The 111085-nt window shown below is 44.8% G+C and overlaps 1 protein-coding gene across 3 annotated transcripts; it reads left to right on the forward strand.

The window, feature by feature from the left end:
• The first annotated feature begins 2418 nt into the window (after positions 1-2418).
• Positions 2419-110644, forward strand: SLC9A3 (solute carrier family 9 member A3). 3 transcript variants are annotated; one of them, XM_035134704.2, is made up of 17 exons: positions 2419-3000; positions 74733-75035; positions 76976-77136; positions 77972-78050; positions 81911-82088; positions 83499-83719; positions 86637-86839; positions 88461-88550; positions 90830-90900; positions 92365-92494; positions 94681-94796; positions 97043-97172; positions 98728-98901; positions 102408-102465; positions 105993-106100; positions 107052-107295; positions 108732-110644. In XM_035134704.2, the coding sequence occupies exons 1-17, from the start codon at positions 2778-2780 to the stop codon at positions 108733-108735; spliced, it is 2493 nt and encodes an 830-aa protein (XP_034990595.2). In that variant the 5' UTR covers positions 2419-2777; the 3' UTR covers positions 108736-110644. The 3 variants fall into 3 exon arrangements, with proteins under 3 accessions (XP_034990595.2, XP_034990596.2, XP_034990597.2); XM_035134705.2 differs by lacking the exon at positions 2419-3000 and adding an exon at positions 48403-48693; XM_035134706.2 differs by lacking the exons at positions 2419-3000; positions 108732-110644 and adding an exon at positions 48403-48693 and having other exon boundaries at positions 107052-107299.
• Positions 110645-111085: the final 441 nt, after the last annotated feature.

Genomic DNA, 111085 nt, shown 5'->3' on the forward strand with positions numbered 1-111085 from the left:
GAAAGGGATTCTGGGGCTCATCTAGTCAAGGCCCCTGCAAGGCAGGAATCTCAACTAGATCATACATGACAAATGGCCATCCAATCCCTGCTTAAAAACTTCCAAGGAAGGAGAGTCCACCACCTCTCTGGGAGCCTGTTCCACTATGAAACAACTCTTACTGTCAGAAAGTTTTTTCTGATGTTTAGTTGGAATCTTCTTCCTTGTATCTTGGATCCATTGGTTCGGATCCATTGGTTCCTATCCTCCAGAGCAGAAAAAAACAAGCTTCCTCCATCTTCCTTGTGACAGCCTTTGAGATATTTGAAGATGGCTATCATATCTCTTCTCAGGCTAAACACACACAATTCCCTCAACTTTTCCTCATAAAGCATGATTTCCAGTCCCTTTACCATTTTGATGGCCCACCTCTGCCATCAACATTACATCTTGTCTATATTCGTCTTAAATTGTAGTACCCAGAATGAGGCAGGATTCCAGGTGGCATCCCTTGGTTGGGACACTAGACTTCTGTTGATGCAGCCTAGAATAACTTTTGCTTTTTTGGCTTTTGCATTACAGTGTTGACTCAAGTTAAGTTTGTGGTCTACTAAGAACCCTAGATCCTTTTCACAGGTAGTACTGGCAAGCCAGATGTCCCTCCTCTTATATTTGTGCAGCTGGTTCTTCCTGCCTAAGTGTAGAAACCTTACATTTGTCCCTACTGAAATTCATTTTGTTAGCTGGGCCCAGTTCTCCAATCTGTTAAGGTCATCTTGAGTCCTGATTCTATCTTCAGCAGCATTGGCTCCCCCCCCCCCCCCCGTTTGGTGTCATCTGCAAATTTGATGAGCATTCCCATTATACCTTCATTCTAAGTCCTTTATAAATATGTTGAACAACCTTGGGCCCAGGACAGAACACTGTAGCACCTCACTTTCCCCTTTCTTCCTGGATGATAAGGAACCATTAGTGAACATTCTTTGGGTTCAGTTTTACCAACTTCTTCAGAAGAATATCATTGGGGACTTCGTCAAAAGCCTTACTGAAATCAGGATACACTATGTGCATACAACCACATTTGGAATACTGTATACAGTTCTGGTTTTCTCACCTCGGAAAGGATATTGTAGAGTTGGAAAAGGTTCAGAAAAGGATGAAGAGGATGGAGCGACTCCCCTATGAGGAAAGGTTGTGGTGTTTGCGCCTTTTTTGTTTAGAGAAAAGGCAAGTAACAGGTGATATGATAAAAGCCTATGAAATTATGCATGGCATGGAGAAAGAGGGTAGAGAAAAGTTTTTCTCCCTTTCTATTGCAGAGTTGGGAAATGTTCAGAAACGGGCATACTTTAAAGGTGACAGGCCAAAAGCCTAACGAAAGATAAAGCTTTCACCAGTCTATGGAACATAGACAGAAAGGGGGAAAGATGAACCTCCCTAGGCAAGAGGTTCTGGAGCCAAGGAGCCATGGAGAAGACTCTCCCCTTGTCCCAGTCTGAGTTGCTTCAACCACTGGTGGGAGCCGAACCGTTCCAAATAAGTTGCACGTGTAGCAATTCTTCCACAGGAAAAGGTCTCCCTGCCTTCACTTTTTTAATTAAACAGACTAGATTCATTTGATCTTGGTTTGTAAAATAGATTCTCCATTGCTAATCCAGATCTAATTAATCCTTCTTTAGCTCAGCTGATGGACATTGCTTTTCTAAACTTGAATTGCTATTTCTGGGAACTACTGTACCTTAGACCAGGGCGGTCCAATGCATGGCACGAGAGCGACCCTCAGCAACATTTAATGCCCCCTCCTGCAGCCTTTGTGCTGCCTTCCCAAAGCCAGATAAGAAAGGTGCTGGGCTTTGGAAAGGTGACATGAGGGTTCTGACAGGTCCTAGAATCCTCCAGCGCCTTCCCAAAGCTGGGAGCCTGCTATAGCTTCATGCCTCCTTCCCAAAGCCCAGCACCTCACTTAGCTTTGGGAAGGCAGCACCGGGGGGGGGGGGGAATCAAAGTTTGGCCTCCTCCTCCCCACATGGCAAGACAGTGTAGACCTGATCTGATGTTGGCTGGCTCATCACTTAACTGACAATCGGCTGTATTCATTCACATTTTTTCCTACTTACCTAAAAAAAATTAACGTTAATTGGTACAATTGTCAGGTGTCCTTTGGCTGACTACCTGTCCTGAAGGCTACTACCTGCAGAGTTTGCTTTTTACCTGAACGGCTTGTTCCTACATGTTAATCTCCCTCTGGATACACTTTGTTCAAGCAAGAGCGAAGTCCTTAGCCATGCACTTTCTCCAAAAGAACCTTAAACACCCACCTCTCTATAATTATTAAGAAGAGATGTCATTAATCTTTTACACTTATTTACAAATCGGAACTGAGGGGGAAAGTAGTCATCATAAACCTGCCGAGAGGTTTATCTGGCCCCTCCTTCCAATTAAACACCATAAAAAGCACTCCTTCTTCCAAAGGCAGGAAAGAGGTTTAGAGGTTCTCCTAGAGTTAGTAAGATCCCGTACTCAGGGCTGCACCTGCCAAATTGCTGCCCAGCTTTTCAAGAATAAACAGTTGGAGGGATAGTGCCCCCCCCCATCGGCTGGAAAGCGGGCAGCAAAATTTGAGAGGAAGAACCTGATATTGACATGGTTTATGACAGCTAGGAGTTCTCAACTGGGCATCCAAGAAAATACAAGCAAAAGTGGGAAGCCCACTTTGACTTCTAAGCTAAGGGATACTAAAAGGGATAAAAAGCACATTGCGTGCAAGGAGGCAATTTTTAGATAGCAGTTATTGGATCATGAAGAAAAGGGCATTCGTTTTGCCTTTCCTCATTTTGCTAATAGTGTTGATGTGCCATTCAGAAGGGCTTACTGAAAGAGATGGTCTCGGAACTGCAAATGAGACCATCAAGGCAACTAACCACAGTGGCGGCTTCCAGATAGTCACTTTTGATTGGCTCCATGTGCATGTACCTTTCCTTGTTACTTTCTGGGTCCTGGTGGCTTTCTCAGCTGGGATTGGTAAGTAACGGGGCTTTGGCACTCTTTGGGGTCATTTGTCTGTTTCAAATGGCATTACTACAGTATTTTAGAGACCAACTAAGTTTGTCATAGGTATGAGCTTTCGTTTGCATGCACACTTCTTCAGATACACTGAAACAGAAGTCACCAGACCCTTATGTATACCGGTAGTCAGAGGGTGGGGGTGGGGTGATGGGAATGGGTGATGGGCTGATAGGAGTGGTAAACCTGTTGATGACTGTTAACGACTGTTAACGACTGCAATTGGTCTTGGATTTTTTTTTTTTGACTGCATCAGACCAACATGGCTACCTACCTGTAACTAGTACTACAGTATTGTTACCCCAATATCTGAGCAATGAGACGTACCGTATGGTTTCCTTTCAATGAGGTCACTGGAGACTTGCAGTGTTTCTGTGATATAAGGATTATTGCACATACCGTATATATGAGTTCAGCATAAGATGGTGGTTTAATAGCATCAACTCCGACAGATATTGCTCCCCATTGGATTTCATTGGGAACTGCCAATGCCATGGCATTTGATTCTCACAGAGATCTTTTTCTGATTTAGGTGAGACTTAAATGTATGCTCTTCAGTTTGAGAATCATTTCATATGTAATCTGAGGAGTTTTATAGTGAAGGCAGTCTTTTCTGAAATGCATGTCTTTGTCCCATTTTGACAGATCCAATATTTTCTTTTCTTTCCTGTAAAGTAAGTACTGTTCTGATGTTTGCAGCTGGAGGAAAGCATTGTTTCACAGAGTACAGCATTACTGTTTTGCTTCCCGGTTCCATGCGATGAATGCCACAGGGTGTGATGGGATAAAATGGAATCATCTGACCAAACATGTACTTTGCTATACAGGTTTTTAATAGATTTGATTACTTGCTGCTGAAAATCTGGTATATGTGTTTAGTAAAGGTAAATGGGCTCCTGACCATCAGGTCCAGTCGTGTCAAACTCTGGGGTTGTGGCGCTCATCTTGCTCTATAGGCCGAGGGAGCCGGTGTTTGTCCGCAGACAGCTTCCGAGTCATGTGGCGAACCAGAGCAGCGCACGGAAATGCCATTTACCTTCCCGCCGGAGCGGTCCCTATTTATCTACTTGCACTTTGATGTGCTTTCGAACTGCTAGGTGGGCAGGAGCTGGGACCGAGCAACGGGAGCTCACCCCATTGCAGGGATTCGAACCGCTGACCTTCTGATCAGCAAGCCCTAGACTCTGTGGTTTAACCCACAGCACCACCTGGGTCCCTATGTGTTTAGTAGTTGTTGTTAAAAAGGAGGGATGTCTTGTGAACCGACTGCACAAGGTCTGTTATGTATTCAGGGATTTATGTTTGCCTGAGCTTGAGTCTGGACTAAAGATTCTGAGCCCCTGTGTTCTGATTTGCTACATGATATTCAATCACAGAACATTTCAGGATTTGGGCTACTTCCATTGGCCCTTAAACTACTCTGATTTAATTTGTTGCTTGGGAGTTTAGACAGCCAATCACATTGAGAGTGGGAGTGGCTCAGGCCTTCATAAATGTATACAAGCAGTTGCTTTGCCCCTGGTGTTCAGTTCTGTAGTTCAATAAAGGTTCTTGCTGTTATCGCTGTGTCTTGCTTCATTCCTCCTTACAGTTTATGGAAAACATATTTTCAAACAGTAGCTGTTCAGTCCTTTTGTGGACATTAAGTAATCTCATTGAGAGCACAGGACTGAAGAAATCCAATGGAAACGAACTTGTCCAGAGTTTCCATATAAGAGCTACATCAACTGACATATTTATTCTTATGCTCAATATATATTGGATATTGCATTTGTTTAAAGGTACATTTTATTTTCAAAATTGCTTGTTTTGTGCATATTCAGGCAATTCCCTGTGTTTTTCAGAGGCTGTTTTTATTCTAGTAGTATACATTTTTAGGATTTTCTTTTGGGGGGGGGAGTATAAGCTCAAGTCATTATCAGGTGTCTCTCCCCGCCGCTGCCGCCACCCGCTACCTCGTATGGGAGGAATGCCATTCCAGCACCTCCCTTTTCTCAGGTTACCAAACCAATGTGTTAAACAAATAATCCTTGAGTCTTTTAATCTGTGACAATAGTTATTTCTGAATGCATCAAATTCTTCACAGACAGATGCATATTTCCAGAGGAACTCTCCCCCGCGTCGGGGCATTCCATTTCACTGAAACATGCCATGGTAGGGGCATGTCCTCTGGTACAATGTGGAGAGAAAACCATGGGGGAGACTGCAGTCTTCTGAAAAACGCTTGTGCCAAAAAACAGTGCAAGAATTTAGGAGGTCTGTGTTGCTGAATGTTCCCTTGTGTTCTGTAATGAACATTTTCACAACAAAAAGCAAAATGTTTACCTCTTTCGTGCCCTTTTGCTGCTATTTGCAACCCAGTAAGCAAAAGGGAAATGGGGTGGTTTTATTTCAAATTAAGCCAGACTCGGGTCCATTGAAAAGAAGCGGGGTCATTTTAGAGCAGGCATCCCCAAACTGTGGCCTTCCAGATGTTTTGGCCTACAACTCCCATGATCCTTCGCTAACAGGACCAGTGGTCGGGGAAGATGGGAATTGTAGTCCAAAACACCTGGAGGACCGAAGTTTGGGGATGCCGGTTTTAGAGCTTCCTGGAAATATGCAAGGCAGTACCTCAGCTCACTTTGCGCACTAGCTTAAACCCCATTTGGGTCTTCTCCTGGTAACAGCAAAATCTCCACCAAGCCAATGTGATTCGATTTCATGATCATGTCACTGAGGACAAATTAATCTATTGCTATGTAAGGGAATTGCCGTCCATCTGATTTAGGAGAGACATTATTGCATAACCAACCCTTTTTGGTTTCATGTTAATGCCACTGTCTCTAGGCAGAGAAGGCCAAATGGGGAACAAATGGCACTGAACCTTCTGGAAGCACTATCAGCTGAGAGAATTGGCTTGTTGCCCAAATGGTGCTGGAGAGGAGGCGCCACCATCTTAATGCATATCAGAGGATCATGGCTGCCTGAATGTGTTCTGAAATATACTCGGAGTCGAGAGTGAATTTCATGCTCTTTATTCAGCTCGTAGTCATCAAGGAGAAGAAGAGAAGAATGCCCTTTCCCTAAAACCATCTGCTTATATACATTATTTACACAATGGGCTTTGCGTGATTGGCTACTTCAGGGCTACACCTGTGGGCCAATCAGTTTGTGGACTGACTTCTGCCAGCAGCCTGATTGGCTGCTCCTGCAGGCCAATCAGGTTGCGGATTCACTTCTGCCAGCCGCCTGATTGGCTGCTCCTGCAGGCCAATCAGGTTGCGGATTCACTTCCACCTGGAGTTGGATTGGGTGGCTCCTGCGGACCAATCAGACTGCTGATTCTGGATCCTATTGTTCTATGATGCAGCTCAGTACATAACATGTTCTGAGTGCAAACTCCTTTGACACCTTTTTTCTCCAGCTCATTATTGAAGCTTGTGAGACCATGTTTTGCTCGGTCTTAGTTGGGAAAAGCCAGGTTACTCAATGGAAACCAACTGAACACATCACATTAAGTGCATGGCACCACTAAAAAGGGGAACATTTAATTTCACCCTCCCTAATGTACAATACTTACACCCTCTGTTCTGACGTCACGTGCTGCACTGGCTAAGTGTAAGGGTGAAAAAAGCCCATTGGTTCCTTTCTGGCCCCTTTGAGTGACAGAACTCAACACTGACTGGTGGTAGAGGACTTCCACTTTTTCCCAAGTGTGGGGAACCTTTGGTTCTGCCTTTGAGGCTGAAATGACAATTGTCATCGGCCCCAGCAAACAAGGGCAATGGCTGGGGTGATGTAGCAGCATCTGAAGGGCCAGAGGTTCCTCCCACCTGCTTTTGCTCCTGTTGACATCTTTTTAAAAAAGTTATTTAGGCAATACAATACAATACAATACAATAACTAATCTAAACTAAAAGAAAAATTCAAAGTTCTTTCTCAAAGGTAGACATCTAAGGGACTGGGGGCTAAAGGAGGTGCCACTGATTGTAAAGGTAAAGGGACCCCTGACCATTAGGTCCAGTCGTGACCGACTCTGGGGTTATGGCGCTCATCTCGCGTTATTGGCCAAGGGAGCCGGCGTACAGCTTCCGGGTCATGTGGCCAGCATGACAAAGCCGCTTCTGGCAAACCAGAGCAGCACACGGAAATGCTGTTTACCTTCCCGCCGGAGCGGTACCTATTTATCTACTTGCACTATGACATGCTTTTGAACTGCTAGGTTGGCAGGAGCTGGGACTGAGCAACGGGAGCTCACCCTGTCACGGGGATTCGAACCGCCAACCTTCTGATCAGCAAGCCCTGGGTTCTGTGGTTTAGACCACAGTGCCACCCGTGTCCCCTTTTCCTTTCTTAAGGTAAGTTAAAGGGACCCCTGACCATTAGGTACAGTCGTGACCGACTCTGGGGTTGCGCGCTCATCTTGCATTATTGGCCGAGGGAGCCGGCGTACAGCTTCCGGGTCATGTGGCCAGCATGACAAAGCCGCTTCTGGCGAACCAGAGCAGCACATTTAAACGCCGTTTACCTTCCTGCTGTAGCGGTTCCTATTTATCTACTTGCATTTTGACATGCTTTCGAACTGCTAGGTTGGCAGGAGCTGGGACCAAGCAACGGGAGCTCACCCCGTCGCGGGGATTCGAACCGCTGACCTTCTGATCGGCAAGCCCTAGGCTCTGTGGTTTAACCCACAGCGCCACCCGGGTCCCCGTGCCACTGATTGAGGTGCACATTTTATGCATTTCAGGATCTTAGGATCTCAGTATGTCAAACAAAGTGGGTGTTCAATACTATTGGAATACATCTGCCAATCCCTGATTACATTGGGAAGATAAGAGGCTTTCCCAAGAGCTGGAGGTATTTGCTTACAAGAAGAGGGAGGCAGGAGGATTTTTTGTATAAAAAATAATAATGTAAATAATAATAGTAATATAAACTTAGCTTACAGGTAGGTAGCCGTGTTGGTCTGAGTCGAAGCAAAATAAAAAAATTCCTTCAGTAGCACCTTAAAGACCAACTTAGTTTTTATTTTGGTATGAGCTTTCGTGTGCATGCACACTTCTTCAGATACACTTGAAACAGAAGTAACCAGACCCTTATGTATATTCAGGGGGTGGGGGTGGGGGTGATGGGAATGGGTGATGGGCTGATAGGAGTGGTAAACCTGTTGATGACTGTTAATGACTGCTGATGACTGCAATTGGTCCTGCGGGGGGAAAAGCAAGGGCTGAGGCGCTAAAGAAAGCTTGATCATGCAGAAATTTTTATTACAGAAAAATTTCAGAAACAGACTGGAAAGAGAAGTTTCTGAATTGGAACTCATTAGCAAGCTTAAAACCATGGAGCCACCTGGGATGAACAAAGACATAGGATTCTTATCTCATTATGCATGATCAAGCTTTCTTTAGCGCCTCAGCCCTTGCTCCCCCCCCCCGCAGGACCAATTGCAGTCATCAGCAGTCGTTAACAGACATCAACAGGTTTACCACTCCTATCAGCCCATCACTCATTCCCACACACCCCCACCACCCTCTGTATATACATAAGGGTCTGGTTACTTCTTTTTCAAGTGTATCTGAAGACGTGTGCATGCACACGAAAGCTCATCCCAAAATAAAAACTTATTTGGTCTTTAAGGTGCTACTGAAGGAATTTTTTTTAATAAACTTACCTTGTGAAACAAGTAAGGGGAGCCAGGGACAAATAGGAGCTAACTAGATGTAAGCAAAAGAGGCAGGGATAGGATATTTCTTAATACCATGTGGCTCTAGTCATATCCGCACCATGTCTATGTCTTTCAAAGAATTCTGTGCACCAGGCTGGCTCGCACATGAGGTGGGCGGGAGGCAGCCGCCTTCAGCTGTGGTGCCAACTTCTGGTGAGATTTTTCGAGATCTCGCCACAACCCGTTCTCATTGGTTCTGCTTTGCAGGTGTGGCCAGGTACATTTCCATTTTGACTCAGGTGGCAAAACAGGACCCGCCGCCCCTGCTGGGCACTACAGTTTACTCTTCACAGAGGTACAATTCTCAGCAACCCTTAACAACTTTGCTAACCCAAAGATTGTGTGTGTCAGGGTTGCGCCAGATGAGCAGGAGTGGTGGCAAGCCCCCCTAGGTGAAGCGGCAACCATGGAAGAGTCTGGGGAAATTCATACCTGGAGAAGAATCAGATAGGGAAGAGGGAAGGCCAGAGCAAGAAGAGGAAGGAGTCGAGTCAGAATCAGGCCCTTGTGAGGAGAGGAGTTGGCAGGCCCCCTCCACTCCTCCCTTCACAGCAGTAGAGCATAGAGCTGAGAAACGTAGGGAATTGGAGGCAGCTGCAGCTCGTAAGGGGCGTGGTGAGGAGCCACCTACTTAAGGAAGGCCGGCTGTTCCCTTCACCAGCACTTGCAACTGCTGTGCTGAAGCACGTGCTTGTCTTTGCTTGCCCTGTTCCTGATTCCAGTGTTCCTGACTTTGGCTTCTCCTGACCCCCGGTACTGATACCCACTTTGGCTGGTTCCTTGCCTGGACCTGGCTCCATCTGCATCTGACTGCATCTGACTGCCGCCTTCAGCACGCCAACCTGTTGGGGCCCTAACAGTGTGATCCTTTATGTAGGGAAGCCAATTTATTTGTTCTTTTTAAGTTGTATGGAACCTTTTTTTTTATCTTTGTTTTACTGCCAGCAGATGGAGACTTCTGGAAACTCTGAGTAAAACATTCATTTATTTGCAAAGCTAAGTGTCTGTGATTTATTCTAGCCTAAGTATTTTCATGGAGAACATTTCTTTAATGGTGAGGGCAGTTGCAACATCTAACCAACTTTTAATGTGCTTGGAACAATGTGAAAGATCTCTCTTCCAAACCTCTCTCTCTAATGATTAATTATTTGTTCATAAATAGCACTGGCACCAATTACTTTTATTACAAAATCTGGCTTTCTGGCTTTATTTATTTCATTACATGCTTATAACTCACTTCCCATTAAATATCCTGAAATGGTTTTTTTTTTAAGGCAACTCTTTTGCCCAGCAACTTTAAGGCAACTCTTGTATGAAACACCTGTGTTAAAAAATAAATATAGCCTGTGCAGGCACTGGAGGCAGGGAAGAGGGGTAGGGAAGGTTATGAGCAGGCACCCCCCAAACTCCAGCCCTCCAGATGTTTTGGACTACAATTCCCATCTTTCCCGACCACTGGTCCTGTTAGCTAGGGATCATGGGAGTTGTAGGCCAAAACATCTGGAGGGCCGCAGTTTGGGGATGCCTGGTTATGAGGAACCTTTGTTTCCATGTCTTTTGCATTTCCATGCTCTGCCAAAACAGTAACTATTTTTAAAAGTCCCAGAATTCCTTAATTCCTGCTGGCATTTATTGTGTGCAGGAAGGAGAAGTTGACAAAGCTTGGAAGCTGACCGGCAGCAAAGATGACAGCATGTTTGCGATTAGCAGTTGCACGGTTGCACATGGCAAATAATGTCTGTGACAACTGTGAAACGCAAATAATAAAAAGGGTGATCTTGCTGCAAATAAAGGATCCCCCCGCAAGCACAGTTACATCTGCCCACTAGGTGGCAGCAGGTGCTGAATGTTGAAGGACAGTGAAACTGAGGAATGCAAGAAGCCTATTGCCCCTCCAGTACTTTGGCCACCTCATGAGAAGAGAAGACTCCCTGGAAAAGACCCTGATGTTGGGAAAGATGGAGGGCACTAGGAGAAGGGGACGACAGAGGACGAGATGGTTGGACAGTGTTCTCGAAGCTACGAACATGAGTCTGACTAAACTGCGGGACGCAGTGGAAGACAGGAGTGCCTGGCGTGCTCTGGTCCATGGGGTCGCGAAGAGTCGGACACGACTGAACGACTAAACAACAACGCCCCATCGGGAAAAAACCCAAACCCACATTCAGCATAGGGATGGTGGAATCTGTCAGTTTTGGCTCCTATTTTTTCTTGAAACTTAAGATCAGTTCCTCACATTTCCATACCAGTTTGAATTGAAACTTGTGTGGCTAAATTCTGTATTTTTCAAGTCAAACAAACAAGAAACAAAGGTCACCCCATATAAAAAATACACAAATCCACATTTTGGAAACCAACTGGTACAAAATAGTATACAAGAATTTGAATTCTCCATAAATCTTCAGCAGGCTAGATGGTAAACCAATGGGTGAGGGAAATGAAAAAAATAAAATAAAGTGGGATGGTGTAGGAGCCATGGATCAATCTTAATTACTTGCACACGACTGAAAATTAATCTCCAATTTTGCTAACATATAGGCTGCCGTGTTTTTCTTTATTTCTGCTCTCTGCATAGCTAGAAATTCATGTGTCGACGGATCTGCGTAATAGCAGCTGGCTTTTGTGTGTTGTTTTTTTAAAAAAAGAATCTGAGGTGTGTAACCTGATACCTGTAAAAATCTTGCAGAGATTTCTGTAGCAATCCTAACACTGGCAGAAGAGTCATCGAATTTGGGCTACTAGGATGCAGGATTTCTCACAGAATGCTCACATCCTTGGTTAAGAGGCTGAAATGGAAAAACATCATAAAACATTGAAGATTAAAAAATTAAACATTAAAAGAGCTATAACCACCTTAAATGCTGTAACTAAATATTATGATCCCGGGGAGTTGGAATGGGTGTGTATGTATGTATGTGTGTGTAGCTGTAATTGTGTTTTTATTTTGTTTTCTATGGGATGGCATTCAATTTCGTTGTACTATGTACAATGACAATAAAGTTATCCTATCCTATCCTATACAGGATTGCCTTCACACAGCTCGAAGGTCAGATAACTCCATACCCTCCAATATTTCTCCAATGAAAATAAGGGTCATCCTAAGGAAAAGTGGGCCCTTCTGGGATCAAATCAGAAGCTGGTACGGCTTCTCTAAATCAGGGACGCCCCTGGAAAATAGGGACACTAGGAGGGTCTGCAAATACTGTACGGTAGTTTAAAATATTTTCCTAAAAATGCGTCCAAGACAAGAAGCTGCCACTAAGTTTTGAGTATAAACACTCTCCAAGTGCTGCTCTAAACCATGACCTCTGGAGCGGAGTACAACATCGCACAACTATCAGGGAATAAATCTTGAGATACAAGGCTCTGGTGAGTAAGACCATTATTTGATTGGCCTCATGCTCACGTGCACAGGCATGGATCCCACACATGCTTAGGCATTCATTATTTTATTAGTTGGAGACTTATTCCGGAGTGTGAAGAGTAAGTGCCAGAGCATAGGGTTGCTTGAGCAATTCCTTGGGTCCCAGTTCCTGGCCTTTTCCCGGCTATTTCCTCATGGCATCCCCCTGGTGGACAAAGCCAGAGGCAAGAGTGTGAAGGCCATTGTACAGAAGACTCTATTCCACACACAAGCACAACTTTGTGCTAGGTGGTCTGGGGCTGGCTTTATTACAGTTCTTCATTTTTTAAAAATGGGCACATTGCTGGGGGACCGTTTTGGTGTAACAGGCCTGCTATACCTCTGTGTTTTGCAGTCCTGCACAAGCCTTACAACTTGGTAATACTGCAGAGCTGCCTGGGTGGGAAGCCGCCACGGAAAAGGCTTGGTCTTGTGTGTGCTGCCCCTGTTGAGAGGGCACACGGAGAAGGGCCGGCGTTTAGGTGGGTTCATTGACATTCATTTTCTGTATCTTTTAGATCTCCTCATGATTTATGTGGAAATTGTTGTGATTTGATTGTGTACTTTTTGATATTTTTATTGTTTATGCCTAATTTTGTGATGTTTGTAATTATGAAACTTTTTGCATAAACGCCTTGAGCATGGTTTAACTTTGGAAAGGCAGCATACAAATAAAATGGTTGATTGCAAGGTCTGGGTCTGTTCATATGGAGGAAAGCAGTTCTTGAGGTCTTGGGGTTCTGAGCTGTATAAGGCTGTACAGCAACAAACCAACATTTTGAATTGAGTCTGAATTGAATTGAGCAATTGAATTAGGATTGGTGTTATGTGCTCAGACCGTCTCTCCAGGGTGAGCAATTAAGTTCTGCACTGTATATTCCTGCGTATAAGACTACTTTTTAACCCAGGAAAATCTTTTCAAAAGTCGGGGGTCGTCTTATATGCCAGGTTGTATTTCTTATACGGTGAGTATATCCCAAACTCTATATTTTAACTGGAAAAGTTGGGGGTCGTCTTATACGCCCAGTCGTCTTATACGCCAGAATATGCGGTAGTCCCATCTCTCTATATCCAGGATGGGTATCTGTATCTATGGAATAGCATCTGAGGATTTCTGCACTCTGAAAAATCAGGTACCAGAACTGTGGAACTGTTTAGAATATCTGATCACCACGTTCTCCCGGCAGTAGTCAAGGCAGATCAAATCTTTACTCCTCACAGCCTCAGTCATGAGTCACTTTCTCTGCCCTCCTTCAGCATCAATAAAATAGAAGAGACATGGCGAGTTCCGAGTGCAGAAATTGTAAGAAACTCTTTAGAGAGGAAATATGGATGTGATCTCATCCGAAAGGTGTTATAAGTGGATCAACTTTTAGTTGGAAAGTTTTATCACTGCTATTCAAGACTATGTAATTGCTACCAATAACTATCAAAACATATATAACAAAGGTCAAATGTGCAGAGAGAGAGGCCTGAACTACATCTGATCCACGTGTATTTTTCCTCCTCGCTTTTTTTTTTATTAAGCATTTGCAGAGGCTGCAGCCTTGATAGTATGTTGGAGGGGGGCGTTGTGTAACTCTTCTGCTGTTTTTTTCTGCTTAAAACCAACTCAAACATAGGGGGCAGGGAGATTTTGAACAACAACAAAAATGGTCAGAGGGGAAAGGGTTAAGCAGCCTACTGTAGTCCTCATGTCAAGAACATAGCCTCCTCAACTGCTATGGATTAAAATCAGGAAAATGCAGATGAACAGAGTGTGACATATAGTTTGGGCCTCTAAAACAGCAGAATTTGTAATCCGGGGTTGCCAACCTATTTCAGCTTGTGGGTGCATTTGGCTATTTAACTGAGCTTCGAGAAACAATAGAGGCGAAGGGGAAAGTGGGAAAGAGTGCAATTGTCCCAACTTCCTGCTTTGACACTATGTACTTGTTATGTAAGGGACGCAGGTGGCGCTGTGGGTTAAACCACAGAGCCTAGGGCTTGCTGACCAGAAGATCAGTGGTTCAATTCCCCACGAAGGGGTGAGCTCCCGTTGCTCGGTCCCAGCTCCTGCCCACCTAGCAGTTCGAAAGCACATCAAAGTGCAAGTAGATAAATAGGGACCGCTCCGGCGGGAAGGTAAACGCCGTTTCTGTGCGCTGCTCTGGTTCACCAGAAGCAGCTTTGTCATGCTGGCCCCATGACCTGGAAGCTGTCTGCAGACAAACGCTGGCTCCCTCGGCCTATAGAGCGAGATGAGCGCCGCAACCCCAGAGTCGGACACGACTGGACCTGATGGTCAGGGGCCCCTTTATCTTTACAGCAGGAAGGTAAACGTCATTTCCGTGCACTGCTCTGGTTCGCTAGAAGCGGCTTAGTCATGCTGGCCACATGACCTGGAAGCTGTACGCTGGCTCCCTCGGCTAGTAAAGCAAGATGAGCGCCGCAACCCCAGAGTCATCCACGACTGGACCAAATGGTCAGGGGTCCCTTTCCCTTTCCCTTTCCTTGTTATGTACTAAGTACATAACAGTACTCTTCAAGAGAGAGAAAGGTAAGCCCTCTCATGACCAAGAGGGCGGTGAGCAGACATCTGGAGAAGAGCTCCGTGGAGCCACCGTAGCCCCATCTCACCAAATAAGTTTAAGTTCATACATAGATCCAAAAATTTGAAATAATCCATAGTTCTACAGCCACCCACCCACCCCAGTATTAGAAAGCAGTATTAGGAAAAAGTGCCCTTCAAAAAAAAGAGAGATCTGCTCCAGTAACATCTGTGAGCTGTTGGGATTTTTGTTTTTAAAAAGAGATACAGTTGTCAAAATGCTGTTTCTGAACCTGTTTGGTTTCTGTCAGAATTTTTTGATGATGTTTTAATTATTTTCATTGCTTTGAGGACTGTGTGATGGGAAAGTCTCCTATAAATTTAAATACAAGTAAAAGTATTTACTGATTATTATTAACTCTACGGTCAAATTTAAAGTGTCTTAACTTGTCACTGGCCTTTTTATCTTTGCTGGCTTTATGGTTCAGTACTTTGACCCTTTTCCTACATGGGAATAGTACAGGGGGCCACCATTTTAGGCACATCCAACTGGCACAAGATCGATGACCCACAGGTACTTTTGGACCTGGAAGAAGGCAGGATGGGGGCAGAATGGAGGGGGAGCTGAGGGGGGGTAACAGGGCAGGGCGCGCTTATATGCAGTCCTCCAATGTGTGCAAGAGCCAGGAATGGATCCCCTGAGTGAAATGGTTGCTGCCTGTATACAAAAAAGAAAAAGAAAAAAGTGCTGGATAATAGTAATGGAAGTAACTTTTATGGGTTTCCTGAAAAAGATTTTAGTTAGAGTGGCTAGTTTTAGGGAAGCTCCTTTCTGCATCTGTTATTTTGTACATCTTATATGCTCTCACAAAGCCTATGGCACCTCAAAAGCTTTTCTGTGGCCCATGAAGGATCCCTCTGTATTTGTTGAAAGCATCAACCTGTTGCTGTTGTTTCTAATTTGTTGTTTAATCATTTAGTTGTGCCCGACTCTTTCTGACCCCACGGACCAGAGCACACGAGGCACTCCTGTCTTCCACTGCCTTTGGTCAAACTCATGTTCGTAGCTTCAAGAACACTATCCAACCATCTCATCCTCTGTCGTCCCCTTCTCCTAGTGCCCTCCATCTTTCCCAACATCAGGGTCTTTTCCAGGGAGTCTTCTCTTCTCATGAGGTGGCCAAAGTATTGGAGCCTCAGCTTCAGGATCTGTCCTTCCAGTGAGCACTCAGGGCTGATTTCCTTCAGAATGGATAGGTTTGATCTTCTTGCAGTCCATGGGACTCTCAAGAGTCTCCTCCAGCACCATAATTCAAAAGCATCAATTCTTCGGCGATCAGCCTTCTTGATGGTCCAGCTCTCACTTCCATACATCACTACTGGGAAAACCATAGCTTTAACTATACGGACCTTTGCCGACAAAGGTTGTTTTTAATAACATTTCTTTTTAGTTTTGGCTGACCACAATGTTGTCTGGTGCTCCATTGCTGACGTGAAGTGATTCTGTTATGTTTCTGGTGAAAAACCCGCCTCTAAACTGACATCCATTTGCTTTGCTTTTACATCCATTCTCAGATTGCTTTTGGGGCTTGTGGGAGCAATTTTGTGCTGTTTGGCATGTAGAAGGTTGCTCCTCAACCAGTGCTGCCCCAAAGTGCTGCCCTTTCTGTGTGTGCAATGCATATTGATGTTTAGCTCCCTATTCCAACAATGTGGGGTGTTTCTGGACTGTCCTAAAAGTGTACAGTGGTACCTCGGTTTAAGTACACAACTGGTTCTGGAAGTCTGTACTTAACCTGAAGCGAACTTTCCCATTGAAAGTAATAGAAAGTGGATTAATCCATTCCAGACGGGTCCGCGGAGTACTTAAACTGAAAACACTCAAAGCGAAGTGTACTTAAACCGAGGTATGACTGCATTTGTATCCTTCCTGGAAGCCTGCCCTTTTTCCCGTCCACTTTTTAATATTTTTATTTTTTTGCCATGTGTATAAAGCACAAGTTAAATGTGTGTGAATTCTGGGTTTGCTGTATTACACCAGACAAATCCTGCACAGTAATCTCTGAACAGTTACACAGACAAGCATTTCCAACTTGCGCTAAATTTTCATATGAATGACTGACATTAATGTAGGAAAAAGTTCATAACCTTCCAGCCTTTAACTCAAGGAGTTTACAGAAGCATATCAGCAGATTCTGCACCTGAAATTGATGGTCTGTGTGTAAGCCAATGTTGCAAGTGGGAATTGGCAATGTGTACCCAGCTCCTACAAAACATTTTACAAGTTCTTTATTGGTTTCTGAAACCAATAAAGCTCCGTCCCTTTACCGTGCTTTGGGCTGTTCCTGCCTATGCAAAGCCAGCATTCATTTTATCTGTCTTATCACTGCAACTGCTGGCTAGGATTAAGGCTGACGCTTTTCTAAATTGGTTGCGCAGAATTTCATTAGTCTAAAATAGTATATTGGACTCAGACTGCTCACCTGAAGGTCTGTACTATTGTCTGGAACAAGGGCTGCCAACTTATTTTCGGGCAAGGTGCTCCTGTGCCTTTCTTAACTTCAAGGCAAGCAGGAATTCAAGAGCTGGACCTTTTCCTAATGTGGAGAACTTTGCTTTCCTCTTCTGCTACTGTTAGAGTGGCAGGAGCCCTGCTAGAAAAGAGGATTGCCATCTTTATTTGTAACATGATTGCGAGAGAACTTCCTTGACAGATATGGAAATAGGTGTTCCCTGCTTTGCTTATAATATAAGACTTGATCCTTGTTTGAATTCCTGCAATGAATAAATTATTATGATCCCTGAATTAGAGAGGTTATTGATTATTTTAAGAAACAAGGAATGGAGGGAACCTGGACACTTCTTCTGATTTGTGATCTTTTCCAACTATGAGCCGTTGAAGATACCGGTAACTGTCAAAAGGTCAAAATGCACACACGGCTTTCAAACAACCAGTGTTGTCAACAGTACGCTGACTCTCTTGCAGTTTCCATTAGGGAATGCCTGCCTGTCTCTGAACTCTTCTCTGTTGTGTTCTATGCAGACAAGCTGTGGTCATCTACCCAAGTAAGGATGAGGTGTTTACCAAAAGGTTAGGGGCAATTTCTTTCTTTCTTCTTTTAAAAATTCCCACAATGATCCATTGAAAGGCTTTTAATATCCCAGAAAGTATTGCCTAGGGATTTTCCCATTGGTAGAGCAGCAGCAGGGAGAAGGCACATCTGTATACAGATGGGATCATTAAGATTGCTCTATAATGTGTGGCGCTGTGGTTAAACCACTGAGCCTAGGGCTTGCTGATCAGAAGGTCGGCGGTTCGAATCCCTGCGACGGGGTGAGCTCCCGTTGCTTGGTCTCAGCTCCTGCCAACCTAGCAGTTCGAAAGCACCTCAAAGTGCAAGTAGATAAATAGGTACCGCTCCGGCGGGAAGGTAAACAGCGTTTCCGTGCGCTGCTCTGGTTCGCCAGAAGCTGGCTCCCTCGGCCTATAGAGCGAGATGAGCGCTGCAACCCCAGAGTTGGACACGACTGGACCTGATGGTCAGGGGTCCCTTTACCTTTACCTATATGGGGTCACGAAGAGTCGGACACGACTAAATGACTAAACAACAACAACAATAATGTGTGTGGGTTCTTCAAGGACAGAAACTGTTTACTATTTTGCTTTAAAAAAACCACAATAATGACAACATTTATGCACAGAGTGGGATACCCAAATAAATACATATAGGGCTGCAATTTTGGGTCACCTATAGGTTCTTAAAATCAGTTTTGGTGTTAAAATAAGCATGCGATTGGAGCAGTAGCAGTCTTCAGCCTCCTCTAGGAGGCTTCCATTTCATTCCCTGCCCTCTGCCTCTCTCCTGCCTCACACCTGCCCAAACCCATCTTTTTGCTTTCCTTTCTTCCCTCCATCCTCTGTGTAGGTGCTACTTACACAATTTATCTGATACAAACAGGCATGTTCAACCTTGGAGCTCAGCAGGCAGCATCTCGCTGCCCCTCCATATCCTGCACAATGACACTTTCACATGTTTCTGCAAAGCTTGATGGTAAAAAATCATGAGAAGGTGCCCAAATTGTTTCCCCAAATTTCACATAACTAATGTTTCTTGTAGGTGTACCCATGTGTGCCATTAATTGGTATTGCACTGCAAGAGACCTTGATTGAGGATTAAATTTAACCAGGTGCAAACACACACACACACACACACACACACACACACACACACACACACACACAGGTTATCCCTACACAGCAGTGGATTCATAAGATCTGTTCCGTGCATTATGTGGATGCGATAAAGGGCTTATCCTCTCTTCCTCTTATCCTGCTGCTTTTCCTCCCCCGTGGAAGCCACTCTTTAGCACTCAATCAGTGCAGACGGAGATTTGGGTTTTTCTAGGATTGCCATTGGTTCCAGTCTCTCTCTAAAGAGCAGGTTTTCCCTTGGAAAGGAGCATAAAGCTTCATGATGGCTTTATTGTGTAAGTGAACCTGAGCAGGGGCCATAGTCTTGTCCGCACAATGTGGTACAATCAGGGATCCCACAGACTCTTAAATTATGTAGGAATTAGCGCATTTGGGGATTAATTTACATTTTCTTGAATTTACTTTCATAAGCATCCATAATTAGAAATTGTGGTTCCTCTCTGGTTTTGCATTCTTTTCACCAGAAGCTCCAGTGGACCAGATTAGATAACAAGTGGGCTGTTAGTTGTGTCTGCAAACCTTTGATCTGCCCACTCAACTGCAATTGAATGTTCAGGGATTGAGTATTCCCCTCTGGCCCTGATCATTCAGGGGATAATGTATTTTACAGGGCAGAAGTAAACTCTCCTTTGTCCTTTGCTGAAACTCAGTTTTGCCCTGATAATTTCACATGAGACCATAAAAATTTCATTGCCTTTTACAAATGCAAACACAGGAGAACCTCGGGGGAGGACATAATTCTTTCAGGGTAGTTTCTTGCTCCTGGTCTGCAGGCTATTATAAAATTCAATACAACAAATGTGGTGATGGTTCCTGGGCACAGAATGAGATGTTGGTCTATCAGTGGCTAAATGAAAGCTCCAGGTTCAGAGGTAGAGTATCTCCAAATCCCAGTTACTGAGGGATAAACATCAGTTCTCGGCATGCCTTGCTCGTGAGCTTCCTGGAAGCATCTGATTGGTTCCTGTTGGAAACAGACATTAAACTAATCAATAGACAGGTCATTGGTATGATCTAGCAGGGCTGTTCTCATGTTCTTAGTTTTCTCAGAATTTCAGGTTACTTTAGGGCTTATGTTAAGGAATGCCTTCATCTATATGCTGAACCCTGCCATAATAATAATAATAATAATAATAATAATAATAATAATAATAATAAATAAATAATAATAATAAATAATAATTTATTATTTATACCCCACCCATCCGGCCGGTTTCCCCCAGCCACTCTGGACGGCTTCCAACAGAAATATTAAAATACACTAATTTCTTAAAGATTAAAAGCTTCCCTAAACAGGGCTGCCTTCAGATGTCCTCTAAAAGCCATATAATGAGGGTGTGGGAAAGTGCGTTTTTTATTACAGTACCATAGTCTTCCCTAGAAAGATCTGACTTTATCTATTTTGATCAAATCTTAGGAAGATAAGTAAAAATGGTTGTAGAGTTGGGAAAGGTTGAGAGAAGGGCAGCCAAAATGATCAAGGGGGTGAGACTCCCCTACAAGGAAAGGTTAAAATCGTTTTGCACCTTCTAGTTTAGAGAAAAGGCAAGTCAAAAGTGACTTGTTAGAATTTTATACAGTGGACGGAGGAAAGTCCTTCTCCCTCTCTCAAACTTGTGGAGATCTAATGGAGCTCAATATTGGACAATTCAGGATGGATAAAAGGTGGTACTTCTTCACACAGCACAAAGTTCAGCTATAGACAGTGGTGGACACCAGTGGAAGGATTTTAAAAGAGGATTCAACAAATTCAAGCAAGATAGGTCTATCAATGGTTGCTAGCCATGATGGAGACTCTTCTCTGCCTGCCTGTTTGGAGACTGTAGTTCTGAATACCAGTTGCTGGAGGCCAGGGGAGGGGAGAGGCTCTTGTGTTCAGGTCTTGCTTACTACAGGTTTTCCAACAGTCAACTGGTTGGCCACTGTGAGGACAGAATGCTGGACTAGACGAGCTCTTCTTAGGTCCTATGTGTCGGGGAGAACTCCTGAGTAAAAGTCAGTGTTCCACAAAGCTCTTCAGCTGGAAAAGAAAGCCAGCAATTCTTCACCCATTCATTAACTTGCTCTTTGGGTGTCGAAATTCGATCGGGGAACATGCTCCGCCATGGATTTCATTTAACGTCCTTTTGCTACTCAGTCTCTCCAACCTTACAGGACTGTTGAAAGCATTTAAAAGGGGTAGCCCACTCAGGACGAGGAAGGTTTAAACATGAAATGCTGTATGTGTGCATGCATGATACCAGGCCCAGCACCACTACCTGGCAAATGCCAAAGGCCTAGGAGCCCAGAGGTCTTGATTTCAGGTGACTGATTTTCCCAGGACTGAATTGGCTTAAAACCAAATATTCCCGTTTAACTAGTTTATAGGTTGGGCTGTAAATGAGCTCTCCCGCAGGTGACAAAACCACAGAATATCTGACTTAGGTGGGAGCTCTGGCAACAGTCTTGAATATTTTTCCACCCAACAAAACTAGCCCTTGATTTAACCAAGTATTAATCTCAGGGATGCCATGAAACTCATGTCTCCTCTCATCCACAGGACAGTTGGAAGATAAACAGAAGCTGGGTGACCCCTTGATTTAACGATTTAACAATAATCGCTGGATGCTGTGTTATCTATTAGTTTCCGTAATTCAGTTGTTTGGAATCCATGGCCCACAGTCTAACTTCACGCAGCTCTCTAAATAGTGGGCCTGGGTGTGGGGGAGAGCACTGTGGAATCCTGAAAATGTCATCCACTTTTGACTCTGGCTCCACCCTCACATGAGATAAGGGGCTCCCTACGCTGTGGGTTAAACCACAGAGCCTAGAGCTTGCCGATCAGAAGGTCGGTGGTTCGAATCCCTGTGACGGGGTGAGCTCCCGTTGCTCGGTCCCAGCTCCTGCCAAACCAGCAGTTCGAATGCATGTCAAAATGCAAGTAGATAAATAGGTACCGCTACAGCGGGAAGGTAAACGGCGTTTCCGTGTGCTGCTCTGGTTCGCCAGAAGTGGCTTTGTCATGCTGGCCACATGACTTGGAAGCTGTACGCCGGCTCCCTCGGCCAATAATGCGAGATGAGCGCACAACCCCAGAGTCGGTCACGACTGGACCTCATGGTCAGGGGTCCCTTTACCTTTACTGTTTTAATAAATAATAGTACTGGTGCAACATGTCTCAGGACAAAGTTCCATAATTGTGATTTTCCAGTAGGTACTACCTAATTTCAGAGGGCCTGATGCATAAATAAGATGATCTCACATTCATAAGAGGCCTTTAGATGCCTCCATCCAAGCAAGACACCTTTCTAGCCATTTCCAGCACCAACTAGGGATTAAATATTGCTATTTGCATCAAACTGGATATTGCAACTTTTAGTATGCTATCTATTATGCTAGTCCATTGTCTCAGAAATAATTTCTTATGCAATTATTTTGAAATTCAGCCATATTCTTACTGCACAATTTCTTGAGTGAGCTTTTTTGTATTAATGTTACTATTGGCATTAACTCAGAAGCATCATTAAGAAAGAAGAGGCAGTCTATGAAATGGTGCCTTGCATTACCTAATGACAGATTGGTTATTATCATAGGGCCAGCATATAAATAATCATTAGCAGGGGAAATCAATAACTATTGAAACAAGAAAATCCAGTAAGTGCCAAGCATAATGTATCACAGCAGGACGTTGTGCCAAGTGAAATGTGTGTCATGTGTACAATGTTAGGTAGATACTGGGGAATGTCCACAGTCTTGAGTGTTGTCATACAACAGAAGCAGGCCTCAGAGTACAGGGCAAATCTCCCTTTACACTGTGCTACCATAAAGCTTTGGAGAGTCAGTTGATGACAACCAGAGACTATTCCAAGTGATTACATGCTTACCATGGTAAGTTATTACTTAGTAAAGTTTGTACTGTATGTGATTATTGCTTTCTGGCATGTTTTATCACACATCAGCCTCTGACATCTGGCAAAATTAAGGATTGGTGATGGTGCCAAAAATTTAGAACGGAAGGTTTTGGAAACTGAACGTCTCCAGTTTGAGAACATGGCGTGCTATCACAAACTGGGTCCACACACCATGTTTTCTGGGTTCACCTCGCTATTCTCCTGGCACTGAAGATTGCCATGCTCCCTGCCCATTCCCCCAGCAAAAGGGAACACAATGCAAGATGTCTAGCACCAAGGTGAAGGAAGCAGAATACTTCTCTTGCCCTGCCCCTCCTTTACACCAGTGCCAGTCCATGAGGGAGGGAAGCCATAGGGGGGGGGGCAGCTGAATCTGATGCATATGACTTACCACTTTACATCTAATTTGACCATTTAAAGCTACAAAGCAAGCTGTAAAATTTTACCCTCTTCAAGGAAAAGGGGAATAATCTTTGCTAAACTACCCAGTTTCACAATTAACATAATGTATGGCTTCTAGAAGATACTGTTCTTGAGTTAAAGGTTACCACAGAATATTGAACGCTGATTGTTTCTTCCTCAACAGTGTTTTTCTTTGGTGTTTTATGCCTTGAATTTATATTTTTATTGATCAGAGTGAAGTGTATTTGCACAGCAATAGTGTGAAGAGTACAACTGAAGTTTGACAGTGGGTGACTGTGTATTAGGTGAAAGGCTTTTGCCTTTCCTGCTGAGCAACCAGCTGACGGCTTCTGTTAGGATTTAGCCATGGATGTATCCAGCCGTAGGAGCTACTGGATTCCCTTTGATTCCTGATTCTTAATTGGCAATAATAATAAAAACCTATCTGAGTGGTATTGCTCTGCATTCTCCTAGTATAATTCAGTACCTGTTGGTTTATTTGTGTGGATATTCTTTATCTGAAAATGTGCAGTCTGATCTGAGAATGAATCCAACATAGTTGACACAGCAATTCCTGCATTACTTTCTCTGGCACAAGCGGATCCTGTTCTCAGCTGCTCCTCTACTAATGACAATGTTTTTGTCCAGGCAATTGCAAGGAAAGCATAAATAAAATGCTAGCCTTCTTAGAAAGTTACCCCTTTTTAGCACTCTAGTCCTTTTAGAAAGTTGGTAATTATGATCACATTATTATTTGTTGTTGTTGTTGTTGTTGTTGTTGTTGTTGATGATGATGTTGTTGTTGTTGTTGTTGTTATGTTTATATCCCACCTTTCCTCCAAGGATTTAAAGGTGATGTATATGGTTCTCCCATTCAATATTTTACTCTCACAACACCATCTGTGAGGTGGGTTAGAGGGTTAGATGGTGATCAGTCTATGGTCATCCAGTTAAATTCATGGTTTGGTGGGGAAACCCTGATTTCCCAGGCCCCAATATAACATTTTAACCACCATGTCACACTGGTTCATGAACTGCATATGATGAGTGGGTGCATGCCAGAGTATTTTGGAGAGCTGGTTAGGGGAGAGGACTTCAGACAGAGCAAGTAGTGAAAGAGAAAATTCTCCATGAGCTACAGGGAGTCTTGTCTCATGAACTTGTTAGAGTTCATTGAGAGTGTCGACCAGCATACACCTGGATAGAGGTGATCCAGTTGACATAGTGTACACCTGGATTTTCAAAAAAGCTTTCAGTAATGTACTTTACAAAATATTTAGCAGTACTTATCGGTACTTAGTAAGCTTAGTAGTAATGGAATAAGAAGAGAGGTCCTCTTGTGAATCAGTCAAGTGTCAGGAAGCAAGAGTAGAAATAAATGGATTGTTTTCTGAATGAAGCAATGTCAAAAGTGGAATTCCCCAATGATCCATTTTGGGACCTGTGCTTCTTAACTTGTTCATAAATGATTAAGAGTCAGAGGTGAACAATCACCAAATTTACTGATGATGCTAAATTGCTCAGTTGCTAAAACAAAGAAGGACCTCTCCAATGAGTGAATGAGCAATAAAAATGGCAAAAGCAATTGAATGTAAAGAGATGCTTGTTGGCACAAAAAAATATTTATTTCCATACATACCCCTGGGCTCTGAACTGGCAGTCACTGACCAGGACCAAAACCTTGGGGTCATAGCAGATAGATCAATGAAGATGCCACAGTGTGTGGCAGCTGTGAAAAACACAGTTTCCATTGGATCATTAGGAAAGGAATTGAAAACAAAACTACTAATATCTTAACAATATTATACAAATCTATGATACAGCTGCATTTGGAATACTGTGTACAGTTCTGGTTCCCTCTCCTCAAAAAAGGATATTGTAGAGTTGGGAAAGTTTCAGAAAAGGGCCGCCAAAATGATCCAGCTCCGCATTGTCTACTCCACACTGACTGGCAGCAATGGCTCCCCCAAGAAGAAAAGTTACAGTGTTTAGGACTTTTTGGTTTGGGGAAAAGGTTTGTAAGAGGTGATATGATAGAAGCTTGTAAAATTAGGCCTGGCATGGAGAAAGTGGACAGAGAGGAGTTTTTCTCCATCTCTCATAACACGAGAACTCATGGACATCCAACAAAACTGCATGTTGGAAAATTCAGGACAGATTAAAGAAAGTACTTCTTAGTGGAGTGCATAATTAAACTATAGAACTTGCTCCTCCAGGAAGCAGTGGAACTAAGGCAGTGATGGCACGAACCTGGATGGCTTTTGAAGAGGATTAGACAAATTCATTGAGGAGAAGGCTATCCATGGCTACTAGGCATAATAGCTATATTTTACCTTGACTGTGAGAGGCACACCTGTTGCTGTGAATTGCAGGTGGACAGAATACTGTTGGGAATTATAGTGTTCACCTCATAAAGCTGCAATTAATTCCCAGCACCCTTAGCAAATTATAGCTCAGGCCATTTTCTCTGCAACAGTTTCCTTCTCCTGCAGCTTTTACCATTCTTGGCAGAGCAGCACACTCGGGGAACTTCCACAAAACAATCACCGCAAGATCACAGTTACGTCGCTTCTGTGTGTGTCATCAGTTGCTTCCGGAAAAACAATCCCTTAGGAGTCAACATTTTGCCTCTATTACCCTTCAGTGAACTCTCTCCCCCTTGGGAGGAGCTAAACGTGAACTCTGCTACTTTCTTCTTCAAATTACTTTATTGCGTAATGGTAGCTGGCTGTTCTTCAAAAGCTGTGGAAGGTGCAAAGGGGATTAAACTGCTGTCTACTGTCTCTAAGTGGACGCATACACATTTATTAACTTGGAAACGTCAATATCAATTCATGGCAAATGGCCTGACACAATCATTCTTTTATGTCAGTGGTTTTTCAAGCTGTATCCCCAGGAACCTGGGACTGGTTGCTGAAAGTATCAGTAATGATGGACAAGCCTCCCTTAAAATCAGCTGGACCACCGCTGCTGATCTTTCCTGAATCCTGACAATGCAGGAGTCTTGGGTGTATTCTTGGCCAATATCTCAGTGGCACATGGGTCATCAGTCAGGGTCAATAGGCCTGACCATTGGCCTGCATAAACAGGGTGTGGGTCTCACTAGAACACACTCTGGAGTCTTCTGTGCCTCTGTGAGGGATAAGCAGGGTCTCCTGGCAGACAAGTCAATGTGGGAAGGATTCCCTAGAGGCAGAAAGCATGAAAAGAATTGCTTTATTTAAACATGGAAAGCTGCCTAACACCGAGTCAGACCATTGGTCCATGCAGCTCAGCATTGTCTACACTGACTGGCAGCGTCTGTCTAGTGTTTCAGACAGGGGACATTCCCAGCCCTACCTGGAGATGCCAGGGATTAGAATCATAGAATCATAGAGTTGGAAGAGACCACGAGGGCCATCCAGTCCAACCCCCTGCCAAGCAGGAAACACCATCAAAGCATTCTTGATATATGCCTGCCAAGCCTCTGCTTAAAGACCTCCAAAGAAGGAGACTCCACCACACTCCTTGGTAGCAAATTCCACTGCCGAACAGCTCTTACTGTCAGGACCTTCTTCCTAATGTTTAGGTGGAATCTTCTTTCTTGAAGTTTGAATCCATTGCTCCGTGTCCGCTTCTCTGGAGCAGCAGAAAACAATCTTTCTCCCTCCTCTATATGACATCCTTTTATATATTTGAACATGGCTATCATATCACCCCTTAACCTTCTCTTCTCCAGGCTAAACATACCCAGCTCCCTAAGCCGTTCCTCATAAGGCATCGTTTCCAGGCCTTTGACCATTTTGGTTGCCCTCTTCTGGACACATTCCAGCTTGTCAGTATCCTTCTTGAACTGTGGTGCCCAGAACTGGACACAGTACTCCATGTGAGGTCTGACCAGAGCAGAATACAGTGGTACTATTACTTCCCTTGATCTAGATGCTATACTCCTATTGATGCAGCCCAGAATTGCATTGGCTTTTTAAGCTGCTGCATCACACTGTTGACTCATGTCAAGTTTGTGGTCTACCAAGACTCCTAGGTCCTTTTCACATGTACTGCTCTCAAGCCAGGTGTCACCCATCCTGTATTTGTGCCTTTCGTGTTTTTTTGCCCAAGTGTAGTACCTTACATTTCTCCTTGTTAAAATTCATCTTGTTTGCTTTGGCCCAGTTGTCTAATCTGTTAAGGTCATTTTGAAGTGTGATTAAACTTGGTCAGGACGACGATGCTGCTCATTTAAGAGTCCACTGGTACAAGAATCAACTCATATACTCCATCTAGTCCATCAGTATCCAATGGGCAACCTGGGTGGGTGGAGTCAATCCAGGACCTGAAGGTACTTCACTGAGAAGTGCCATGAGAGGCTGCCAGGGGTGGTTCACCATGCAAGGCAGATGTGCACAGATCCAGCAGTTCCTGACATTGTGTACATCTGGTAATTTTATTTATACCAGCTCAACTGCTTATCATTATTTATCATATTTGTTTGTACTGTGTTCTTCCTAGGAGCACCGGACAGGAAATTTGGGGTTATCCCATTTTATCTCACAACCAGCTTGCATGGCAGTGTTAGGTGGATGTCCTGTGGGTCCCTCTTGATTTAGACTCTGCCTCCCCCTCCAAGATGTGACTTCTTGCTTGCAGTCACAAATCAGATGGAGAAAGGATTCGTAACAAATAAAATTACAATGTTGGGGAATTATGGGTAAAGAAAGTAAATTGCTCTTCAAAATGACTTCAGTTAAATCAAGAAAGACAAAAATATATGAAAACAAGCCTACCAACCACGGTTATAAGTGAACTGGTTTAAACCAATAATTCCAAGGTTAAAATATCCCTGCAAACATCCTGTTCGGAATTAGTAACCAGTAATAAAGAGAGGTTAAAATAACAAGGTGCTTAACTCAAGTCAAAGATTAACATAGGTTTTGATCAACCCGACCAAGGTTGTCCAGAGTTATCGCATGTTGGTGCTGCCCCAGAATGATAGTTTTGTTTGGATTCGGAAGTTGCTGTTCAAACTTTTTCAAACTATTGCACTGTTCAAACTTTTTGGCTAAAACCTGTCAATTAAATATTTGAAATTTTGAATATCATCATATCAACACAGAATAAGTCAAAACTGACTTCACCTCACAGCTGTGAACTGTAAACCACCAACACCTGAGGTCCAAAAAAGGATTTAAACGTCTTGCAATCAACTTGATGATAGTCTGTTTACAATTATATTCTGCATTTGACCAATTTTGTAGGCTTGCAGCAGCCAGATATGCTAAGAGCACAGGCAGAGCTTCACTTTGTACTTGAGCTCACTCTGTAGGTTGATAAATCAGTGGAGTCAAACTACATATTTTGCTGGGTTACCCAGCCCTCTGCTTCCACCAAGACACTGCTGCACAGCTGAAGTTGTCAGCGTGTGACAGCGGCCACATCCTGGCAAACAGCTATAATTGGCTGGCTAAACCAGGTGAGGGTAGCTGATGGGTCTCAAACTCTCAATGAGTTAGGGACTTCCCCTGCATATGAAGGCAGTCAAGAAGGAGGTTTCTGCATGTGCTGTAGAGGGAAATGAGGAGCAGGTGGGGCTCATCCACCTGGGAAGGTAGCCCATCTGGGAGGTGGAAATCTCTGATTTGAAACCTCCACTGCCTTATGGCTATACTCAATTGTGAGAAAGACTTCAGTAGTAAACCCTGAGGATTAATCTCTAACTGCTTCCTTGTGGGACATCTTTGGGAGAAGAAAAGGCCAAGGAGTAAACCCTACGCAAATTGGAGTGGAATCCCTAAGGCAGTTGGATGGTGCCTTAGATGCCTCCTTCTGACAACTCTTGCAGCCAAGCTGGTGCCAAGTGTGTGCCCTGCAAGAAGATTCAATCCAATCCAAATCTCCCTGCTGAGTTCTGTGGAGAAAGCCTTTGCCTGTGTAGTTCTCAACAGGTTACAGTCACTTGCTAACAAGGTCTATCCCAAGTCACAATGTGGCTTTAGAGCTCAGGGGTCAACAGTCAACGTGATTTTCTCACTGCACCAGCTGTAAGAGCAATGCCAAGAGCAGAGACACCCCTTGCATCTTCTTCATGCACCTGATAAAGGCCTTTGACCTCATCAGCCAAAAAAAGACTCTTCACACTGCTCAACAAGATTATCATATCCTTCCATGAGAACATGCACAGCACCGTCCAGTATTACGGTTCACCCTTGGACGCCTTCCCTCTAAAGAGCAGTGTGAAACACGGCTGTGTCCTCACCCCAGCTCTCTTGGGCATATTCTTTCCCCTGTTGACCTCCGATGCCTTCAGCTTGACTGAAGAAGGAGCAACAAGGGTCTGTTCAACCTGGCATGTTTCCATGCCAAGACAAAAGTGTGCCGGGTTCTCTTCCAAGAGATGTTGTTTGCAGATGACACAGCCTTGACAGCTCACTCTGAGGAACTTCTACAGAAACTCATCAACCATTTTGCTCAAGCCTGTGTGTGGAGTTTTGCCTTACCATCATCCTGAAGAAGACCAACATCCTGAGTCAGGACATCCACCAGCACTCCATGCATCAGCATTAGTGATCACACACATGAGGTGGTAGACAATTTTGTCTGCCTGGGTTCCACCATAAGCAGCAATCTCTCCATTGATGCTGAGCTGGACAAGTGTATTAGCAATGCAGCTACAGCAATGGCTCTCCTCTGCAAAAGGGTATGAGAGAATGTGATGCTAACAACCAATACCAAGATGAAGGTCTACCAGGCTTGTGTGCTGAGCATGCTGCTTTATGGAAGCAACGCCTCAATGCCTTTCATATGCACTGCACCAGGAGGATTTTGGGCATCACATGGCAGGACAGAATCTCAAGCAAAGGTGTGCTGCCCCAAGCCCACATTCCCAGCATAAGAAAATGGGGGACGGCTTCACACATTGTACAGCTCCTTTTATTTTTCTGCATCCCTAGTTTAATGCTGAATTCAACTCCTGGTATGAGAAGTTCCTGGGTGGGTGGTCTCTTGGTGGTGATAAATATCTGCAGTTGATGACATGGTGATGATGCATAGTTGCACAGAAGGAATAGGAAAGGCTACAGGAGAGGCTTTTCCATATGAAAACCTTTAACAACAGGTGAGTTGCTCTTTACAAATGTTAGCCAAAGCACAGGTGAAAAATGTATTTAGGAAGGAGAATGAAAACTGGAAAAAGTAAACCATCTTCCATCCCATATCAAAAAAGACAAATAATTTCCAGTTATCATCCTCAGTTCTTTGGTCTGAAAATAGAAGAGTTCTAAGTATGAAAGGGATGAAATCTTGAAACCTCCTCCTCCTGGCTAATTCGGTAAACATTTCTAAAAATTCCGTAATGAGCTATTGATGCTGACTGACTGGGTTCCTTAAGGCTGTTTTCTCACTTTCACTGGGGCACCAGAGAAAACCACATATCAAGAGGGGTTTGTCTCCTCCAGGATAGAAAGGTAATAAAAAGCCAAAACAATGTTATCTGAGTGAACTATTGATGCCCAAGACTTGCCTGCACCTCCAGCTCATTCCTGCAGAAAGGAATTTCTCTCCGGGTCTGACTGGCTCTCTCAGGGGAATGAAGGATGTGGCTCCACTTGTATGTGGCAGCCCTCTGTGTGTGCTCTACCAGGAATTTCTGGCATGGTATGCCATAGTCTTTTTCATATTACTTTTAGAACATCTGCTGAATTTTCTTTTTCTTTGGGAAATGGTATTAATTTTGGAACACATATAATGCCAATGCTGGGGGGTTAGAATTGCTAGTCTTGAGTGTGAGAGGGCCGTGTATCATCAGTGGTTTGCAATGGAGACGTGCATGACCCTCTCAGTCACATAACGCTATACGTACGGAGTTCAACAACAGACCAGGGCTTTGGGCCATGGCTCTGCTGTCTCTTATCTTGCTTATAACCCGGCAGCTGACTTCTCCACTAGCTGCAGCTTCTGAGTGGAATGATAATCCTAATTGTTTGGTACCTATAAAAGGTGATATGAGGGAATATGGAGTGGCTTGTTTGTGTACAGTGAAGAGGAAGTGAAACATGATACATCCTGCTACAAATACTGGATGTCTGGAAGATTACTTTGCTTGGCTAATCAAAATTAGATTAGATTGCCTTCAGCAATTGAAGTGGACCTTGAAACTATGACCTGGGCTATTTCATGAACTTTGTCACTTCAAAATAAAAAAAAATCCTTCAGTAGCACCTTAAAGACCAACTAAGTTTTTATTTTGGTATGAGCTTTCGTGTGCATGCACACTTCTTCAGATAGGTATCTAGACCTGTAACTAGAACTATGGAAGGCACCATTTGTCACTTCAGAATGTCATATATGGTGGGGGTGGGTTGGTAAAGAGTTATGGAAAGTGAATATTTCCCTCTACTCTCCCCCATTTCTCCATTTTAAAGTATCTTTGATTTATGACTGACAATTGTTCAAACATGTATGCTTACCACTCGATGACTACAGCATGAAGTAACGCATTGTGACAAGACCAATTATTTCCCACAGAACTTTCTCATCATCTTGTAAATGTAATTCAGTTGATTCTGCAAATACTGTTCTTCTCAGGGTTGTGAGCTCAAGCCCCATGTTGAGCAAAAGATTCCTGCATTGCAGGGGGTTGGACTAGATGATCCTCGTGGTCCCTTTCAACTCTACGGTCATATGATTCTATGATAATGTCAGTGCATGTGTAAACTTACACTAATCAGGTGGAGAGAAACTAAGTACTGTTCCTGACTCTGAACTACCGAAAAGTTACAAAATAAAAATGGCCTTTCTGTTACAGTCATACCTTGGTTTAAGTACGCTTCGGTTTGAGTACTTGCAGTTTAAGTACTCCGCGGACCCGTCTGGAACGGATTAATCCACTTTCCCTTCCTTTCAATGGGAAAGTTCGCTTCAGGTTAAGTACGCTTCAGGTTAAGTACAGACTTCCAGAACCAATTGTGTACTTAAACCGAGGTACCACTGTACTTTAACCTGCATTGTTACCTATTTTTCTTCCTCTTATTTTGCTAGTTTTGTTTTCCTGTTATTTAAAATTCAGAAGTTCAGGATTCACCAAGAGGAATCTAGTTTAGGAGATGACCTGCTTCAGCTGAAGAGCTCAGAAGTCTGAAAAAACTGTTGAATAATTTGTTAGGGCTTTATATGTAGCCATTTATGTATTGTCGTAATGAGAGGATCTGCACCTGGAAAAAAGAATGAAATGGCACACAAATTTGCACACATATTTATACGACCATTTTTAAATAATTACTAGAATTAAAAAGTTCACATAATGAATCCGGTTAATTCTTCATAAAGTTTACCCCAGATAAATTAATGTGCCTCCCACCCATATCGCCCAAATAAAATATTCCATTAATTTACCCAATAAAACAATTAAATGTTGCACTCCAATGTTCCAGATCTTGCTCCAAAATCCTTGTTCCTTCCATTAGTTACCCTCAATATTACATCCATTTCCTCACCTAAATTCAATTAAGAATGAATAGTGGCAGCAGTGCATGAGTTCCTTCAGGTGGGAATTCTTATTATGAGAGAGAAGACGCCTAGTGGTGGTTTTTAACTTCTTGCCTTTAACTTCACTGAGCCACTGGCTTGCAGCGATGCCTCACACCTGGGCATCTGGGTATGACACCTGGTAGCAAAATGCCCTATTTTTGGACCCTTCCTGCACTGCACTCTTCTACCTGGGCAAACCCTTCCAAGGTCAATAACTTTTCTACATCTTGTGCATGCTGTCTGTAGGACGGGGGCTTTTGCTGCAGACTGGTGTTTTTTAATGGGCAAAAAAATATTAATTTTACATGCACTGGCAATGATGGACCAGGAGCGAAGTCTGGGCTTCATAGAGAATGGCTTGCTGAAAATAGTTGGAGAAACAGAATAAGTGTTTGCGATCCCTGCTGTTCAAATGAGATCCTGTGGACATTGTTTTAAGATTGGATGCCCAGCCACACAGCATACAAACAGGCCACAAAATCCCCATTCCCCATTCACACAAGGTGAAAATGAAGCTGAAAGGAGTAATGGAAATAACTAAAGAAAAAATGGTGGCATCTGTACCAATGGTAAATGCTTCAAAGAGAAGTTCATTTCTCACCAAGGTGAAATAGGGTCCATGGGACAAGTGAAGACAAAACATGAAGTAGAGCTATCTTATTCCATGGGTGTTTAAGATCCACAGAGGAAGCGGGTAGCATATTGTGAAGTCATGTCCAAACAGGCAACGTCTGGTCAAGGTAAGCAAAGTCAACTTGTGACAGGCTAGGTAAAGACTGGTCAAGGTAGGCAAAGTCAAGTCACCACAGGGCAACTTAGTTCAAAGCACGGAAAGCCTAGGAAAGGTAGGCAAAACCAGGTCCAAAGTATCCTTCACCTCCAAGGGAACCCCTCTGGATAAAGCTCTTCTTAGGTATAGGAGAAAGTTGTCTCAGCAGGGAGACTAAAGCCAACTGAAGCCTTATGCACACTAACAAGAGCTGTAGTGTGCTTGACCTCATCTCCATGAAGGAACTGGCTGGAACCTTGCCTGATTTTGCCATCTTTGATCTAGAGAGATGCATGTACTGCAGGCGACTCCACCTCTGAGTCTTAAAGATGGCGGTAGGGCTGGGTCCTTTGACAGTGAGAACCCTTAATAAGTTACTGGTGGTTCTCCCCTTGAGTAAGTGGCCTGAACCTAGTCAGAATCATCCGCCAAGCACCATAAAGCACCAATGAGTTAAGTTTCCTGCGCTCACATGAATCTCCCTGCCTAGTAAACAATTCCCCTGCCTTTCCCTTTTCCTGTCTCTGGAGAGTCAATCTCAACATTTTTGCTTCCTAAACTTCTAATTATTACGAAGCCCCCCAGATGAGAGAAGCCATAGCAGTGATTGTCCTTTGTTTGATATTTAGGAAGCTGGAAGTTTAAGGAAATGATTTTAGAAGAAATGGGTTTATTGTTGTCATTGTTAGCTTGCCAAGACCAGTTTGCTTAAAAACGTTAACACCACCTTGCAAAGTGAAAGCAAGCAGCTTTGTTTTTGATAAAAGATAATATACACACGACTTCCAATTATTATTTTTAAGCACTCATATAACTAAGAAAATGCTGGCCTATTTTTGGCTTCTGAAAGCAAATATCATTCCTGAAATTAAAAACAAAATTTGCTTAGACGTCCCTTATTTGAGATTCATGACAATGCACTATTTATTTATTTTTTACTAAAAAGTAGTTTGTATGTTTTTTAAAAAAACTGTACTTAAAATACAGGCCGAGCATCATACATACATTTAACTTGGAGCCAGTTTTTATTTTTTCCGTTTCAGGTTGAGTTTGAATTCCCACCCTGCTTGGCTCATGAAATGTGTACTTCCAAATCCGCTTTTCTTTTCATCTTTGCTTTAGGCAGGCGGTTCATCTTAAAAAGGGCCTTGAAAGTTAATCAAAACTATTAAACTATAAGTTTTCAAACTAGAAAAACTGCCTTGGGAACTTTGTGATGTAACCAGGCTCAGTCAATCAGTTGATATGCACACAGGAATTCTGCAATGGAAACGAGCAGGTTTCTCCTGAACTTAATCTTGCAAGGAAAACTATACATCCAACCAAAGCAGGGTCAGTGTGCTTCAACAGCAGCCTAACTGCTTTATTTGTCTTAATGTCTGGTTCTGAAAATGCTCTCCGAGGACAAATATATCTGTGTGCTGTTTCTGTGGTCCATCTTTGAGCTGAGTCCAGATCCCAGGTTTTGGAAGACCTTGGTTCAAGGTGCCTAATGGACCCCTTCCTCATGTGTTGATGTAGGGTAAAGGTAAAGGGACCCCTGACCATTAGGTCCAGTCGTGACCGACTCTGGGGTTGCGCACTCATCTCGCATTATTGGCCGAGGGAGCCGGCGTATAGCTTCCAGGTCATGTGGCCAGCATGACAAAGCCGCTTCTGGCAAACCAGAGCAGCACATGGAAACACCGTTTACCTTCCCGCTGTAGCAGTTCCTATTTATCTACTTGCATTTTGAGGTGCTTTCAAACTGCTAGGTTGGCAGGAGCTGGGACCAAGCAACGGGAGCTCACCCCGTCACAGAGATTCGAACCGCCGACCTTCTGATCAGCAAGCCCTAGGCTCAGTGGTTTAACCACAGCGCCACCTCCTAATTATGGTCCCTGCTGTCTGTTCATTTGTCCTCTCCGTTTGGGCCCAATCCACACCCTGGGAGAAGAGAGGACAAGGTGAATGGAAGCTTCTCCTCCTTGCTCCTCTCACTGTTCACTTGCTAAGTGAGGACAAGTGAACAGGCAGGAACAGCAAAGAGGGGTAGGGAAATTGGGGGTTGGCAGTGGGCCCAGTGCTGAGGCCTGAGCACTGCCTCCTGACATCTCCTGGTGATACTCCTGATACCTCCTCAGTTCTCGGCCTTCTCAGAAGCACTGCTTAACTTGGCCTGTACCACTTGGAGAAGGCTTGCTCAGGAAGCAAGGCAGCTGTGATGGACAGCAGAGCCGGACCAGAGGCTGGTGATGCAGTCCTTCAGAATTCCACCAGAGGGCTGGAGCCCCTCTCTGATTGGATACCAAGACAGCTAGTCAGAGGGGGGTGGAGCCAGCAATTTGGGAGGGAGAATAAAAGGAGCCGTTTCCGAGGGAGTGGTTAGATAGGGCTTGATTTGAGATGGGAGATAGGGTTTGTCTAAGAGAGTTGGTTCAATATTGAGTTTAACATCCAGCCAGGAGAAGTAGAAGCTGTGAGGATACCGTCTGCTTTGGTCTCATTTCAGTCAGGAGAGGAGACATCTTCTAGAAAGAGAGACTCCCAGACCAGTTAAGAGGTCTGTGGTGATCCCCTGCATCAGTAATACTATTCAAATTACCTCAGGAGTGTAAATGATAGAAAAGGGTAACTGACAGAAAGTACCACCTTGTTTAAGAACCAAAGTATTCAGCTATAGCATCTGTGCAACTAACTTAAGGAACTGAAGTGAAGTGACTCCAAATAATCTGAGCATTTTCCATCTAGTCTGGACACTTGTAACACCTACCTGAAGTGTAATAACTGAACTTAAAGTGACTGACATTTAAAAGAAGCTGTGCTTGATCAGAAGCCTGTAACATCAATTAGATTTAGGATAATTATTAATAGGTTAACTGTTTCCTGAAAGGACATGATCTCCTGACACATCCTTTGCTATCCATCTTGTTCTGTGAAATGAATCTTTCTTATTTGTTCAACTTCCGCCTGAGTCTTCATGTATTTAAGATTTCCCTCACAGATAAACCAGAAGATAACCTGTGGTGGTTATTATACGATGTGTAAGTAGTTCGGATCCACTGCAATTGGTACTGTATATAGTGGTGGGATCTGCTACATAACTGGTACCAGTGGTGGGATCCGCTACTTCTGAGTTGGTCATGCTCTTCAGATTCCTCAGCACCAAATGGGAAGGTAGCACTGGACTTTGTGTTCACCAAAATGGTTCTGTCTCCAGTGAGTGCTGATGTGCTTCTGGCTATTTCAGAAGCAGCGCCTGGTCAGTCTGCAGTGCTATATCCTGAGTGCGTTTTCAGAAGAAGAAGCCAGCATCATGATAGAAGGCAGCACCTGGGAGATGGGAGGGTGAGCAAGGTGTGGCTGTCCTTGTGTTGTGGGAACACTTGTGCTGGCCTAGTTAGTGTACAAGTCTTGAAAGGCTGACTATTTGTAGCCTCATTTCCTCTATGGAAAAGCAAGATATATGCACACATGGATTTCAGAGTGATCCATAAATTTCCTTATTCTGTTAAAGGTAAAGGTAAAGGTGCCCCTGACCATCAGGTCCAGTCGTGTCCGACTCTGAGGTTGCGGCGCTCATATCGCTCTATAGGCCGAGGGAGCCAGCGTTTGTCCGCAGACAGTTTCTGGGTCATGTGGCCAGCATGACAAAGCTGCTTCTGGCAAACCAGAGCAGTGCACAGAAACACTATTTACCTTCCCGCTGGAGCGGTCCCTATTTATCTACTTGCACTTTGATGTCTTTTCGAACTGCTAGGTGGGCAGGAGCTGGGACCGAGCAACGGGAGCTCACCCCATTGCAGGGATTCGAACCGCCGACCTTCTGATCAGCAAGCCCTAGACTCTGTGGTTTAACCCACAGCGCCACCTGGGTCCCTTCCTTATTCTGTTAGTCCACTACAAACTTCCACTGAATGTAAGTTTTTTTTTTAGAGCTGCAATCCTATGCTTACTTACTAGGGAATAAGTCCACTAAACACACTTCTGAGCGAAACAGGCAACTGTATTCTTTTTGATTTTATTAACAGTTAACCACGTTATGAAATTTCTTATTGAAGTCAGTGCGTTTATCACTGAAATGGATGAACCATAAGCTTGCATACTTTTGACTGGATCATACCCAAACTGAAATGTGAGAATCTCTCTTAATTTCTGTTCTATTCATGGGGACTTTTCCATTGTACCATGTAAGGGAAGTCTGCTGCAGGAAACCTGAGACTTTTTTTTAAGCGAAACAACAGCACACCATCAGGATTGGGGGGATCTTGTAGTTTTATATTTGCAAGGATACAATTAGTTCATACATATTGTTACTGCCACTACTATTTGAGATAAAACTCATGCTACATTCTCTTCAAAAGAATTTTCTTTTCTAATGTTATATTTTTATGATCTCCCGTGTCGTTTATTCTTTCTGGAAGCAAAGCACAATGTGCGTTGCCGGAGAGGGTGTTGAGTAAAACGTTTGAAAGGTTTTCACATGAAAAAACAATGAATAAAATAAACACAGACTAAGATAGGATTTCTAGATAGGGAGGTGCAGCTGGCACAGGGACACAGTGGGTGGACATCCTGCTTCTGCTTGCCCCTGGAACTGGTAGTTCCCAGGCCAGGTGTGTGACTGCAGCATTTTCCTGTGCCTGATCATCCCAACTGAAGGTGAACGAAGAGCAAGTGGTGGGCGCTAAAGCCAGAGAGGTCAGCAAGTGTTTGTTGCAGAAGGGACCCAAGGTCGGGGAGAGAGGAGGACACGCTTTGCATCCAGAAGGTCTCTCTGGCTCCACCCTTGACCTTAAAAAAGGATCTGTTTAGAAGGGCTGTGAAAGGTCATTTGCCTGAGATCTTGGAGGGCCACCACTGCCAGTCAGGGTAGACAAGATTGGGCTACATAAGACAAATAAACTGATGTGGTATAAGGATTTTGCTAAACACACTGCCCAAAAGTTCTGTTCTGTAAAACGTAAATAACTGCAAAGCTGGTTTTTATGAGCAGAAAGAGAGTGCAGACAGAAGTCCGCCATAGTGTGCTTTGCATAGTGTGAATTTGAGGGTAAGCCCAGCAATGGGAAGAAGCAGGTTCCTTTGGAAATTGTTTGCCAAGCTGATGATGATGATTTAACAGTATTCCAGACCCTCCAAATGTCCCTATTTTCCGGGGACGTCCTGATTAAAAGAAGTTGTCCTGGTTTCTGATTTGATCCCAGAACACCCCATGTTTCCTTAGGATGTCCCTATTTTCAATGGAGAAATGTTGGAGGGTATGATATTCATAAGTTACGGTACCTTTCAAATGGTGAATGGCCGGATCCTGCCCCACCCCTATGTTGAAGTGCAAGCACAGCTGGCAGTTCTCCCACTCTGACTGTGATTGCAATCAGGTGATTCCAGCACAAGGCCCCAAAGATTGTGGGTCTCACACTCACCCTCTTATGGAAGCAAGGCTATTGCACCAGCTCCAATCTGTCAGCAATAAGCTGGACAGCCAGCAGCATCCAGGCAGGCGAGCTTAGCATCTTTGGTCTCCCTTGAAGAGGAGCAATAGTCACCCAGGTGCAATCCTCAGTTGCCTCAACAGAGGACAGAAAGAGCTGGCCCACCTGCTGCTGTTCTACTCCAGTGGCAAAAGATAGGGAGACTGCCTTGGGTCAGGTTTTGCTTGTTGTGTTCCTGAAGGCTTTGAGCCTTAGCATATCTGAATTGCTTGGATTCTCCAGGAACTCCCCATAGGGCAGCAAGCATGTCTGCATTCTTGGCCTGTGTGCCCTGGAGGCAGGCCGGTCCCAGCCCTGGAAACTTTCAAAGGTTTCCAAGTGAACGTCTTTATTGTGTGGGTGGACCCTTGATTCACTTGATTGAATGGAGAAATTGATCCCTGGAATGTGTGTGGGTCTCCTAACCTGCATTTAAAAACAAAGATTATAATATGCAAGCCATTAACAAGGTACAAGAATATTGAACTGAATTTATGTATGATGTAAAGAAAACTGTCACTTGTGATAGAATTATTTGATTATTGTTTTTGGACTCCTAAGTTTCTCTTGGTGTAAAAAGAGAAGCACCTTCTTATGTAATGCTTTACATTTATTGGTTGTAAAGCTTATGTGTGCCAAGATCAGATTATTTAAGGTTAATTATTTAATTGGATTGTTTTACACTTTTTTTCTAATTTACTGTGAGGTTCAGGGTGCAAATCCTTGCACCTTTACTCAGAAGGGCTTGTCACCAAAGAAGGTATCCCTAGAATTGCATATTTTCTCTGCTGGCTGTTTAAAGCCATGACTACTGGGTGGTTAACATACCTGGCTTTATATGAGTTTATTTCCAAATCTCCCTCCCACTTTTTGACAATTATCCCCAAAGTGGGACATAATAAAGACACTGGAAGCAAAAGTTTAATTAACAATTACCAGTACAATACAATATAAAAATAGTAAAAATGTAATTAGCATAACAGGAGCAAGGTCTCCAATGCCAAAAAACACCAAGCTGGTTCTCAGTATCTATTGCACTAATATAGAGCACCATCAGTGTGCCTTCCAGGGTCTACCTTTGCAGTCTAAATTTTGACTGTGGGGTGAAACGACAAAAGCAGGTGAGGGAAGGCAGGCTAATAATAGGCAACAAGTAGCACGCAAACTTGAATAGTGCCCCCTCAACACCACAATGTGTGTGAACCACTAAGGCAACTCTGAGCTCATCCACACTTCTGCTTGCTACGTGACTTCCAGTCATAGGGCCTGAGAGGTTTAACTTGGTCTCTCCACTTTCCCTAGGAAAACTTGCTGATTACTGCTGAATCGGAATAAATGTCAATTTGCAGAAAACCTGATTGGCGTTTGCTCTGTAGAAAACAGCAGGTGGGGAAAGTGCCAGGACAAAAAAAAAAGAACAAAACCCTCTCAAACCCATGCGTAGAAATAAGGGGACATACGGAAATGTGGATGAGCCCCAAAATTTGCCGCAAAATCATGTCAACAGACCAGGTTATTCTCTTTGGGCTCCACACACTGTTCAGATCATTGCTATGCACAGAGCTCTCCTCCTCCTTGAAGGTCAATAAAAATCAACAATAGATGGTCTTCTGAATTTCATTCTGCACTTGACATTTATTTGATAAGGGAAATGATTTTGCTCATTTTATAACCGTGTATCTTGGCTACATCAGGGAAATTTTTGGAATGTTGTCTGTTGGTGTCCTCAGCATCAAGGCACGCACACCACTTGGCTCTTTTCCCTGAGATGTAGCTTACAACAATTAAAATCAATGGGAGCTGCTATTGATTAAATGGGGCATTCATACCAGTAAAGAGAAGTTCACCCACCATGTGGAACAGCTTTGCCTCAGAAATAAGTCATGGAATTATGTGCATGATGAAAACCTACGTGCACAGGCGTTGAGTTGGTGCATATACAGTAGTTGGCTGCTGTGGTTACTGTATTGCTATGAATTTTATATTATCACACATTATGTGTTATTCATTGTTCTGCTTATATATTGCTTTCTTTATATGTTTTTCTCCACACCACTTTGAAAATGTTAAATGTAAAGCGGTATATAAAATCTATTCGTTAAATTAAGGTAAGATGAGTAGCCAGGGAGGAAGGAATCTATGAGGAGGGTAATTAAGGCTAGGACTGGAGCCCTGTGCACACTTGCATGGAAGTAAGACCCCTTGAAATCAGTGGGGCCTCTTTCTGAGCAAAACTGTCATTACCATTGGGGTTTTTAATGCTGCAACACACATTATAGTTAGAGTCCGTGTACACAGTCAGCAGAACCGTGATAAAGTGCAGCCATATGACTTTAGGCTACAGGTGTTTGCCCATATGAATTCTTCCTGCATAAAAATACCTGTCATGTAAAAACAAACCCAAACTAGCATGGCAGGAGAAACGGTTCTACCATCTTCCTCACATGCCATTTATATTGTTACAAAAGTTGGGTGCCACCCCCCACTCTCTGCCAGGTGATAGCAAGGTTCCAGGGAGTTCCAGATGCTCACCCAGATTTTATGCTCCTTTGGAGAACTGAAGACACGGCAGAGACCGTCGTAGCTTTAAGAAATATGAATTATTCACATATTTACACCTTTAGTCTGCAAGGAGGGAGTCCAGATCTTACAGCATGGTCATTTCAGGGGACTTGTTCCCCATACCTTGCTCTAAAGTACCGTAGCTCTTTTCCTGATACCTCAAACACACCTCAAACACCATGGCAACCTCTGCATGCCCAGGCCCCATTCCTCTTAGATGGGCCATCCACCCCTTCTGTCATGTTAATGCCACTATCCCAGGTGAGGATCTGGCTTGGAAAGAAGCTTAGCCTGTATTTTCCCCGCTGTCCTGCAATCTTCCCTTCAATACTCAATTAAGATTCAGTCTCAGTTTATTGGCCTTCATCCCCACCGCTAAGTCCAGGCACCATTCTAGAACATGCATGGTCCTCCATCATGGCAACCAAGGCTGATTCAGTCCCATACCTAAGCCCCAACCCAGATATAAATGGGCTGAGATAATATGCTTTGTCCAAGAGTACTTGTGTTTGTTGTACCACAACACTCTCAATCACCTTTCCTAAAAAGCGGGTATTAGCGGCCAGGCGGTAGTTGCACAAACCAACGGGTCCAAAGTGGACTTTTTCAGGGGTGGCCAGATCACCATCTCGGTAAGATAGAATTTGTGCATGTTAGGCGATAGTGCTGGATCGTGCCTGTGCAATCACTCATTATAGGAAAGAGTTCCCCAAATAAAGCTGAGTTATGTGGCCTGCAAAAATTATGAAAAAATATTTTTTTTGAGTACTTTATTCTGCACTTTAGAATTATTTTGCATCATTTATCCTAGTGTTGTTACAAGGAGAGAGGAGAGGAGATCTGCAGGCCACTGAAGTCCAGCTCTGAATATGTACTGGAAATCTTCTGGGGCTCTTTTTTTTTTTAAAAAAAAATATTTTTTATTATAGATTTCTTGAATTACAAAGGTGTGTGCAGTGTCACTCATATTTTAACATGTATCATTTTTGCAAATCAGTTTCATTTGTTAAGACATTAAGAAGAAAGAGGGAAAACGAGGTAGATAGGGGATGGGAGGGTGGATGGGGGTGAGAATAGGTGACGATGTTTCTGTTTTGCTTAATATATGTAGCGCTTGATGTCAGCTTTGTTTGTATTGGTACTCCTTTATTCGCTTCTGGGACTCTTATGAAATCTCAGCAGTTGTTGTTTAAATATTTTCAAAGATATGTACACAGCCAGAGTGGGTAGAAACTCTCATTTTTAACAGAACGAAACAGCAGGTTCTCAATAAACTGAACTTCTGTGGTCTCTGGTACATTCTTCACCTTACAGCTTTGTACCATACACCATTGGTTTTCAACCAGTGTGCCGTGGCACCCTGGGGTGTCTTGAATGATGGTCAGGGGACAGGGGTGCCACAGGCCGCAACGGCCTCTGTCCCTCTTTCTTTCTCTTTCTTTCTCTTTCTTTCTTTCTCTTTCTTTCTCTTTCTTTCTTTCTCTTTCTCTCTCTCTCTCTCTCTCTCTCTCTCTCTCTCTCTCTCTCTCTCTCTCTCTCTCTCTCTCTCTCTCTCTCTCCCTCCTCTGATGCCCTGAACTCGAAAAAGTTGAATCCCTCTGCCATATACTATGTAGCATTTAAAAATGGGGATGTAGCCCTCCCTTGGCAACTGTGCTCTTGGACATTATTCTTTGCATCACACCCAGCAGCCTTGTAAGCAGTTTTTTCAAAGCTCTAAAAATGGGAGAAAGGAGCAGATCTGGGGCCCATAGAGACCCGTCCAAAGATAACCCCTGTGTTAAGTGTCTATTACATATTTATAATCTCCCGGGATATATGATGAATTTCTTGACTTTGTTAAGTCCAGGGGGAAGTAAAATTGAGGGGCTCCCCATCTGTGTGGGAGAAGCTTGATTACAACACTGGCACTTTCTCCCTTCCATCTTTCCAGTCCACTGGTATCCAAACTTTCTTCCCCACCAACTACTTGGAATTTGCTGAGGGTCTTGGCAGACCTCTTTCTGCCTGTTGCAGCAACTGTTCCTCGATAGAATTCAATTTGTAATGCAGTAAAATGCACAAAAAGAAACAAAAGAAGCGCTAAAAAAGGCAACTCAAATTCAATATGAATATTTAATATGATGGATATGCCAGTCCCACCCCCACCCCCATCTTCAACCGCAAATCGACAGATATGCAACGGACCACCTGAACAAAGCTCACAGACCACCATTGGGGAACCTCTGCTCCAGTTACTTTGGAGTCTTAGGATTGTTACTTCTGGCATGCCAAACCACCAGGACGACAACGATTCAGCATAATCCCATTTGGAACTGTTGGCTTTGCTTCCCACCCCCTTCCTTCCTTCCTGGTTAAAAAAGTAACCTGCAACTCTAACAAGTCACTGACTTTATAACCTGGCCCAGGGAAGTAGTGCCTGGACTAAAATATGTCATAGAATCATACAGTTGGAAGAGACCACAAGGCCATCCAGTCCAACCCCCTGCCAAGCAGGAAACACCACCAAAGCATTCCTGGCAGATGGCTGTCAAGCCTCTGCTTAAAGACCTCCAAAGAAGGAGACTCCACCACACTCCTTGGCAGCAAATTCCACTGCCGAACAGCTCTTACTGTCAGGAAGTTCTTCCTAATGTTTAGGTGGAATCTTCTTTCTTGTAGTTTGAATCCATTGCTCCGTGTCCACTTCTCTGGAGCAGCAGAAAACAACCTTTCTCCCTCCTCTATATGACATCCTTTTAAATAATAATAATAATAATAAATTTATTATTTATACCCTGCCCATCTGGCTGGGTTTCCCCAGCCACTCTGGGCAGCTTCCAACAGAAAAATAAAACAATTGATTAAACATTAAAAGCCTCCCTAAACAGGGCTGCCTTCAGATGTCTTCTAAAAATCTGGTAGCTGTTTTTCTCTTTCACATCTGATGAGAGGGCATTCCACAGGGCGGGCGGCACTACCAAGAAGGCCCTCTGCTTGGTTCCCTGCAACTTGGCTCTTGCAGCGAGGGAACTGTCACAAGGCCCTCAGTACTGGACCTCAGTGTCCGGGCAGAACGATGGGGGTGGAGACGCTCCTTCAGGTATACTGGAGTGAGGCCATTTAGGGCTTTAAAGGTCAGCACCAACACTTTGAATTGTGCTCAGAAACGTACTGGGAGCCAATGCAGGTCTTTCAAGACCGGTGTTATGTGGTCTCGGCTCCCAGTCACCAGTCTAGCTGCCGCATTCTGGATTAGTTGTAGTTTCCTTCAAAGATAGCCCCATGTAGAGTGCATTGCAGTAGTCCAAGCGGGAGATAACTAGAGCATGCACTACTCTGGCAAGACAGTCTGCAGGCAGGTAGGGTCTCAGCCTGCATACCATATGGAGCTGATAGACAGCTGCCCTGGACACAGAATTGACCTGCACCTCCATGGACAGCTGTGAGTCCAAAATGACTCCCAGGCTGCGCACCTGGTCCTTCAGGGGCACAGTTACCCCATTCAGGACCAGGGAGTCCTCTACACGTCCTGCCCTCCTCCTGTCCCCCACAAACAGTACTTCTGTCTTGTCAGGATTCAACCTCAATCTGTTAGCCGCCATCCAACCTCCAACCGCCTCCAGACACTCACACAGGACCGTCACCACCAGGTAGAGTAGAGCTGGGTATCGTCCGCATACTGATGAACACCCAGCCCAAACCCATTTGAACATGGCTATCATACCCCCTTAACCTTCTCTTCTCCAGGTTAAACATACCCATACCCAGCTCCCTAATGTGTTCCCAGCTTCCCCTGCAATGCCATAGAACAGGGGTCAGCAAACTTTTTCAGCAGGGGGCCAGTCCACTGTCCCTCAGACCTTGTGGGGGGCCAGACTATGATTTTTTTGGGGGGGGGGAAGGACAAATTCCTATGCCCCACAAATAACCCAGAGATGAATTTTAAATAAAAGCACACATTCTACTCATGTAAAAACATGCTGATTCCTGGACCGTCCGTGGGCCGGATTTAGAAGGTGATTGGGCCAGATCCAGCCCCCGGGCCTTAGGTTACCTACCCTGCCATAGAAGATGCAGAAGGGCAACATGTGTCATTGGAGAACTGCATACCAGCAGCCTCTCCATTATGGATATGTCAGATGTGCACAGTGTATCCACTAAATGCTTCTGATGCAACATGCTTCTGAATCCCAGTTGCTGGAAACTGCAGGGGGGGGGGCGTGTTGAAAGTTCCTCTTGCGTTTGGGTCCTGCTTGTGGCTTCCCATTGGGGCATCTGGTTGGCCACTGCGAGAACAAGATGCTGGACTCGGTGGGTACTTAGCCTGAGCCAGCCGGCTCCTCTTATGTATTTTCCCCACCACTTAGGCTGGGTTGAAACATCATTACCTTGGAAGCGTGAGAGACACAGTAGCAATGCTCCACTTCACCAACCATGCTGTGGCTCCTCACTGTGCCACAGTGACCCACTTTCCTGAGGTTTAGTCCTGCTGTGGGGAGAGGTGACCTTCTCTGGCCAGCTCCCATAGCACCAAGATAACTTGCAGGATTTTTAAAACATTGAAAAGAGAGGAGTAAAACCTGAGATGTAATACTAGTTCCTGAATGATATGAAGATAACTCCTTGGTTGCCCTAGTTACAGGTAGGTAGCCGTGTTGGTCTGAGTCGAAGCAAAATAGAAAAAAATTCCTTCAGTAGCACCTTAAAGACCAACTAAGTTTTTATTTTGGGTATGAGCTTTCGTGTGCATGCACACTTCTTCAGATACCTTGGTTGCCCATTACCTATCAGTGCCCTGAGATGGCAGGAGCAAAGGTATGCTTCACTTCTGCCAGGAAATGTGACATGCCTTGAGGCAGAAGTCCGCAACCTGCTACCACCCAGCTGCTTGGGACCACAATACCCACCAGCCAATGTCCTGCCTGGAGAAAGGCTGCCTTCAGGCAGAAGCGCAGAAGCTACAAGGGTTGCCGTGAGAGCATTAAATAAAGATATTTGCAAGTCTGAGAGACCCAAACTTCCCTGGCCTGTGGAAATTCTTCACTTTTCTCTGACACGTGCCAAAGAAAGCACTATTTTGTTTTGTTACATGTGGTGGGCTCATTGCAGGTAGGGGCTCTTCCGTTCCTCCTCCAAGACATTACAGGCATTTGGGGAGGGCAGTTTGGTCATGTTGTGCGGATGCCTGATGATCGTCTTCCAAAGCAACTACTCTATCTGGAACTTAAAAATGGAAAGCGTAATGCTGGTGGTCAACAAAAGAGGTTTAAAGACTGTCTCAAGGCAAATATAAAAAAAATGTAGTATTGTAGAGAGTGATTTGCAAATTGTATTATTGAGCTAGATCGGATCCTATAGTTTGCATTGCTTGCATTGTATGAATTCTGACTGTATGGCTGTAGCCCTGTTACGGGACTCTTGTCATCAGGAGTCTCTCTATATAGAGATTAAAACTCTTTCTCTGAAACTCAACCCGGTGTCGTTTTGACTATCTTTGTCCTTGCCTGGGTGCAACTTAAAAGGACCCTTATCAGCCCAATAAGGCTGCAGTATGAACACCGACAACTGGGAAACACTGGCCTGCAAGCGCTCCAGTTGGAGAACAGCCTTTACCAAAGGTGTCATGGGCTTTGAAGAAACTCGATCTTAGAACGCAAGGGAGAAACGTGCTAAGAGGAAGGCACGCTTGGCAAATCCACACCATGATCAACTCCCACCTGGAAACCAATGTCCCCACTGTGGAAGGACGTGTGGATCCAGAATTGGACTCCACAGTCACTTACGGACCCATTGTTAAAACCGTGTTTATGGAAGACAATCTTACTCGGCTACGAGTGATCGCCAAAGAAGGAGGAGAAACTGCGCTGGAGGGAGCGGCGCGCTGGTTTCCGCCAGCGCTGCTCGCCTCTCTGCGTCTTCTTCGCGGCCGATCCAGAGCCTGGTGCCGTCCCCTTCTTCCCAAGGAGCCGGTGCCTTCCCCCAGCGCCCAGAGAGCCGCGGCGGCGGCGGATGAGGAGCAAGCTGAGTCCACCGCCCGAAGGGCAGGGCTGGCGGGGCTGGGGTCCCGATCCCTCGGTCTCCCCTCTTCCTGTTTTCACAGCAGGCAATGCGAGCTGGACACCCTGGAAAAGCTGCACGCCGAGCCCATTTGCGCGATTCGCCCACCCACCTTTCCGGCCAGGCCACTTGGCGTGGGAGTTCAAACATCTCCCCGGAGAGATAAGGGAGCGAGCGTGGAAGAGGATCGAGGAGGAACAAACCTCGCGACGGGAAGGGAGAGACTTCTCGGTTTAGCAAAGGGGGCTGTAAAACTGGCCCTGAAGCTTGTGATAACTTAAAATTCTTATAACAAGCTCTATGGGGATTGATTTACAAAACGATACATGGAATAATATAAGAGAGAGACACTGCATATACCTTTGTAAATCAAGAAATCTTTAATAAAAAATACTTCCCCCCCCCCAAAAAAAGCTCTAAGGGGGCCGTCTCCAGCTCCACCATGTAGTCATACTTAGCATTTGACTAACACTGGGAGTAAGCGATTCTTGCAACAAGCTTCAAAATGATCGCGCACCTAGTTCAGACTTCTGGCGTGGGGACGACGGTGGTTCGGTTCCCTTGCAGGGGTAACGGGAGCCAAGCTCCCCGGCTTCCTCCCCAGAGGAAGGAAGGGGCGAACAGCGATCCTCCGGACGCAGCGCCCCCGACGCACTTTCCTCGGCGCCCGGAGTGGTGCTGCCGCCTCGCCAAGCGGATGGCTCCGGGGCCCCACGGGGCCAAGCCAAGCGACCAGGCGCCCTTGGGCCGGGGAAGAGCCCTCCGCGGCGGGGCACCGCTTCGGGCAAGAGGGCTCCGCCGAGGAAGCTCCTCCCCTCGGGGGCGGGGGGCACAGCATAAAGGCGGCGGCGGCGGCGGCGTGGCCGATCCCTGCCGGCCGTGCGCGCTCGGGCAGACGCTGTGCGCTCGCTGCTCCTGACCGGCGCGCCAGGCTCGCCTTCCCAACATCGCCGCCAGCCGCTTGGAAGGTCTCTGCCCCGACGGGTTCGGACATGATGAGGCCGCTGCAGCCTTGGGGGCTCCTGTTGGGATTGCTCCTGCTGCCCGCCGCCGCGGGGATGGAAGAGGCGCCGCCGGAGCACAAAAGCGAGGGCTTCCAGATCGTCACCTTCAAGTGGCACCACGTGCAGGCACCCTACATCATCGTCCTGTGGATTTTCGTCGCCAGCGTGGCCAAGATTTGTGAGTCTGCGAGCCTCTTCTATTCCTTCCCCCCCGTCCCCCCTCCCTCCACTCCTTTTGTACTCCGCCTTGGCAAATGGGTGCCTCAGACCCGAGGGTTGACTGTTCTCCAACTGCATTGGTGCTCCCTAACTTTCTGAATAGTTTTTTTTCCCGCTGAAGAATCTGGAACATATAATTCTGACATTGCCCTGGTATTGCTCCGTAGGGCGTCCTGCTTTTCTCTTCAGTGCCGACAGCTCGCTCCTGGGAAGAGCGGCTAGGCAAATCGGTGCTGCTAGATCAGGCATCCCCAAACTGGCCCTCCAGATGTTTTGGCCTACAACTCCCATGATCCCTAGCTAAGAGGACCAGTGGTTGGGGAAGATGGGAACTGTAGTCCAAAACATCTGGAGGGCCGAAGTTTGGGGATGCCTGTGCTAGATGTTTCAGGCCTGCCTGCCATGTTCCATATACTGTATGTAGCTGTTTCACAATGAATGGAAAGTGCTCTTTCTGCCCCATGAAGCATCTTTGGCTGACTCCATTAGGCACTAAAGGGCATTGCTCTGCTGTAAAAGGTGGGGAAGAAAGAGTGCAATGTGGCAGTTTGAGAGAAGGAGGGCAGACCATGCAACTGTAGTGGGCTTTGTAAAAGGAGCTCAGGCAGTAGGAGAGAGGAGGAGGAGGAGGAGGAAGAGAGCAAGCTTTTTGCCTATAGAAGGTCCCATGTTCAGCCCCACCCGGTCGCTCCCGCCCAGCACCAGCTGAAAGGATCCAATGCAGCGGGACTGAAAACGACCCTGCCTGAAAATACCAGCAAGACCAGGCAACGTTGGGCTAGATGGACCAGTGATGTGACCTGCCTGCTGCATGCAAGCGGGTGTTGGTGATGGCTCAGGACATGGCCCTGGTGCCAAAGGCAGGGGGGGGGGGGAATGCACCCCTGGTGGGGCTTATGAATGAAATTGCTGATAATTTGCTGTCCCTTACCTGTACTCCAAAATAACTGCCAGAAAGGCCACCTCACTCTGCTGATGTCAAGCTAGCCTTTTGCCCTGCAAATAATAATTATTAAATTTGTATGCAGCCCTTCATCCTCAGATCTCAGGGATGTTCGCAAGATAAAAATACAGTATAGAAGCATCAAATACATGATAATAACAAGAACAAAAACAAATCAATAACCCCCTCCCCAAAACACATTTAAAAAGGGGACCCAGGTGGCGCTGTGGTTAAACCACTGAGCCTAGGGCTTGCTGATCAGAAGGCTGGCGGTTCGAATCCCTGTGACAGGGTGAGCTCCCATTGCTTGGTCCCAGCTCCTGCCAACCTAGCAGTTCGAAAGCACATCAAAATGCAAGTAGATAAATAGGAACCGCTATAGCGGGACGGTAAACAGCGTTTCCATGTGCTGCTCTGGTTCTCCAGAAGTGGCTTTGTCATGCTGGCCACATGACCTGGAAGCTCCCTTGGCCAATAATGCGAGATGAGCGGGCAACCCCAGAGTCTGTCACGACTGGACCTAATGGTCAGGGGTCCCTTTACGTTTACCTTTAAGATGACGCAAATAATTGTGTCAATGGGGGTTATATTGGAAAACTTCTCTGTGTCTCATGCCGCTGGGCACATTGCTCAGGTTTCTTTTTAAGCCTAGCAGTTAGGATTTCCCTATGAGTAGTATTATTAACATCTGAGCAGTTTGTAATGATGTTCCCTGGATTCTAAAATTCATCATTTAATTGTGATGCTTTGCTGCAATGGTGTTAGGGTTTCATAAGTACCGGCTGCAGACTAGCTGCTTTGCATGGGCTTCTTCTTCCCACCTGGCTAGGACCACCAGCTCCCTCTGCATTTTCCATATGAATATGGAAGACCAATTTGCATTTTATTTTACTTTTTCAATCAAGGGACAAAAAAGGTAGCCAGGTTTCAATGGCACGAATCTCTGGTGCGGGTGTGTTTAATGACCAAGGATTCCTGCAATAAGCACAAGTAGGGGCTGATTCAGTGTGCGTATTTTGCCATCTTAAAGTCTCATACTTTTTGTGCTTGATTTTAAAGTGTGAATTGGCTCTGGGGTTTGGGAAGTTGGTGAAATATAACATGGGCAGACGGCTGCATTTCTTGACCTCTATTACAATCACTTAGAGTATCATGCTGAGACCTGGGAGACCAGGGTTTCAATCCCCCACTTGGCCATGAAGCTCACTGGGTGAGCCTAACCCAGCACCTTTGAGCTCCTTGGAGAAAAAAGTGGGATACATATAGCTCAGTTGGTAGAGCGCGAGACTCTTAAACTCAAGGTCATGCCCCAGGTTGGGCAAAAAGATTCCTGCATTGTAGTAGGTTGGACTAGATGACCCTTGTGGTTCCTTCCAACTTTACAATTCTATGAAATACAACAAGGAAAATAAATAAATAAATGTATGTATAACATAATAACAACACCTAGTGTTTCCCACACGTCTTGTCTTAAGTGCAGTAACCCTGTAAGATAGGTCAGCATTGCTCTTCCTTAGATGGGGGTGGGGAAAGGCTGAGCCTATAGTCACCAAGAAAATTAATGGTAGAGCTGAGATTTGAGCCAGGTATTCCTATCTCTAAATTCATATTCCAAACCAAACCACTACACCAGTTCATTGTATTGGTAGCCAAAGAGACAACAGGGTTTATATATGTTTTAGTAAGGATGGGCAAAAAAAAAATGAGGCAAACTATTACTCTCAGCACGTGAGTATGGAGTTTGGTGTGCATTTGTGTGTGGGAAAGAGAGAAGGTAGAGGGGAAGATCTTTTACTTGTGCATGCTGACGTACAGCTATATCCCCTTGCATATTTTATTGAGCAAGGAATACACCTTTAAAGAGCCCTGGAGGTGTAATACATTTGTTTTCAGCAGGTAACGTGTTGCTGACAAATTCTGTACCAAGTTTTCGCTCTGGTGCACTGCTGGTTATCCTGTGAAATACAGAAAATTGCAGCTGGGATCTTAGGCTTCCTGAGGGAGTGCCTCACTTTCTTGAACTTACTTTTACCTCCCTTTAACTTTCTGCCAATTGGCTTTGCCGCAGCTTACCTCTGAGTGTTCGGAAATGCAACACTGCCCTTCACTCTTGATGCATTTGTTGTGAGAAACACCAGAACAACTTCAGTGTAGCTGTGGCAGACACAACATAGGAAGCAGCTCCAAGGGATGGGACCTGTGTGAAATTAGACATCATGCAGGAGTTTTAGGGCTGGCTCCTGCCATGTCCTTCCCACCCCCTTGTATATTAGGCACTGGGGACTGATTCTTTGCAGAGCAGGGGAAGTGAGGAAGGGAGGTTTAACCCCCCCTCCCAATGATATCACTCTTTTCTGATCTCCTACCCAAACTTCTGTTTGCTCTGCAGGGAGAAAATCCAGGCAACATTCATTTTAATACTCTTGGTCTTCTCTTTTGGATATTGCCTGACGCTGTCAGGTTGATCTTCCGAATCTGCATTGAATTGCACTTTAAGCAAAATTGGTCAGAATGCTGGAATGAGTAGCCAAATGTGCTTGTCCGGGTTAGGCAGGGGTCAGCAAACTTTTTCAGCAGGGGGCCGGTCCACTGTCCCTCAGACCTTGTGGGGGGCCGGACTATATTTTGAAAAAATATATGAATGAATTCCTATGCCCCACAAATAACCCAGAGATGCATTTTAAATAAAAGGACACATTCTACTCATGTAAAAACATGCAGATTCCCAGACCGTCCGCGGCCCGGATTTAGAAGGTGATTGGGCCACATCCGGCCCCCGGGCCTTAGTTTGAGAACCCCTGGGGTTAGGGATTGAAATGGTGTAGTTTCAGGTCTGGTTTTTGCATTATAGGATATGGAAAGAAATACGTAGCCTCTTCTTCGTGATTCTATAGTTTGTAAACCTTTCCAACACTGCTATTAGTTAGAAATACAGTTTCTGTGCCCTGAGTAGCTGCTGAGCTGTAAGTCGCTTGATGAAATAATTTGGCTATGGTAATGATGATGTAGTAATAGTAGCAGCAACAGCAGCTCCTCTTCCTCCTATTTTATTTTATTTTATTTTTTGCTAGGTGGTCAGTTTTATCAGCCCTTTAACAGAAATGCCCATCTAGGAGTTGGGAGCAGCAGCATCTGTTATGCCTGACTCTCAACAGTGCCAGCAGAAGAATATTTCCAAGCTTTGGACATTTCTGCCCGTTGTGTTCTATATGCCTGCAAACCTAAACCACTTACTTGGGAGCAAGTCCCATGGAACTCAGTAGGACTTGCTTCCAAATAAAAATGCGTAGAATAGCTCTGTGAATCTGGGACTTAAAAGTGTGCAACTTTAGCTGGACAGCACACACAGGATCCAAGTACAGGCTGCATGCAGTTATGTGTAATTTTTTCTATACCTTTTAGAAGAAAGGCAGCTGTAGGAGAACGGGAGTGATGGGTTGTTGGGTGGGAGGAGATTCTTCTGGCCTGCCCAAAATTCAAAGAACCATAGAATTGTAGAATTGGAAGGGACCTTGAGGGTCATCTGGTCCAGTGGAGGAATCTCAACTAAAGCATCCATGGCAAATGGCCATCCAACCTCTGCATTAAAATCTCCAATTTAATTATTTGATTTCTATACCACTTAGTAAATTAAAAGTATCTCTTAAGTGTACAAAAAATTGAAACAATAGATAACTTAAAATACGGTATTATAAAAATACACAGTTACATATAGAAATGTGACATTAAAACAAAGTTACTAACATACATGAACCAATATCAATTTCATTTTCTTTCTGACACACCCTCTCAGGCTTATTGCTATGAGAAGGGTGTCTGGAAACAAAACAGCAGACATCCCTGTAGTCTGTCATTCTTGGCTTACTTTTTATTGCCGGGTCCAAGGTGGGTGGTACTTCCACAGGCCAGGGGCAGATTTAGGGCAGCTGAGGAAGGTGGCTTCTCAAAGCCCAAGTAAGCATGAGGGCTCTGACAGGGTCCCAGAGTCCTTCTGCCTTCCCAAAGCTGGGCAAGTGCTTACCAGGCTTTGGGAAGGAGGTAGGAGGGTTCTAGGACCCTGCCAGAGCCTCGTGCCGCCTCCTCAAAGCAGGGAGGTCATCAGATGGCCTTGCACAGGGTTCACGCTGCTCAGGCTGCCCACAGCTGTGACCCATTCAGCTCCAGGTGTAGCCGGCTTGTTGAGTTTCCCAGGAGGTCCAAAGGATGAGGAAAGGGTCTCCCTTCGCACTCAGCTTCTTCTTCATCCTCTGTCCTCTCCTCCTCCTCTAGCTGTTTTCTCGTCCATAGCAGGGCTTGCTTTTATGGACAGGCTCAAGGTGAAAAATGCTTCCCCAGGCTGCCCACAGCTGAGTCCCACTCAGCTGCACTCCAGGGAAGGAGAGTCCGCTACCTTCTGAGGCAGGCATGTCAAACCTGCGGCCCTCCAGATGTTTTGGCCTACAACTCCCATGATCCCTAGCTAGCAGGACCAGTGGTTGGGGAAGATGGGAATTGTAGTCCAAAACATCTGGAGGGCCGCAGGTTTGACATGCCTGTTCTGAGGGATTCCATTCCACTGTCAAACAGCTCTTACTGTCAGAAAGTTCTTCCTGGTGTTTAGTCAGAATCTCCTTTTTTAAACTTGAAATTGCTCACCAATTGCTGCTTTCCAGTCCACTAGAGAAAAGCTTTTGAGTGGGAAAAGGGCTGGTTTGCAAAGATACATGCATATATATTTTGGCCCTAAATCTTTATTTACTTACAGAGGTAAAGAAGAGAAAATATACATACATATTCTACCTAGTTTGGCTCTTCACTTACAGTGTTCTGGCAATGAGTGGTACACATTTAGGCATTTGTCCCCCCCTCCCCTGAATTTGACTACATATATTCAACAAATTAAATAGAATTGAAGATATTTGACCAGCGCTACCAACACTTGTGAAAGCTGTAGCATGCTTGCAGTACAATCCTATTCATGCTTATTTGCAAGAAAATGCCAATTATTATAATGTGACTTGTTATTCCCTGTGCCTAGGATTGCAGCCTCCTCCTCCTGATTTAAAATAGGTAATTGTTTAACAAAATCCATCCTGTGCAGCAAACTATTACACTCGTGTACACTGTCTAGCTCCAGGCATGCTCCTTTGTGTTGGGTTTTGTGGACGTTCAATTAAAACGAGGCTTTTTCCATCATTGGAAAAGGCACAGGTATGGATTGCACGTGGCTTGCTATCTTATCAATGAAGAATATGGCTTCGATTTGTGTTGCTGCACCAGGTATCTTTTAAATCTGCACTTTGGCTATAATAAGAATAAAGTAAGTAAATATATTAGCCTGGAATTTCTAGAAGCCTGGACTTGCCAAGTGAGTGTTGCCAGTCTTAGGGCTTATGCAAACAATGCTTGTGTTAAATTTCCTTACTGTAAATGGATGCCTGTGATCACATTTAGTTTCCATCTGACTAATTTAATGCATTCAGAAGACCTGTTAGGTTGTATCCTCCCTTCCTTTGTCCCCACCTCCTAGTCACACACATGCAAGGGCACAACTAAGCTTTTCTAGATGCAAGTCTTAATTATTTACAGTAAGAAATGAGATCCCAAAGCAGCACAGCTCTACATGGTTCACATTACAGCCCATAGATAATGTGGCAGCTGTTCACAGCAGCACTTTGTATACAGTGAATTTACATAAGGAATCAAGGTGTGCCTCAACGTAAGCAGCTTTTGCGCAAGTCTCAGTGGACCCCTCTTGGTGGTTGCATTTCAGTGCTTAAAGTCAACACAAATCCTTTTGATTATGCCAGCTGATGGAACACAAAATTTGTTTATTTTGCTCATCTTTCTTATTACTGTATACATATTATGCAGAAACACACAATCCATTGAACTCTGGAAGTTAAAAAAAGAGAGATAACTCATAGGTACTAATACGTTGCCCATATGGGTTAAATCATACATTTTAAGGCTGATGGAAACCAAAACCAAAAGTTCATTCCATCAAAGAACCCAGCTATTCTAGAATAACCCTATGCCCTTGGACGTACCTGTAAGTGTTTTGAAACAAAAGGAGCAATCCATTGAAAACAAATACACTGTTAGCAATCTGTGGCCCATGGCCAAATATCAAAAGCCCTTTGCAAGCAAACAGTTCAGCCCTGTGACAAGAGTGATGTGTTCCTTCCCCAGCAGCTCACTGGGCAGAGAGGAAGGAAGAGTTGAGAGAGAGAGAAGAGGGAAGGAGCAGCAGCAGAATAAATGGAGATAAATGGCACCCAGGATCTGGTGTGAGATGTAAGCTTAGTTGAGCCAGGTGGGAGCAGTGATCAGAGTGCTGTTAAATAAAGTATACCTGTAAATAGCCAATTGTGAAGGAATTCCACCACAGTCACAGCTGATTTCAAAAGAGTAAACTTCCCCAGAATGAGGGGCTTAGTGAAAAAGGCAGTTGAGAAGCAAAATCAAGGTGGTCAAATCACTCAGAATTGCTTGGGAATTGTTTAAAGACAGAAAATTGGAAACACAACTTGAATATATACCTCAGAGCAGGAAAGGTACCATGAAGGCCAAGAGGAAACTGGCGTGGTTAATTAGAGGCAAGGAGGCTTCCTTCAAAAAAATGAACTCTTGTCCAAATGAAAATAACAAAAAGGAACACAAACTTTAGCAAAAAAAGTGCAAGCAGACAATAAGTAAGGGATACTAAAAATTAATTTGAGGAACACGTTGCTGAAAACATTAAGACCAGAAACAATAAGTTCTTAGTAGCAGGAAAATGTCCAGGAAGGCAGTTGGACCCTTGGATGATAAGGGAGTCAAAGGAGGATAAGGAGATCGGGGAGAAGCTGAATGAATTCTTTAGATCTGTTTTCACAACAGAGGATATAGGATGAATCCCAGTGCCTGAACTAAGACAGATAGTAGTGACAAGAGGTGAAGTTTTAGGTCTAATAGACAAAATAAAAATTGACAAATTGCTGGGTCTGGATGACATCCTCTTGAGAGTTCTCAAATAACTCAAATGTAAAATTGCTGATCTTCTAACAACAATAAAAAAAAGAAGCTTGTCCCTTGGATCCGTCTCCAAACTTGAGGACTGGAAAGTGCCCAACATAGCACTTTTAAAAAAGGGATGCAGCAGGGATCATGGAAATTACAGGCCAGTTAGCTTGACATCTGTCCCCGGAAAACTGGTAAAAACTATTTTTAAAGATAGAAGAACAAGTCTTACTGAAGCAGAACCAGCATGGCTTCTGTAAGGGAATATTCTGTCTCATAAACCTATTAGAATTCTTTGAGAGTGTCAGCAAGCACATAGATAGATGGGCATCTGGTTAACCTAGCACTCATCCAGACTTCCTTTTGTGCCACGTTTCTAGGTACAGGTTTGTCCAAGTGATGGTTGGTTGGTTTGGTAGGTTTTTTGGTTTTTTGCCCCTGCGAAAAGAGCTCCAAAATGTCCACCACCACTACTACTAAAATATTTTTTTTATTGTTTATACCCCACCCATCTGGCTGGGTTTCCCCAGCCACTTTGGGCAGCTTGAAGCACATACAAATTGAGTGAATGAGCAGTAAAATGGCAAATGCAATTCAATGTAAACAAATGTAAAGTGATGTACGTTGGAGTAAAAAGAATCTTAAATTTCACATGTGCACACAAGGGGTTTGAACTGGCAGTGCTAGACCAGGAATAAGACCTTGGGGCCATTGTAGATAGCTCAATGAAGTTGTTGGCCCAGTGAGTGGCAGCCATGAAAAGGGCAATTTTCATGGGATCATTGGGAAAGGAATCGAAAGCAAAACTGCTCATATCTTAACAATATTGTACAAATTTATGGTGTGATTGCATTTGGAATACTGTGTACAGTTCTGGTTGCCTCACCTCAAAAAAGGATATTGTAGAGTTGAGAAAGGTTCTCAAAGGGAAACCAAAACTGTCAGGGGGATGGAACAACTCGCTTATGAAGAAAGGTTGCAGTGTTTGGAATTTTTTAGTTTGGAGAAAAGGCAAGTAAGAGTAACATGGTAGAAGTTTATAAAATTATGCATGGCATGGAGAAAGTGAATAGAGAAAAGTTTTCTCTCTGTGTCATAACACTTGAACTCGTGAGCATCCAATTAAAATGAATGTTAGGAGATTCAGCATCAGGGCTGGCTCTAGGGGTAGTGTTAGGGCAAAATTCTGGGTGCGAGGCTGCTCAGTCACCCAGCTCCCCCCCATAAAATTCCCTAACAGGTAAGGCTGGGTGGCGCGGGGCGCCAGGGCGCGGGGCCGGCAGGGGGGCGCTGTGCGGCAGCCGTGCTGCACACTGCGCCCACCCACCGGGGCGATCTCCACACCATGGCGCCAGGGCGCCCGACATGCTTGAGACGGCCCTGTTCAGCATGGATAAAAGAATGTGCTCCTTCGAACAGAGCATAGTTAACAGAAGGCAGTGATGGTCACCAATTTGGATGGCTTAAAAAAGGATTAGACCAATTCATGGTGGAGAGGACTATCAAAGGCTATTCGATCTGAAGGCAGCCCTTTTTAGGGAAGTTTTTAATGTTTGAAGTTTTATTCTGTTTTTAATGTTCTGTTGACAACTGCTCAGAGTACCTGGGGAAACCCAACCAGATGAGCGGGGTAGAAATAAATAAATAAATAAATGAATAATAATAATAATAATCATGATGACTATGTTCTGCCTCCATGCCTTGGAATACCAGTTTCTTGGATTCTGTTAGAACAGGATGCTGGACTAGATGGGATATTGGCCTGATCCAGCAGGCTCTTCTTATGGTATTTCCCCCACATTTGACTCTGGCTATTCCCAGTGATGGCTACACCCACTGGGGCGGTGCTGTGGCTCTCAAAGGAGAAAAGGTTGTGCATTCCTGCTGTAAGCTCTGCAAACTGTCAGTGCAAGCAAAAAAGATTGGTGCCCCCTGCCCTATAGCACGTTCAAAACTGGACTGAGGCTGCAGTTCAGTCCTAGTGTCCCTCTCAGGGGCCTGTATTTCGTTACTGACCATCTCAGTGAGAAACTCCTCATGACAGAGAAACCTCAGGGTTCCCTGAAACATTGTTTGAAATTCATTGTGGTAAGCAGGCATTTTCTCGTCCTTTGGACAAGGCCTGCAGCCTTTATGCACATTGAACATAGCCTGGGGATGTGGTGACTTCTTCCCTCTCCTTGCTATGGTATTTGGATGAATGTTGTGAGATGGATGCTATGCCCTCTGCTGTGGTCACCAAGAATATGGTGCAGGGGGTGTTGTGGGTCCCGTGATCCTTATGGCTGTAGTCTCCAAATGGTATAACACTTTTCAGTGTGTAGAGGTGGGTTTTGGTGGCAAGCAGACTGGATTTATCTCAAGATCTAGGAGGTCACCTGGGCATCTAGAAATTTGATCCTAGTACCAGAAATATTTTTCAGCTGAAGTCTTAGCCTTAATTTTTCAGTACTTCCGGGTGGTGGCATGATTTTTTTTAAAAAAGAGGTGGTCAATGCCCATCAGCTTGTTTTCCCCTACTCTACAATACATGAATTTGACTTCATTCATAGCTGTTGTTTTCTCAAGCACAGAAGAATGCCTGTTTTCACACCTTGATTTCTTTTGTACTGAGCTAAAATGTAATTAGGTGAAAAGCTATAGCTTCTTTTCTTGTTTCTTTTCTTTTTCTGAGTCTGAACTATTCCTTCTGAGCATATCAGAGCCAAGATAAATGATTTTCAGTTCCTTGGTCTTTTCTTCAAAAGACAAATAGGCTGCTTAGCTCAATCACTTAGCACAGGCTCTTAAGATCATGCTTGTGCGAATATATATTTGAATAGAGTAACAAAGTCACTCAGATTTTCCTGCCAAAAAATTCAAGTCAAATGGGCCTGGCAAGGTGGGAATGAAGGCTGATGTGAAATAAGCCAATCTCGCCATTTTAGGCATGAAAGTGAGTGAGAGAAATACTAGTTGCATAGAAGTAAAATATAATCAATATGGTTGTTGTTGTTTAGTCATTTAGTCGTGTCCGACTCTTCGTGACCCCATGGACCATAGCACGCCAGGCACTTCTGTCTTCCACTGCCTCCCGCAGTTTGGTCAAACTCATGTTGGTAGGTTCAAGAACACTGCCCAACCATTTCGTCCTCTGTCGTCCCCTTCTCCTAGTGCCCTCAATCTTTCCCAACATCAGGGTCTTTTCCAGGGAATCTTTTCTTCTCGTGAGGTGGCCAAAGTATTGGAGTCTCAGCTTCAGGATCTGTCCTTCCAGTGAGCACTCAGGGCTGATTTCCTTAAGAATGGATAGGTTTGATCTTCTTGCAGTCCATGGGACTCTCAAGAGTCTCCTCCAGCACCATAATTCAAAAGCATCAATTCTTCGGCGATCAGCCTTCTCACTTCCATACATCACTACTGGGAAAACCATAGCTTTAACTATACGGACCTTTGTCGGCAAGGTGATGTATCTGCTTTTTAAGATGCTGTCTAGGTTTGTCATTGCTTTTCTCCCAAGAAGCAGGCATCTTTTAATTTCGTGACTGATGTCACCATCTGCAGTGATCAAGGAGCCCAAGAAAGTAAAATCTCTCACTGCCTCCATTTCTTCCCCTTCTATTTGCCAGGAGGTGATGGGACCAGTGGCCATGATCTGAGTTTTTTTAATGTTGAGCTTCAGACCATATTTTGCGCTCTCCTCTTTCACCCTCATTAAAAGGTTCTTTAATTCCTCCTCACTTTCTGCCATCAAGGTTGTGTCATCTGCTTATCTGAGGTTGTTGATATTTCTTACGGCAATCTTAATTCCTGCTTGGGATTCATCTAGTCCAGCCTTTCGCATGATGAATTCTGCATATAAGTTAAATAAGCAGGGAGACAATATACAACCTTGTCATACTCCTTTCCCAATTTTGAACCAATCAGTTGTTCCATATCCAGTTCTAACTGTAGCTTCTTGTCCCACATAGAGATTTCTCAGGAGACAGATGAGGTGATCAGGCACTCCCATTTCTTTAAGAACTTGCCATAGTGTGCTGTGGTCGACACAGTCAAATGCTTTTGCGTAGTCAATGAAGCAGAAGTTTTTTTCTGGAACTCTCTAGCTTTCTCCATACTCAATATGGTAACTATCCCTTATCCTTGATACAGATTCTAGTTTCAGTAACCTGCAGAGAAACATGCTTCCTTCAGCATGTCATAGATGCAGGTTCCATTTTGGAAGGAAACAGGAAGAGTTTACCCAGGCTGGATGAAGACAAAAGCTGATTACAGAGGAGCCATGTTTTAATGCCATGCTCCATTGTTTAGTGTTTTGAAGTTTGGGAACTGATCCCACAGTACTTTTTCTCCACTTCTTGCTTTCTCTGCACCTATCAGCATTGCAAAATAAGGCACCTTTTCATTTTGAATGCAGTTCACCATTAAATTTTGGGAGGTGGTGAGCAAGCACTTTCCCCTGCCTGTACTGTTCTCCTTCTGCCTTGCACCTTCCAATTCTGCAAACTTCCATTGCAGCTCCTTCCAAATCTCATTGGGCCTGGAGAAGCAGGCAACAGAAAAAAGTATGCAATATGCATTTAATACTGAGGCTTTGGGGAGGAAAGTTCTTAGAGTAGAGGGGACACAGCAACCACACTTAAGAGGATACAATTTATGTCATTCTTTGCTTTTCTTAGTGGAAACCTATCATTTCCTCTATTACCAATGCTCAGGTGTGAATGCCGTTGCTTATGCAGCCAAAACAGTCCCAATCATGTACCAGAGAAGCTTATCAGCAGGGCTGGGGGTGGGGAAGCCCCAAGATTTATACAGGAACAACAAATCTTTAGGTGGGGGGATATTAAGGAGGGGAATCCCCCCCATAAAAATCAGCCCAACAAGGACAGAGCTCAGAGTGGGAAACTAGTAAACCACTCAATAGGAGGAATGGAGCAGAGTATTGCAGAGGTGAGCTTAGCCGACAGGCTGTAAAAGTCAATAGGGTATTCCATGGTGCAGTATTTTGTTGCAGGTCCCAGTTTTAGTTACGTAACAATTAAAAGGGTTGGCACGGCAGCCTAGAGACATGAGAAATGAACTGGTTTATATGAACCAGGTTTCCTCAACATGTGTCCCTCCCATAGCTGCCAAGTTATCCCTTTTTTAAAGGGATTTTCCATTATGCTGAATAGGCTTCCTCGCGAGAAAAGGGAAAACTTGGCAGCTATGGTCCCTCCAGATGTTTTGCAATACAGCTCCCATGGACCCCAGCCAGACTGAAATAAGCTTTGGCAGGCAAAGTTTTCATTATGTCTACTTTGTAGACAAAATGTAGAGCTTTAGCTCTACAGTGGCAAAAAGAAGAAATAATAATAATCTGCTTTAAATCTTTATGATTGTGGGTGGGGCTCTCCCTAGGACAAAACTCTGAATAATGTGGCAGTGCAGCTGGGTGGCTTCTGCCCAGGCCCTAGGGGGTAGAATAGCTTCCAGAAAGACAGGAGCTGGACCTCCTGGACAGAGAATCTAAGGGGCAAACCTCCAGATACATCATAGCTCCACCATGATTCTAGGAAACAGCTGCCCATTTTTGGGAAAAGAAGCCACAATTTTTTATGCTTGGCTATGTTATATCATTGCTTGGTTCACATGGGTAGGTATGTACCGTATTCAGCCCAAAGTTGAGCACTTTTAGTCATATTAATTTAAGTAGGATAGAGGTTAGTTTTTGCTGGGCATTACCTATGTACATTGGGGACTTTGTAGGACAGGAACACCCTACATATAAAGAAGAGTTTTAATTTAATTTGATTTCTTTTATTTTTATTGGCTCAGACCGAAAACATCATGTATATCAGGGTAGTCAACCTTTTTATACCTACCGCCCACTAATGCATTTTTCTTGATGGTAAAATTTCCTTACCGCCCACCAGTGCTCAATGGAAGGATTCAGCTTGTGCCATAGAAGCCCCTACTGCCCACCTAGAATCCTGAAACACCCACTAGTGGACGGTAGGGACCAGGTTGGCAACCCCCCCCCCCCGGTGTATATGGTAAATGGCATTTTTAAGGATCAGTGATAGACCACACACTTTGTTTGCACACTGAAGATCCTAGGTTCACAATTAGGTAGCAGGTGGCATGAAAGACACACACACCTTCTCTGCCATTGAGACCCTGCCTACGGGGTTAGAGGAGCAAAGTGTTAGTGAGCTGCTGTATGGGCAGCTTCTGATGTTCCATGTTTAAGGACACTTTCATGATTCACCAGACCTACAGTCCATAATCTCTTTGGCTTTCTCTTTCCCCATAACCACTAGTAACTAGATAGTTGGAGAATTAACTGCTAGAAATCCAACTCTGTTCAGTTCTGCCAGGTTCTGCCCTCTCACCTCTTCACTTTGGAAGCAAAACACAAGCTGATAGCTGTCCCAAATCACTTACTCACAAGTAGTTGCATTAGCTATCCTAAAGCCAAGTGCTTTGACCCCTTAATCTCTGTGCACTTCCTTTGGTGTACTTTGTCAAGCTAATCTTCTTCAGTTCTTAAATGTGTACATTAGTAAGTGCTAAGTACATACTTTTGCAGATACCTGTCTGCCACCTTCTTTCCACCCCCAACAACAAAAGAAGAAAAATGCTGTAGGTGCTTTCCCGTCAGGTGAATTCTCAGTAATGGTGACTGTTTAACTTGCAGCTCTTCCTGTTATTGTCTTTGCAAGAGGTTCCTTGCCCCTGTCTGCAAGACAATGAAGAAGGCATCAGAGTAAAGTTAATAAATTACTTCATGAGAGTAATATGTAAAAATGGATGTACAAGAATATTCACAATTAGAGACTAAATAAATACTTTTCTAAATGGAGTACAAAAGGAACTATTAAATCAAGCAGCACATTTATATGTTCAGCTGGTATTTTGTGTTCAGAAAGGAGTCCCGCACTCTGGAGTCCTAATACGGTCCACTGTGAAACCCCTCTTTGAAAATCCCGTTCCTCATAAACCCTTGGTCATCTTGATGGCCCATCTCTGCACACATTACATCTTGTCAACATCCTTCTTAAACTGTGGCTCCCAGAACTGGACACCGTATTCCAGGTGTGGTGTGACCAAGAATAGAGTGGTACTGTTACTTCCCTTGATCTGGACACTAGACTTCTGTTGATGCAGCCTAGAATAACATTAGCTTTCTTTTCTTTTCTTTTCTTTTTGCTGCTGCTGCTGCATCACACTGGTGACTCGTGTTAAGCTTGTGGTCCACCAAGACCCTGAGATCCTTTTTCACATATACTACTAGCAAGCCAGGTACCCCCCCCCCCATCTTATATTTGTGCATCTGGTTCTTCCTGCCTAAGTGTAGAACCTTACATTTTCCCCTATTGAAATTCATTTTGTTAGCTTGGGCCCAACTCTCCAATCTGTTAAGGTCATTTTGAATTCTGATTCTGTCTTCTGTGGCATTAGCTGCCCCTCCCAGTTTGGTGCCATCTCCAAATTGGATGAACATCTCCTGAATTCCTTCATCCAAGACGTTTATGAAGATGTTGAACAACAACAGGCCCAGGACAGAACCCTGCAGCATCAGACTTTTCCCCAGGATAATGATGATTATATTATATTATATTATTTATTTATACCCCACACATCTTGCTGGGTTTCCCCAGCCACCCTGGGTGGCTCCCAACAGAATATTAAAAACACAACGAAACATCAAACATTTAAAACTTCCCTAAATGACTAAACAACAACAAACAGGGCTGCCTTCAGATGTCTTCTCAGATAGTTGTTTATTTCCTTGACATCTGATGGGAGGGTGTTGCACAGGGCGGGCGCCACTACCAAGAAGGCCCTCTGCCTGGTTCCCTCTAATCTTGCTTCTCGCAGTGAGACCCGCCAGAAGGCCCTTGGGTCTGGACCTTAGTGTTCAGGCTGAATGATGACTAGGAACCATTAATGAGTACTCTGGGTTTGGTCAGTCAACCAGCTACAAATCCACCTAACAGTTACAGTTGTACCTTGGAAGTCAAACAGCCTAGTTCTCTAATGTTTTGGCTCCCCAACGATCAAAACTTGGAAGTGACTGTTCTGGTTTTTGAACATTCTTATGGAAGCCGAATGTCCGATGGGGCTTCTTTGGCTTCCGATTGGCCGCAGGAGCTTCCTGCAGCCAATCAGAAGCTGTGCTTTGGTTTTTGAGCATTATGGAAGTCAAACGGACTTCCGTAACTGATTCCGTTCGCCTTCCAAGGTGCGACTGTACTTTGTTCAGCCCACATTTACCAGCTTCCTCAGAATAATATCATTGGGGACTTTGTCAAAAGCCTTACTGAAATCAATAAACACTATGTTCAGATACCACCCGAGTACTGTACTGGTGAACAAACTGGGAGAAAACCATGAGGCGACAAAGCCTTTAGATGGCAAACTGTGGAGTAAAGCAGCTGACAACTGCTCTTTTAGGATTTACCTCACACTCCTCTTTCTTCTGGCCAGTGTATTTAAAGGGGTGACGGTGGTGGAATGAAGGCAGTGTGCATGTGTGACAGAGAAAAAATTTTTTGTGAGACTGTCAATACTTCAGACTCTTTTGCCCCTCTTTACACTATGTGTTTCCCATCATCTACAGAACATGGCTTTAACTTTTTTTTTTTTTAAAAAAATCACATACTATTTAGCTTGCTTCAGTTTCAAAACCACATATTCATTTGAAGGGCAATCTTAACAGGGAATTAAGTGAATAACTTATTCAACCTTGACTTAATGTTCTTGAATGCCATTTTGCTTTGTGCTACAACCTCAGCTGATGTCATTTTATGAACACCTGAGGCGAACCTTTTTACTTCCAATTCTTTTCTGCTAATACCACTTAGTGTTATTGCTGACCTTTTACTATTGGTCAACAATAAGATGTAATAAAACTAAATGTTCTTTCTAGCCTGTGGTGCTACACTTGAACTATGTCACATACATACCCTGGCCCTAAATATGTTTACTGAGAAATAAGCCTCATTTGAGTCTGGAACAACTTAACTTCCTAATGTTTATGTTTCTGATTTCAGCCACAATGTTACTTGACATTTTCCTCATAGAAAAACCAGTGAAACCTTGGCTCCAGATTTAGTTTAGAACATTGTCCTGCTGGGACAACGAAATGGTCCACCTGAAGTCCAGATGTAAAGCTCAGAAGCTGGGTGAGATGGAACTGGCCACCCTCTATCTTGGGGGCGAGGAACCTTTTTGCCACAGAAGGGTGGTCAGAAGCTTACATAGCTGCCAAGTCTCCCGTTTCCCCCGGGAAACCCCCGTTTTTCCAGCTGTCCCCAGCCGAAAAAACAGATTTTTTTGTTTTTTCCCGGTTTATTCTGGCGCGGCGGCCATTTTGGAACTGGGCAGAGCATGCTCAGAAGCAACTTTTGATGCTGCTCTGCCCAGTTCTGAAATGGCTGCAGTGCAACTTCTGGCGCGGCAGCCATTTTGGAACTGGGCACAGCAGCATCAAAGGTCACTTCTTAGCATGCTCCGCCCAGTTCCAAAATGGCCGCCGCGCTACTTCCGGCATGCTAATTTCGGTCTGGTCCCTTATTTTTCAGAGAGGAACTTGGCAGGTATAGGAACTTAATGTGGCTGGACATGGGGAGGACTCTCCCCTCGTGTGCCCTGATCTGCACTGCATCACCCTGCCTCCTCACAAGCTTGCCTTCATTTATGCACATGTACACTCATCCATTCACACACATGGGGAAGAGGTGCATGGTGGAAAGCTAATCCTTTCACCAAGTCTTTGGAGAGCTGCAGGGGAGAGTGCACAGGTTGGATCGGACCAGTGGCTCATCTGGTCCAGCATCCTGTTCTCACAGTGGCCAACCAGATGCCTATGGGAAAGCAGGGAGCAGAACACGAGCATATGCACATTTCTCCCCTCCAGTGGTTTCCAGCCACTGATATTCAGAAGCATTGCTGACTCCAGCTTTGGAGGTTGCCCATTGATAGCCCTTTCCTCCTCTCATTTAGGTGACAGTTTTTAACAGAAAAAAGCATCAGGGAGTAACTCACTCACTGACTTGCATAAAGGGTCAATAATGACCAAACAAAACATGCATATGAAACATACGAGTTTCATTGCTTCAGTTTGGAATAGCAAAATCACAGTATGACAGCATAGGAGAACAAGATTGTTATGGAAATGGCAAAGGGAAGGTGAATGTTGTTCTTGACTGCAGATGATACGCCTGCGAAAGCATCTTTCTCTTCTAAAAAATACTGATATGAAAAGGAGACATACTCTTGTTTGTTAACGTGACTTAGTCACTCCTACCTGGTTGAGATAATGAATTACCATAATCTCTCACACTGTTATGACGTACATTTCTTTAGTTTGAGAGGAACTGCAGCCACGCAAACACCCACCCCCTTGCAAGCAAGAAATAGCACCCAAACATCAGAGGAGATGGAGGCATAGTTGAGTTCAGCACTATCCTGTTCTCTGCCCACGTTTGTAGACTAGGCCTCCTCAGTCAGGCATGGTTGGCTGGGAAGAGGAGAGACACCAAAGGGTAGCTTCTAAAATGTGTGCGCGCACACACAAACACACACGTGGGAAGAGCAACTAGATGTGGAGGCTACCAGTTTGTGGGGAATGTATGTTCAGAAGACAGGAAGTAGGATGCAACTTTCCTAGTTCTGGTGGGAATTCTGAAGGATTGGAAGGGGGGGGGGGAAGGGTTGCAACTCCAGGGTCAGGCAGGGAAACAGGGAAGAAAAGTCAAGCAAGAGCAGGCCCTGAAAATTGCTTATTGATTCTCTGCTCCAACTAGCAAGGGTGGTGGTGGTCTTTTGAAGCAGCTGCAGCAAACAGGGACCTTTACTTCTGTAGGATCCAGAGAAGTGGGAACCAGAGGTACTGAGAGAAAAACAGGTGAGTCAGACCCCCTGGGTTGTGGCTAAGTGATTTTAGGTGGAGTGATATTCAACTTCCCATAAACAAAAGGTGTAAAGGATCAGGGAGGTGTCATTTAGTATAGCTCTGTACCTCCTGGGGTGAGGTTGACATGGATCCTCACCCTGATAGAATTTTCTTTTGTTGGGACAGGTGGTGGTACCTGCTATCTTCAGCTAGTTTGATGAGATCAGCTGTTGAACAATGGCCTCCTCTCCTGAGGGCCACTCTCTTGCAATTATTTCTTCAATTGCATTGATTGGATTGTGAAATCCAATAGTCATATTCTGTGCATATGACTTGGGATGTCACCTCCCCTAAGGTAACCAATGTAACTCATTGGGCTATGTTTTCCATCATGCCTCCTGCAACCCCTTTAAAAAGTGAACCAAACCAAAGCCAAGTTTTAAAATCATGCAAGCAATTTTGGGGGGAAGTGTCTTCCAAGTTCATTAGCTAGTAGCCAGCCTGCCAACACCCACCTTGGTCATTTACCATAGTTACAAGGAAGTAGTTACAGGTAGGTTAGCCGTGTTGGTCTGGTGTAGTTGAAACAAAATAAAAAAAATTCCTTCCAATAGCACCTTAGAGACCAACTAAGTTTGTCATTGGTATGAGCTTTCGTGTGCATGCACACTTCTTCAGATACACTGAAACAGAAGTCACCAGATGCTTATATATAGTGAGAGGGTGGGGAGGGGTATTACTCCCTCCTTGTGGTAGGAGTGGGTGATTGACTGGCTGCAATTGGTCTTGCAGGAAAAAGCAAGGGCTGAGATGGCTAAAGATAGCTTTATCATGTATAATGAGATAAGAATCCAATGTCTTTATTCAGACCAGGTTTCTCTGTGGTTTTAAGTTTGGTGATAAATTGCAGTTCAGCAACTTCTCTTTCCAGTCTATTTCTGAAATTCTTTTGTAATAAGACAGCTACTTTGAGATCTTGTATAGAATGTCCTGGGAGACTGAAGTGTTCTCCTACTGGTTTCTCTGTCTTGTGATTCCTGATGTCAGATTTATGTCCATTCATCCTTTGGCATAGGGTTTGGCCTGTTTGTCCAATATAGAGAGCTGAAGGGCACTGTTGGCATTTGATGGCATATACACAATGTTAGAAGATGAGCAATTAAATAGTCCTGAGATGGTATGTTTGATATTGTTGGGGCCAGTAATGGTGTTGTCTGGGTGTGTGTGGCAGCAAAGTTGGCACCTGGGTTTATTGCAGGCTCTGGTACTAGTGCCCATGTTAAGTCTGGTGGTGGTATTATTGTGGGTGAGGAGTTGTTTAAGATTGGGTGGCTGTCTGTAGGCAATGAAAGGTCTTCCTCCCAGAGTTTAGGAGAGGTTGTAGATCTCTGATGATGCATTGTACTGTTTTAACTTGGGAGCTGTATGTGATTTCTAGTGGTGTTCTGTTATTTTCTTTTTTGGGTCTGTCTTGCAGCAAGTTCTCTCTGGGTATCAGTCTGGCTCTGTTGATCTGTTGTTTAACTTCATTGGGCAGATATAGTTCTAAAAAGGTTTGCTGTAGATCTCTTAGGTGAGAGTCTCTGCCTGTAGAATTGGAACAGATGCGGTTGTAACATAGGGCCTGGCTATATACAATGGATTGTTTGGTATGTTTGGGATGGTAGCTAGAAGCATGTAGATATGTTTGTCGGTCAGTAGGTTTACGGTATAAGGTGGTGTCTATATGCCCATCCTATATTTTTATAGTAGTGTTGCATAGATTGGTTCATTGTTAGAGTAATGCTGGGGTGAAATTCATTGAATGTCTGGTGGAAGGTGTCCAGGGTCTGTTGACCATGTGTCCAGATAATAAAAATATCATCAATGTATCGCAGGTACAAGAGAGGTTTGAGTGGGCAGGAGTTTAGGAAACGTTGTTCTAAATCTGCCATGAAGATGTTGGCATACTGTGGGGCCATGCGGGCGCCCATGGCTGTGCCGCTGATCTGGAGGAACAGGTCATCACCAAATTTGAAGTGGTTGTGGGTAAGGACAAAATAGCAGAGTTTGGTAGCAAAGTCCGCTGTGATTTGATCTGAAATGGTTTTCCTTATGGCTAGTAAACCATTGTTGTGTGGGATGTTGGTATACAGAGATTCCACACCCATAGTGGCTAGTATGGTGTTGTTAGGAAGATTATTCAAAGATTGTATTTTCCTCAGAAAATCTGTGGTGTCATGTACATAGTTGGGAACACTGATGGCATATGGTTTCAGAACAGAGTCCATATAGCCAGAAACACCCACTGTAATAGTGCCAATACCTGAGATGATGGGGCGTCCTGGATTTTTTTACAAGGAGGCTTGCAACAATCAAGGTACTGTATATGCATTTGCTTAACCTTATGTTTAAGAAAATGATATGTTAACAAAGCCACAGTCAGTATGCAAAGAGTAGAAGTAACAGGGCTTGTTCTGGTTTTACAGAAGCCAATGTAATAGAATGTATTGAAGCTTTTTGGCAACTCTAACTGGACCTTATCTGCTTAGTCATAGAAAATGGAACATGGGAATGTTAGAAGAGATCGGTTTGTATGGCTTTCCATGGCTCAGCATGTCAAGCTATAACCCATGCTACCTTGACTTTTAAACTACAGCACTCTTCCAAAGATCAATGTAAAAATGCACCTCATTTCATGGATTGCAAAATCCAGGTCTAGAATGGTCTTTCAATTTGCTCTGGTTCCCCCCCCCCCCAAAAAAAAAACTGACCACAAGGTTTTCAATAGGTCTGTTTCCAAATTCCATTGACATTTGACTTCTGAAGTCAGGTGTGCACATGACCTCATAACTTAATGAGGAACATTGACCTGGTGATCCTAAAATAGCGTCCACTTTTAAATTGCTAATGTAAGTTTGCTAATTTGTTGACCCACAAAGAACAGTGACCTTAAATTGTGATTTTAATGAGCTCATTGCAATGGTGTATACAGGTTTTGTGGTGATCATTAAGTGTGTAGCAACTAATAAACCTTCCAGAGAGCAAGCCAAGTGCTAACCAGCCGTTGTTTTTTTAAGATTATATCTAACTTGGGAGACATTTTCAGCACTTGCTAAGATTAGGGAAGGTAGACAGGGGGTACTTTGAGTTTTGTTCTTTAGCTCTTACAGCTGATATTGAGCCATAAGCCTCGATAATTAGGGCACTGCAAGTATATTGATTACTTGATTGTTTACTAATATGTTTTACCAGGGCTGAACCAAGACATTTTGGCACCCAAGGCGAAATGTAAAATAGCATCTCCCCCTCCCCACCAGGGAAGAAGGGATGAATGGAAATCTACATCAGAAACCAGGGCGGAATAAAGATCTATTGTCAGGATCTGCTTCCCCTGTGGAACATGCTGCCTGAGGCAGTTGCCTCACCTTGCCTCAAGGGTGGGCTGGCCCTTTAACATCTTCCACTGGTTATTGCAGTGTGGTTTCTGGAAAGAATTTATTTATTCTTTGCTATAATAGTCTATATGTGCAAAGAGAATAATGAATAGTACTGTATTTGGAAGCACCCCACTTATTGTCTATCATAAGGTAAAGGTAAAGGGACCCCTGACCATTAGGTCCAGTCATGACTGACTCTGGGGTTGCGCGCTCATCTCGCATTATTGGCCGAGGGAGCCGGCGTATAGCTTCCAGGTCATGTGGCCAGCATGACAAAGCCGCTTCTGGCAAACCAGAGCAGCACACAGAAACGCCATTTACCTTCCTGCTGTAGCGGTTCCTATTTATCTACTTGCATTTTTGACGTGCTTTCGAACTGCTAGGTTGGCAGGAGCTGGGACCGAGCAATGGGAGCTCACCCAGTTGCAGGGATTCGAACCGCCGACCTTCTGATCAGCAAGCCCTAGGCTCAGTGGTTTAACCCACAGCGCCACCTGGGTCCCTATTGTCTATCATAGCATCCATCCATTTCTTTCTTTCAAACTTTAAAAGCTTTTGAGGCAGGAGTTTTATTTGGCCAGGGTCCTAATACAGAGGTATCTTAGCCCTTGACCAGGGCTCAGACATTGTTAGAATATGGAAAAATAATAAGAGCAAGTGGGGAACCACAATAATTAATGGTGTCGTAGAGGATGCAGACAGATGTCTAGAAAGCATTGGCTAGAAATGTAGTTGAGCTGTGTGTGGCATTTTGATTCCTAGGCTGTAGATTTGGACACATTTGTGGCACCGAAGCCATGCGCTTGGCTTGCTTGGGGGATGGTTATGAAGAGTTGGGACAGAGTAGCTCAGTGCGTTGATTTTAGGATGTGAGACTTGAAGGTGGAATATCAATGCTATGTGTATTTTAGAAACAAAGTATGAGAACAACAATGTGAATCCCAAAGAAACTGAGAAGGAAATTACAAGAAAATGGATCTTATTTCTTGCATACTGGAATAATACGTTTCAGGACACTGTTCACTCCTACACTGTATTAACTGATACAAGTGACCTACTTTCTACAAATAAATATTAATTGGAGGAGGAGAGAAAATCGACATTAGCAATGTTACAAGTGAGATCTGCAACAAAATGTTGCACTGTAACCTCCCTCCTAAAAGCCAGCCATTTCCTCCAAACAGGGCACTGTATTCTCCCCAGCCCTGTTCTAATTTAAATGAGTGCCTGGGGAGTCTTTGACGTATTATAACATTAAGGGTAGAGCAATTCAAAGGGGGTGGGGCGGGGTAATCCAAGGTGGAAGAACCACCAAAAATTATGTTAATAATTGTGATGGCGCAACAGAAGGGTGTGGGCAGCGCTGTCGCTGCATCTCCACTCTTTAAACTAGCTATCTATTTTCAATCCCTTCCCATTGGTCAAGATACGAAGTAAAATCAGCATGTGAGCTCCCTATTCTGAGTGAGTGTTTACCCCAAGCCTCCCCTGCAAAATTCATTTTACAGTTCTTTCCCCCCCATTATAAACAGGCAGCTTTTTAGCCATTATTGGAGCAGAGATCTGTGGAGGAGAAGAAGGTGCAAGGCATCTTGCCCCATGATATACTCACATTGCTCTTTCTACCATGTTAGAGACTTGACAAGACTTGAGCCATTGGTCCCCAAAGTTCAGAACGAGGTGTTCTGCACATAATGTAACTGAATTGCAGATTCCAAGACTTCAGTGGCAGGACAAGCTGTGTCCGTTTCATCAAATCATTAAAGGGCCAGAGCCCCGGATGCAACGCCAGCTTTCTAGATTAGGTACTTCAGCAGTAAAATTATCCAGTGCTGTGCAAATGCATGCCTGCTGGCAGGCCAGCTACCGGTATGCAGGTATAGGCTCCTGACAGCATCAAGTGCTCTTAGCACTTCATTAGCTGCTTGCATTAAAAAAGGACTATAGAGGGCACACATCTTTTGATAAGGGCACTCTAGGGATGGGAGGACAAAAATAGTCACACCCTGCTCCTAAATCTTTTGCACTCTCGGGAAGCCATTACTGGATCTTTCAGCAGTATAATGTGAAAGATCCAGTGACCATTTCTCTACTTGGCAATGCTTGTCCCCATATTTACTCTGGCAGTACTTTTGCAGGGCTTAATAACATCAACTATATCTGTTTCATCTTCCATTGAGATATATTGTTGGTGCTTTGATTCTTAAATCATTTAGGGATTTTCTGTTTTGTTCTATCAAATCACTTTGTGTCACCACTGAATAGCAATTTATTATTATTATTATTATTATTATTATTATTATTATTATTACCCCGTCCATTTGTCTGGGTTTCCCCAGCCACTCTGAGCGGCTTCCAACAAAATATTAAAGTACAATAGTACAATATTAAAATACAATCGTATGTTCAGTTCCATTCATTTGTGTCTGAATAAAGCAATCAGTGGGTTTTTTTCTGGGGGTACGCAGGAGTATGCATACCCCTAACATTTTGTGGATCTAAGTTTGGCCTTATTGGGGGGGCAGTATTTTAATATGAGTAGGAAAATGAGAGTACCCCTAAACATTTTTTTAAAGAAAAAAAGCACCGGAGGAAAGCTGAGGTGATTGTGTTATCACCAATTGCGGCTGCTGTGAAGGGTTGTTTTGCATACCTTTAAGTTCTAATTCATGGGTAGGCAAACTAAGGCTCGGATCTGGCCCAATTGCCTTCTAAATCCGGCCTGCGAATGGTCCGGGAATCAACATGTTTTTACATGAGTAGAATGTGTGTTTTTATTTAAAATGCATCTCTGGGGTATTTGTGGGGCATAGGAAATTGTTCATTATTTTTTTATTCAAAATATAGTCTGGCCCCCCACATGGTCTGAGAGACAGTGGACCGGGCCCCTGCTGGAAAAGTTTGCTGACCCCTGCTGTAATTGAATTGTTGCAGACATACCGGTACTTGTCATGTTTAATTCCAACATTTGCATTTACTCCTTCAAACATATATATCTGACAACTGAGGATTCGCACCATGTACCTGATGAGGTTTGCTCTACAGTACTCCACAAAAATTCATGCCATAATGAGATTTCTTAGTCTTTAAGATGCCACAAAATTCCTTGCTTCAAAATTCCTTCAGCAGTTTAGATGGCTGCTCACCTAAAAACCATTGGTGTTATATAGAGGTGGTGAACTCCCAGGGCCTTCAGATGCAGTTGGACTCCAGATGCAGCCAGCATAGCCCAATGGCCAGGGGTGATGGGAATTGTAGTCTAACAGCATCTGGAGGGGGTCCACAGGTTCCCTACTCTTGGTCTAATGTGAAACCTAGAGCAGTAGGTCATTGGTAAAGATAAAGGATCCATTAGATCCAGTCATGGATGACTCTGGGGTTGCGACGCTCATCTCGCTTTACTGGCCAAGGGAGCCGGCATACAGCTTCCGGGTCATGTAGCCAGCATGACTAAGCTGCTTCTGGCAAACCAGAGCAGCGCATGGAAACACCGTTTACCTTCCTGCTAGAGTGGTACCTATATCTACTTGCACTTTGATGTGCTTTCGAATTGCTAGGTTGGCAGGAGCTCACCCCGTCGCGGGGATTTGAACCGCCAACCTTCTGATCGGCAAGCCAGCAGTAGTAAATTGTCAATAGAGACCTACTGCACAGTGCTATTTCATCAGTCGTGAGCTTTAAGGGCTGGATTGTCAGTTACAGACTTTTGCACACTTTTATGCACCCAGAAGCATTATTTACTGTTTCTTCTTGCATTTGCCTTCTGACTCTCGTCCATGTTGTTTTCTTGACAGTTTTCCACCTGTCCCATAAAGTCACCAGTGTGGTTCCAGAAAGTGTCTTGCTCATTGTGCTGGGCATTATCCTGGGAGGCATTGTCTTCGCAGCAGATCACATTGCCTCCTTCACCCTTACGCCGGACGTCTTTTTCTTCTACTTGCTGCCACCCATCGTCTTAGATGCAGGATACTTCATGCCAAACCGACTCTTCTTTGGCAACCTGGGCACCATCCTTATCTATGCCGTCGTCGGGACCATCTGGAACACTGTCACCACAGGCCTTTCGCTCTACGGGGTCTTTCTCACAGGAATAATGGGTAAGGCATGGGTAATCATTATTTCATTCATTCTTCGCTATTGGCTCATGTTTTGTTGGGTTGTCCTGGGATGAGTAACTGTGGAGCATTGGTCACATCCACCGCTCCAAGCCATGAACTTGGTACAAACCTGCTTTGCTCACTTTGCGGTGGTAGCAGCATCACAGCTGATAATTTATTACATATATTTATTGCTATATTTTTATCCTGCCCTTCTTCCAAAGGGATCAGAGCAGTCTCTGTGGTTACTCCCCTCCAGCTACATTCTCACTACAGACCCTGTGCATTAGTTACAGGTGGGTAAAGGTAAAGGTAAAAGGTCCCCTGACCATGAGGTCCAGTCGTGACCGACTCTGGGGTTGCGGCACTCATCTCGCATTATTGGCCGAGGGAGCCGGCGTACAGCTTCCAGGTCATGTAGGTAGCTCATACCAATGACAAACTCAGTTGGTTTCTAAGGTGCTACTGGAAGGAATTTTTTTATTTTGTTTCGACCTGTGCATTAGGTTAGGTTAGGACGATATGCATGGTGAGCTCACAGCTTCTGAGAAAACTATGATCTTTGCATTTAAAGAAGATTGCCCATCTCAAGTTGCTCATCAAGATCCGGTTGCGTAAGTTTCGAAGCCAGATTAGGCCTGTGTTTGGTTTACTCTTTCTTCTGAAGTTACAGTAAAGATAGGCTGCCATTTTGGTAGCATTTAGGATTGGCAAGCCTCTTGGTGTTTGTGTTAGGGCTCAGTTTACAATAGGTGTAGTTTGGAAATCAACTATAAAGGATTGCTTTTGCTTTCTTTTGTGCGCAGTGGGGACAGTTGCTGCCCACAGGCCCTTTTTATTCTGAAATGGAAACCGTGCCCTTTAGTGCCATTGTTGACTACCGGTAGGTTGAATGGGCACATGCCACTATTGTTCTTCCAATCTAGCCTTAGGGAATAGTTCTCTCTCAAAACCTCAGGATTATCATCAAGAAAAAAACTCTTGTCAGTCTGAAGCAAACCTCAATCACACACCCCCTTTGACATTTAAACACATTAAAGGTGGGAGGTGGGGGGGGTAGGGAAGAGAACCTTCTTTGCTAGCAGGTTAACTATTACTTTGTTTTCAGTCGTGCAGTTCAGCCACTATCACTGCAGACTGCAGACCATTGGCGAAATGGAAATGTGTTCAGTTTGCGAAATTAACATGGTCTCTGTTTAATTTTGAAAGGCTGGCTTTCACTGCTTCTGTGGCCAGGCTGCAAATGCAGCATGTGTTAGAGGTGGTCCTAATTGTATCTTTCCCAGCTCTAGTTATTTTGACCTTGAAACTTCATGATCTATGTGCTAAAAAGGAGATAAGTGGCATACCTAGAATCATAGAATCATAGAATCATAGAATCATAGAGTTGGAAGAGACCACAAGGGCCATCCAGTCCAACCCCCTGCCAAGCAGGAAACACCAACAAAGCATTCCTGACAGATGGCTGTCAAGCCTCTGCTTAAAGACCTCCAAAGAAGGAGACTCCACCACACTCCTTGGCAGCAAATTCCACTGCCGAACAGCTCTTACTGTCAGGAAGTTCTTCCTAATGTTTAGGTGGAATTTACCTGATACTACGGTAGACACTTGGAGGGGCTGGGGGGTATACATCTGTTCCACATGCTCACGAATTAGGCGTGTCATGAATTAGACCCTTAAGAAAGCGGCAGGTTTATCCAGTAACTTACATCCACACAAGTCTTAATATGGGAATGGTGCCTAAATTAAACAAACCTAACATTTCAATGGGAAATAATTCTAACCACGATGAAACTAGTAAATCCAGGCACACGTACACCCCCTTGCAATGCACTCAAGAAGGACCAAGCACATAAGAAAGGCAATTTTAAATGCAACTCAATTCCCCACCCCAGAAAAGATTGGCCAACATTCTTATGAGGTTTGCTTTGTTGTTCTAGGTGACCTTAAAAGTGGTTGGTTGGATTTCCTCTTGTTTGGTAGTCTAATAGCTGCAGTGGATCCTGTTGCTGTGTTGGCTGTATTTGAAGAAGTTCACGTCAATGAAGTCCTCTTCATCATTGTCTTTGGAGAGTCGTTACTTAATGATGCTGTAACTGTGGTAAGATTTTATTTTTTTTCCAGTCCAAAATAAAAGCGAATTCCTCAGAATTAATTCTGAACTAATGGCCAATAGACTGCGGATAAATCAGGAATGCATTGAATGACTCAGAACACAGGTAAATCGGTATGAAGCAGCAATCTATAAATTTACTGAGGTAAATATCACTGCTGTTTTACTACATAGAGAAAGAAAGGTTAGCTGTTTGTGTAAGCACACACCCAAATTCTTTGCAAATAGGCTTTCTTCCATCACAATATAATCACAAATGTAAAATAGATGCCTATAGATGTTGCATTTGGTAGGGTACTGTTAAAAAAATGGTGGGATAAGATAATTCGCTGTGGTTAAACCACAGAGCCTAGAGCTTGCCGATCAGAAGGTTGGCGGTTCGAATCCCCGCGATGGGGTGAGCTCCCGTTGCTTGGTCCCAGCTCCTGCCAACGTAGCAGTTCGAAAGCACGTCAAAGTGCAAGTAGATAAATAGGTACCGCTCCGGTGGGAAGGTAAACGGTGTTTTTGTGTGCTGCTCTGGTTCGCCAGAAGCGGCTTTGTCATGCTGGCCACATGACACCGCTGTACACCGGCTCCCTTGGCCAATAATGCGAGATGAACGCCGCAACCCCAGAGTTGGTCACCATTGGACCTTCAGGGGTCCCTTTACCTTTTAAGATACTAAAAAGAAAAAAAACAAGAAATAGTACATGTGTAGAAAACAATATAGAAGACAAAGAAAGATATTGTGTACATTACAAAAATAGGAAATTGTTATTGGTAGACAATAAAACGCTTTCTTTGATTCCTTTATGAAATGATCAATTTATCTTCCTCTTAGGTGCTATACAATGTGTTTGAATCATTTGTTAAAATAGGAACTGACAATGTGGCTGCTACCGACTGGGTCTATGGTGTAGGTAAGTCATCTTTTAAAACTTATTATTACATCATTAGTAAGAATCTTGTGAAATTTTAATAATGATGCCCTGTTGCCTCAAACACTCTTCACTTTTCCTTTCATTTGCTATTCTTGAACCTCAGTGGCACACTTAAAGGAGAGCAAAGTTGCAGCTATGGGCTAGTTAAGAAATATAAAGATTTCCCCCACTCCAAAGCAGAGCCCATATCACTCTGTTTGCTTAATTTGTTTGGTATGGGTATATATATATATATATATATATAAAAGCTTGCTTAGTTTCAAGTCACCTGTGATCTTTTGCATGCAAATCAATGTATAGGTCCCGCTTCTCTGCCACAAAGCAGTATCGGGAGAGAAATGTTGGAAGCTTTCGGGGTGTGTGTGTGTGTGAGCAGAGGGGTGATTAGCCTTTCCCTGCCATTCTCATTCCTCTGCGATTCCCATCCACCTGGGGTCTTGATCCTAAATTATGTCGGATTTATACCCCATGATGGATGAAAAGCATCTGAGCAGGGAGAGTGGCAGATGCAATGGAAGGTGTTAGCATCCTCCCCCAGCCCCCACCTTACTGCTGCTCCCCTGCAAACCAGCTCCTCTAGGTGCTGACGTGCAGTAGGCAGGGGATCGCTGGGCATCTCCATACAGAACCGAGTGGTAATGCATGCAATTCCAGTGTAAGACAACTGAACGTGTTTCCATCCTGCCTTTACTATTAAAATCAAATCAAACAACAGTTAGCTTTTGTGTATTACAATTACTAAGAATTCTGCAGAAAAGTACCCTGCATTTCCCCTACAATTTATTTTTTTAAAAGACATTTTGTTAAATTTTCCAATTAAACACATTAAACAAAACAAACCACAACAAACACAATTTTTTTCTTCTAAACATAAATTATTACCATTTTCTTTGCTCTGCCGAGCTTTGACTTCCCTCCCTCCCCCCAATCGTTTTTTTTCTGCCCATTCCTATCTCACAGTTTCTTTATTCCTTCTATTTAAAGTCAATTCGCAGGATTTATTTCAGTCCTGCAAGTGTCTTTAAACTTCTACCGTTCCTCTCCATATAGTCCACAAATTTACTCCACTCCTTTTGGAACTTTGACTCTCCCTGGTTTCGGATCCTGCTAGTCAGTCTTGCTAGTTCCGCATAGTCCATCATTTTTGTCTGCCACTTTTCAATCGTCGGTAACTCCTGGGTTTTCCATTTTTGGGCTAACAAAGTCCTAGCTTCGGTTGTCTCATTTCCCCTACAATTTAAATCCTTTTTTTTTTTTTGGCGTTTATATCTCCCCTTTCTTCTAAGGAGCTCAAGGTGGCATACATTCACATGTCCCTGTGTTAGCAGGTACTCTTGAATGGTACATCTTGTGCAGTTTATTGGAATGTTAACAGCCCTATTATGTTTATGTCCTTTTAAGGGCTGTCATAAAAAAAGATAAGTAGTTTGCTTGCCATTGCCAATGGGTAAAAGGCAACGATGCAGAAGGGATGGTTCAGACAGAGGCCCACTTTGCATGTTTTTGAGCTAGGTTATTCTATCTATGGTGCTCTGTCTCTCAATCTCTTCCTCCTTGTCTTTCTTCCATTTTCTCTCCCGCTTCCTCTTAAAAAAAGTAAATAAAAAGGAACCACCGTCTTGTCTATATATTATTTATTTGTGTGTGTGTGTGTGTGTGTGTGTGTGTGTGTGTGTGTGTTTCTACTGATTTCCAGTTTGTTTCCAGGTACAATTCAAAGTGTGGTTTTTGACACCCTACCCCCCCCCCCCCCCGCCTAAAGAACTAGGGCAAAGATATCTGAAAGGCTGCATTTACACATACGAGTTTGCCTTTCATTGAGACATGACTGAAGACTCTGCTCAGGCAATCTTGCCACCCCAACATATTTGGAGGCTGTGAAGTTGCCTTTCTCTGTGTGTGGTGCCACACCTTTGAAGTTGCCTCCTGAGAGGGGAGATTTTTTTTATATTAATATTAAGATACCACATGAAAAACATCTTTAGTTTCACAAGCTTTAAGTTAAGCTTTAAGACTATATATATTTCACAACAAGGCGTTAAGTTTTTAAGTCAGCTAGCGTGGATGATGGGAATTTTAGTCCAGAAACAGCTGGAGACCTAAGTTTTGGAAACCCTACTTTTTAGGGTCTTGTACAGTTGTTCTGTACAAGGACCCAGGTGGCGCTGTGGGTTAAACCACTGAGCCTAGGGCTTGCTGATCAGAAGGTTGGTGGTTCGAATCCCTGTGACGGGGTGAGCTCCCGTTGCTTGGTCCCAGCTCCTGCCAACCTAGCAGTTCAAAAGCACGTCAAAATGCAAGTAGATAAATAGGAACCGCTACAGCGGGAAGGTAAACGGCGTTTCCATGGTTTGCCAGAAGCGGCTTTGTCATGCTGGCCACATGACCTGGAAGCTATACGCTGGCTCCCTCGGCCAATAATGCGAGATGAGCGCGCAACCCCAGAGTCGGTCACGACTGCACCTAATGGTCAGCTGTTCTTAGTATCCACTGCAGAATAGCTAATGCACTACTTGTTGTTTAACATTTATGTTCCATTTTAAAGGCTTTTGTAAGATACTGGAAATTTTTAGTGGGGGCAGGGAACAGGAAACAAACTTTTAAAGCAAACTAATAAGCAAAACTATACCATTCTTCCTTTGGATAGCTGACGAATAGTATACAGAGGGTTTTTGGTTGTCTCCCTTTAAGGTGGCATACAGGCTTGCTCAAGCAAGGAAGCCTTTGCCAACCTGGATCTCTCCAGGTGTCCTGGATTACAACTCCCATGAGCCTCAGGCAACATGGCTGTGATGGCCATTCATAGATGCCACTCTGAGCTCCAAGGAGCAAGGGCACGATGTGACATGCCCTCAGCAGAAACTCACAAAGCAACAAGCACCTCAGTCAGCACCACGTGCGCAACTGGCTCCAACCAAAAATTAGTGGTTGACTGAGGTCTTACACCAGGCTTCCTCAACCTAAACCCTCCAGATCTTTTGAGACTACAATTCCCAGCATCCCTGACCACTGGTCCTGCTAGCTAGAGATCATGGGAGTTGTAGGCCAAAAACATCTGGAGGGCTGAGGTTGAGGAAGCCTGTCTTACACCTCATCCCTCCCTAAGATCCACCTTTCCTGGCTGTGGAGTGTGGCTTCTTCAAGGGCCAAGCACCTACAGTATTTCCCTTCTGTCTGTGGTGTCTTCCCTGGAATGCTCTCTGCACTGTTGGTCAGGCACCGTAGAGCAGGAGGTACTTAATACTTCAGGTAAACAAGTGTCTCACCAGCAGAACACCTCTTTTGAGAGTGGGTATCAGGCCCCTCGGGGGACCCAGGTGGCGCTGTGGGCTAAACCACTGAGCCTAGGGCTTGCTGATCAGAAGGTCGGCGGTTTGAATCCCTGTGACGGGGTGAGCTCCCGTTGCCCTGTCCCAGCTCCTGCCAACCTAGCAGTTTGAAAGCACGTCAAAATGCAAGTAGATAAATAGGAACCGCTACATTGGGAAGGTAAATGGCGTTTCCATGTGCTGCTCTGGTTTGCCAGAAGCGGCTTTGTCATGCTGGCCACATGACCTGGAAGCTATACGCCGGCTCCCTCGGCCAATAATGCAAGATGAGCGCGCAACCCCAGAGTCGGTCACGACTGGACCTAATGGTCAGGGGTCCCTTTAGCTTTACCTTATCAGGCCCCTCAGTGCAGGTGAATTATTATGATACCTGGGTATCTGTGTGACAGATCTTAGCTCCATCTCCCCAACTTTCCCAGCCGCCAAAAAAGTCAATAAACCGAAGTGTGTATTGTTTTTTAAAAAATCAAAGTGTCTTTTAAAAAATCAATGTGACTTTTGTTCTTGCAGTGTCTTTCTTCGTGGTGAGCATCGGAGGAACTTTAGTCGGAGTTGTCTTTGCATTCCTTCTCTCGCTTATCACTCGTTTCACAAAGCACGTCAGAATAATTGAGCCCGGATTCGTGTTTGTTGTCTCCTACCTGTCTTACTTGACGGCCGAGATGCTGTCACTTTCTGCCATCCTTGCGTAAGTTTCAGTTCATTAATTGATTTCTCTTTCTAATACTGCTGGAGGAAGGGGTCGTTTTAAAGTGATTGTAATGCCCAGCTGAGTTCGAAAACATTGTCTATCTGGATTAAAAAAGACAAAACCAAAGAAACTCATGGAAACTTGGGGAGAATGTCCCAAAGCTATTAGGCTTGGAAGCCATTCGAAGACCCTTGGGGAATTCTATGGTTTGTTGTGCTGCAGATTGCAATAATCAAAATGATATAGCTAAACCACCAGCTAAACCTTCATATAGCAGTGGCACTAGCATAAAATGGGGATCGTACTGTTCCTTTAGGGAGAGTTGGGGCCCTTGCAATGTGGATTGTGTCAGGGCTGGACTATGAGCAGCACTCTTGGGTGAGCCAGGAAGCAGAAGCCATGGGACACGGCAGGAGTCAGGCTCTTAGGGCAAACCAGGAGACATAGCTGCCAAGTCTCCCGTATTCCCCGGGAAATCCCCGTTTTTCCAGCTGTTCCTAGCTGAAAAAACGGATTTTTTTGTTTTTCCCCGGTTTATTCTGGAGCGACGGCCATTTTGGAACTGGCCGCAGCATGCTCAGAAGCGACTTTTGATGCTGCTCTGCCCAGTTCCAAAATGGCTGTAGTGCGACTTCTGGCACGGCGGCCATTTTGGAACTGGGCAAAGCAGCATCAAAAGTCACTTCTGAGCATGCTGCGGCCAGTTCCAAAATGGCAGCCGCGCTACTTCCGGTCTGCTACTTCCGCCCGGTCCCTTATTTCTCCGACAGCAACTTGGCAGGTATGGCAGGAGACCAGGTTGAGCTGGAGGTTTGGACCGAAGGACATACCAGGAGGCAGGGGTCACCTATCATCTTCCATGGTTCAGTTCCCTCTTTTTGGGGGGAGGGAACGTTTATTAGAATTTTAAAAGAGAGATAAAAAGACTATTCTCAAATATCGTTTTTATCCAAACTGAATCATTAATCTAGATAAAAACACAGATCCAGAGGAAAAGAAGAGAGAGAGAGAAATAAAGGATTAAAAGAGGAAAAAATTAAGTTGAGAAACTAATGAACTTCTTCATATGTCAGCTATATATAAACATAATTCAACTCATCCACTCCAATATAACACCCAGCAAGACTACTTTCTATAAACTGACATTATCTTCAGTTCAGAGGTTAACTGCACAGAGCAGCCAAACACAGATCCAATAACATCTGGCAGTTGTGGCAATTAAACTTTTTTATTTCCATTGCCTGCCAAAGGATTTGGCTCAGGTGGGTCAGTGTCTCAGAGGGAAACAAAACATTTAGGCATAGATCTGCATTTAGATTTCAGAATAGAACAGTTCAGTAGATATGACAATGCAGAACAAGTTGCTGCAATGCTAAGTGATTAAGATGTGTGTTGAATGTCTTTCAGTATAACTTTCTGTGGTATCTGCTGTCAGAAATACGTCAAGGCAAATATTTCAGAGCAGTCTTCTACCACTGTGAAATACACCATGAAGATGTTGGCGAGTGGTGCAGAGACTATTATTTTCATGTTCCTGGGAATTTCAGCTGTTGATCCTAAGATCTGGACTTGGAATACAGCCTTCATACTCTTGACGTTGGTCTTCATCTCAGTCTACAGAGTAATTGGTAAGGAAACTTGTTTTCCTACTAAGAGTGCTAATTACAGTCATACCTCTGGATACGAATGCTGCGGGTTGCGTACAACACAGGTTACGAACGCGCCAAACCGGGAAGTAACAGAACGGGTTACTTCTGGGTTTGGCAGTTCACACATGCACAGAAGCATCAAATGACGTCATGCACAAGCACATAAGTGCTGAATCACGATCCGCACGTGCGCAGAAGCACAGACGCAGGTTGCGTACTGCTCATGTTGCGAACGGGGCTCTGGATCGGATTCCGTTTCCAACCAGAGGTACCACTGCAAATTGAACTTTAGGTCTCCTGCATGTTATATCACCAGCTGGGTAGAAAAATAAATTAGAACATTTTGCAGGTTTTTTTTTAAATCAGGGATCTTGTTTTCATTGCTGCTTAAATTCTGCAACAAACTCTTTACAGATCCAGATTTTTATGGGACTGTGCAATAGAACTGCATTGTTCTCCTCCTACAGTGAGAGTCCACCCAGCAAGAGCAGGCTGCTTGCCTCTCTCCCACCATTCTTAATCCCCTCTTCCTCTTGCCATTTTGATCACTAAGACAGCTGCCAGGAAGGTGGAATCTGTACTATGTCTGGTCTAGGACTTGGCTTAGTGTGCCTTTTAAACATCTCTGGGCTCCAGGAAACTGTCCAGCCTTGCTGGTGGTGTTGGTTGGCGCTGGCCATCTTCCTCTGCTTAGTAGTGGTCCTTCCCATTTTCCAGAAGCACCCATTCATCTCTTCTCTTGTGTAAGCACTCAAAGCAAGATGGTCCATCAAGGCTTTTTTGGGCAGCTGTAGGCAACAGTTAACCCCCTGTCTTCCCAAAGCCAGGTAAGGAGGCTCTGACAAGGTCCTAGAGTCCTGCAACCTCTTTCCCCAAGCCTAGTTAGTGCTTTTCTCAGCTTTGGGAAGAAGTTGGAGGGGGGGTTTCTAGGACCCTGCCAGAGCCTTCATGCCTCGTTCCCAATGCCTGGTGCTTTGCTTAACAGGCTTTGAGAAGGCAGCACAAGTGTGTGTGTATCAGATTTTGACCTTGCTCCCTTCCCTTCCCTGCTCCCCCCCCCCCTGGCATGGCAAGGCAATGTGCAGCCCCTGGGTTCCATGTCAAAGTACCCTTGCAGCCCACTTGGTATGAAAAGTTGGACTGCCATGACTTAGAGGATCAGACTGACAGTGAAGAAACGCTGCCTGCAGTTGGGCTGACGTGAGTAACCCCTGATAGCTGATCAGAAGCAGATTTAAGGCCATCTTCATCTGCAGACCCAATATACGACTTTAATATATTAAACTTGGTTAAATAGATGAGATCTGATATCTGAGAAATTTCTAATCATCTTTTTTACTAGTGTGCTGATTAATTTTCAGCAAAAATCAGAATTGCAGTTAGCACCTGATAGTTTACCTGTGGAAAACATAAAACCCATACCATTGTGAACCCTTTCCTCCGCTCCACACTAAATGTGTGGAAAGCAATGTTTAAAAAACTGGCTCCCCCACTATCTCCCCTTATCCCTCTTTGCTTTCACCCATCTTTTAAAGAAGCAGGGCAATACTTGGATTGGAATGGTTGGGAACAGGTGGGCCTTTGTAGATTAAAAGATTTTTGTGAAAACAGTATCCCACTATGAAAGGAACAACTCATAGCTGCCATACCAAACCTTAAATGGTCATGGTACCACTTCAACCGGATGTGAAGATTCCTGTTAAACCCAGACACTTCCACTCAAGCAAACAGGAAACTAACAGCAATAGAGCACATCTTTGTTAACTTCCCTCCACTCTCTAAGGGCGTAGCTTTCTCAATTTATAAAGCTCTAATAACACTAGAATATGGCAATCTATTGTTCACAAAAGTGCCATGGGAAATGGACCTAGATGTGCAAATACCAATGGTCTAGTTTCTGCAAAAATAAGGGAAGCCTCATTAAAACTTCTGCATGATGGCATTATACACTGGTGAGGCTGTCCCAAATATGTAATTAAGTCAATCCCAATTGTCAGAGGGAATACCCAGTCAAAGGTACATATTTCCATATGTGATGGTGTTGTGACGTCATCAAACCCTTCAGGAATGCCGTCTTCAAAGAAATAAGCTGAATATACAACAAAACAATGGAAATGTCCCCTGCACTAGCACTACTTGGGCTTAGGATCCTGCCTGCTCATGATTATTCCAAAGATGAGCTCTGAGCCTTTCTACTGACTGCTGCCCATATGGAGATAGCCAGGTGTTGGAAAGCAAGAGTGTATGGTCAATAGCATTGGCTGAGAAACTAACATGCCAGGTGAGAGCAGCAAAGGGCAAACACAAATCCATATTCCTCTTATAAGATATGGCAAATGTTTATTGAATACATAAATTATTCAGACTGTGGCATGAATCCACTCAGCACTCATGGGAAAATGTGACGTGATCTCTGAGTAATCCAATGAAACTTTAACACATGATATGACAGAAGTCTGTAATTCTGTCAGGACAAGTTATTTGTTGTTTTCTCAAAATTTATCTCCTTTACCAGGAAAGTAAATGAAACCATTATTAAAAAACAACCCCTATGGAAAGCAGTTAAAACCTTTTCAAGGAATTGTTTTTGTTTCAAACAAATCCAGCCAGAGAGTTCCATGTGTGCAACTGCTATGGATGCTCATTGCAGTGCTCATCGTGGAACATAATGGGTTGTGCAGTGATGAGGTTGCACATGTAACAAAACATGAGGAAAGCTGGATCACGGCAGTGTCTGTTGCCTTCATTATTTGCCAGATTGTTACTACAATCTAGGAAAGAAACGTATTTTGGCAGCAGCTCTGTGTTGTGATGCTTCAGTGGCCATGCCATTCTTAATTCCTAAAAGAATATTGTTATGCAGGCTTTTGCTACTCTGAAACATTTGCTTTAACAGGTGTGATTCTGCAGACTTGGGTTCTAAACCACTACCGAATGGTCCAGCTGGGAATAATAGATCAAGTGGTCATGTCGTACGGTGGACTCCGTGGTGCCGTTGCCTTTGCTTTGGTTGTAACTCTGAACAAAGATGATGTTGGAGACAGAAACCTGTTTGTCAGCACAACAATCATTGTTGTGTTTTTTACCGTCATATTCCAGGTAATTCCAATCATTCAGCCTTTCTGTTGCTTTTATGGGCGAAGTGCCGGGTTAGGATCCTTGTCATGTCCTCTTCCCTTCTGGTAAAAAGCAGGGTCTGACCATCTGAATGCAGTGTTCGGTGGTAAGCTGTTTGTCATGGAATGAAATGAAATCCAGGCAAGTCGGTGCATGGAGTGGGTTAGCAGGTGGAGTGGGGAGAGACTGCTAGGAAGCAAAGTCTGCGAGGGCCCAATGAAGTATCAAAAGCAGATCTCAAATGTTGGCTTTATATTATGTCAGTGAGCGGGGAGTATTAAAAAAAATGTTTGCTCCGTACTAAAAACTAAAATCTCTGTGTCAGACCCCCATGTATTAGTAGATCTTGAGCTAATATTTCACGAGAGAGACTACACCAATGTTATTTGCTATTTGTAAATCCTTATCACTTTCTTTAAATGAGGCGAATTTAGAGGCAGGGATGCCATTTCTGCATACAAGGCACACACACAATATAAATTTATGAAATTTGTTATTTATTTTGCATATACATTGATCATTAAAATGTTTGTATTTTAGAGCAGCATCGCCTTCATTTAAAGACATGTGTTCCAATAGATGCCAGACAAGACTCTGACAGGTCAAGGACTAGTAATTAACAGGCAGTTACAAGTCATTTAGAAGCTGGTGGAGTGTGGTGGGAGACATTGCCCAAAGTTCTCTAAGGGTTACAGGTTAGAGGGTTGTTGTTTTATTTCACCTGAACAGCATGACTCAGTGGTTGTATCTGATGCTCCTCTACTCATGACTGAGATGTGGAAATTGCATGAGGGATGTGGTGACATATGACATGCCAGTCGGGAAGGAACCCACTCAGGTCTCACAAAATGGTCAAAGGCCTGGAAAGAATGCCTTATGAGGAACGGCTTAGGGAGCTGGGTATGTTTAGCCTGGAGAAGAGAAGGTTAAGGGGTGATATGATAGCCATGTTCAAATATATAAAAGGATGTCATATAGAGGAGGGTGAAAGGTTGTTTTCTGCTGCTCCAGAGAAGTGGACACGGAGCAATGGATTCAAGCTCCAAGAAAGAAGATTCCACCTAAACATTAGGAAGAACTTCCTGACAGTAAGAGCTATTCGACGGTGGAATTTGCTGCCAAGAAGTGTGGTGGAGTCTCCTTCTTTGGAGGTCTTTAAGCAGAGGCTTGACAGACATATGTCAAGAATGCTTTGATGGTGTTTCCTGCTTGGCAGGGGGTTGGACTGGATGGCCCTTGTGGTCTCTTCCAACTCTATGATTCTATGATTCCTAACATTTTCAGAGTGGCATAGAACATGTCCATTTAGAAGGACCAGCCACCCTTAGCCCAAGCAGCTTATTTAAGAATAAAGGACCTAGCAGATGAGCAGAGATGCTTGCGCATTATGTGATTGCACCAGCGCACCCTCTTGACTTGTTACAACTCACTGTGACAGATCCACCTACTCTCGGATCTCAATCTGCTTATCCGTGGTACGTGGTGAAAACGTTTGGTGATATTTCCTTCATCTTTGAGATTTTTAGTATCTATAATGCATGCACAACCTTCTCTTGTTGCTTTTAATTAAGGTGGGAGTAATTTGTCGGTTTTCCCTCCACAGGGTTTGACAATCAAGCCTTTGGTGCAGTGGTTGAAAGTGAAGAAAAGTGAGCAGCGAGAGCCCAAGCTGAACGAGAAGCTCCATGGCAGGGTAAGCAGGTCTCATGCTCAGAACAAATAGAGGTCCGTGAGGTCAAGTCTGGAGTCTTGTACAGTGAGCAAAGACCCTGCCACTTCCTAATAATACCTCAGTAATAATACCACCCTGGTAAATTCTAGCCCTTGCTTGTTTGGGTAGCGAGCAGTAAGAAGGCCCCGTGCTCCCAGGTCTCTCTCACTGTTGGTGGCATCTGCGCACTGGAGTTGGGATAGCATGCAGGGGGCTGGGCAGCCAACTCTTCTGTTGTTGTTGACATCTATCTTGAGAGACAATGAAGTGCTCCTCCAGGGGTGATGATCACAGCGCCTGCTGTGCCTGTAGAGACCGGGAGCTCATAATGGTTGCCTCCCATGTTGTTTCTGCTGTGTTAGTAGCACCAAAGTGATCTCCCCACGGCACAAGCCTGGGCAGTGTGTGGGGAGGTCTTGGGCTGCCCAAACAACAAGACCCTTCCCCTCAGCCTGACTGAGGTGGTCGAAAGGACAGCAGAGCAATACATTTGGCACTAGCTTGGCTGCAGAAGCTGCCAGAAAGAGGCCTTCGGGGCTCCACTCTGGATTTGTGTCAGGTGTATTCCGTAGCTTTTCCTTCTCCTGAAGATGTCCCACAAGGCAGTGGGTAAACTCTCCCAACACTACAATTCTGTGATTCTAGGTACAGTGGTACCTCTCCTTACGAATAACTCTACTTACAAATGTTTCTACTTACGAATGGAGCTCCGTCCGCCATCTTGGATGCGGTTTAGATAGGATTTTTTCTACTTACGAATTTTTAGATAAGGTTGCTTCTACTTACGAATTTTTTCTCCCAATGCATTCCTATGGGATTCGACTTACAATTTTTTTCGACTTACAAATGTGCATTCGGAACACATTAAATTCGTAAGTAGAGGTACCACTGTATGTTCATAAACAGATGAAACCCATTTTAGCTACTGTATACTGTACAAGTGGGACTTGTAACAATATGTTGCTGTGCAGGGTGTTCCTATTCAGACTTCCAGGCAGCCATGGATACTCCCTTCTGCCCACCCCCTGCAAACAATCACTTAGCATTCCATGTTTCATCCACATCTGTTTTTGGACTTCTGTAAACCAGACTGATTGTGCCATTTTGGTCACATAAGGATAGGCCAGGCATAGGCAAACTCGGGCCTCCAGATGTTTTGGGACTACAGCTGCCACCATCCCTAGCTAACAGGACCAGTGGTCAGGGATGATGGGAGTTGTAGTCCCAAAACATCTGGAGGGCCGAGTTTGCCTATGCCTGGCCTATCTTTATGTGACCAAAATGGCACAATCAGTATGGTTTACAGAAGTCTGGAGGGCCGAGTTTGCCTATGCCTGGGACAGGCACCCAGAAAATGAGATCACTGTTAGTATAGAAGTGAGAGGGCCTTTTCAGTTGTGGCTCCTCATCTGTGGAAGGTCTGCCAGACCGCATCGTTGGCATCAGGTAAAGATTCACCTTCCCCTCTGCTTTTGATAGACTGAACTTACCGGTATGATGTTTGTATTTTCTGAGCTGCAAAAGCTTCCTGCGGTGGTTATGGTGGCGGGAAGTGTGTGTTTGTTTGTGTGTGCATACATGCACATACATGTATCTTCCTATATACATAAAAATGTAAAGCTGTCATTGCACAGGCCCCCATGGGAGAATTTGTAACTACATCATCACATTCCTGGCTTTGCATAAAGGGGGAAGGGAGCAAAAGAGAAGGAAAGTTTTTAAAAAGTGGATTTAAACAACAGAAGAAGTTTGAATTAAGGAAACAGAGGGAAAACTTGTGATTTTAAACAGTGGTAGAGGTGTGAATTGCACCTGGGAAGCGGAGCCCTTCCTGCACTGATTGCTTTGAAGCGGCTGACTAGCACCTTCCACCAAGGTCTTTGAGGTTGGCCACTTGGGCTCCTGCTGCAAATAACTTGCATGTTGGGGAGGGGGGGCTGCTGGCCCCTCAGGAGGGCCTGGCTTTGCTGAGAGTAGCCCCACACAGCAGTGGCACAGCCTGTAGGGGGCACTGCTCAAGTCCTGGGATCAGCAATCCTACTGACAGTACAGCATGTGGAGGGAGCAGAGTCAGGGTCCCAGGCTCTGGGACAGAGGTCAGACTCTGGTCTTTTGCACAACTGATACCAAGAATGACTCTCACAGTGGTGCTTTATCTTTGGTGTGTATACGTTGACCAAACCTGGCCTCTGTCTGCATCTAAACGGTTATATGTTAGTCTGCAATTACCCAACCACCTTTTGTGGTCTTTGTTTTCACAGGCCTTTGACCACATTCTTTCAGCCATTGAAGATATATCTGGTCAAATAGGACATAATTACCTGAGAGACAAGTAAGTGGAGTCAGGCACCTTTGTCTTACGAGAATGGAACAGTTTGACAAATGGAAAAGGTGGACTAAAATAGCACGATAGGATGGCCTGACATCTGGTCATCTGCCAATCAAACTTATATTTGGTGATACAGGTCAATGTTGAGAAACGGCACACTTTCTCGTAAGCTTTGGAATTTCTGGAATTCTTCCCACTCTTTTGACATCACAATTACAGCTCTTTGCATTAACTGTGCCAGTTTAAAACAATTCCAAAATTTGCATATCTTAACCCCCTTCTTAAAAGGTAAAGGTAAAGGGGCCCCTGACCATCAGGTCCAGTCGTGTCCGACTCTGGGGTTGTGCTTCTTATGAGTGCCAAATACTTACAGTATTTTATTAGTTTGCTTTTTACTCTCCTTGGAAAAGCAAACTTGTGAGGCCATTAAAACCATGATTTGATTTGATTTGTACCCTGCCCATCTGACTGGGTTGCCCCAGCCCCTCTGGGCTTAACGCAACAAGCTTCTCTTAACATCATATGCCTTGGCAAAATAACTTGGAAGGGCTCCCTTGCTGTACACCTTGAACACTTCTTCCATAGCCTCCAGGTATCATAGTGGGGTCCAAGAGAGGGAGGGACATGCCTCCCCAGTTCAGGGTGACAGCCAGGCCCAACTGCTTACTATTGCGGCCATCGGCTTGGCTGGGCTTTGGCGTCTGTTGGGTGGTTGAGTGAATCTGTCCTGAACAGCAGACAGCATGACTGCCCCCCCCTTCATTGGAAGGAAGGGGATGTGGGACATTGGAGGCAGCATTAAAGAACATGCAGGTTGCAATGAAAAGCTGAGCATCAGGTGGGCTGGTGTTGGGAACCAGTGCTGCAGTGACCTGCTGAAGGTGGCACTGGGAAGGCGGACAGATGAAGGCAGGAACTGGTGCGGAAAGTGATGCTTGTTAATAATAATGAATAATAATAATAATAAATTTATTATTTATACCCCACCCATCTGGCTGGGTTTCCCCAGCCACTTTGGGCGGCTTCCAGAAGTTTGTTTTATAAGTGTTGACCCTAAGGGGAGTGGCAGTATTTGGGGCTGCATTTCAGGTAGTAAAAAGTCTTAGATCTTCTGAGGTAAGAGGTTAGCTCCCTGCTTCAGAAAAGGGGTAAAGATGGGAACACTAGCCTTACCTCCCAACAGTGATTCTTCTCCCCCCCCCAAAAAAGTGAAATTTTATCTTTGGTGATTTGCCTACAGGATTCTCTGGCCTGACTGTACATTGCGTGCCCCAAAGAAAAATGCCTCATTTCCTCTAAATTGCCCATTGTGAGCCACATCACAAGAAAAGAATTGGATGTCTTCAAGTTATATTGTTATTGTCTCCACACCCTGGGATGGGGTGCCCACCTTGATTACCTAATGCTTGATTACCTAATGCCCCATTTAATTAATAGCTGATACATATGTTGTGTTTGAATCATCAGGTGGACTAATATTGACAGGCAAATCCTCAGCAAAGTACTGATGAGAAGATCTGCTCAGAAAAGTAGAGACCGAATTGTTAAAGTTTTCCGTGAGCTCAACTTGAAGGATGCCATTAGCTACGTGGCTGAGGTAATTCTAAATATATTTCATATTTCAGGATGAAACATGTCTATTTTAGGTTTGTTTCTGCCTGTTGGTGATATATTAGCACTTTAGCATACATAATCAGGCCCAAGTTAAGCATTTTTTCATCCCATTCATTTCAAGGATAAATATAAGTATGTTGAACTCTCTTCTGTTGTAATGAATGGGATCTAACATTGCTTAGCTCTTGGCTAGGTTATATCTGTGATCTTGGAGATAATACAGAGATCATAGTGAATCTGTTTTGTTGGCACAAGCAACATAAGAGTCAACAGGTTTAGGAACAAAAGATTACGGTTCATAGCACGATGTGGTTATTTTTGGTCAGGTGTGTATTGTTTGGTTCTCCAAACTTTGACTCTTTGTATGGCTGGATCTTAAAGTCCATCACTTCTGAAGAATCCACTTCAGTACCTGCCTTGATACGTAGAGCAGAGGTGGGCTTATTTCAAGTTTGTGGGGTATGCTTTATTTTTTACCAGCCAGTGGCAGATGCACACAAAATTGTGTTCCAGAGATTGAACCAGTTACCTACCTCAACCCTTGAGCCATACTCTAGTCTAAAATATCATGCATTGCTTAAATACAAAACTACATCTGAATTGCTGCAGCTCAGAGATTCTAATGCAATATTCTAAAACTCAGATTTTAAAGGTGAAGAACCCTGGGGTTGTGAGACAATCCATTAGTCAGTCAGATAAGCAGATAGTATAAGGCCAGCCATGGCAAAAATTGATTTTTGCTTTTACTTGCTGCCATTAAACTAACGGGAGTCAGAATCCTTGCCAATCTATTGTAAGAGATCAGAGATCAAGTAGATCCCAATTTACATCCTGCAAACCTCCAGTGTATATAATCTACCGGGACGTGTTCTACCGTGTTTCCCCTTTTTTAAGACACCGTCTTATAACTTTTTTCCCTCAAAAAAACACACGGTGTCTTATTTTCAGGGGATGTCTTATTTTTTAAATTATGTTTTTATGGTACCTTAAGGCCTCCTTGGCCGGGCCGGCCGAGGGCTCGGGGTGCTGCTGGGTGCTCTGCATGGTGCTGCTGGGCGCTCTGCGAGGCGCTGTAGCAGCAGCAGGTTCCAGGCACCGAGGCAACAGGTCGCTGGCTCTTTGCTCTGCCCAGCACTGCCGGGCGCTCGGCGCTGCGGAGCGCTCCGCTCTGCAGCCGCCGATTCCGGCGGCGGGGCGGCAGGTCTCCTCAGCTGGGCAAAAAAAGAGAAAGAGGCAGGCCGATCCTATGCGGAGCGAACCTTCATCTGCCCGCGCTTCAGCATGCGGGACCCGGGAGACGCTGCAGCGGGGAGAAGAGGCAAAGGGGGAGGAGGAGGAGGCGGTGGAGGGGGAGGTGGCTCCGGCTTCGCCTCCTTTCCTCCCTTGCAAGGCTCCTCGGCAGCCGCAGCGGAAGGCAGAACCTCGGGCCCGGGAGCCCCCAACCGGCACTCACTGGGCTCGTGTGTCTGTTAGCTGCCCCCATCGCTTGGATTCACACCGCCTCTGCCATTTTCCTGGGGCTCCGCACATGCCCGGCAGCAGCACGGGGGGGGGCTTCCCTCCCCCTTCGCGTCCTCCCTTCACAGCCCCCTGACAAACCCACCGCCTCCGCCGCTACCACCATGCTGCGGACCCGGCTCGGAGGTTTCGGTGGTGGTTTCGGAAGAGGGAGCGGGGGGAGGGCCCGCTTCGGCAGAGATTAAAAACTCTCTCGCGCTCTGCGAATGCGGCAGGCGCGCAAAAACTAAATAACTAAAACAACAACAGGGGGACGAAGAGCGTGCGGGGTGGCAGCAGTGGCGGAGGTGGCGATAGCGAGGCTGGCCACCCTCAGGAGCTCTATCCAGGGCCGTCTTAGGTATGGCTTATTTTCGGGGTGTGGCTTATATTTCTCAAATGCTTGAAAATCCTGCTACGTCTTATATTATGACTACGTCTTAAAAAGAGGGAAACACGGTAGTTAGCGAAAACGTTTCTCCAGAGGTATGACTACTATTTTTTATTGCTTTTAGCTCAGAGAAACCCTATGAAACTATTTCCATGTTTTCATGATGCTTCTTGGTACTTCAGTAGCTCATGAGCCATAGTAAAAAATAAAACTTGCTCTCTACTTGAAAGCCCCATAGTACCATGTGTTTGAGTGTGTATGTTGTATTCTTTGTTAAACAGGGAGAGCGAAGAGGTTCTCTGGCATTTATCCGCTCAGCAAGTATTGACAACACGGCCAATGTGGACTTCAGCATTATTAATCAAATGAATGGAGAGCCCTCTGTTTCCCAGTTGCTGTAAGTAAGGCCACAAGTTTTGCCCCGTACTTTATGAATCCAGTTTTATGTCCGCCAATAGCTCAAAAGCTAATGCATCACAAGTCCAGTAGGGAGAGAAATGTGAAAAGGAACCTTTTGGGTACAGTCCAGCCAGAGTTAAGTATTTAAAGTCCCAGTGCTTTTAATGTGACAGATTCCATAAACCACTTAACTCTCCCATTGAGATTGATGGGACTGGGAAGTGGTTGACTTGGCTTTCCTGCTACTATTTATTTGATTTGTAGCCTGCCCTATTCCATGGGCTCGGAGCATCTTATAGCAGTCTTTCTGAATGTCAATAGTTCTGTCCCCAGGGGTTTGCAATCTGAAGGAGTTATGCAGCACAATCCTATGTATGTCTACTCCCACTGTGTTTAACAGAGCTTACTCCTCAGTACGTTTAGCTCTGCAGCATTTTGAGGCATGTCTACTCAGAAACTAGTCCCATTGTTTTCAAGGGGCTTACTCTCAGGTAAATTGTGGTGTATTAGAATATAGACTAGGGACCCAGGTGGCGCTGTGGGTTAAACCACAGAGTCTAGGGCTTGCTGATCAGAAGGTCGGCGGTTCGAATCCCTGCAATGGGGTGAGCTCCTGTTGCTCGGTCCCAGCTCCTGCCCACCTAGCAGTTCAAAAGCACCTCATAGTGCAAGTAGATAAATAGGGACCGCTCCGGCGGGAAGGTAAACGGCGTTTCCGTGCGCTGCTCTGGTTCACCAGAAGCAGCTTTGTCATGCTGGCCACCAGGGGCGTACCCAGGATCAAAACTAGGGGGGGGGGCAAGGGGCGGGGCCAAGGCGCGGGAGGGGAGGGGCCACAAAGTTGGAATGTGGGCGGGGCTACAGAGCCCAGGTGAAATCAAAATAAACCTGAAGCGACGGCGGCGAAGGGGAGAAAACCAGCGGCCGCCTAGAGGAGAAGAGGGAAGTCTGGGGGTGGGCGGGGGGGGGAGAGAAGGGAACCAGGCTTGGATCGGGGCCTCCGCGGAGGTCTGGAGCAAAGCCCCGGCCTCCGCGAAGCTATCCGAGGCTCCGTTGCTGCAGCGGTCTGGCAGGCGCTGAACGACTCCCGACGTTCGGGAGACCTTTGAGCACAGCCGCGCTGTGCGCATGCGCCCTGCACGGCGGCCGCCGGAGTCCACAGCCGCGCTGTGCGCATGCGCCCCGCTTTGCGCATGCGCAAAGGTCTACCGAACGTCGGGAGCGTCAGCCCTTGCCTCCTCCCACACAGCGCGGCTGTGTGGACTCCGCACGGCTCGGGCACAAGAGACTGCTGCGGGCGCCGAACTCGCGCTCCGCTGGGCTGTCCTCCGCCTCTGCCCACCAGCCCCGCCGGCAGCGCCACTCTTGCCCGCAGCTGCCCGACCGGCCCTGCCTCTAGAGTAGGGCAGCGGCCCCTCCCTGCCCCGCGGTGGGTACGCCCTTGCTGGCCACAGGACCCGGAAGCTGTCTGCGGACAAATGCCGGCTCCCTCGGCCTATAGAGCGAGATGAGCGCCGCAACCCCAGAGTCGGACACGACTGGACCTGATGGTCAGGGGCCCCTTTACCTTTACCTAGAATATAGACTACAGGTGTGGGATTGCCTGTTTGAACTCTCATGCAATAAATTCCTGCCTGCCCATGTGCTGCTAGTTTTCTATATAGGAACAATTTCTGGGATGGGGACCATTCAAACATACCTTAGACCAAGACACTTCTGCTGTCTTCCAACTCTGTGGTCGCAATAAGAAACTAGAAGCATGCCTACACAACCTTGGGAGAATAGCTCACGTTCCACATCTATTCCTTTCTGGTGAACAGAAAGTGCCAAGTCCAGGTGTGCGCGCTCAGAGTAATAAGGAGCCACCAGGAGCTTCTCCCTCGCCAGCTTCCTCTGAGAGATGGAAACTCCCTGCAAATGCCTCTTCTAAACTGACAACAGATTTGAATCAAGGAATTGTTTTGTGTGGATTCAATTATGTCTGTGTTTTAATGTTTCTAGATTCGCTGGTTTTGTTGTTTGTTGAACAGAAAGCAATAGAGCAGGCACCCCCAAACTGTGGCCCTCCAGATGTTTTGGCCTACAACTCCCATGATCCCTAGCTAAGAGGACCAGTGGTCAGGGATGATGGGAATTGTAGTCCAAAACACCTGGAAGGCCAAAGTTTGGGGATGCCTGCAATAGAGAGACGTGGGAGGGAGGAAGAATGGAAGAATGAATATATATCTGTCTATTTTGCTTTAGGAGAGAAACTGCCAGTTCTGTGTGTCTTGATATGCAAGCCCTGGAGCAGAGAAGAAAAAGCATCCGAGATGCAGAAGATATGTTCACCCACCATACTCTACAACAGTATCTGTACAAGCCCAGGCAAGAGGTGAGATCATAAGAACACCCCAATGCCAGAATAGGAGACGCTAACAATGCAATATTCGGATATTCTGGGAGAAATAGAATAGTAGCAAAATGGACTTTGGTCTCTCATTATGAGTAGCTGTAGCTCACAGCAAGAGCTATTATATAATTCTGCAACCAGGAAGTATCTCTTCTGCCATGGGCAAGAGCATGAACATCCTCTTGTGAAACCAAGAGCATGAGAAGTGCTATAAACCCCACCAGTTACAGTGGTACCTCTACTTACGAATTCAATGCGTTCCGAACGCACATTTGTAAGTCGAAAAAAAATTGTAAGTCGAATCCCATAAGAATGCATTGGGAGAAAAAATTCGTAAGTCGAAGCAACCCTATCTAAAAATTCGTAAGTAGAAAAAATCCTATCTAAACCGCATCCAAGATGGCGGACGGAGCTCCATTCGTAAGCAGAAACATTCGTAAGTAGAGTTATTCGTATGTAGAGGTACCACTGTACTCTTTTTCAGAATGGTTTGCAAGACAGCACTAGCTGCTATATTTCTTCTGCTCGTGGCTCTTTGGATCCAAACCTGAGAGCCATTTTGGAAGACCCAACTCTCCTAAGTCTCATGATAAGTGGGAAGATGTGTGTTTTGTGTTGGAAGGAGACTCCTGTGCTCACCTTCCCCTGCTTTCAGAGATGAGACCTGGAAGCTTGGGGAGAGAAGGCAGAAGTCTCTCACACTTCCTCTCTCAACTCCGCTTTGAGATCTCCAAAGCAGCTCTGGGATGGAGGTCGTAAAGTGCCCCCACCTGTGTTCTTCTTTGGGATTTATTTTGTACAGTACATACATACGGTGGCATCCAGGCAGGGGTGCAGGCCCCAGTCCAGGAGAGCAGGTGGCAATGCTTCTCTCACCGCTGGGCTGGCTGTGAAGAAGCAGGAGCTTCCTTGCGCATCACAGCCGCTCTCCACCCCCAAGTCGGCCTTCACCAAGGGAAGGGGGAGCCTCGGCTGGGCGCAACAGGCGGGGGCAGGACACGCAGAGGATGATCTTCATCCTGCATGCTCTCCCGCCCCTGGCCAATGGTTAGGGATGATCCTACTTGCATGTACTCCACCGATATGTGAATGGCCTCAAGATTCCCAACCACTGCTGTCCCACCATGAATCCTGGGGGCTTTCCCCTCTCTTTTAGGAATTTGAGTAGTCCTCTTGTTTTTTTGGGGGGGGGCAGGGAGAGGTACTTGGTTGTTTTCCATAATCCTAACTGTTTCAGACATTCATAGAATTGTAGAGTTGAAAGGGCTCCTGAGGGTTATCTAAGTCCAGCCCCTTGCAATGCAGGACTCCTGCCCACAGACTTGAAGCACCAACCTTCTTTAACAAACACTTTCAGTTTGGTAAAGAGCTTTTGTCTGAACTCTCTCTCTAGTTTTATGCCTCAAGTCCAGGGTGCAGTGGGGAGCAGCAGCAGCAAGGGGTCAGAAACAGGCATTAAGGGGCAAGGATTTGTGTCTAGGTGCTTGTTCTACACACATCCATTTTGGCCTTCTGATCGTTCTTGTCTTGCCGACAGCACAAGCATGTGTACAGCCGCCATGAAATATCTACCAACGAAGAGGATAAGCAAAACAAAGAGATTTTCCACAGGACCATGAGGAGGCGCCTGGAGTCGTTCAAGACCACCAAACTAGGCATGAGCCACCCTAAGAAGAACAAAATTCACAAAAGAGACCGAGGCCAAAAAAGAGTAAGAGCAGAGCACTTGAGATTGCCTCACTAACAGGGGGAGGGAACGTGGAGGCCAGGCGCCTATCCCCTCTTAAGGGTGCCCGGTTTCTGGTGGGTCAAATGCTTTATTAATTTAGAATATTTATAACCCACCCCCAGAGTCTCACACAGCAGCTTGCAAAAGGTTTTCACAATGAAACCACATTCTATTCTAGCACTGGAGCAGAAATAGCGGTGTGTCCCTGTGGTGCCAGGGTTATCCAGGCAGCGTTTCTTGCCTCATCATTTGTTTCCCTCCCTGGCTGCTGGCAGCCAGGTAGCAGCTCCCATCAACGTCCTCTGAGGCAGGAGGGTGGGAGACCAAGCAGGTGGGACTCACTTCGCTGGTGCAAGAGGCAGTGAACAAGGGAGTGGGCCCGAGGAGTTTTATGCAGCCCCTGGGAGTTGTGTGATTGTTTTCAAACATTAAATAGTAGATATGAGGGAAGGCTTTCAGGACTGGGCCACGACATGCAGCGAGAGGCGTTGAAGCCCTAAGATGCACACAGAGAGAGCTTCTATCTGGCACAGGAGTCAAGCTTCCTTGGCCGGGATGGAATCCCTTCCATCCCATGCCAAATAGCGGCGGGGGGGGGGGTATTTTATGTTGGGGTTGCAGCAGCGTGGAGAGAGGGGAGGTTTGTAACTCCTCCTGGGCATGGTCCCAGCCCTGTGTGTCTCACACAGACACACAACACACCTGCTTTTTTTTATTGGAAAAACAAACATGCAACATTAAGTGACGTATATAATGTCACACATAATTTGGGTCTGAGACTCAGATGGGGCAGGATAGGGGCAGAGCCTGGGAGATTGTGTTGACTTTAAAAAAAGAAGTAATCTCAATTCTCTCCTTCTACTTGGCTTGCTTTGGCGTGGTTTGTTTTTGCCTTGATTTTTTTCCCTTCCTTAAAAAAAAACACACCATATTGCTGCTGTATATTTTATTTATTTAGTTTTTTTGTTTGTTTATGTTTTGGTGTGTTTTAATAGTGTGTTGTGAGTTTTCTTTTAAATGGAAAGGTGGGGTATAAATACTTTTATAAAATAAACAAACAAACAAATCATTCTGCCGTTCAGGATTATTGCGCTCTCTCCCACTGGCCCTTGCCTCACTTTACTGCTCTTTTCAAATCATTTGACTTTATTTGTCCCTGTCATTCTGAAACAATCTTTTGAGTTCTTTGCAAAATTGCACATGTGGAATTCGTGTATGCTGAATTTTCCGGATGTAAAGCTACAACGTTGCCAAAAGGAAAAAAAAAACATGTAAGAAAAAGTATTTTCCAGCCGTGAAGGAGAAGTGGCTGGAAAATGAACTGGGGGAGCCACTGTGCTAAGCTGCTTTGCACCATACATGCAATATGCTGGTACCTCTTCGAAACTGCCCAGCAATCTTTATGTGATGGGGTGCCACACAAATGCTGCAAGTAATGAAGTTAATAAGTAAATGCAGGAGTCAGTGCCATGCAAACTGTGCCCTTCCTCGTGCAAGACCCTGCAGAGATCATGAAATGCCGGTGATCCAAACAGAAGCAGCTTCTTCATTGCAACTCCAACCCTTGCTCCAGCTTTTTAGACATTGGTGGGAAATTGGATCTGGCCAGCAGGCCAAATCCTGGCCCTTCCCCCAGCCCTGCCACAGGCCACTTTGAATCTAAAGTGTGCCTGCAAAAGGGCCACTTCAAAGGGGCTCACTGTTGCTGTGGGTCAGCTGACTGGCCTGGACAGCAAGCCCCTCTGCAGTGGTCCCCCAACATCATAACCGTATCAGGCGAGGGAGAGGTAGGTGGCCCTGCCCATCTGCCAGAGTCGCCCACAGCGGTGGGGGAGGCCAGGATCTGATCTGTTGGTTTGATCCAGTTTCCCGTCTCCTTATCTCAAAAGCTGGCACGAGGAGGGGGATAGATCCAGTGATGGCAAAAGCTTGCCATCTCTGCCGGTTATGGAGAGCTTTAGCCTTGCCATGCTGGAGCCAGTAATCCCTGGTGAGGAACTATGAGGACCCTTAGGGTGACTAATTTCTTGGTGGGTCCACAATGGAACTCAGGAGTTCTGCCGCATAAGGAACCTGCTTCTGCAACAAGGAGGCGAGAAACAACAAGTCCAGCATTTCCAATGATAGAGAGTGAGGGTTGTTTTTTCCACTCACAGTACATTTCCAACCTGTTTGGTGTTACTAAGAGAACTGTGGAAAGACCAACAGAAGATATGATCACTGAGTACTGTTGCTGACTTAGTGGAGCTTTAGGCTGCTGCATAACTGAGATTTTGAAAGACTTTGTTTGGGAGCTGGAGCCACATTCTCTGCACCTACAAGGATGTGCATTGTTATCATCACCACCATTGACATGAATTTTTTAATCACCACCTGTGCAATTGTCTCAAGGTATAATAAAAACTTTACGGCTGCAGCTGCAATCCTATACACGCTTTCCAAGGGGAAGTAGCACTGAACTCAGTGGGACCACCTCTGAGTAAACTAGGAATTGTGCTTATCTGTAGTAATGCCCCCTTTGGGTGGCGATGGTGATTTTGGTCTAAGAGTTTCTTGCACTTTCCATTGGTGGCCAAGCTGTGTCTCAGAGTGGGGATGGTGACCTCTACTGGCCTGAGCAGCAGTTAACAGATGAAACGAGCCTTGGCTCTTATTTTTCGGTGAACGGTGACAACCCTCTGCACATGGATTCTCCCACAGTCTCACTTGATAAAGTTGATGAGATTTCATGAATGCCGACACAATCATATAACTTGCAGCTAAGACTAGTTCTAGGTAGACACTGGCAGTCACCCCCAAACTCGGCCCTCCAGCTGTTTTGGGACTACAATTCCCACTATCCCTGACCACAAGTCCTGTTAGCTAGGGATAATGGGAGTTGTAGTCCCAAAACAGCTGGAGGGCCAAGTTTGGGGATGCCTGTGATAAAGGAATGGCTTTAAAGTGCACACATGGGCAAGGTGACAAGCACTACCAGAAGACAACATGGACCTAGTTTGCATGGCACAGTAGGCCAGTCTATGGCACACTGAGACTGCTTGAAGGTGTGGGCTCCCTGAGAGGAGCTCACAGCCGCTTTGCTTCCTCTTCCCTTTTTACTAGATCTGAACCAAGGTTTGGCCTGTGGTCAAGCTCTCTTCTCACTAACTGCCAGACCTGGGCAAACCCAAGTGTCATGCAAGCCAGGTCACAGGAGTCTCTCATTCAGCTCTGTTGCTGGAGAAATGGGCTCCATTTATTGGATCCTGGAGCAATCAATGTAATTTTGATTACACAAATTGAAAATAGGTGAGAGCTCCTTATACAATGGTAATACAGAAAAGGTGTAGCGCAAGGTGCTTCACAAGGCTTTTCTGCTATGGGACACATGGAGACTCACTTTTTATTTCACCACTGGAATCTTTGGGCCCACTAAAAGATTCCAAACTTATTCTGTTTGTATATGCTATGTACCAAAATGTGTGTGTCATTTTGCTTGTTTATTTCAGAGAAATAGCAATGTCATTCCAAATGGAAATCTCTCTTCGGAAGCCATAAAGGAAAAAGGTAAATGTACTCTTAAAATAGTAATACCTTCCCCCTGTACCTTTTAAAGGTTTAGGAATAAGAACACTTGACTCACATTTGCAAATATATTTGGGTTTGTATCTTGTAGTTGCCAGAAGTAGAGGTTCTCAAACTTTCTTCACCCAGCGCCCACTTGAGATGGCCAAAAATTGGAAAATTTTGCCACAACAAGTTTGGCAGGGAATTCTGTAATTCAGCTTTCCTTTGACTGATTCAGACTCTCCACTTTAGATAGAATTTGCTCATGCAGAAGTTCTTAACTAGAGAAGGATTTTCATTTTTTGTGTCCCCCTCTTTCCATATATATCTCTTAAAAGTATTTTTATTCATCTCCTGTTATTTTCTCTCCTGTCACATCTAACTTGCATCTTATTCCCCATCTCCCCCATAACCCGCCGTTTCTTTTATCCCTCCTCCCTGCTCCTTTTTATATTCACTTCTTCTTGTGTAAATTTCCCTTTCTTATCCCCTTCCTCTCTATTTGCAGTTAATCATGATAATTTAAAACATTAACCTGCAATCACTAGTTTCCTTCAGTGCCCCTCCCAGCCCCCCTCCTGTCTGACCATCCTGACTCAGTTTCCTCTTCTCTCCCACTCATCCTCCTGCCCACCAGCTCTGCAGCCCAGGTGGTCCTTCTGAGGCGGAGCAGGGGGAACTTGCCTTGGAATGAATCAGGGGAGGCTTCCGGGCTCTGTGGGAGCCTGGTAGGGAAGCAAAGACGATTGGGGTGTGAGCATGTGCATGAAGCAGAGGAATAAGGTGGTGTGTCAACAACCCTGCGTACTTCTCCCTCAAGTCCCTTGATGAATTTTAACAAGGAAAAATGTAAAGTATTGTTGTTGTTTAGTCGTTTAGTCGTGTCCGACTCTTCGTGACCCCATGGACCATAGCACGCCAGGCACTCCTGTCTTGCACTGCCTCCCGCAGTTTGGTCAAACTCATGTTCGTAGCTTCGAGAACACTGTCCAACCATCTTGTCCTCTGTCGTCCCCTTCTCCTAGTGCCCTCAATCTTTCCCAACATCAGGGTCTTTTCCAAGGATTCTTCTCTTCTCATGAGGTGGCCAAAGTATTGGAGCCTCAGCTTCACGATCTGTCCTTCCAGGGAGCACTCAGGGCTGATTTCCTTAAGAATGGATAGGTTTGATCTTCTTGCAGTCCATGGGACTCTCAAGAGTCTCCTCCAGCACCATAATTCAAAAGCATCAATTCTTCGGCGATCAGCCTTCTTTATGGTCCAGCTCTCACTTCCATACATCACTACTGGGAAAACCATAGCTTTAACTATACGGACCTTTGTCGGCAAGGTGATGTCTCTGCTTTTTAAGATGCTGTCTAGGTTTGTCATTGCTTTTCTCCCAAGAAGCAGGCGTCTTTTAATTTCGTGACTGCTGTCACCATCTGCAGTGATCAAGGAGCCCAAGAAAGTAAAATCTCTCACTGCCTCCATTTCTTCCCCTTCTATTTGCCAGGAGGTGATGGGACCAGTGGCCATGATCTTGGTTTTTTTGATGTTTTGGGCAAAAAAATGAAAGGCACAAATACAGGATGGGAGACACCTGGCTTGAGAGCAGTACATGTGAAAAGGATCTAGGAGTCTTGGTAGACCACAGACTTGACATGAGTCAGCAGTGTGATGCAGCAGCTAAAAAAGCCAATGCAATTCTGGGCTGCATCAATAGGAGTATAGCATCTAGATCTAGGGAAGTAATAGTACCACTGTATTCTGCTCTGGTCAGACCTCACATGGAGTACTGTGTCCAGTTCTGGGCACCGCAGTTCAAGAAGGATACTGACAAGCTGGAATGTGTCTAGAAGAGGGCAACCAAAATGGTCAAAGGCCTGGAAACAATGCCTTATGAGGAACGGCTTAGGGAGCTGGGTATGTTTAGCCTGGAGAAGAGAAGGTTAAGGGGGTGATATGATAGCCATGTTCAAATATATAAAAGGATGTCATATAGAGGAGGGAGAAAGGTTGTTTTCTGCTGCTCCAGAGAAGCGGACACGGAGCAATGGATTCAAACTACAAGAAAGAAGATTCCACCTAAACATTAGGAAGAACTTCCTGACAGTAAGAGCTGTTCGGCAGTGGAATTTGCTACCAAGGAGTGTGGTGGAGTCTCCTTCTTCGGAGGTCTTTAAGCAGAGGCTTGACAGGCATATGTCAAGAATCCTTTGATGGTGTTTCCTGCTTGGCAGGGGGTTGGACTGGATGGCCCTTGTGGTCTCTTCCAACTCTATGATTCTATGATTCTATGAGTCTCTCCATTCCTCTTGCCTCATACCTTCCTCTTGTCCCTCCCTTCTCACATTCAGCCAGCCCCTCTGTCCACCCGCTGCCTGTTCCCCCTTTTTCTTTCTTTCCCTCCTTTCCAACTTTGTGTGAATACTGCTTCATTCTCTAATCTGCTCTTGCCCCCATTTATGCCTTTGGCTTACCGTACTTCTCCCAGGCACGCTAGGATCTGCAAACCGTAACATAGGGTTGCCATATTTCAAAAAGTAAAAACCAGGAAACCACTGAAATTGTTGAACTTTTTTTTTTAGACAAACCCCCAAAATGTGATTTTGACTTGCCTAAGATCTAGGATGTAGGGACCCAGGTGGCGCTGTGGGTTAAACCACAGAGTCTAGGGCTTGCTGATCAGAAGGTCGGCGGTTCGAATCCCTGCAACGGGGTGAGCTCCTGTTGCTTGGTCCCAGCTCCTGCCCACCTAGCAGTTCGAAAGCACATCAAAGTGCAAGTAGATAAATAGGGACCGCTCCGGCGGGAAGGTAAACGGCGTTTCCGTGCGCTGCTCTGGTTCGCCAGAAGCAGCTTTGTCATGCTGGCCACATGACCTGGAAGCTGTCTGTGGACAAACGCCGGCTCCCTCAGCCTATAGAGCGAGATGAGCGCCGCAACCCCAGAGTCGGACACGACTGGACCTGATGGTCAGGGGGCCCTTTACCTTTACCTTTTAAGATCTAGGACAAAGTGCCACTTTCAGAAATTCCTTCTAGACGTCAATTCTGCCTTTGAAATCCTGGTAATGTCTGGGATTTCCCAGATGTATGGCAGCCCTGCATAACACAACCCTTGGCTGCAGCTCTGTCTGGAGAAAGCTAAACCAGGAGACCAGATTCAGGCAACACAATCAGGGCAGCAGCAGAAGGCCCAGAAGAGCCAAACAGTTCTTGCCTCTTCCCTGAGAGCACACACAGTTCAGGCTTGTGCTGAGGCATTGGATTAACATTATGTGCAAACTAAGCCAAGGTTAGCAGTTTAAAATAAATAAATAAATAAATTCTATAATGCCCTTCATCTGAGGATCACAGGGTGGTTTACAATATAAAAATACAAAAATACATAACATAGTAACAAACAAAAACAATACCCCCCATAGATTGTTTAATTAGCCAAACTTCCAGAAGTGGGTGAGGGGATTTTTTTATTTTTTAAGAATGCCTCAGTTTGCACTACTGTATAAGACTGTACTGTAAATTAATATTGCTTTCTTCCAGAAATTGAGTTTTCTGAACCAGAGGAGAATGATTATGACAATCTACAGACAGGGAAAGCAATAGAATTCCTTGCTAATGTCACCAAGCAGAACTTCACAGATACGAGTGGTAAGGATATGAATGGCACGATATCACCTCTGCAATGTTATGAAAGCATATCTTGATTTTTTTTTTATCATGATGCTATCTAACATAGTTAACTCTAGTTACAACAGCAGACTGAGGATTAAGGACACCATAACTGGTGCTAAAATGAGAATTTGCACAGGTTCAAGATCTGATTAATTTCCTAAATTTGAAATCCAATTAAAATGCAGTCTCATTGCTTGAAACCCTGTAAAAAAGCCACAAACATTAAACCTCATTCTCCATACTGCAAAACTAAGTTTTCAGAGTTCTCTGGAGGGGACAGGGTTTTGCAGGAAGTATTTAAATTCATCATGAAATTACAATTACAATGCAGAACTGGGTTTTTTTTCAGCAATCACTTTCAACTCTGTTCCTGAGATGATGAAATAGTGCTTCAGGCTACAATGGAGAGAGAAATATTACGAGTGGTAGCAAAAATTTTGATGTGGGTTTACCATGAAGTTCTGTGTTGTTAAGAGATGTGGTGAACTCTCTTTCCTTGGAGGTTTTTAAGCACAGGTTGGAAGGCCATTGTCATGTATGATCTACTCTAGTTGAGATTCCTGCATTGCAGGGGGTTGGAATAGATGACCCTCGGGGTCCCTTCCATCTCTACAATTCCATGATTCTGTGATCATTCTATGGGGTCTGTTTGTAACCTCCATGAATGGGACTCTGAATGAAAAGTATCCTTGGCATATTGCAATGCAGTAGACATAATATTGTCCTACAGAGGAAATGGGTGAAGGAAGCTGGAAGCTTTTCTCTTTCCAATAAGGGAGATCTTAGTTTCTTAAGCTACATGAAGATGAACCAGCCCAGCACAATTCTGTGTTCCTAGCCAATTTCAGGGTGGAGACTGTTGCATGCCAGTGAACTTATTGCCTGTTTACTTAACAACTGAATTCGTCACTCCCTAACTTTTTATAGGCATTGATAATCCAGTATTTTCAGCTGATGTCGAACAAAACTCCACGGTGAGGTTTTCGCCTTGGCTCTCCGGGGAAGAGATGGTGGTGCCTTCGCAACGGGCCAGAGTGCAGATACCTTATTCTCCAAACAACTTCCAGCGGATCGCTCCCATTCGACTCAGCAATAGATCTGTAGATTCCTTTTTGCAAGTAGATGGTCCTGAAGAGCGGTCTCAAAGTTTCCTCCCAGAATCAACACACATGTAAGTCATATTTTAAGCATGTCTGCAGACAGCTATTTCCTCACTTTTGAGGTTTCATCTTTCTCTCTTTTCTTTTGAACTTCTCAAGGAGCAATCCTTTAGATGTTTGGGGATCCTAACGGCCCAGGGTTCACTTGATCACATCCGCTTCATCGATCACCTTTGATTCAGTAATTCTAGCAATTCCATAGGAACAAAGGCAGTCCAAACTCTTCTTTACATTATCTGCCTCCTTTTGATCTTTTTGTCATCTCTAGCATTAACTTTATATTTTCTGTTTTGAAGCAAAAGAAGTGCAGGTTTTGAATGTAGATTTATATATGGTTATGCTTCTCTACTTTCTTAAATATATGTCAGTCACACAACTGACATGCTTTTCTCGCAAATGCAAGGGACAGCCCTACCCCACACAGCAGAGCAGGCCCACTGATGAGGCTAAAATATCTCTCTCCCTCCCTCTGTCTCTGTGTGTGTGTGTGTGTCTGCATGTGTCTGTGTCTCTCTCTGTGTGTGTGTGTCTTCCTCCTGTCTTCCTCCTGAACTGCTGTATTTGTTGAGTTGTTGGGGTTGATAATAGGTTTGGGGGTTGATAAGGTGTGTGTGCAAGGGACCCAGGTGGCGCTGTGGGTTAAACCACAGAGCCTAGGGCTTGCCGATCAGAAGGTTGGCGGTTCGAATCCTGAAACGGGGTGAGCTCCCGTTGCTCGGTCCCAGCTCCTGCCCACCTAGCAGTTCGAAAGCACATCAAAGTGCAAGTAGATAAATAGGTACCGCTACAGTGGGAAGATAAATGGCGTTTCCGTGCACTGCTCTGGTTTGCCAGAAGCGGCTTTTCATGCTGGCCACATGACCTGGAAGCTGTCTGCGGACAAACTCTGGCTCCCTCGGCCTATAGAGCGAGATGAGCGCCGCAACCCCAGAGCATTTGTGTGAATGGGAGGCGTGCATCTCCATTTGGTGCAAATAGCCCCTGGCGCTAGAGAATGAGTAACACTTATCAAGGCAAGGGGTAGGGCTGGGTGGATGTATTAGAAGTGTACCCAGTCCTATCCCACCTGCCTGTTACCTGCACACAGGTGGGAGACAGGGTTCTGTTGAGCGCCTGGAAATTCTCAGCCCCTGAGTGCTGTGGCCATGGTGGACTGGATTGTGCCCTAAAATGTATGTACTGTATAGAAAGGATTGCAGTTTAGAATATATATATTAGTAGAATCAGTTAAATGTCCACTTGGTGGCGCCACAATAAAAGCCATTCAGAGCTCTCCTTGCAGTACAGTATGGACCTTTCATAACTTCACTGGATAGGCGATCTTCACGTTTGTTTCACGTACCTCGAAAGCAGGAACCAAAATTGTCATGTAAGATGACCCAAGCTGTAGTTGGTTTTCATTTAAGACATCACTGTAATCTGACTTCCAATTCCTTTGCCGCAACAGGTGACCCAACCCTTGCTGCTATGATGTCAGGACATTCTTCAGATGAAATGCCCCCTCCTTGGGAATACGAACAAACAAAATCGGATTTTGTTATCGGAGAAACGCCTCCGCTTAAGGGCCCTGGCAACAAGACTACACACCTCTGGAAGGCAGGGACATTTTAACCCTTGACTCTTTCTCGCCAGGAGTTACCTGGCCTCCACCGGCAAGCAGTCTTGAATGCAAGTGACAATCAAGCACATTTTAATACAAGTTACTATACTGACACTAGGTACGAACCAGTGAATTCACATTCACGAGCAGGAATCTGATCTTGGGAACACTCGAAAGAAGAAATGGCCGCTTAATGCACAAGCTCACACAGGTCAGCAGCAGCAAGACGGGTTCAGAGTCGTCATTTTTTCCACAGGCTGAAACCTGTGCAGCATCCTAAACTTTAAAAGTTGGCATCTTTTCACATTCCCCACCCCACCCCGGGAGCAAGAAGAAACTCAGCTGTGAGTCTTGACCTGAGTGAGGGGAACACATGAGAAAGAATGTGAATTATATAGACTCTATGTATGTATATTTTTTAAAAAAGAGAATGTTTAAATGCAGCCAGATTTTGTAGAAAACTTTATTTGAAAAACTGAACTCTGCGTTCAGCTGGCTATGTTTCACAGTGAAGGAACTCAAGTTCAAACATCAAGATAATATACTGTACAGGTGGTGACCATTTTGTGCGCATCTGATTGATGTGCGACCGCCAACCCACACATTGTTTTTGGCCCCGGAAGTGGGTGGAACAGGCTTACGTGTGGCCGCTGAGACATGCAATGACCCAGAATGCAACCCCCCCCCACAACTTGTACTTCCTTTTTTTAAAAAAAGTATTTATTTTAGGGATTTGCGATATGAAGATTTTCAAAATAGAAATTGGATCTGGCTGCAGGGCCGGTACCAGGCCAGGGTCATGGAGGGTCATCTAGTGCAGCCCCCTGCAATGCACAAGGGCATCCATACTGGAACCCAGACTCAGAAGGTGTGATCTCCAGTTTAGGGATCCCAAGATCAGTGGCCCAAATTGGAAGCTGCCCACGCCCCGCTCTGTTGACCTGGCTCCTGGTGTCTATACCAGGCCTGGCCAATCCAGAGGCTTCATTCTGACTACCGATGGGCTGGTGTTACCCTGTGAGTTGCAATGGGCTGTCATGGCCCACGGTGGCGACACAGAGCATCCAGACTGGCTGCTAAACTACATCCCAGCAGCAGACCCCTGCAGTTCCTGGTTCAACCCCGGGAACCTTTAGCAGCTTTGCATTTTCTTCCCATGCCATATTTCCAAAAACACGCACCAAGGCTGCAATCCTGTGCACACCTGCTTGGGAGTAAGTCCCATTGAGCTCTGCTGGGCTTATTTCTGAGCAGACATGCACAGTATTGCACTGTAAGGTGATCCGCAGAAATATATTCTGGGTGGAATGGTGTAGTGCCTTTTTATCAACTGCGAAAGAAAAAGGAAATATATTTTCTTACTGTCAAATATTTTAACTAGTGAATAGCTAATTGAACTATGGGGTTTTAATTCTCTATCTGTTTTCTACAATCAATATCGCAGGGAATTTAATAATGTTTTGCTTTATAAACAGCCCCCTCCAAAGCTGATGTAGAATTTTAGTGCAGAGAAACCTGAGTAGTCTCATCTTTTTTTTAAAAAAAATAAGTTGATCCACATGATATAAAATAGACACAAGTTACAGAGTGAATTTTAAAAATCTATAAAATTATTAATTTTTACACCATTAGTTCCTCAAATACTGTCATCTTCCGTGTTTGACAGTTCTTTTTAAGTGCCATGACCTCAGGTCATTTAAGTTTCATATTACTGTAAATTGATAGTCTGGTTGTGTGTGTGTGTGGTGTGTGTGTGTGTGTGTGTGTGTGTGTGTGTGTGTGTGTGTGTGTTCAAAAGGAGAGCTTGATTTTTATCTTGATACTAAATATATTATGATTTAGGGCCAGCTAAAAGACTTACAGCACAGTCTGATACTAAAAAAAAGCCTCATTGAGTTCAATGGTGTTTATTCCCAGGGAAAGTGAGAGTCTAAAAAACTGACATGGGCCTACAGTGCTTAATGGTTCCTCAAAAGTAATGTAAAAATGCAGGCCCGTCCTAGCCATAGAGGCTAGTGACGCGGAGAACCACGGCGCCGGGCGCTGGAAGGGCGCCAAGTGAGCGCAGGACTGCACTCCTTCTCCGAGAACTCCGCACTGCGCCTCCTCGTTTCCCCAGCGCTGGGTTCCGCTCAGTCGAGCTTCGCCACCAGCGCGCCCACAGCGCCCAAGCAGCTCTTGCTGGTCCCACGGTGCGCGCG

Source organism: Zootoca vivipara, chromosome 13 (assembly GCF_963506605.1).
Source record: "Zootoca vivipara chromosome 13, rZooViv1.1, whole genome shotgun sequence".
NCBI lineage: Eukaryota > Metazoa > Chordata > Lepidosauria > Squamata > Lacertidae > Zootoca > Zootoca vivipara.

Excerpts from the sequence above, each read along its gene's own strand:
- SLC9A3 (XM_035134704.2), top strand. The coding sequence starts at position 2,778 with ATGAAGAAAAGGGCATTCGTTTTGCCTTTCCTCATTTTGCTAATAGTG. Across the intron at positions 77,137-77,971 it reads TTAATGATGCTGTAACTGTG|GTGCTATACAATGTGTTTGA; the intron begins GTAAGATTTTAT and ends TCTTCCTCTTAG. Across the intron at positions 106,101-107,051 it reads GAACTTCACAGATACGAGTG|GCATTGATAATCCAGTATTT; the intron begins GTAAGGATATGA and ends AACTTTTTATAG.